The 139,143-nt window shown below is 53.6% G+C and overlaps 5 protein-coding genes, 2 long non-coding RNA genes and 1 other non-coding gene across 14 annotated transcripts; 2 read left to right on the top strand and 6 right to left on the bottom strand.

Moving 5' to 3' along the window:
* Positions 1 to 3,159: 3,159 nt before the first annotated feature.
* LOC129637455 (uncharacterized) lies at positions 3,160 to 8,586 on the bottom strand. 2 transcript variants are annotated; one of them, XR_008707471.1, is made up of 2 exons: positions 8,149 to 8,586; positions 3,160 to 7,144 (listed from the first exon to the last, which is right to left on the bottom strand). It is a non-coding gene; the product is annotated as an uncharacterized LOC129637455 (long non-coding RNA). The 2 variants fall into 2 exon arrangements; XR_008707472.1 differs by having other exon boundaries at positions 3,160 to 7,122.
* A 13,789-nt stretch (positions 8,587 to 22,375) lies between these two features.
* Positions 22,376 to 27,434, bottom strand: LOC129638083 (uroplakin-3b-like protein 1). The gene is made up of 6 exons (XM_055562612.1): positions 27,353 to 27,434; positions 24,780 to 24,932; positions 24,451 to 24,670; positions 23,840 to 23,916; positions 23,488 to 23,608; positions 22,376 to 22,634 (listed from the first exon to the last, which is right to left on the bottom strand). The coding sequence occupies exons 1-6, from the start codon at positions 27,432 to 27,434 to the stop codon at positions 22,526 to 22,528; spliced, it is 762 nt and encodes a 253-aa protein (XP_055418587.1). The 3' UTR covers positions 22,376 to 22,525.
* Positions 27,435 to 38,419: 10,985 nt separating this feature from the next.
* On the bottom strand, positions 38,420 to 43,144 carry UPK3B (uroplakin 3B). Of its 2 annotated transcripts, XM_055562025.1 has the most exons (6): positions 43,063 to 43,144; positions 42,751 to 42,900; positions 41,972 to 42,209; positions 40,796 to 40,875; positions 39,869 to 39,998; positions 39,272 to 39,431 (listed from the first exon to the last, which is right to left on the bottom strand). In XM_055562025.1, exons 1-6 carry the CDS (start codon positions 43,142 to 43,144, stop codon positions 39,272 to 39,274), a joined length of 840 nt encoding a protein of 279 aa, XP_055418000.1. The 2 variants fall into 2 exon arrangements, with proteins under 2 accessions (XP_055418002.1, XP_055418000.1); XM_055562027.1 differs by lacking the exon at positions 40,796 to 40,875 and having other exon boundaries at positions 38,420 to 39,431.
* A 2,515-nt stretch (positions 43,145 to 45,659) lies between these two features.
* Positions 45,660 to 81,752, bottom strand: DTX2 (deltex E3 ubiquitin ligase 2). 5 transcript variants are annotated; one of them, XM_055561615.1, is made up of 10 exons: positions 81,616 to 81,752; positions 67,822 to 68,176; positions 64,927 to 65,563; positions 58,882 to 58,982; positions 53,874 to 54,014; positions 51,268 to 51,341; positions 49,884 to 50,042; positions 48,763 to 48,924; positions 47,156 to 47,245; positions 45,660 to 46,215 (listed from the first exon to the last, which is right to left on the bottom strand). In XM_055561615.1, the coding sequence occupies exons 2-10, from the start codon at positions 68,087 to 68,089 to the stop codon at positions 45,988 to 45,990; spliced, it is 1,860 nt and encodes a 619-aa protein (XP_055417590.1). In that variant the 5' UTR covers positions 68,090 to 68,176; positions 81,616 to 81,752; the 3' UTR covers positions 45,660 to 45,987. The 5 variants fall into 5 exon arrangements, with proteins under 5 accessions (XP_055417590.1, XP_055417593.1, XP_055417592.1 ...); XM_055561618.1 differs by lacking the exon at positions 81,616 to 81,752 and adding an exon at positions 81,473 to 81,490; XM_055561617.1 differs by lacking the exon at positions 81,616 to 81,752 and adding an exon at positions 80,301 to 80,652.
* Positions 81,753 to 86,514: 4,762 nt separating this feature from the next.
* Positions 86,515 to 86,587, top strand: TRNAG-UCC (transfer RNA glycine (anticodon UCC)). Its single transcript has one exon. It is a non-coding gene; the product is annotated as a tRNA-Gly (tRNA).
* Positions 86,588 to 92,486: 5,899 nt separating this feature from the next.
* On the bottom strand, positions 92,487 to 100,254 carry ZP3 (zona pellucida glycoprotein 3). The gene is made up of 8 exons (XM_055562082.1): positions 99,885 to 100,254; positions 97,901 to 98,019; positions 96,961 to 97,064; positions 96,703 to 96,880; positions 96,490 to 96,607; positions 93,745 to 93,836; positions 93,486 to 93,613; positions 92,487 to 92,715 (listed from the first exon to the last, which is right to left on the bottom strand). Exons 1-8 carry the CDS (start codon positions 100,191 to 100,193, stop codon positions 92,501 to 92,503), a joined length of 1,263 nt encoding a protein of 420 aa, XP_055418057.1. The 5' UTR covers positions 100,194 to 100,254; the 3' UTR covers positions 92,487 to 92,500.
* Positions 100,255 to 120,060: 19,806 nt separating this feature from the next.
* Positions 120,061 to 130,153, top strand: SSC4D (scavenger receptor cysteine rich family member with 4 domains). Its single transcript, XM_055562153.1, has 10 exons — positions 120,061 to 120,226; positions 121,785 to 121,820; positions 122,073 to 122,378; positions 123,309 to 123,386; positions 124,261 to 124,575; positions 126,887 to 126,964; positions 127,537 to 127,611; positions 127,727 to 128,038; positions 128,956 to 129,024; positions 129,654 to 130,153. Exons 1-10 carry the CDS (start codon positions 120,061 to 120,063, stop codon positions 129,968 to 129,970), a joined length of 1,752 nt encoding a protein of 583 aa, XP_055418128.1. The 3' UTR covers positions 129,971 to 130,153.
* Positions 130,154 to 131,068: 915 nt separating this feature from the next.
* On the bottom strand, positions 131,069 to 136,533 carry LOC129637853 (uncharacterized). The gene is made up of 3 exons (XR_008707604.1): positions 136,348 to 136,533; positions 133,112 to 133,181; positions 131,069 to 131,931 (listed from the first exon to the last, which is right to left on the bottom strand). It is a non-coding gene; the product is annotated as an uncharacterized LOC129637853 (long non-coding RNA).
* Between the last annotated feature and the right edge of the window lie 2,610 nt (positions 136,534 to 139,143).

Raw genomic sequence — 139,143 nt, 5'->3', positions numbered from 1 at the left:
TAAGCATTACTTTACTAGTGTGTGAGATGAGTGCAATTGTGTGGTAGTTTGAGCATTCTTTGGCATTGCCTTTCTTTGGGATTGGAATGAAAACTGACCTTTTCCAGTCCTGTGACCACTGCTGAGTTTTCCAAATTTGCTGGCATATTGAGTGCACTTTCACAGCATCTTTCAGGATTTGAAATAGCTCAACTGGAATTCCATCACCTCCACTAGCTTTGTTTGTAGTGATGCTTTCTAAGGCCCACTTGACTTCACATTCCAGAATATCTGGCTCTAGGTCAGTGATCACACCATCGTGATTATCTTGGTTGTGAAGATATTTTTTGTACAGTTCTTCTTGCCACCTCTTAATATCTTCTGCTTCTGTTAGGTCCATACCATTTCTGTCCTTTATTGAGCTCATCTTTGCATGAAATGTTCCCTTGGTATCTCTAATTTTCTTGAAGAGAGCTCTAGTTGTTTTCCTCTATTTCTTTGCTTTGATCACTGAGGAAGACTTTCTTATCTCTTCTTGCTATTCTTTGGAACTCTGCATTCAGATGCTTATATCTTTCCTTGTCTCCTTTGCTTTTCGCTTCTCTTCTTTTTGCTTCTCTTCTTTTCACAGCTATTTATAAGGCCTCCCCAGACAGCCATTTTGCTTTTTTGCATTTCTTTTCCATGGGGATGGTCTTGATCCCTGTCTCCTATACAATGTCATGAACCTCCGTCCATAGTTCATCAGGCATTCTGTCTATCAGATCTAGTCCCTTAAATCTGTTTCTCACTTCCAGTGTATAATCATAAGGAATTTGATTTAGGTCATACCTGAATGGTCTAGTGGTTTTCCCTACTTTCTTCAATTTAAGTCTGAATTTGGCAATAAGGAGTTCATGATCTGAGCCACAGTCAGCTCCCGGTCTTGTTTTGCTGACTGTATAGAGCTTCTCCATCTTTGGCTGCAAAGAATATAATCAATCTGATTTCGGTGTTGACCATCTGGTGATGTCCATGTGTAGAGTCTTCTCTTGTGTTGTTGGAAGAGGGTGTTTGCTATGACCATTATCAGTCATCCTCAATTGCCCCCTCTGACTGGGCATCCCTCAGGCTTGTTCCCCCACCCCTGGGTTTGGACCAGGCCATCTGGAGAATGAGAAGAAGCTATGTTGGCTTCTTGGTAGATTGGGGACTCACTGCCCCCCACCAGGCTGTCCTGAGGCCTGGTTGGTGGGTGCTGGGCAGGGAGGGTCCCTGCCAAGTCTAGTGTTTGGTGTTGCTGCAAGGATGTTCTCCTCACCTAGACGGGAGACACACCCCAAAGCCAAGCCAAGGAAGCCCAGGCTTCAGGACCCAGTCCTTGCTTACGTCCAGTTCTGGGGAGCTCTGTTGTTTAGTCATTCACTCATGTAGGACTTTTTGCAACCCCATGGAGTGCAGCACGCCAGGCTTCCCTGTCCTTCAGTGTCTCCTGGAGTTTGCTCAAACTCATGTCTATTGAGTCGATGATGCCATCCAACCATCTCATCCTCTGTCACCCCCTTCTCCTCCTGCCCTCAATTGTACCGACTCCAAAGGCAGCTCTGTCCATCGTCAAACTATTCCAGCTTTGAGCACGGCCTGGACCCCCACTCCCTGAGCTGCCACAGTGGTCCTTGGGGCCTAAACCATCACTGTTCTCCCCAGAGCCTTTAGCCTACTCATCTCCAGGCCAGGCTCCCCTCCCCTACTATGAATTCTAGACCGCAGGCCAGAATTGTCCCCCAGAGAACCTCCACTTTGTCACAAGAGCTTCTGGAGTGTAGCTTCCAGAGGGGAGCTGGGCCTCCCTTCTGTGTTCTCTGCTCCATGAAGCAGACATGAACAGATCCTCCCATTTTCTGGGTGCTAGACCTTTAATGATGTCACCCACAATCTCCTTAGCTTTGCAGGGGGCCACGCTTCCCTGGTTTCTGATCCCAGGCAACACAAACCAGCTCTGACTAATACAGACAGAAAGGGATTCATTAGAGGCTGTTGAGTGTATCATGGATGCTCAGGGAGAGCCAGAGAACCAGGTCCAAAGGCCACACCCAGCCGGGAACAGTGCCCCAAATCACATGCCAGAAGTGGCTTGGTGTGGACATCACCACCACTGCCCTGGCCAGACCCCTCATCTCACACCGACACTGGACGCCAGGTGCTCCCACCACAGTGCTACACGGCCGCCTCCCCCACCTGCCCACGGAGCTGGAGGGTGTCTGTGCCTGGGGAGGGGAGAGGGGCCTGCCTGCAAAGGTGGGGTGGGGGAGGGAGGAAGACCTGGACAGAGGAAGGGGGTCCAGGTGCTGGGCACCCTGAAGGATGACAGTAGGCCCTGCAGGGTCTTGAACTTCTCCACGCTGTGCCCACTAGATGCCACCTAGACCCCGAGCGCCCAGTCTGTCATTTGGTTCCCGTGACAGTGCTCTGAGTAGGTGCCGTCACCCCTTTCTCCTGGTAGGCTCCTGGCACCCTGCATCGCTCAACTTCAGAAGACAGGAGGCGGCTCAGTGGGGGCTGCTGCCCACCTACCCACATCCCTGCTGACACGAGAGGCCCTTCCCTCTGCACTGCCCATTCCCTGGCCTGGTGGCCTCAGAGCGCAACCTCTGGGGCCACAGGGACTCCTGAGGCAGAATGGGTTGACACAGAGGATTCAGCCAGAGAGGCAAGCCAAGCTTCTAGAACATTCCCAGAAACCAGTGTCTGGGAAGGGGGTGAGTCAGAGGGCGGGACAAGGAGGAGAGCGCATTCAGGCTCTGCCATCAGTCCAGACCCTCCATCTAGAGGGCGGCTGCAGAGGGGATCCCTTTCCTGAGCGGACTCCTGCTGTCAGTTTCTGTCTTCCTCATTCATTCATTCAGTCATCTGCTCGTGTATTCAGCATCACTGACTTGCGCTGGGTGCTGGGGATCCATAGGATCAAGGGGCTCACAGTTGAAGGGAAGAGAATGACACAAAAGGGCAGGTCAAAGCTACAACAGAGAAATGAATGAGGAACACAGAGGGGGAGGGGGGCCCAGGGTCTTCAAAGAGGAAGTGACATTTGAGCTGGCTCTCAAAGGATGCACAGGGTACACACGGTGGTCCAGGTGGGAGCAGATGCCCCCAGTGGAGGGGGCAGCCTGAACAAAGGCGTGCAGGCATGATGAAGGCTGCAGTGTTTCGGAAACGTCCAAGAGGGAGGTGTCAGAGGCCTATGGAACTTGAGACTGGAAGGGCAGAGGGAAACCAGCCAGTGAAGGGCCTTGGCAGCTCAGATGTTTTCCTGGGCAGGGTTTGGAGCCGAAGAATGACATGGACGGACCTGGGTGCTGGAAGTTCAGCGAGTCCACATTTTGAAGTATTAGCAAGTGGGTCTCATTACCACCCTGAACTCAATGTGCCCCTAACCCACATGGTCAGCTGAATGGAGTAACCCTTTCCGGATGTTTTTGGGGAACTACAAAATGTTTCAGTTTCTTTTAAATCAGACGAAAAAGTGAATGTAACAGTAATGAATATGTAACAGTGGATCCACTCTGGATTGCATCCATCTCTATACCAAAGCGGACGTAAATTTTAAGATCTTGACCCACATCAGCAAGAGTGCCAAGGACTCCTGAAAGTCTTGGTGCTCTTGGCACATTAAGGAGGCAGCTCTTGAGTTTCAAAGCATGTCTAGAATAAATTCACAACAGGTCAGTAACATTGAAAAGTGTTGGAGTTTGTGGAATCTGGGTTTTTGAGCATCAGAGGAGACTCAGAAGGCCTGGGAGGACCAGCTACACCTCCAGCCTCCACCTGAGATGGGGAAAGAGCCTTAGACAAAGGTGAGCCCCCTGGGCGCTACCCGAGAGGGAGAGAGTCGAATCCAAATTGGCTGAGATGAGAAGTGAGGGTCTAAGCAAGATTCCACTGGGGACGTCCCTGGTGGCACAGTGGATAAGAATCCGCCTGCCAATGCAGGGGACGTGGGTTCGATCCCTGGTCTGGGAAGATCCCACATGCTGTGGAGCAGCTGAGCCCATGCGCCACAGCTACTGAGGTCTCTGTGCCTGGAGCCTGTGCTTCGCTACAGTGTTGAGTGTCAGTGGCATCTCAGTAAAACTGGAAAATGAATAAATAAAAACGTACCCATACCGGATTCCTCAAAAAATTAACCAGCAATCACACTTCTACCCCATGGACTGTAGCCCACCAAGCTCCTCTGTCCATGGAATTCTCCAGGCAAGAATACTGGAGTGGGTTGCCATTTCCTTCTCCAGGGGATCTTCCAAACCCAGGGACTGAACCTGGGTCGCCTGCATTGCAGGCAGACTCTTTACCGACTGAGCCACAGGGAAGACCTCTGGATATATCCAAAGGAAGTGAAAACTGGGTTTTGAAGAGATATTTGCATACTCTTGTTCATTGCAGTTTTTTTCCCCAACAGCCAAGAGGTAGAAGCAATCTAAGTGTCCACTGATGGATAGATGAATAAGGTGGTCTCTACACATACAGTGGAATATTATTCAGCCTTTAATAAGAAGAAAATTCAGGGACTTTCCTGGTGGCCCAGTGGCTAAGACTCTGCACTCCTCCAGGTTTGATCCCTGGCCAGAGAACTAGATCCCACCCGCCACAACTAAAGATCCTGCATGCTGCAACTAAGCCCCAGTGCAGCCGGATAAATAAATAAAAACAAATATTAAAATAAAAAGTTGAAAAAAGGAGAAGGAAATCCAGCAGCTGCTACAGCATGAACTAAGCTGGAGGATATTACGCTCAGTGAAATAAACCAGTCACAAAAGACGCGTGCTCTATGGTTCCACTGCCGTCTGATGTTTAGTGCAGTCGGTCTCAGAAATAGGAAGTAGAACAGCGGTTGCCAGGGCTCTAGCCTCATGGAGGGAGAATGGGGTGTTTGTTGTTTAATGGGTATAGAGTTTCAGTCTTGCAAGATGATAAACTTCGGAAGATGTGTCTCACAAGGACGTGAATGTATTTAGCAGCATTGAGCTGTGCCCCTAAAAATGGTTACGGTGATTTACTTCATGTTACTTTTTTTTTTTAACCACATCAAAAAATGCAAATATCCCTCAACTTTATATGCATTTCTGTGGCTGTAAAAATATTCAAAAAAGAATTTTATAACCTAGTTTTGAAAGTTCTCCGGGTTCCAGGAACTCATTTGACTTGCTGCTAACCTTGATTTCTCCACAAACATCGTCCACTCTTAGGAATCTTGGGAATCCTTCCCAAGTGAGAAGATGTGACCTACCGATTGTTTTCACCCACGGTGACACATCCTAAAATGCTAAATTTGTGAAGCTGACACAACACTGGGTGTAGAAGATATTTAAAGAAACATTTACCATTTTTAAAACTGGGGGAGGGACTTCCCTGGTGGTCCAGTGGCTAAGACTCCGTGTTCCCAGTGCAGGGGGCCTGGGTTCAAGCCCTGGTTGGGGAATTAGATCCCACTATGCTGCAACTACGGCCTGGTGCAGCCAAACAAATAAACACGTAGTTTTAAAAATTGGGGAGCTTATGTATTTTGAAGCCAGTGACCTTCCCCTCCCCCAGACCTAAGGACTGGAGGCCCCTGGAGGACTGGAGGCCCCACAGGGTCTCCCAGGGAAGCTGTCCCTGCTCAGGGGAGAGGCCTCCCCTTCTGTCCTCCCTGATCCCAGTGCCAAATCTTGGCTGGGCCCCAAGAGAGGACTTCTGAGAGGAGACAGACCCCAGGAGGAAAGGGCAGGGTGGTATTACTGTGAGTCAGAAAGTCAGAGAAGTGGATCAGAGGGAGAAGCAAGGTGTGGGGAGGAAGCTGGGCGGAGGTGCTGAGGGAGGAAGGGCAGCCCTCCCCCAGAGGTCAGGGGGTGCCCAGCTGGGGCCCCACAAAGGCTGGGTGCAGAGCTCTGGACTGAGCCCAGGGCCCCAGGGAGCCCTGGCCGGCTCCAGACCGAGGGACGGCAGAGTGCCACGAGGTCTGGACAGGCCAGTTGTGAGATGCCTGGAGGAGGCAGGCCAAGAGGCATTCACAGGCCGGTCAGGTTCTATTCCCAGCTCCCCCCTGCCCCACCCCATTTAGACAGAGAGCATTAAATACAATTTTAAAACCGAGACCCACAGTTAAGAGTGTGGGCCCTGAGCCGGATCCCCGAGTTCAAATCCCAGCTCCGTTACTGATAGGGACAGAATGAAGGGAAAAAACAGGTGATTGAAAGGTGATTAAATAGTTAATCCCACTAGGGGACTATAAGTAGAAAGATATGGGAGACCCCTGTAAGTTAATGATTACCCGAGAAAGCAGTTTGCTTAACCACAAAACCAATCAGGCTTGTTTAGCAACAAAACCATGCCATGGGACATGCCCCAGAACAGTTTAACAATGGCGGCATGAGCCCCCCTCCTGCCCGGTGAGCTCAGTGAGCTGATGATCTCGGACATGCTCTCTGCACACATGAAAAACAGCAATCTGTGGACCTCGCTTGACCATGTAGGGACAAGAAGACTCCCCTGCTCCATCTGGAGGAGGAACCAATGATGAAAGCATGACGTCTGCTCCAGAAAGACAAAGAAGGTCTTCTCCCCTCCTCACGTTTCCTTTGATTATAAAACTGCAGCCCCACTGAGTTCTTGGGGCGCGGCATCTCTCGCCCACCTGCGTGTAGGCCTCACAAGTGTCCTAGTCTAATAAGTCACTTCTTATCTACCACTTTGCTCTCGCCGAATTCTTCGCTGCACTGAGACATAAAGCCATATGGTACCAGGGCTCTTCGGAGCCCCCCTGGAATGACACCAATCGGTTTCACGACCACAATAAGACCTGCTGTGTGACTATGGGCAAGTAACTCAGCCTCTCTGGGCCTCATTTGCCTAAGTTGTAAAGTGGAGCGATGGTGGGGCAACCCCTCCATAGCGTGGCTGTGAGTAGAGCCTGCTGATGTCAGCAGAGCTCAAGAGGCACTTTTCAGTGCTGAGAACTTCAGGAACATTCTCATTCGTCTTCGATGGAGCCAGGCTCTGCTCCCATCATCCCCTTCATACGGGTAAGGAAGCCACAGACGGAAGGGCTGGTGTCAGTCCGCTTTGTAGACAAGGCCCTGCAGAGGCGCTGCGATGAAGCTGCCCTCTCCTAGCACAGCTTCACCCTCCCTGGAGGACAGAGAAACAGACCCTGCTCAGAGAGAAAGAGAAACAGAAGCAGAGAGACAGGAAGTCAGAGAGAGAAACTGCGGAGACAGAGGGAAGGTTCTAGATCCCAACTGAGGTGGGGGCAGAGTTAAGGGGAATGTGGCCCCCCGATTCACCCCAGGGACCCCTTGTGTGTGTGGGGGAGAGGTTGCAGGTCCCTCGGGGTGCCCCAAGGTGGCCGGCAGAGTGGCCTTGAGCAGAAGCCTAGAGCAGGCACGCAGCGCTGCCCACTGTCCCCGAGGTGCCCTGTGAGCATGGGGCCCCAACAGTGGCCAAGCGGGGCAGCCAGAAGGGAGCCCAGAGGTGCCCATTCTCTGAGGCCTCCCCAGAGCTGCAGTCACTTAAGCCCCTCAGCTCCAGCCCACTGCCCCTTCCCAAAGCGGGAAACTGAGGTAAGGCAAGTGAAAAACCAGGAGTCCTGGGTTTTGAAAGGGGAAGGTTGGGAATCCAGAGTCTTGGGTCTAGATCTCTGCCCCAGCCTCTCGGATCCACCCAAGGCACCTCCTACCCATAGAGGGTGATGTTCCAAGTGGGCTTCCTGGAAGAGGTGATACCAGGCTGGACTTGAAGGATCAGGGCTAGAGTGGGGCGGAGGTGGGGGACAAGGGTACAGGCATCGTCCTCAGGCACCCCCTGAGCAGAGATGGCCCCGGACTGGGGAGGGGATGGTGTGATTCCCAGGAGACCCTGGTCTCCAGACCCCTGGCTGAGCGTCTCCCAGCTCCGGGGGGAGGAGGATGACAGGGGACTCGGCATGAGCCCAGAGCAGCAGCCGCAGCCAGAACATAAACCTGTCAAGGCTTCTGGCGCCACCGCCTCCCGGCTCCAGCTCGGGACAGGCCCTGGCTGGGCTGACAGGAACCAGAAGCCCTGGAGCCACGGTGGGGTGGGGGCTTTTGGGGGGGCTGTGGGGGAGACAGGACATGGAGGCAGCTCCCGGATCTCAGCCTGACTCCTGCCCAGGGGGCTCCAGCCCACCCTTCGCACCTGCTCAGAGGGTGCCCCTCCACTGCTGCAGACACCAACTTCTCTGCTTTCACGGCATCACAGCTTCTGGTCCTCTGTGGGTGTTTCCAATCCAAGCTCCAACTGCTCGCCACAGGGCAGGCTGATAAATCGAGAGGAAGAGTTGTTGGGGCATGAAATAGCAACTTTATTTGGAAAGCCGGCGGACGGAGAAGATGGGAGACTAGTGTCCCAAGTACCATCTTCCCCACGTTAGAATTCAGGCTTCTCGTACTAAGAGGGGAAGGGGAAAGTCCCGGTTCCGGCCAGACTCCAGAGGGGATGTGTTCATTTCTTCCTCCCCTGCTGCCATTCACAGGTGGGCCTGGTCAGGCTCTGTCCCGTGAGCTAATCTAAGGTATTTTAGCTTAACACTCGTTACCTGTGGCAGAGTTCCCAGAGGTGGTTCATTATGTATAATACAAGCTTACAGGTGGGATTTCATTTGGTGGTCCAGTGGCTAAAATTCTGCACTCCTAATGCAGTGGGCCTGGTATTCGATTCCTGGTCATGGAACTAGAGCCCTAACTAAAGATGCCACCAGCAGCAACTAAGACTCAGCATAAGTAAATAAATATTAAAAAAAAAAACAAAACTTATGGGCAATAGTGATTAACTTGTAACAGAACATGAAGGTCCTTCCCTCTTACCTGGGCACTTGGGACCCTGGCCTCTGGGTGCCCTCAACTCACCAGGGTCCCCCCTGCCCTAGCCGCCCCCAGCAGGACCCCCACTGTCCCTCCCAGCATCTCTGCTTCTGCTCAGTCTGGTGCCTTCTGTGTGACTGACCGCTCCCTCCCCTGCTGGACTCCACCCGTGTCTCTCTGGACTGTGCCTGAGTGAGGGGCCACCAGGCTGACAGCGCCCAGTACTGGGGGGCCAGGCCTCCCAGCTCCTTGGGGCAGAGGCCTCTGTATGTTCCCTGATGACACACAGTGGCAACCGCCTGCAGAATAAACGCGGGCTCCTTTTCTTATAGTAAAACGCACACATCTTAAGTGAACAGCTTGATGGAGTTTTACACATGCGTACACCTGGGTAGGGCTTCCCTGGTGGCTCAGTGGTTAAGAATCCGCCTGCCAATGCAGGAGACCTGGGTTCAGTCCCTGGGTCGGGAAGATCCCTTGGAGGAGGGCATGGCAACCCACTCCAGTATTCTTGCCTGGAGAATCCCATAGACAGGGGAGCTTTTCGGGCTACAGTCCATGGGGTCGCAAAGAGTCAGACACGACGGAGCGACTAAACAACAACAACCACATCTGGGTCATGCAGATGGAGAGCTAGGTCACTTGCACCCCCAGCAAGCTTGCTCGTGCCCCAGTCCGGGGACAACCTCTACCCCAAGTCCATCACCCGCTGTTATTCTTGCCTGCTTCTCATCTCCCTGTGGAGGGGATCACACAGCGTGGATTCCTCTGCTTCAGGCTTCTCTTGATCAGTGTGATAACATCCAGGACAGTCACCCACAGGGCTGCCTGGGTCGACCATCCATGCTCTTGTCATAGCTGAATAGCCTTCCACGGTGGGGACGGAGCCCCCATAATGCCCTTCGCCCGTGGACAGACATCTGTCCTCTGTATTGTGTCCAGTTTGGACCTGTTACGAACAAGACTGCTGTGAGTGTTCTCAGACCTGACTTCTGTTGGAGGAGGGCATGTGTTTCTCTCTACAGAGGAAATACCGTCAGCAGAACTGCTGGGTCCTAGGGGAGACATCAGAACACTAGGTCCCAGCCTGGTCAGTCCTTACCGTCCCTCTGCAGGCATGTCACACCTGTCCCCACCCTCTCCCCAGTGGGCACACTGGGTGACTCCCCTTCCTCCTTTCAGCAGCCCAGTAGCTGAAACTCTTGACTCTTTGGTCTTATTTGGGAGAGCTGGACAGCTGTCCTGACCTCACTGCCCCCACCCCCGTGGGCCCAGGGGCCCCTCTCACAGCAGAAGGGCCCATAGGGTTGGTCAGCAAGCTGAGAGCCCTTTCCCCCATGAGAGCACAGAACTTTCTTCCTGCACCGGGAGCGCTTCCCATGGCACTCTGGGACCATCTACTTGGGGTGTGTCCCTCTGTCTTGGCCACTTTGTTCCCATAGGACAGGGGCTGTGGCCAAGCTGTTCCTGTCCCCGGAGCCCAGCACACAGCCCGGGGAGGATGACAGCAGGCGAGGATGCATGGAAAGGTGGGATGGGAGAGGGCAGACTGAGATGAATGTCCCCACCCTGGGCACTGAGCCTGGAGATTTAGGCTTAAGGTCCAGTCTGCCTGCAGCTTTTAATTTCTGGGGGCCCTGCTGCAGCCTTGGCGTCCCTCTGGGGTCCAGGCGGGATTGAGAACCTACCCTTCCCTTCATCCCCGCCAACTAAGACTTAGACTCAAGGCAGGCCAGCTGGGGACAACCACAGCCACATCGGCCAGCCTCCCCAGGCCCCAGGGGTCCACGTCCCGAACAGCTCAGGCTGGACCACGTCCACGGTGGGAAGAGAAGGGGTCTCCTGCCCTGTCGAGGCCCTTCTCTGACATTCTCAGAGACTCCTCAGGGGGCTGGTGGCTGGACCAGGGAAGGTGGGTAAGCTGTGGTCAGGCTCTGTGAGCAGAGGTGCCATTGCCCGTCCCGCCCTTGGCCCTGAGCCCAGACCCAGGTTCCTCTCTTCCCAGAACTTCATCCCCCTGAGTGGTGTTACGTGCTTTGGCCTCATTAACCTCCTGAACCTTCCAGAAAGGAGTGGAAACATCCTCCCACTGAGGAAGCTGGGGGTGGGAGTGGGAGAAGGGCAGGGGACCACCCTGGCTGTAGCCCAGATCAGAGGCAGGGACCAGGGCGGGGCTGGGCACCCCTGCCTCCCCACCAAGGGCCCTGTGGCCCCCTCCTTTCCCCTCCAACAGAGTTCTAAGACCCCTCCGGGTCCCATGGCCAGCTGGTGGCACTTACCACACCCCTGTCTATTCATCTGTAAAATAATGCTAATCATGGGATTGCCCCAAGGATGTGAGGTTCACATTCGTGAATTATCCAGTCCAGTTCCTGGTGCCTAGTAGGTGCCAGACAAGGATCCTTGGCATCTCTGTGCCCTCTGCATGTGGCCCTCGCTGGGTTGGGCTGGAGTGACTGGGTGGGGTGGAGGGATTGAGGAGGGAGCGGTCTGAGTCTCCTGGTCTCTGTTTCTGCTGCCTTCGGTCTCTCTCAGCCTCTATCCTACCCAGGATGCATGAAGAGGCAGTTTGAGGGCAGCCAGGAGATATTCTTGGAGTCCTTGAGGTTCAGCATGGACAATGAAGTTGCCATGGAAGGAAGTCACAGGCGGCCACAAGAAGGTGACATCTGAGGTGGGCTTGAAGGACCAGGGGATGTTGGCTCCAGGTAGAGGGGCAGAGAGGTGGGAACAGCAGCAGGAGAGTGAAGGAACAGCATTTGTGAGCCCTCGCACTGCCAGAATGACACGGAACCCCAGGGCCGACTCTGGGCACTCAGCAGGCAACACCGTGTCCCCAGCAGCTCTGCAGAAGTCCCCAGGGCCAATGGGGGGCAGCCTGCATCTCAGCCTGGGGCCAGTCAGGGGGTCTCAGGAGGACCATGCCCTCAGCCTGGACTACCTTCCTAGGAGGGACCTCCCAACAGGACCCTTAAGAGACCTCCTTTCTCAGGTCACACCCTTGCATCTTGGTGCCCCAGGTGGAAACGTCCCCAGGGAGCTTAGGCTGACGGAGGTCTTCAGACCCTTCCATGTGAACCAGCATTCCCAGTGGAGCACCTGATCCATGCCAAAGAGAGGGAGTGCCAAAACACACTTGTGGGGAATAGGGGGCACAACAGTTCAGTGGGGCCACCTGGGCTCCTACTGCAGGGGAGAGCTGGGTGTCTGGAGAGGAACCAGGGTGCGGAGATGGGGGGCTGGGAGGTTGCAAAGGGCGTCCAGGGAGGGCCCCTGGGGTCCCCTGCATACCTGCCGGTTGGAGTGATGGGCCATGAACTGTTCCCACCCCTGACACACCTTGTCTTTCTCACTCTTCTTTTGGCTTCAATTTTGCCCTTTTCCCCTACTGAGCCCAGACCTGGAACAGAAGCCCATTTTCTGATTTTATCTTGTGTTTATTGGGAAATGGTCGTGCCCATCTCCGGGCCAGCTCAGATGGCTTCCCCCCAGGAAGTGAGGGAGTTCCCATGGCTTATCAGAGTTAAAAATAGAGACAAGTGATGCAGTGAGAGGCAGAGAAAGGTAAGAGTGGGGGATACAGGGAGAGAGACAGAAAAATGGGGACAGAAGGGCAGGGATACAGCAGGTCCTCTGCCCTCATCTGTTCGTCCGTCCATCAGGCTGACGTCAGAGGCCCTGGGCCCCACTGGGTGTCGCTTCATGGCTCAAGGCCATTGTCCCCGAGTCTGTGTTCCCCAGGTTTGTGCGCCCGAGAGCTGGAGCGCTGAGTGGGCTGGCGCGGCCATTCTCACCCCACCGCCCCTGCTCCCGGCAACAGTGTAGGCGCCTCCGCCCCATGACGGCCTCCTCGTCATCCCTGTGCAAGTCGAGCCCCTGCTGATGCAGGACTGGCCTTGAGGGCCGGGACTGGAGCTGGTGACTGCCTGCTGAGTGTAGGAGGGGATGAATGAGCGAATGAGTGAACAAGGAGGGACTGAGTGACCCGAGGACCTTACCGCTCATCTCTTCCATCCGTTATATGTATGAGAGAACTGAGGGGGGGTCAGACAGGGCGCCAGGGCTGGGGCTGGGGCAGGACACTCCTCGGAGTGCCACGCAGGGCTCTCCCTGAGGGCAGGTCTCACAACACGGCTCTGGGGCTCACGCTCCCTCTCTGCTCTGTCGGGATCCCGGTCGGCAGCTCTATGGGCCAGCCACCCTGGCTCATGACGCCTTCCCCTCCAGCCCAGTTCTGGACTCCCAGGCCCCAGAAGAGCCCAGGAAAGCCAGCCCAGGCACGGCTGAGGTTCCAGTGAGAGCCTGGGGTGGGGTTCCGGGTGTGTAGGGGGACACCCTACCCACACCGTGCTGAGCTCTCAACCACCCACGGCTGGGCTCTGGGCTCAGGAGCTGGCTGAGACTTCACGGCCGGGCTGTGCCTGTCACAGAAAGTGGTGCCTGTCCCCCGTGGGGGCCTATGGTCTGGGACAGCGGTTGATCGGGGTCTTCTCCAGAACTCGGCTTGGTTGCTGGAGGCCCAGGGAACCACGAGGGGGTTGGGGGCCGGGGCACAGCTCTAGGTTTGGCTGTGGGGTAACGTGGTGGCCTGAGGTCCTCTGGGACATCCATCCAGTCAGAGACAGCCAGGACCCCTGACCTTCCCGACTCAGGGGTCGGTCAGTTCCCGCAGATACCTGTCTGCACGCCCCTCACCCTGGCCTCAGGCAGCCCTCCATCTAGGACAGGACTTTGTGGCCCCTTTCTCCAGTCTGGAGACCAAAGGAGGGGACGGGTCTGATTCCACAGGATTGGCACAAAGTCGGTCTGTGCCGCTCGGTGATGTTGTGATATAATAAGAACTGTATACTTGGTCTTTGTCCTGGCTCCTGGGACAGAGCTCTTAAAACTTTGGAATTTTCTGAGTGCCGGGGTGAGAGGAGCATATTTTGTTATGCATAAGGAGCCCCTGTCAACCATCCCTCAGTTTATGCTAATGAGGTAACTCTGGGTGGGCCCCTAGAGTGCTTTAATTTTTTTTTTTTTATCTTGGAGCTTGCAGGATCTTAGTTCTCAGACCAGGCATCCAACCCGCACCCTCAGCTGCAAAATCACAGAGCCCTAACCACTGGGTTTCCTTGGTGGCTCAGACTGGAAAGAATTCGCCTGCAATGCGGGAGACCTGGCTTCGGTCTCTGGGTTGGAAAGATCCCCTGGAGGAGGGCATGGCAACCCACTCCAGTATTCTTGCCTGGAGAATCCCATGGACAGAGGAGCCTGGTGGGCTACAGTCCATGGGGTCACAGAGAGTCGGACACGACTGAGCACGCACAGGCACTGGACCACCAGGGCAGTCCCCCTAGATGGCTTTAAGATGGAAGCAATCATGTGACCAAAGGGCTGGGAGTCTCAGCCCTACTCCCCGTGGACCACACCATCCAGACCCCTCTGCCCTCCAGCCGCATGATCAGAAGGCCAGAGGGGGAAGACCAGAGTATTTAATCCCTCTACCTACAGCCCCCTGTCCCTGCCGGGCAGACCCTTCCCGTGGCTCCTGCTCACTGGCCCTGGAAACCCCACCAGTCCTTCAGGGACAGCAGTGTTTATGTCCCCATCGGTGCCCTGGGTCCCCTTGATTTGCTGCCCACACCCTTGTAAATGCTCGTGGTTGCCCCATTAGACAGTGTGCCATCTGTTTCCTGCAGTGCCCGACCCATGCCGGGTGATGGTGGAGAGCACGGCCTCACAGTTACCCAGCTCAACCCTCGCTTTTACATAAGGGGGAAACTGAGGCCCACAGAGGGCAAGTGATCCGTCCAGGGTCACCCAGCCCCAGGGTCGGGGCTCATGGCTGCTCTGGAAAGGCCATGCTCGGCAGAGGCTGGAATTCCTTGTGCCCCTCCCCTCCCAGCCCCTCCCAGGCTGGTCACGTGTGCATTTCCTCCCCACCAGGAGCCGGATGTGTCTGCAGAGGCTTAATAAACCCATTAGGGCTGTTTGCACCACCCGGACACAGACACCCGGACACCTGGGCACCCAGCCAGCGCCCTCTTCCCTGCCCGGTGCCCCGTAGCAAGGGGCGTCTCCTGGCCTCCTCGCTGTCCCTCACCCCACCCTCCAGCTGTCCCCACCCTGCCCACCCAGCAGTCACTGTGGCTTCCAGGCCTTTGTACGCTCGGTTGCTCCTGCCTGGGTCCCTTTCTTGGGGTCACCTGGCACAGTGTGGCCCCTTCTCCAGGAAGCCCTCTGCTCTGGCTCCCAGACCTCTGCGTTCCCTCCACCTCTTGTGCTGGCTGGTTGCCCTCTCCTGTTGAAGGAGGAAACAGACAGAACAGGCTCCATCTTGAAAGCAGGACTCCATCTTGGGCCGGGCCGTGGACTTTGCGCTCTATGCCAAGTATCTATGGAAACAACATACCAACTGGAAAACCAGACCCCCCTGGATGGAAGAGCCCCAGGGCTTGTACCTAGACTCTCTGTTGCCTAAAAGAATACCCTAATTATCTGTGTAACTGAATAGAATCATAAATTCTATTATGCTTACTTGGGTATGCTGCTGCTGCTGCTGCTGCTAAGTCGTGCCAGTCGTGTCCAACTCTGTGCGACCCCATAGACAACAGCCCATCAGGCTCCCCCGTCCCTGGGATTCTCCAGGCAAGAACACTGGAGTGGGTTGCCATTTCCTTCTCCAATGCATGAAAGTGGAAAGTGAAAGTGAAGTCACTCAGTCGTGTCCAACTCTTAGCGACCCCATGGACTGCAGCCCACCAGGCTCCTCCGTCCATGGGATTTCCCAGGCAAGAGTACTGGAGTGGGGTGCCATTGCCTTCTCCAACTGGGGTATGACCACAGGCCTATTGATAATTGTCCGCTGTTAACTACTTAGGCTTAAGGCATATGAATCAGGGTTAACTTTGATTGTATCTTTCTTTTCCTTTGTTCAGACTAGTTTCAGGGAATTTGGGGAGGTGGGTTTGGGCACGTACACTTAGGGTATATAAAGTTTTCAGAAAAACTGGTCGGGGTCCTTGGCTAAGAGGAGACTCTGCCTTGGGCCCACCGGTGTAATAACCTGCACTCCACTATCTGCATTGTCTTTCTGAGTGAGTTTGTTTCCCAGAAAGCATGGCTACAACATTTGGTGCATGGGCTGGGAAACTCCTCACTTTGAGAAGACAAGTCCCATTTGGGACTACTCCGAGGCCTTGAGGCTCGAATCTTCTAGAGGAGGGAAGGTGCCTCGCCCTTCTGAAAGGATTCTGCTTCTCAATGCCCGGACCTTTCATGTTAGCAGGTAGTGGACGGCAGCAGGGGAACTGAGCGCTCAGGTGAGGAGGAACCCACCCGGTAGGGTGGAAGAGGGGGCCTGATCACCCCCCTGGGAGGGATTAGAAGGGGCACAGACCCACAGGAGCCTGGAATAGGCAGGTGGCAGCAATTGCTTGGTACACAGGTTGATGAGCGTGTTAGGGCTTAGGAAGGAAATTTGTGAAGGTCATTTAGGAGGTGGTGTCCACACCGTCTTGGAGAAAATTATTACCAAGCAATTGCCAGGGCATTTTTAGGAGAAGAAACTTGGATTTGTGTGCTCATATTCTGCCCTCCCCAAGGAGGTGTCCCATCTGCTATGAAATTCTCGACCCCCTCGGAATTGTCAGGCTAGAAGGAGGGGGATACATAAGTGAGTACGAATTGGCTTTTCCGGAGATGGCCTGGGACGTGGGATATTTAACCCATCTGTATTTTCATCCACACCTGATCAAGCCCACCAAGGCAGAATGGACTTTAAAAGTTAAGGGAGAAACAGTCTTGGATCACGTGGTGTTCTGGTTTAGCTGTGCTGACAGGTGAAGACACGCCGATCCCCCTTCTCCCTCTGGGATCTGGCAGGTAAGGCTCTTCTCACCCCAGTTAGGAAGGAGGCAGAATGGCAATTTAAGTGTCACTGAGGGGAAATATCAGAAGTACATAGGGTACTGAGAACTTCGTAGACAGAACAAAAAGGGAAAGTAGAAGATCTGAGAAGGTAAGCAAGATGAGGGGAAGTGAATCTAAGGCAACCGTATTGGAGTGCATGATTAAAAATTTTAAGAAGGGATTAGGAGGAGACTGTGGGGTGAAGATGAAGCCTAACCGCCTCCACATACTCTGTGAGGTCGAATGGCCCCCTGTGGGACTAGGATGGCCACCAGAGAACACCATGAACTCAAAAATAGTGGACGCAGTCTATACAGTAGGCACAGGACAGCCAGGACATCCGGATCAATATCCATATACTGACTCATGTCTAGGGTTAGCTCAAGACCCTCCTACTTGGACAAGGTTCTGTATCCAGAAGGGAAAGGGAAAAACATTAATGGCACAAAAATTGACTGATGATAAAAAAGGAAATTCTACAGGATTTGGACGGGGATGACCTGACCCCTCCCCCATACTGGATAATGACGCGCCTGCCTCCCAGTGCTCCACCAGGACCGGAGGCCGCCTTAATGCCCGATCCAGGGCCAGGTGAAGTTCCTGCCCTGCTTTTCCACCAGCTCTCCCGGAGTTCGCAGAGCCGCCACCTCGGCAGGCTCCGATCCCAGTGATGGAGACCTCTGGTCAATGCCCCCAGAATTCCACCTCAGCTGGACCTCCTAGATTGTATCCACCTCTCCCAGTGAGTACTGATGGGAAGGGGGAAGAAAACACAGCAATTAGACAGAGGCTGCGCTCTGCCAAGGAACAAGGGGAAAGAACCCTACTACAGATGCCCCTCAGAGGGTACAACAGCCTCCAGTTCAGGACGCATGGGGCACTACCGTCCGCCCCCTGTAGCCTATTATTATCAGCCATTTTCCTCTATGGATATATTAAACTGGCAGAGACATGCTCCACCGTACTCGGGGGAGCCACAAGCCACGATTAGGCTAATGGAGACTATTTTTCAAACCCACCGCCCTACATAGGATGACATAATCCAACTACTAGGCTCCCTTTTCAGCACTGAGGACAGACACAGGATCCTAACTGAGGCCAGAAAATGGTTAAGAGAAGTGGCACCTGAGGGTACTGCAAACCCACAGCAGTGGGCAGAACTAGCCACCCCCGATGAGAGGCCCGACTGGGACTGTAACACAGAGGAAGGGAGGGGCCACCTGAGAGATATCGGGTGGCTATTTTACAAGGTCTCAAAACAGGGGCCCGAAAAGCTATGAGTATCGCAAAACCCTCCGAAGTGATTCAAAGGGAAAGCAAATCACCCTCTGAGTTCTGCGAAGGACTGTGCGAGGCCTATAGACTTTATACGCCAATAGACCCAGCCCCCGGAGAAGGTAATGGCACCCCACTCCAGTACTCTTGCCTGGAAAATCCCATGGATGGAGAAACCTGGTGGGCTGCAGTCCGTGAGGTCGCTAAGAGTTGGACGCGACTGAGCGACTTCACTTTCACTTTTCACTTTCATGCATTGGAGAAGGAAATGGCAACCCACTCCAATGTTCTTGCCTGGAGAATCCCAGGGATGGGGGGGCCTGGTGGGCTGCCGTCTCTGGGGTCGCACAGAGTCAGACACAACTGAAGCGACTTAGCAGCAGCAGCAGCAGACCCAGCCAGAGGCTGCTGGGTCTGCAGCCTTTGTGTCTCTAGCCTACCCTGAAAATGTCAGATGGGGGGACACCAAGTGACTCATGAGTTTTTATACATCCCCGAATGCCCAGTAGCTTTGTTAGGAAGAGACTTGCTGTCTAAATTGGGGGCACAAGTGGCCTTTCCCCCCACAAAAGACCCACTGTTCGAGTGGGCTCAACCACCTCTTTACTCTTCCTCTCAGTAACCCCTCAAGATGAATGGAGGTTGCCCGATCTCCGGGAAGGGAAACCAGACGGGCTAAACAGTCAAGCGAGAGAGTTAACTCAACAATTCCCTGAGGTCTGGGTGGAAAACAACCCCCCACCCCCACCCCGCCCAGGCTTGCAAAACAAGTCCCACTGGTAATAGAACTCAGACCCGGTAAAATTATGTCAGCATCCGCCTTGGGCCTGCCAGACCTTGCTAAGCTGTTGACCTTGCTAAGAGTGACCTTGTAGTCACTCTTTACATGACTGAAAAGGGCAAGGTGGCTACGGGAGTGTTGTCCCAGACTATGGGGACATGGGACAGACCAGTGGCTTATCTCTAATCAGCTGGGCAGTGTAGCCCCTGGGTGGCTGGGAGGCCTATGGGCAGTTGCTGCAGTTGCCTTACTGGTCCAGGGGGCAGCCAAACTGACTTTGGGCCAAAATTCATTCGTAAAAGTCCCGCATGAGGTCAACACTCTCCTGCGAGGGGACCCCCATAAATGGCTGTCGACATCCCGGATTACCCAATACCAGGGACTGTCATGTGAGAACCCCCATGTTACTACTGAGCCTTGTCAGGCCCTGAATCCGGCCACTCACCTTCCTGTGGGAGAAGGTGGGCCCTCACACGATTGCAAGGAAATACGCCAGCAGGCCTGACTTGAGAGACCAGCCAATCCCACACCCAGATTGGGTCCTGTACACCAAGGGCACCAGCCTGGTGAGACAAGGACAGTGACTGTCGGGATTTGCAGTCATCAGGGAAGAAACCATCGTTGAGGCTAGCTCTCTGCCATCACACTGGTCCGTTCAATGGGCCAAACTATATGCTCTAATCCAGGCCCTCCAGCTGTCCAAAGGTAAGAAGACAAACATTTACACAGACTCCAGGTATGCTTTTGCCACACTACAGGGCTCTGTATAAGGAGAGAGGCCTTTGATAGTGAATGAAAAAGATATTAAAAATAAGGAAGAAATTAAGACCCTATAAGATGCTGCCTGGAAACTAGAAAGGGTTGCAGTCATACACTGCTGAGGACGTCAAAAAGAGGATAACCTCAGGGCTCGGGGAACAGACTGGCAGATAAGACCGCTAAACCAGCAGCCGAGGGCTTGGGGGTGACGAGTGAAGCCCCTATTAAAGCTCTCATATTGGCGGAGTTACCTGAGCTAACGCTAGACTCTTCAAATACACTGAAGCCCAAAACCAACTAGCCAAAGCAGAAGGGGCCATCAAGACTGAAAAGGGATGGTGGGAATTGCCAAGTGGCAAATTATGGGTACCGGAGGAGCTGACACCGACTCTGGTAAGCCAAGCACACCAAGCGACCCATCTGGGCCATGATAAACTGGAAGAGCTAATTTGAAAATATTTCTCGGTTCCCCACCTCTCTTCCCCATGCAGGACAGAATCTCAGAACTGCACCGCCTGCTCACAGGTCAATGCTGCCTCGGCACAGACAGGAACCTCCGGGGATTCAGCTAAAAGGCTCGCTGCCCTTTGAACACCTGGAAGTGGACTTCCCTGAAATGAAACCTCACCGACACTACCATTACCTGCTGGTCATGGTATGTACGTTCTCGGGATGGGTAGAAGCTTTTCCTACCCCGACTGAAAGAGCATCAAAAGTAGCCTGGTGCCTGCTTAGCGAGATAGTTCCCAGATTTGGATTTCCTACCAGCATTGGATCAGACAATGGCCCGGCTTTCATAGCTGATTTAGTATAACAAGTAAGCAAAACTTTAAACATCAAGTGGAAATTACATACAGCATATAGGCCCCAGAGCTCCGGGATGGTGGAAGGAACCAACCGGACACTTAAAGAGACACTCTCCAAGTGGATCTTAGAGACTGACTGTTCCTGGGTGGGCTTATTTCCAACGGCTCTGCTCAGGCTCAGGATGACCCCACAGTCCCGTGGCTCTTCTCCGTACAAAATTGTGTATGGGAGGCCCCCTCCCATAATAAAACAGGTGTCAACAAATTTGCCTCAGGTAAGGGGAGATGAGATTTCACAGCAGATGGAACAACTGGGTAAGGTAATAAATCAGGTAACTAAGTTTGTACAAGTAAGGGTGCATTTCCCCTTGGGGAACAGATTCACGAATTTGTGCCTGGTGATCAGGTGTGGGTCAAGGACTGGAAACACGACTCCTTGGCCCCACACTGGAAGGGTCCATATACTGTCGTTCTAAGCAGCCCTGCTGCAGTTAAAGTTGCAGGCGTCACTCCCTGGATCCTCCACATGAGGGTGAAGAGAGCATACCACGACACCCAGAGGACACCGAGTGGACTACACAACAGGACCCCACTGATCCCCGTGAAACCAAGATCATCTTAAAGAAGAAACAGAGGTGAACTCTACAATCAACTGCTGCTACAAGGATTTGCCGCTATCATCTTGAGACTATCTTGAGACTAACCCTTTCAGTACAGAGAGGGACCTGAGCTATAATTAAAGTTGGATGTTGTGTATATATTCCTGATTTATCTGGCTATATGTCAGCCACCCTAGATGACATGAAAGGTCAGGTAAAGTTATGTCTGATGATAATCTTCCTTTTTGGACTTTTGTCCTATCTGGGTGAAGGGTGACGGGTGGAAAACTATATTTACCATTGTTATAGTTGCCTTGATAGTTCTGCTTTGTGGACCCTTTATTTTACAATGTATTATGAACTTTGTAATCCAGAGGTTGATGTCGTTCTCCCAGATTGGAGGTCGGAGAGTCAGGGTGCAATATATCCCTATGAATGATGCTCATACTATGAGTTAAGAGCATCAAGAGAGGGGAATGAAGGAGGAAACAGACAGAACAGGCTCCGTCTTGAAAGCAGGACTCCATCTTGGGCCGGACGGTGGACTTTGAGCTCTGTGCCCAGTATCTATGGAAACGACATACCAACAGGAAAACCAGGCCCCCCCGGATGAAAGAGCCCCAGGGCTCATACCTAGACTCTCTGTTACCTAAAAGAATATCCTAATTTATCTGTGTAACCGAATAGAATAAATTCTATCATGCTTATTGGGGTATGACCACAGGCCTATTGATAATTGTCCGCTGTTAACTACCTAGGCTTAAAGCATATGAATCACAGGATAACTTTGATTATATCTTTCTTTTCCTTTGTTCAGACTACTTTCAGGGAATTTGGGGAGGTGGGTTTAGGCACATACACCTAGGGTATATAAGGTTTTCAGAAAAACTGGTCAGGGTCCTTGGCTAAGAGGAGACTCTGCCCTGGGCCCGCTGGTGTAATAAACTGCACTCCACTATCTGCATTGTCCTTCTGAGTGAGTTTGTTTCCCGGGATGCGTGGCTACAACACTGTCCCCCACGGCGCTGAGCGACGTGAGGACAGAGCCCCGCCTGGGTCATCTCGGCCCAGAGTGGAGTGGATGACGACAGACGCTCGGTGTCCTGCATGGGGTTTGGGCCCCCAGTCTGAACCCAGGCATCTCCAAGGAGTTACAGCTTCTCACACACTTCCGCACCCCCACCCAGAGCGAGCACAGGAGTGGGGGTGAAGCCTAGAAGCTCTAAGTCCTCCAGCCAGGAGCAGAGGCCACAGAGAGGAGGCTGGGGGGAGGGACGGCACGTGCCCACAGGGCAGGTGGGCCTCACTGGACCTAACGGGGTCACTGGATTCATCCTCGCTGCCCGGAACCCCTGGGTTTCCCCCCTGTTGCTGTGTCCTCCTGGGAGGGGCTGGGACTGGCACGCAGGGAGACCAACAGATGTTCATGACCCAGCCACTCAGGGAGCTGTTAGGGACATTTATTCCTCAAAGCGGCAGGCCCAAGCTTTGGGCTAAGGATACCCTCCCCTCCCCCTTAGTTAGAAACACTCTCTCCTCGGGCTCTGAAGCAGCAGGGTGGGCCCCCAGCCTGCACCAGGGGCCCCCTGGAGGCCCTCAGGAGCCCCCCATGGCTGAAGGCCTGGACATGTGGTGGGTGTCATATTTTCTCACGAACACCAGCTCCCCTGGGCCGGAGATGGGCGTGCTCCCGCAGGTGTCGTACCTGGGGGGCGTGGAGTGGAGAGGAGAGACGGAGAGGATGGTAAATGAACAGCCCGATTGAAATCTGATGGCCATGGCTTAGAGCCTGGAGCACTGTGTCCCTAAATCTGAGAAAACGCAGCTCCGTCTCCCTCTTCTTTGTCACGACCCTGCCCCCATGGTCTCCCTCCACTTCCCACACCCAGGACGCCTCCACAATAGCATCTGCGTTTCCTCTGATCAAAACCGGCCACTGGCTCTCTCTGGCCTTCAGGATACAGCTCAGCCTTGAATCAAGGCCCAGGCCTTGGTGGCAACTCTTCTGCCCCCAGACCCTCCCCACTTGCTTCCCTCCCCCTCCTCTCCAAATTCTCTTTAGGGATCAGATGTCTCTTTCCTCTAGGAAGCCTTGTGGACACCGCTTTCCCCACCAGGCCCCCGCATCTGAGTTCTAAATGAAGCCTTGAGCACTCAAGTCAAAGCTCAGCGCTTAGAGGAAAAACAATTCACCTCCATCCACCTGGACCGTCTGCTCTGGGCCCCCACGTGCAATTCTAGCTCTTGCCACCAGGGGGCAGATGGTGTCCGCTCAGAAAATGTGGCCCCACCCACCGGCTCCACCCATCAGCGGGTGTCAGGCAGGCGGAGGGACGAGGGAAGCAGGGGTCAATGCGCCACAAGCACACATACTGGCTCTAGAACGCTGGGGATCCCTTGATCAATAACTGTTACCCCTGTTTGGCCTTCAGGGAAAACCTCTCCCGCAGAGCTAGCAATGGGGAGCAGGGTTGGAGGCCTGGATCGAGGGGAAGGGAAGAGGCGGCCCAGGTCAGGGACCCCACCCTCCCAGGGGAGCCTCGACCCTGTCCACGTACCAGGTGAAGATGAGCAGGGCGAGGAGGGCAGCGAGGAGGATGGCCAGCAGGACGGACAGGATGGCAATGATGACCACAGTGCCCGCGGCCTGGGGCCCTGGGGCAGCCTGGAGCACCTCGGCTGAGGGCGCCAGGGGGTGCCACAGGCGGGTAGGGCAGGAAGGGAGGAAAGAGATCCGACCTGAGAAGAGGGACCTGGAACAGCCCCCAGACCAACAGCCTCCCAGCCCAGCCGGGAAAGAATGGGGCGGGGGCACAGCCTGGGAGAGGGGCTCTGACGGACTAGGGGCTGGCCCATTCCTCCCAGCCCACCCCCAGGCCTAGTGTTGGACCGGCACACCTGGCCGCATACCTTGCTGCAGGCGGGTCTCACTGGACCACTCTGTCTCAGCCATGGGTCCCCTGTCACTCATCACCAGGAACTTCACTCTGAACAGGAGATCCAGCATTGGGGGTGCGAGTCCCCGGGACCTGAAACCCTCCCACCCTGGTGCCTGTCAGTCTGTCTCCCTGACTCCCAGGACCTGGGAGGAACAGCCTGGAGCTAAAAGCGCAGCCTTAGAGTCCGCCGGAAGGGGCTCTGATCCCAGTTGTGACTGTCTCCGCTGTGCGGCCTTGGGTGCATGGCCTGCCCTTTCTGGGACCCTCAGTGTTCTCACTTGGGACAGTGAGTGGAGTGGGCTAGGTCCCCCAGCACAGAACATCAGTGAATCAGGTCCTGAGTGAGATGAGTTGGGGCTCACTCTGACTGGATGGGGAGACCCCGCCCATGTGGTCCAGGTGGCCCATGGGGTGGGGGCTCGAGTTGGGGGGGGGCCTCTGCTCAAGAAGACGAGACAATTCACCGCGGCCTCCCTGGTCCCCTCCTGCCATTGGCAGAACTGGAGCCACGCTCCCAGGCACCCGGGCTCAGGTCTGGACACAGGCAGGAGCCGTCCACCCCCGCCCCAGCCCAGAGCTCACCGGTAGGGGCCGGGGCCCGGCAGTGGGCGGTTGCAGCCTCTTGTCCTCGGGGAGCAGCGGGTATCGTTGCCGACGCGCAGGACCCGGAGCTGGTTGCTGGGCGGGCCACCCGGGTAGAGAGCCCGGCTGGCCCTCAGTGTGAGGTAGTAGCTCCTCTGGGGGAAGTCGGCAGGGACCGGGGTGTCCTCCACTTTCTGTGGGGCCGTGAACTTCTGCGTGGCTGAAGGTGGCACCAAGGGTCAGATGGTGGGGGCGGCCACATCCACCTACCCCCTGCTGCCCCCAGGCTCACTTCACAGAGGGAAAAGCAAGGCCCCGGCAGCACCCACCGTTGCTGTGGGCCACCACTAGCCAGATGGCGTCAGAGTTGGAGATGCTGGGGTGGCTGAACTGGCCCCGCGGCTGCTCCAGCGTGAAGGTGGACTGGGTGAGTCTCCCTGCCAGGGTGGCACTCAAGAGCTGGGGCACGTAGCTGATGCGCTCTGGGCCGGGTGGGGGCAGAGAAAAGAGACTCAACACGATGACCTGCTCCTCATAGTCTAGTCTGGAGGCTCACGGTCCAGGAAGCCCCAGTCTGAGGGGGGAGTTAGGGCTTTTCCTGGGGGTTCTAATCAGGCATTAATCAGGAGGGCTTCTTGGCATCCAGCCCCTGGCCCCTGCCTTGGGAGCCTGTTAGGGGTGGGCACCATTGGCGGTCAGGGGGAAGCCTTGCCCCCTGGAGTCACCAGGGTCTCAGTGAAGTACAGGGCAGATGGAGGCTCCAGAGGCCCCTCCCCAAGCTGCATAGTCAGTTCTGAGAGAGGCATCTTAGGTCTTGCTGGGGTGAGACTCAGATTTGGGGAAGCCTAAAGAAGCACAAGCTGGAATCAAGATTGCCGGGAGAAATATCAATAACCTCAGATATGCAGATGACACCACCCTTATGACAGAAAGTGAAGAAGAACTAAAAAGCCTCTTGATGAAAGTGAAAGAGGAGAGTGAAAAAGTTGGCTTAAAACTCAAAATTCAGAAAACGAAGATCATGGCACCTGGTCCCATCACTTCATGGGAAATAGATGGGGAAACAGTGGAAACAGTGTCAGACTTTATTTTTGGGGGCTCCAAAATCTCTGCAGATGGTGACTGCAGCCATGAAATTAAAAGACGCTTACTCCTTGGAAGGAAAGTTATGACCAACCTAGACAGCATATTCAAAAGCAGAGACATTACTTTGCCAAGAAAGGCCTGTCTAGTCAAGGCTATGATTTTTCCAGTAGTCATGTATGGTTGTGAGAGTTGGACTGTGAAGAAAGCTGAGTGCCGAAGAATTGATGCTTTTGAACTGTGGTGTTGGAGAAGATTCTTGAGAGTCCGTTGGACTGCAAGGAGATTCAGCCAGTCCATTCTAAAGGAGATCAGCCCTGGGATTTCTTTGGAAGGAATGATGCTAAAGCTGAAACTCCAGTACTTTGGCCACCTGATGCGAAGAGTTGACTCATTGGAAAAGAGTCTGATGCTGGGAGGGATTGGGGGCAGGAGGAGAAGGGGACAACAGAGGATGAGATGGCTGGATGGCATCACTGACTCAATGGATGTGAGTCTGAGTGAACTCCGGGAGTTGGTGATGGACAGGGAGGCCTGGCGTGCTGCAATTCATGGGGTCGCAAAGAGTCGGACACGACTGAGCAACTGAACTGAACTGAGCCCAAGCCTGAACCCTAGGCTGGACTCTGGCAGAGCCCAGTGACCTTGAGCTCTGACACTCTCCGGGCCTCAGTTTACCCACCTCTCGAGTCTCCCCAGCTCCACCCACGTGGTCCAGGTTGGTTGGTTTGATGGGAGGCGTGAATGGCTTGGTGGGGGGGGGGGGTGGTGACACAGGAAGACCCCAGGCCCAGACGTGGGGACGGGTCCTGGCTCAGAGCACGGGGTGACCTCTCCTCACCTAGAGCTCTGCACCTCCCGCCCCCCTCAAGACTCCCTCCCCTTTGGGAACCTGTCCCCTTCTCAGCCTCCCACAGCCCTGTCCAGCCTTCAGGCTCTGCTCAGAGAGCTCAGAACCCCTAATTCCTCTCCGGGCCCCCTGAGGTCAGAGCTCCCCCTCCCTCCAGCCCCAAATGCTGGAGAGCTGCAGAAAGATGAGATGGGCTAGGGAAGTTTCCAGAACCCTCTTCCTCTTTTGGTTCAGTTCGGTTCAATATGATTCATTTCTATTAAATTCAGCTAAGCCCCAAAGGTTCAGGGCTAGAACCTTGCCCTCTCAGAGCTCCCGGCTCTAACACTGAGGCCCAGGGCACCCTGCATACAGCAGGTACTTAATGTTCGTGCTTAACAGAGGGGAAAGGTGCAGAGCAGCAGCAATGGGGGTTGGGGGCTGTGTCTCTAGGTTCTTCCAGTTGAAGAGCCTGACAGTGAACTATGCCTGTCGCTCCCTTACAGAGCTTCCTTTTGGAGCGTCATCCTTAAAGACTTCTTTAATTTTTTTTAATTAAAAAAAAATGTTGGGGGGCCACGCTTGCAGGATCTTAGTTCCCCACCCACCCCCTGCAGTGGAGACACAGTCTTAACCATTGGACGGGCAGGGAAGTCCCCTGAAGTCCTCTTTAAACCTCTCCTGGGGACATGGAGGAAGGGAAGGAGGGAAGCCACTTGGTGATAACTGGGTTCAGGAGATGGGATGAGAAGCCCAGAGAGGGATGAAGCGCTCCTTGCTCCCCTGTCTTGGGGGGCGGGGGCACAGCTGTCTGCCTCGTGCCCTCTTCTGGTGGGCTGTCTCCCCTGACCCACCTGGGACCCTGCGCCAGACTCAGGACTCAGACTCAGGAGGCAGCTGGGGGAGGTGGGCTCTGTCTTCCGGAAGCCTGAAGCGTGGTGGGCACCACCCCCTCCTCACCCCACCCACCCTGCCCTGACCCTCACTCACCCAGGCTCATCCCCATCTGGAGGCAGGCCAGCAGCAACAACAGTGCCATCAGCAGCGGAGACTGTCCCCTGCCAAGCCCCATGGCCAGAACAAGCGTCCAACCGTCTGTCTGTCCAAGGGACTGTCCGCAGCATCCAGAGCCCCAGAGGCTCCGCTCCCTGTGCTGGGATGGGGCAGCTGCTTCTGGCACCTCCTGCTGCCCCTCCCAGGCGCCCCCTTCTCCCAGACAACTGGTCGGACAGGTTTAGGGGCTGAATCTGTTGGCCCCAAGGATTTGGCATCGCCAGGGAGGGGTCTGAACAGAATAATTAGCTGTGCTGCCAGACCAGCCCGGGCACCCCACCCCCACTCCAGGAGGGCCTGGCCAGGGAGGGGCCCCGGGAGGGGGTGGCAGCCCTGGGGTCCAGGCAGCCCCAGTGGCAGTTCTGCCAGGCCCTGTGGAATCTCCTCATCCAAACAGTTCTCCAACCTGGCACCCAGGGCTCCCCATGGGCACCCTGTGCGGAAGGGAGTAATCCTCATTTCCTGGATGAGGCACAGAAAGTGGAAAGGGGGGCTTGTCTAAGATCACCCAGCCAGCTGGGGCAGACCCCAGAATTGGAGGATCACCCCCAAGGCAAGCCTGGGGGCATTCAGGGCACTCCCTGCTGCCTGGCCCTGGGAGGGGGCTCCCCACGGCCCCCCTGTGCGGAAGGCAGTAATCTTCATTTCCTGGATGAGGTACAGAAAGAGGAAGGGGGCTTGTCTAAGCTTGCTGGGGCAGACCCCAGAACTGGAAGATCTCCCCCGCAAGGCAAGCCTAGGGTGACGCCCTGCTGCCCTCCTGCAGCCTCGCACCGGGAGGGGCTCCCCCACATCACCGTCCCTCCTCTCCTTATCCAGGTGACCTCCTCTCTCCTTCCTCCATCTCTGGCCACTGCCAGAGCAGGACAATCCCCGCTCCAGACAAAAGGTTCTCGGCTGGGGCCCAGGGCTGGTGGGTGGAGCATGTACCAACCACCTCTCACCTGGACTGGAGTAGCACCCCCTCATGGGGTTCTCTGCTCCAAGCACAGGGACCCCACTCTGCCTAGCTCCACACCTGACCAGAGCCACCCTCTTAAAACTCAAACTCCTTTGGGGGACACTTGAATTTTAAAAAAACAATTAATTATATTCCTTAGTCATTATAATGCATTTGATTTATATCTCTATATAATCAAATATATAATCTAGTTGATTGCCAGCCCACCTGAACTATCTTTCTTTCCCAAAATACTTAAAACGTGCAAATTGTTTATTGCAGTGAACTTGAAAAAAGGAAAATATTCCTACTGACACTGTTATTACCTAGTAGACTTTTTTCGACCAACTGTTTACTTGGACTTGCTAGCGAATGGTCGCAGACTTTGCAGGATATGAACATTACTGCATTTCACCAGTGACTGACTCAGCCTCAAGGGAGTGTTAGTTGCTCAGTCGTGTCTGACTCTTTGCGACTCCATGGACCGTAGCCCACCAGGTGCCTCTGTCCATGGGATTCTCCAGGCAAGAATACTGGAGTGGGTTGCCATTTCCTCCTCCAGGGACTCTTCCCGGCCCAGGGATCGAACCTGGGTCTCCTGCATTAGCAGGCAGATTCTTTACCATCTCAACCACCAGCCCCCAGGGAACTGGGGGCCAAAACCAGAGGGGAAAACTCAGGGAACAGGATTTCCCAGGTGGTCCAGTGGCTAGGACTCTGTGCTCCCAACTCAGGGGCCTGGGTTCTATCTCTGGTCAGGGAGCCAGGTCCCATGTGCAGCAACTAAAGATCTCGAATGCTACAAGTAAGACCTGGCACAGCCAAATAAATGAATAAATATATTTTTTTAAGTATTTAAAGGGGGAGGGGAGGCAGACAAGGTTGGGGTAGTCCAGGTGTTAATGGGGAGCCTCAACCAAAAGGTGCTGAGACACCCTCTCCCAAGGCCTCTCGCCTCTGTGTCTTGGCTCAGGCCAGGCTCTCCCTGGGGGGCCCTCATTGCCTTGCATACCCAGCGAGCTCTTGTCCTTTGGCCCTACCTATCCCAGGGTCTGGTGTCACCAAAAACGCCCGATTGGCCTTGGTGCCTCCTCTTAATGCACTCCACAGCAGCCGACATGCACCTCCATCTCATTATACACTTGTTGCAATAAAATGTATTGTTTCATCAAGTGCATCTCTGGCCACACCTGGCCCTCCTCCCGCTGGAAGCTCCTGGAGGCAGGAATCCCCCTCCTTTCCCCACAGGATGGCCGGGCGGAGGGGGTGGGCTCCCGGGTCTGGCACGGGGTGCGGGGGAGGCCTCCACAAAGCAGCCACTTCTGCGTGCTGCCGGTTACACGGATGGGCTTCAGATGCAGGTCATCCTGTGCTTGACGTTTAGCCACGGGACACGGAGGTCATGCTTAGACTTTGAAGCAGAGGTGTGGGCCTCTCAGAGGACATGACCAGTGCTGCTGGGCCTGGAGGCAGAAGAGAGGGGAACACGAGCCGGCAAGTCCCGGGCAGACCCAACCCCGGAAAAGCTTCTTTATCTCGCCAGCCTGTTATTACAGAAATGGTCACACCTGGGAAAGTTGGAAGTCTATAGAACAAAGAATGCCCTTATATACAGTCCCCACCCAGATTCAACAATTGTTAACATTTTGCTATACTTGCTCTCAAGCCTCTCCCGTGTGTGTGTGTGTGTGTGTGTGTATACACACTATGGGCGAGTATAGTATATATGTGTGTATAGTATACACACATATGCTTCCCCGGTGGCTCAGTGGTAAAGAATCCGCCTGCAATGCAGGAGGTGCAGGAGATTCGGGTTTGATCCCTGAGCTGGGAAGATCCCCTGGAGGAGGAACTGGCAACCCACTCCAGCATTCTTGCCTGGAGAATCCCCGTAGATAGAGGATTGTATCTGTAGCCTGCCGGGCTACAGTCCCTGGGGTCACAAAAGTGTCGGACACGACTAAATCGACTAAGCACAGTATATACATATGTGTGTGTATATATATATATATATACACACACTAAGTTACTCTCTATACATCAATATATACCTGCTACTGCTGCTAAGTCACTTTAGTCGTGTCTGACTCTGTGCGACCCCAGAGATGGCAGCCCACCAGGCTCCCCCGTCCCTGGGATTTTCCAGGCAAGAACACTGGAGTGGGTTGCCATTTCCTTCTCCAAAGCATGAAAGTGAAAAGTGAAAGTGAAGTCGCTCAGTCGTGTCCGACTCTTAGCGACCCCATGGACTGGAGCATACCAGGTTCCTCCGCCCATGGGATTTTCCAGGCAAGAGTACTGGAGTGGGGTGCCATACCCACATGTATATAAAACATATATATGTATACTTACAAAAAGTATGTATAAATATATATGTATACTGTATATATTACACTTACATATATTTTAATATAACGTACAGTAATAAAAGTATATAGATTTACTTTTTTCCTCTTTTTTTACTCTTCTGAAAGGCAGCTGAAAGCGGCCATCAAAACATGGGAGGAGCCGGCTTTAACCTTTCGAAAGTACATTCTTGCCCATCGACTCATCTCAGATCCCAAAAGCAGGCAGGCAGGCCTGACTATTAATCTCATCATACAGATGAGAACACCAGGCCCCCCAGGGAGAGGAGCTTTCTTGGCCCTGTGGACGGTCAGTGGTGGGGTTGGAAACCGGCCCCCTTTTCATCTATGTTTAACCCAGGGGCCGTAGGAGCAAAGGACCATGCATCTCTGTCTGTGGGCCCCTCATTACTGCTCTGCACAAGGTCTTGCTTTTTTTTTTCTAATCTCTTCCGGCCCTTCTCTATCCTATTTCTGCGCTCCCCAAGGCATCGACTCTCCTCAGTTTGGTGTGTGTCTTTGCATCAGTTACCTATGGCTGCAGTGATGTGTATTAAGGTCTTTGTTTGTGGTCCCCAGCACGCAGCTCATAAAGGAACATCCTTCGTTCCCTGAAATAGCCCCGGAGTGATAAAGGTGAAATGGGTGTTTTGTTTTGTTTTCTATAACAAGCCCCTTTCAACCACACCTGAGTTTATGTTGCTATGATTTTGGAAAGCCCCTAGATAATCACAGGATGGGGGCTGGTTGCCAAGGGAACCAGCCACATGATTAAGAATTTGCAGCTTCATCCCCCGACCTCTGGAGAGGGGAGAGGGGCTGGAGGTTAGATTAATCATCAACTGCCGATGGTTTAATCAATCATGCCTATGTAATGAAACCTAAAAAAAAAAAAAAAAATCGCAAATATTGAAAAAAAAACTAAAATATTGAAAAATCAGCTCTATTTCTACTGATCTGAAAGGCTATTTTCAAAAAATTTTCTCTGTTTAGCTGTGTCGGGTCTTCATTGACTCATGCGGAATCTTCCATTGCATCCCAGAGACTCTCTAGCTGTGGCTCGTGGGCTCAGTAGCTGAGACACACGGGCCTTAGTTGCAGCGTGTGGGCTTAGCTGCTCCACAGCATGTGGGACTTTAGTTTTCCAACCAGGGATCAAACCCACGGCTCCTGCATTGCAAGGCAGATTCTTCACCCCTGGCCCACCAGGGAAGTCCCTGAAACGTTCTATTTTTAATCACAAGCCACAGGCGGGGGCAACCCTCGGTGCCCTTTTCACTTGATCCAGGTCAAGTTCCCATATGTCCCCAGGGCGATCCTCCCCATGGCCCACCCCGGGGCGCCAGCCGGCTCCATCTCTCCCCCCAGGCCCAATGCTCCCTCCCAGACCCACAGGGCCAGAGGAGTCCCCCTGGTCCTGCATTCAAACTGGGGCTTCTGCAGGTGAGCCAGTGTGAAGGGGCCAGAATGCCTGGGGGAGCCAGGGAGGGCTGCAGGGGCAGGTGGGAAACACCGAGCCCTGGGGAATAGTCTATTCCCAGGGACCTACCTGGCCCTGTACCTGGGGTCACTCACGGGACAGGGTGGGGCCTGACCCGAGCCCACTCTCAGTCCATTCCCCACCCCCTGCCCCGAGGGCTCTCCCACTGCCCTAGGCGCCTAGATTCAGGGCTCGGACAAGGCACAGGGACTGGAGGGTGAAGCTGAGCCTGACGCTTCCATGCAGCAACACCTCCACTGGGGAGCGGAGGAAGCGGGGTTGAGGACTCGGAGGGAGAGGCCAAGATGATTAATGGGGCATTCCTGTCTGTCCCTCAGCGGGGAGAGGTCGAAGTCAGGGAGAAGAATGGTTGTCAAGGGCAACGCATTCTTCCTGGGAATAACTCCAGCCTGCGTCACCCCACAGGCAGTGGGGTTTCGGGGAGGTGGGGACTGGAGTGTCTGTGCTGAAGGAGCTTAGAGATGGTCACTCATCTGATGGGGGAGGGGAGACTGAGGCCAGCAGAAGGGGGCAGGGCTGCCTGCGGGGCAGAGAAGGAGGAATCAAGGGTGACCCCTGGGCTGCTGTCCCTAGAGGTCCAGGCTGGGAGCAGTGGTGGTCGGTGGGGAGGGGGCCAGGACACGGCTGCAGTGGGCCCTGGGGAGGAGAGGAGGCAGGGAAAGCTGGGCCAAGGGGCCAGCGTGAGACCGGCCCTTCCTGCCTCCAAGCCTCTGCACACACTGTTCGGGCAGCTCTCACCATGGTGCCCTGCACTGCATACTCTGCCCCATCCCTGCTCATGTCCCCAACACTGTGAGGGTGGGTGAATCAGTCTGCTCCACTCGCCAGGGCAGAACGCCCCAGACCAGACGGCTTAACAGCAGACCTTTACATTCTCCTGGTTCTGGAGGCTGGAAGGCCAAGATCACGCGGGCAGGAGTGGTGTCTTCTGGACCTGTCTCCTTGGATCGTCCCCTTCCTGCCTCTTCACCTGGTCTGTCCCCTTCAGCACCCCGGTGTCTCTGTGTCCTATCTCTTCTTATAAGGGCACCAGTCTGATGGGGTCACATCCTCACCCTCAAGGACTTAATTACCTCTTAACTTCATTATCTCTTTAAAGACCCTCTCTCCAAATACGGCCACACTCTGCAAGGCCCCTGGAGGCCCAGCGGTGAGGACTGGGCACTTTCACTGCAGGGGGCACAGGTTCCATGCCGGTCGAGGGAACTAACTAAACAGTTACGCGCTGAGGCTTCAACATAGGAATTTGGAGGAACACGGTTCCGTCTGTAGCGGTCCGCTCCCCGGTCCCCTCCATGAGTGGGACTGGATCTGACCCTCCCTCTGCGAGGCCTGCAGGGTTTCTGGGCTGGGTCCCTTGACCTGTTGTCCTGCCCAGAAGCTGCCCCTCCCCCTTCTGAGGGGACAGGTTGGGGTAGGTGGGGTGGCCAGGCTGCAGAGTGAGCAGCCGGGTGTGGCTCTGTCCATCTGCTCCTGTTTCAGGTCGGCCCCTCCCGAGAAGGTGGTGCCCGCCCCACCCTCTGCCAGGGGCCTGGCAGCTCCCCAGGCTGCTGTGGGCAGGACGGGAGGGGCCCCAGGGAACCCAGGAGGCAGCGGGCTGGGGGGGCCAGGAGCTGGACTGGCCCTCCCTGCCTTCTAACTTCCTCCTAAGGACAGCAGGGAGGGGCAGCGCTCTGAAGAAAGTGCTTGAGTCGCCATCCTGCGGAGGCACCAAAGAACTGCCCCTCAGGCTGGGACACCGGCCCTGGGGCCCTTCCTAGGAGGCAGAGAGTCACAAAACCCAACAAGGCTCTGAGGAACTCCAACATGAAGGAAATTCTTTCCGTGAGCACAAAGCCAAACAGGAACGGGCTTCCCCAGTGGCTCAGTAGTAAAGAATCCACCTGCAATGCAGGAGCTGCTGGAGACTCGGGTTCGATCCCTGGGTTGGGAAGATCCCCTGGAGGAGGGCATGGTAACCGACTCCAGCATTCCTGCCTGGAGAATCCCCATGGACAGAGGAGCCTGGCGGGCTACAGTCCATGGGGTCACAAAGAGTCAGAAGTGAAGCGACTTAGCACACACACACCACAAAGCCATCAGGAGCTCCTTGTGTTCCCCCAGCGCCTGGGGCCTGGCCACCTTCCCGGGCATGATAGATGGTTGCTATTCTGACTGCCTCCTGCAACGCGCTTCTTATGTCCGGGACACGGCTTTCCTACTGCTATGTGCCCCCACCAGCCAGCACTACCCAAATTATGTCTCTGCTCGGACTGGGTCCCCTCACCCCCACCCAGGACCCCCCGACCATGGTGGGGGGTGCGGAGCCTGTATCTGCACCTCCCCCTGCATCACCCAGAGGGTGGAACGTACCAGGCTCCTAGGGCACCCACATCAGCCCATTCTGGCCAGTGTGAAGGGGTTTTTTATAAAACAGTCAGGCAACAAATATGTATTAAACTCCTACTGGGAGCTGGGCACTGTGCTAGCTCTAGGGGGCGCTCTGGTGAGCAAAGCACATGTGGTCCCTGCCCCGCTGGAGTTGAGAGTTTAGCAGAGGAGATGCAAAAGCTCGTCGTTTTAAATGTCTGATTACAACAAGGAAACAAAAGGTGCTGAGGAGGAAAACAACACGGCTCTAGGAGAGCTGAGGGGTCAGGAAGGGCTTCTGAAGAAGTGTAAGTGGAGCTGAGGAGCGACCTAGAGGAAGGGGCGTGGAGTGGAGGCATGGTCTCTATCAAGGGAAAAGCAGGTGCAAAGGACCAGTGGCAGGATGGGGTGGAGGGGCTAACAGAGGCACAAATTCAGGGAGCAAGGGATGGATCCTGGCGCCTCGCAAATGAGAAGACCTGCTCTCACGGGGAGGAAACCTCTGAGGGGGGAGCAAAGGTGAGACACATTAGGTGTATCATCGAGTTCCTCTGGATGCCACAGGAAGAATGGGGGTGGGGAGCAGGGATGCAGATGTGGGGAGACCAGCAAAGGGGCGACTGCTGACACCCCATCAGGAAACCGGGGTGGCGGGCCTGGGGGACTGCAGGGAAGATGGAGAGAAATGGACGCTTCAGAGATGAGAGGAATAAAGTGAACCCCGAGGGTGAGAGAGAGGGAGGGTGCTGGCTGGTTTCTACCTGCTGTCATTCTGCTGCCTTTGATTTCTGGCCCAATGAGTCACCTGTGAGTCATCGCCCCCACAATCACTGCTGCTTGTCCTTCTTCACAGTGAACTTGTTTTTAACCACTGAGCCATGATGTGATGGGCCAATGGGTTTGGAGGTACTTCCCCAAGGACAGCCCTGGAGAACATGGAAAACATCATTTAATAAAGAGGTTCTCCGCAATGCGGTTCTCACTAGGCACCCTGCTCCAGGCTGTCACGACCCGGCTCACGGAGCTTGGGTCTAGCTGGTGACCCTCTCGAGCGTGACTCTGAGGCGGAAGGCCCCAGCACAGCTCCCCAGGGCCCAGCGTGGCGGTGCCTGGGCTGGTGATGACCGGGCCTGCCGCCCCAACTCCGCATGGACTCTGTGGTGCCTGGGCACGCCTGCTCTGGAGCAGCACGCCCACAGCCCAGCAGGCTCACTGGGCAGCCTTCCGCTGACCAGGACTGGCTTCCATCTTTGTAAAATACTAACAATTTGTTAGCGTTCGTGTGGATTCACTCACCTACGATGACGTTCCCAGAACCCCCTTTTCCTGGGGATCGGCTCTAAGGCTGGGGTGATAGGACCACTTTCAGAACATAAGGGGCCCCATTTTGCATTCATACCCATCCCCACATCAGAAACCTGGGCACAGGAGGGACCTCCCTGGTGGTCCAGTGGTTAAGAATCCGCCTTCTTGTATAAATCTTAATTATGTCGAATTGGTTCACAGTGATTTTCAGGTCTACTGTATGCTTCTGCTTCTCTGTACATTCATTCTATTAATTTCTGAGAGTTTGATATTGAAATTCCAACTAAATATCTTATCTATCTAAAACAACTGTAATTAATTGGAACTATATGTAACTTTGTTCTGTACTTTCCATGCCTCCCGTAAAAGTGTTACTAAGTTTTCATAATTTAAAAATTAAAAAAGATTAAAAAAACGCATCTGCCTTCTAATGCAGGGGACATGGGTTTGAACCCTAGTTGAGGAACTAAGATTCCACATGCCATAGGGCAACTAAGCCACAGCTAAGATCTGACACAGCCAAATAAATAAATAATTTTTTTTTTTTTAATTAAGGAAAGATACCCAAGCACAGCCTCTCCCTTTTGGCTTGTCTCCCATGTCTAAGAAGTGCCGGATTCCTCCAATCACCTCCCAAATATTTCTAGAATCCACCTCTTCCTCCCCAACCTGCTTCGTCTGCCCTGGCTCAGGGCTAATTCCATGTGCCTGGAAGGCCGGATCACCCTTGCCCTTACCGGGCTCCTGGCCCCCATCCCCGCTGCTGTGGTCCCAGGAACCACCTGTATCACCGTAAGGCAAGACTATTTACGTCTGATCTCCCCGAGTTCCACTCTTTCTCCTTCCCTCCTTCTTTCCTCTGACTTGACTTACATTTGCCTCCTGAGACACGTCTCACCCCTAGTTAGTCCCCTTGACCATCAGGTGGGGTCAGTTGCCTCCCCTGCCCAGGCTTCACTCACCATGTTGCAATGTCTGTTTAGGGCTCGTCTCCACGGTCAAGCCCCAGGTGGCCACAATGAGAGCAGCTCCTCAGAGGGGCTTGAAGATGTTTGGAAGTGAGGGGCAGCCCCAGGGACGCACAAGACATCACAGGACTCAGAATGCACAAAGATTCTGGCACTAACAAGCTACCAAAGGACCCCGGACACGCCAGAGGCAGGGGCAATTCCTGCTCCTGGCTGATCCTCCATCTTTGGGCAGGTTTGTTCATCTTTTCACTCAGCAAACACCAGTGGATCCCTATTTCTCACTATCATTTCCTTCCTGGGCAGGCCCCAAGCCAGGCATCCTGGGTCTTAAGGGCCTTGTAGTCTGGTATTGGGGCCGGGCCTGGGAGCGACAGCGTGGGCCAGGCTGCACTGGTGGTAGCTGGCGTAGCGCAGGGCCAACTTTTAACCTCCTCCAATTCTAAGAATGAGCCTCTCAGATGGCTCAGAGGTGAAGAATCGACTGCCAAAGCAGGAGACACAGGTTCAATCCCTGGATCAGGAAGATCCCCTGGAGAGGGAAATGGCAACCCACTCCAGTATTCTTGCCTGGAGAATCCCATGGACGGAGGAGCCTGGCAGGCTATAATCCATAGAGTTGCAAAGAGTCAGACACAACTGAGCGACTAAGCAACAACAATTCCAAGAATCCAAGAGGATCCTGGGCTCTACAGCAGCGGAATTCCAAAAGTGGCAGTCTGACAGGGCTGGTTCTCATGGCCAGGTGTCACCCAGGACACCAGGGCCTGAGCTCCCAACTGCACCGAGAGCAGGTCTTGTGGCTGGTGAGGATGCAGGCAGGGTGGGAGGGAGACCACAGAGACCAGGGGTGCATGGGTTTTGAAAGCAGACTCCCATGAAGCATGTACCTGGGAAGGAGCACTGCTAAATCCACCTGCATTAGTGGTGGGTTTCCTGGCCCTGCCCCCCACCCCATTGGGGGTGGGTTTCCCTGGGGCCATCAGGAAATGGGGGTACCCCAATGCATAGCTAGGGCTAGCAATCTAGAGGACAGGCTCGGGGCAGCGCCCGGGCTGGCGTCAGGGGCAGGCTGCACGGGGCGGAGCCAGGCTGGGCAACGCGTGTAACTGCCCCTCTTGCAGATTCAGCGCGGGCACCACTGGGATGGAGGAGCCAGATTGCATTTATTCATCTCCAAAGTCAGGGGAGGGGGTAGATTTCCCCGCTTGGCGCCCTCCTCGGGGCGGCCTGTATGCTGGGAGCCGCAGTCAGGCTTAGAAGGGCCTGGGAGCGGCCGGGGGACACGGGGTTGGGGACAGTGGATCGTGGGCAGATCACTGAGCATGTTTTCCCACCCAGAAAACGGTGACAGCTGTGCAGTGGGACGACACACCGTTGATCCTCAAACGAGAGTGTGACTGCTCATCCTCTGGCTTGGCCGAGGTGGAAACTGGAGCCGTGCCCTCCAGAGACCCAGCGGCGCGGCGGCCGCTGTGAGACGTCAGGTCAGCGGCGGCGGGACGCTTAGCTGTGCACAGACGTGCGCATGCGCTGGACTCGGCAACCGCGGCGCCACGGCGCCCCCTTGTGTCCACGGTGGGAATCACCGGTCTTGCAGGGAGACGGACGCTGGAGAGTCAAGTGGCTCCTGCTGGGTGATGCGGGCGCTGGCTACTGGACAGGAGAGTCCATCGGGGGCAGATCGTCTCAGGAGTGTGAGCTCGAGGGTGCGTGACAGTCCGAGGGGGTGATAGCCCCCCCAACAGTAACACGTCGCATCAGGACACGTGGTCATCTGAGGCCCAGAGCAGTGAGTGAGCGCCCCAAGAACAGCAGCGAGCCCTGCGTGAGGGCCCATGCCTAACACTGTGTGTGTGGCATGCAGCAGGCGCTCAATAAATGCTTATGGAATGGGAGTGAGTGCATGAGTGTGTGTGCCATCTGCATGTGCAAGGAGGTTAGATGTGGTAGCCGGATCGTCACAGAGATCTACACGGTCTGACCTTCCAGCCAGTGAGGGCCACCCTCAGAAAGTACCCACGTCCAGGGAAGATGGTGGCACCTTTGAAGGCCTCACTGCAGCTCCGGCTGCCAGTGAGGGACAGACAGAGGGACAGCCAGGGGCCTCATGTACCCCAAGATGACCCGGCCCAGCCCAGCCTGCTGCAGGCCTCCTCCTGGGGCCTGGAAGCCTCCTTTCGGGCAGTGTGTCTACATGACCTCCAGCCTCGCTTGAGGCAGGCAGATCAGAGGCAGATGGCATTGGGGGCTGGATGCCTGGCCTGACTGAGGCCCTCCCCCAACTGCCTGGAGACGGGGGAAATGAGAAAGGCCAAGGCAGGGCTGCTAGCGGTGGGATTTCAGGCAGGGCGGGAGGTGCGATGCGGGACACACCCACACACACACGTGCACTGTGCACTTACCCCCCAGGCCCCCACTGCCCCAGCCCCAGCCAGGTGGGCCAAGCTAGGGGCTGAGGCTGGGGAAGTGTTCCAGGCCAGGCTCGCAGCCCACCGGCAGGGTGGCTGCCTCGCTGGGCGGGATGTGGTGGGTCATGTAGCGCTTTCCCATGAAGGAGCCAATCCGCAGCTGCTCCGGGGCCTCCTCCGGCCACCACAGGCTGGAGCTGGATGGGGACAGGGAGACGGGCTGTGGGTGGAGTGTCTCCCTGCTGGGTGGAGCGGACTGCCGAGCTCCCATAGCCCTCCTCCTGCAGCCTCTGATGTCCCTTTCCTCCCTGGGAAGACCAGCTGGAGGCCTGCCTCCTCCAGGTGGCCACCCTGGCTCCCTGGGTATCAGTTCATTGAAACAACTGAGGGCCCACTGTCAGGGAGAAGGGCCCAGGCAGAGCAAGGTGGCCCCGTCTATGAACCCGTCATCAGAGGACCTGCTGGACTGCCTCCCTGAGCTCCTAGATGAGAGACACTCAGGGTGGAAATTCCCTGCATATCGCTGGAAGGAGCACCACCCAACTCAAAACTACAGGGCTTCCAGAAGGTGCTGGGCCAGAGAGTGAGCAGGGGCTATGGGGGGGCAAGGGGCCCTCCAGGGGTCACCACTCACAAGCGCGTGCTGGAGGCTGCCAGGAAGGCCAGAAGCAGAAGGCCGGCCAGAGAAGACAGGATGGAGGTGATGACGATCATGTCTCCACTCCGCCGCCCGGGCCACGTGTCGATGGAGCCTGGGGACTTTCCTGCACACACAGCGGCTTTCAGAGGCTGCCCTCGGACCCCAGGGCGGTCACCTCCCCGCCATGCTGACTGCCTCACGTCCCCAGCCGGCATCCTGAGCCCGCTCATCTGTCCCTCTCTGCTGCGGCACTTGTGCTCTGCCAGCCTGGACCACCCGTCACGCCAGCCTCCGCCTTGGTCTCACCTGCCGGACTGTTCCCACCACCCATGGCAGGCAGAGAGGCAGCTGAGCTCAGGACCGACCGGGTGCTGCCCTGTTGCCTGGAGCCTGGCATTCAAGGCCTTTACGTAACAAGATCCACAGCCCCTCCCCTCCTGACCCCAGTCTCTGCAGCCTGTCTCCCAGATACCCATCCATGGGACACTCGGCCTTTGACGTACAGTTTTATTGGTCTGCTGAACCGCTGGTCCTTGGCGCTCTGCTGAGAGCAGGCTTCCCAGGACCACGGCTCCAGCCTCTTTCTTGCCCTGGCCCCTCTTTTCCACCCAGCACTGCCCAGCACAGGGCTGGCTCCCTGAAGGAGGGGCAGATTATTTCTGTCCATGATGGGGCTTCAGCCTAGGGCACCCAAGGGTTGGCAAACATTTTGGGGTGGACAGAGCTGGTGTCTCTGCCCATGGGGCTGACCCAGTACCCCACCCTCTAGTGGGAGGTTCTATTTAGGGGGTGGCCTGGACTTGGACTCTGACTCGGGGACCCCAGTCCCACGGTAGCCAGGGGAGGGGCTGGCTGAGCATGACCAGGGTGCCGATGTTGGCTGGGCACACTGGAGTCGGAGCGCCCGGCCCTCCGCGCTACCTTGGTGGAGAGCGATGGGGTCGGACCACCTCGTCTCGGCCTGGGGTGAGCCCCTGGAGTTCATCAGCAGGAACTTCACCCTGGGGGAGAGGACCAGGGGTGAGGCTCTGTGCCTCGACTGCTCTGGGCAAGGCCCCCACCTCAGCCAGGCCCCAGGCAGCTCATGACGGCCAGGCTGTGGGCCTGTCATGTTCAGGGGAGGGGGGCGCCCTGTGCTAAGCACCCTGAGACCTCTCTGGCCACAGCAACCTCTGCCACCAGCCCTCAGCCATCTGAACCGTCACTCTTCAGACACCCTCTCTGGTTCAGGGGTCCCCGTGACTAAATGCCACATACGGGGGCCTCAGGGTGGCTCGCAAGGGTGTGTGAGGCCCCAACCCCTGTTCTCCGGAGGAAAACTGCTGGCTGTGTGGAGTCTGCGAGGCCTTGGAAGGCCCCCCAGTAGGAGGTGGCACCCCCTCCTGGCAAAGGCCAGGAGGGAGAGGTGTGCTCAGGGCGTGCTCAGAGACCAGGATCAGGGGAGCGGGCAGGCTGAGCTCCGAGGGCACCACCCGGAACTTGAGTTGCATCTCTGTTCAGGGTGGGCGCTCTGGGATCCAGGCAGGCTGGCACCTGCCACTGACGGGAGCCGGCTCTCATGGTCGCTAGGGACGGGGCAGGAGGCTGAGTCAGGGAGTGGCCACTGGGTTAGAGGGTGAGGGGCATGGGCGTGGAAGGCGGCTACACTCTGCCCCGCTGTCCCTGTGGCCCCTGCCGGTTCCCCCAGCCGCACTTGGTCACCCTGAGGATGTCTGGCCTTGTCCCCTTGCTCGCTGGACCCCTGCTCTCCCACCCGGGTTCCACCCTCAGCCCCAGGCTGACTTTCCTGCCAGACCCACCTGGGGGGGCGGGCGGTCTCCAGCATTCCCCTCCCCACATGCTGGGGCCTGTAGACCCCTTCCCATCCCCCACAGGCTCTGTGATGCCCACCTCCTCGTGGAGGCCACCTGCCCCTCCAGGAGATCCAACCCCACATAAGGAAGAAACCAAAGCTGGAGAAAGGGAGGGGCCAGGACAGAGGCCTGGGCTGAGACTGGGGTGGGGGTAGGGTGGGGGGCAGCCCTGGTCTCAGAACCCAACCTCCACCCTTCCTCTCCCAGTACAGCTCCCTTCCAGGTTTCAGGTCAGGCGACTCACCTGTAAGGCCCCGGGCCCGGGAGGGGGGCGTTGCAGTAGCGAGGCTGATGGAGGTCAGCAAGGCAGCCAGCATCATTGCCCACCCTAAGCACAGGGGCGCGCCCACTGCGGTCCGCAGGGTCCTCACAGGGCAGCTGGTCCATGGTCAGGGGCAGTGTCATGTAGTGGCCATCGGTCAGCAGCCGTGGGGAGGCTGGGATCTCAGCCAGTGTCTGGGGGTTCTGGAAGACCCTAGAGGCTGCAGGCGGAGAAGGCAATGGCACCCCACTCCAGTACTCTTGCCTGGAAAACCCCATGGATGGAGGAGCCTGGTAGGCTGCAGTCCATGGGGTCGCTAAGAGTCGGACACGACTGAGCGACTTCACTTTCACTTTTCGCTTTCATGCATTGGGGAGGGAAATGGCAACCCACTCCAGTGTTCTTGCCTGGAGAATCCCAGGGACGGGGGAGCCTGGTGGGCTGCCGTCTATGGGGCCGCACAGAGTCGGACACGACTGACATGACTTAGCAGCACCAGCAGAGGCTGCAGGAGGGAGGTACAGGCAGCTGGGGCCGGAGGGCAGGAGGAGACAGGTGGTCCACTGCCATAGCCCCGGGCCCTCCATGCCTGAGAGCCCAGAGCGCCCCTCCAGACACAAATCAGACGCCACCGCTCAGATCCCCCACAGGATAAAGCCCGAACTCCCCATTCACACGGAGTTGAGAGGGGCTCCCAGGGCCCTGGAGCTGTCCTCAGACCCACCCATCACCCTAGGCCCCAGACCTGCACCGGGACCTACCGTTGCTGAAGGCCACCACCAGCCAGACAGTGTCGGCAGCGCTGGAGTGCCCGTCCAGGACACAGCGCGGCTGCTCCAGGGAGAACGTGGTGGCCGTGACCTTCCCTTCCAGGTCCCAGGAGGTTATCCGCGGCGTGTAGGGGATGAGCTCTGGGGCCGTGGAGATAGGCGTGAGGGTCCAGGGCCCACTGCCCCTGGGGCTGCCTCTCCCGGTTGGTGGGGGGTGGGGGGGTCCCAGGATCTAATCACTCCAGCAGGTGCCCCAGCCCCTAGGGTCTGGCCGGGTGCACCCCTCCCAGGACCCCTACTTACCCAGGCTGAGGCAGGGCTGGGGCCAGCCCAGCACCACCAAGAGCAGCAGCCAGAGGCGAGGCTGCCTGGAAGGGAGCCCCATAATGACCTACAGCGCAGCCACCGGCCTGCTTCCACACCCACAGCCTGGGGCTGGTCTGGCCACCTCGGGCCGCACCCCTCCCCACACACACCGTGGGCCTGGAGGAGCTGGTTAGTCAGGCTGCCCCACTGGCCAAGGGCTGGAAAGACCTGAAAACGTAAAAGCACCCCACTCCGCCTCCCAGCCCAGCCCACCCGGGGGAGGGGGCTGGGCAGGGGCAGACCAGGGCTGAGAGAGGCCCCTGGACCCCCGGGTGCCTGCCAGGTCACCCCAAAGGCCCATGTCTGAGTTTGGGTCCCACCCAGACCCCCAGCCTTGGGGAGGAGGGCCACATGCCAGGGATTCCTGCACCCCGCGTACCAGGAGCCTCCCTCTGGCCTTCCATCCCCACCCAGAGGAGGAAGGGGCCAGCTCTAGCTCCCTCAGGGCCCAGTGGTCCTGCCCTCCCTTCACAAGGCCACATCCTCCCTTAGTTCCTGTGATCATAGAGCCCAGACAGCTGGCAAGTGCCCTGCTGACATCACTCCTTGGGTTCTCACTATATATGTATTTTTTTTTTACTTTTTAGAATTCTTTTAAATTTTCATTAATTTTTTTGGCCACACTACTCAGCTTGAGGAATTTTAGTTCCCTGACCAGGGACTGAACCCAGGCCAGGGCAGTGAAAGCAGAGTCCTAACCACTAGGCAACCAGGGAACTCCCTCTCGGCGTTTTTCCTCGCTGCCGCAAGGTGGCTGCTGTGGCTCCAGGCATCGTGTCGCCCCTCAATAGGAAGAAGGGGGGGCAGGGGACCTTATGCTTTCCATGTAACATAAGCCCTGTAGACGTCCTTCTAAACTTCACTGCCATAAATCACCAGATTCTAGAACCTTATCACCCCAAAAAGAAACACTGTACCCATTAAAACGGTCACTTCCCATCCCCCTTCCCCCCTGACGACCACTGATGTACTTTCTGTCTCAGTGGACTTGCCTCTGCGGGATATCTCATGTAGACAGAATCACACAATGTGTCATTTTCTACCTGGCTTCTTTCATTTGATATATGTTAAGGCTCATCCATGTTGTATGTGTTAGCATTTTGTTTTTTTTCTAGCTGGATAGCATCCCATTGCACGGACAGATCGTATTTTGTTCATCCATTCATCGGCTGATGGCTCTTTGGGTCGTCCGCACTTCTTGGCTATGATGAATGCTACCGTGGCCATGTTTCCAGTTCTCGGATATTTACCTAGCAGTGTAACTGCTGAGTCATATGGTACCTGCTTTTTGTGGCACTGGTCGCCAGCTTTCCAAAGCAGCTGCATTTACATTCCCACAAGCACTGGACGACGGTTCCACTCTCTCCACATCCTCACCAGTATTTATTCCCGATACGTATTTTTATAATAACCACCCTAGCGGGTATTGAGTGGTAGCACTTGCGGTTTTGATCTGCACTTCCCTAATGATGCTGCTTCTCCGCCATCTGTATAGCTTTTTCAGAGAAATGTGTGTTCAAGTCCTTTGCCCGTTAGAATTGAAATTTTTTTTTATCGTTGTGACAGTTCTTGATATACTGTGAATACAAGACTCTGATCAGGCATAAGATGTGCAAACATTTTGTTCCCGCTCTCTGACTGCGCTGTGGGGGTGGGAGCCGAGGGTGAGGGCGTGGCACTCAGGTACCCACACCACCCCTCTGCCCTGTGAGCCCTGGAGCGAGTCTCGCTGTGGAACCTAACAGCGTTGGGCTCCAGCTTCTCTATCGGGGCCTCCTGGCCCTCCCCAAACCAACTTCTCCACAGGGCAGGGGGCATGATGCCAGGGGCTCACCAAGCTGCCTTCCTTTCCTTTCACCATCAGAAGAGGAAAGAAAGTAACTTCTAGGTGAAAGTAAATACTCTAACATACACTGATCTTTGTAACAACAAATCATAAAACAGAATTTAAGTTTCTTTCTTAGGGAGAAAAGGGCTTGTGAAGGCCACAAGCACACACCCCGACCCCCACCCCCGCTCACCCTCAGCAGGCCTAGGAGTATTGGATCCTCTTTCTAAGAAGACTGGAAAGAATTGGAACCTTGAGGGTGGGGGTCAGACCAGATCTGGCTGGAATTCAGTCCCAGCTCTACTACTGTGCCCTTAAACCTCCGTTTCCTCATCTGTAAAGTGGACACAGCAGTACACGCCCCTATATGAGCAGCACTTAGAAAGTCAGAACCCGCTTAGAAAGTCAGAACCCCCGAGGAAGTAAATGGGAGGAGCTGGGGGGGGGTGGGGCTCCCCGGCAGAGCTGCTGAAGGCCCACTGCAAGGAGAACCAGGGTGGGGCCAGGGGAGCCGCTCGGGTCAGCGCCCGGCTCCTGGCCTCCCCGCAGCCTGTGTCTCATTTAGGAAGAAACAAAGGTTGGACAGGAAGCCTGTCACGTCCATTCCTTCTCTGATGCAGCAAGACATGTGTGGGCTGGCCTTCATACATACACACACGTGTACACACGCAGCCTCTCCAACGGCAAACCCACAGGGCCCACGGTCTTTGGCTTTAGGGCATTTATTGCAAACAGAACATCTGAGGTATGAAAAGCTGACCCAGACTCAGGCCTGCCCCAGGGGCGCACACGGCAGGCAGCCTCTCCTCACCCCGGACACTGGGGGCCCCACACAGCCCACCGAGGACGGAGGGGCCCACACACTGAGGTAGCGGCATCCGAAGCCCCCACACGTACGACTCCCAGGCTCGCCCAGTTTCCACAGATACCCAGGCCTGGCAGGCACAGGGAAGGGGACGGGTGGGCATGGGGAGCCTGCACTCCACATGGAGCCCGCCGTTGTGGTGGGCGGACGGGGCCAGCCAGGCCGCAGGTCACTGCTGCTCCAGGCAGTCCTCGGTCACCCCCTGGGCGGCCAGCTCGGCCAGCACGTTCTGCAGGTAGTTGGGGTCGGGGTAGCCGTGGCCTGTCACGTTGCGGTCCATCTCGGTCTTGTGGTGGATCTCGTTCCACACCACTGTGTCGGTCTCCCCGGTGGTGCTGGATGTCCCTACTGTGAAGATAAGGCGCCTCTTCCAGGCCACCTTCAGCAGCTCCAGGACCTGCCCGAGGGGAGGGGATGGAGGGGAGAGGGGAAGGAGGGGGAAGGGGATGATGGGGGGAGGGGATGGGGGAGGGGAAGGGGATGATGTGTAGGAGGGGTGGGGGGGTAGGGGGGAAGGGGCAGTGGGGAAGGAGCAGGAGAAGGCTGTGAAGGAATGCTCAGAACAAACCCTGGCTGCAGGGGCTGGCCTGGAGGGCAGACACTCCTGACAGCCCCCTCACCTCCCTCAGCCTCTTCGCGCCCTTGGGGCTGTCCCCACCCCAAAGCCACCACCCTGGCTGTTCTGTCTGCCTGGAATGCTCTTCCCCAGCCTTCTCACAGCTGTTTAGTTGTGTCCAACTCTTTGCGAACCCATAGATTGTAGCCCCCAGGTTCCTCTGTCCATGAGATCTCCTAGGCAAGAATACTGGAGTGGGGCGCCACTTCCTTTTCCAGGAGATCTTCCTGACCCAGGGATCAAACTCACGTCTCCTGCCTTAGCAGGGAGGTTCTCTACCGCTGAGCCACCTGGGAAGCTCCTCCTCTGAGCTGGGAAGCCCCAAGTCAGGACTCAGTGCAGAGGCGGCTCCACAGGCCACCCCCATCACCCAGGGTGAAGCGGCCCCGGTTCCACCCCATCCCATCACACTAGGCCGCAGGAAGAGCCCTGTCCTCCCCCCAGAGCACCTGTGGTCAGGTCGTCTCTGCCTGGATGCCCCATACCCGGACGCCTAACCTGCAGCAGGTCCCCAGGAAGGGGCAGCCCACGCCCCAGCCAGCCCGCAGGCTTCATCCCCTCCTCCTGTTGCAGTAAGCCGGGCAGAGGCAGAGCCGGTGCGCACCGAGCCAACTCTCCCGACCCAACAGCCACCCGCTGCTCAGGGGCAGCCAGGCCAGACTTGCCAGCTGCGGGGCAGGGGCGCAGAGGCTGCTCCCAGGGGCGGCAGCCGGGCCTTTACCTTGCGGCCCTGGGCGTTGTCGGGAAGGTAGCACTGGCGGGGAAACCCCCTGGCAGTGAAGGGCTTTCCAGGGTTGGGGTGTTCAGGGCCCTGCAGGAGGAATACAGATGGTGAGAGTGGGAGCCGAGGGGCTCGCGGGCTGCAGAGCTGCTGGGACAGGGCCCCCTCTCCCCAGCCTCACCCCGACACCTTCCAGGGGGGGCTCCTCCTGCACGCAAGTGACCAAATCAACTGCTGTCTCATGTCTCACTCTAAAGACCATGCACATGGCCTGCCCACACCTGCCCTCCCTGAACCCATGCTGCTCTGCTGGGCACCACACACCCTAACGGCCTCCACGTCCCTGAGGAAACCAGACCTGTCAGAGGCCGGACCGGAAGCTCCTACTTCACTGGCAACCCTCTGGGCACAGGGCTCTCTGGACTGGATGGCAGGGCCTGCTTCACCATCCCTGGGGCGCACAGCGCCTCCACTGCTCTCTCTGGATGGAGCAGGGCCCCGAGACCATGGCAGCAGGCTACACAGAGAGCAAGGGCTGGACCCACGCTCGGCCCTTGCTCTGCCCTCAGCCCATGGAGACACACCATGCTGCTGCTGCTGCTGCTAAGTCCCATCAGTCGTGTCCGACTCTGTGAGACCCCATAGACGGCAGCCCACCAGGCTCCCCCGTCCCTGGGACTCTCCCAGGCAAGAACACTAGAGTGGATCACCATTTCCTTCTCCAATGCATGAAAGTGAAAAGTGAAAGTGAAGTCGCTCAGTCGTGTCCGACTCTTAGCGACCCCATGGACTGCAGCCTACCAGGCTCCTCCATCCATGGGATTTTCCAGGCAAGAGTACTGGAGTGGGTGCCATTGCCTTCTCCGGGAGACACACCATGTACAACTCCAAATCCCCCTCCTGCTTTGTGGCTCTACCGCTGTCTAGAACGTTTCTAATTTTTCCAGTTTCACTTTGAGCACAATGTCACTTTGGAGGACAACCAGGGGAAAGCACATAATTGGACAAAACCAAGGGACATCCTGTCCTCCTGTATCTTCCCAAGCCAACGAGGCTCTGGGGGGATGCTGAGATCCCCCGGTCCAAGGCAGAAACCTGAGGAGCCCAGACTCTCGTCTGGGTCTCCACTGGAACCTGCGGCTGAGGTTCCTGCTCCTCCACACCCAACACAGGTCTGGATCAGCCCACTGAGCTGGTCCCTCAAGAGTGGTCAGGCCTCACTGCAGGCACCTCTCTGCCCTGCACTCTGCCCCTTGTGAGGGTTCCTGTTTGTGGGCTCCCCAGCCAGCCAGCTAGCCCAACAGAAGCTCTTGTTTTTCCTGCTTAGATTCCTGTGGGCCTTCTGCCCAGTACAAGTCCAGCTAAGATGCCTCTGCCTCCAGGAAGCCCTCCCTGGTTCAAGAAAAGGCAGGGGACATCTCTTGGTTTCCACAACCCTAAGGGCTGGATGGAGCCCCCAGCATGAGTGCCTCCTGATTGCTGGGAGTCTGACCGGGCAGCCGGGCACCCTCAGTGACCCCGGGGGACAGAGTGGGACACGAAAAGCCCCCGAGAGGGGCCGATTCCAGAAAGATCCAAGGAGGCTCCTCTTGTGCCATGCCCCTCACCTGAATGCCGTGGGGAATGTTGTAGACTATGAGGATTGTCCCACAGTCCTCGTGGCCAGGGAGGGACATCTGAAATGTGAACACCTCCATCTTCCCCCGGGGCTGGGTCCCAGTCTTCTCCCCGTAGATCGTTTTGCAGGAGGGACACTGCAAGCTTCCATCCTGGGACAGGGCAGAAGGTCGTGGACTGAGCTGGTGGCCCTGAGAGAGCACCCAGGCCAGCCACCCTGCTGACTAGATGGGAAAGAGACCTGCAGGGACATGGGTTTGTTTCCCTGGTCACCCAGCGGGTCCCGGGCCAGTCGCCCAGCTCCCTGGCAGACTCCTTGCAAAGAAATTCAATTTTGGCAATTTTCTTGGAAAGATAAGTTTTACCCCAGAAACTCATTATTCAATTTTCATTAAAGGGTCAAAGTACCAAGAGACTGGCATCAGGTAGAAAAATTAGGTTTATAAACCAAAGTCTACACAGTTGCTGCTGCTGCTGCTGCTGCTGCTAAGTTGCTTCAGTCATGTCCGACTCTGTGGGACCCCATAGACGGCAGCCCACCAGGCTCTCCCCCATCCCTGGGATTCTCCAGGCAAGAACACTGGAGTGGGTTGCCATTTCCTTCTCCAGTGCATGAAAGTGAAAAGTGAAAGTGAAGTCGCTCAGTCGTGTCCGACTCTTCATGACCCCATGGACTGCAGCCCACCAGGCTCCTCCATCCGTGGGATTTTCCAGGCAAGAGTACTGGAGTGGGGTGCCATCGCCTTCTCTGCTACACAGCTGAGTCATGTTTAAAATGGAACAGAAAACCCTGTGACGGAAGGACTGCGAGGCTGGCACCCTGGCCAGTACGTGTGGCAGAAGGACGCTACACAGAGGACAGCCCAGGCACGAAGCCCCACGGGCCTTGGCTCTCTCTGCTCCCCGACCTCTGTCCACTCTGGCTAAATTACACCAAAGGCAGGGCAGCCTGGCATCACCTGCCACCCCCAGCCCCCTCCGCTGCAAGGACAGGACTGCGGACATCTCAAGGCGGTCTCTGGGCAGGCCCCAGTCGCCTGCTCAGGTGCAGCACAACCGGGACGGGCAGGTGACCCCGATCCCCCCAGCCCGGCCGGGGGGCCATGGGTACCTTGTTCCCGTTGCAGTACATGGCCAGCAGGCAGAGCAGGTGGAAGGTGTGGCTGCACTTGGCCAAGCAGCCCACGGCCAGGGGCCCGATGGTCTTGCTGTCGGTCACGTCGCTGTACCCAGACGCCACGGACAGCTTCTCCATACAGATGATGCAGTCCTGGAGGGAGACCCCACACGGGGCAGGCTCACCCACAGCCCCTGCGCCACAGGGCAAGTCCTGAGGACCAGCCGCCATCTGCGGAAATGCTGGACCCCAATCCAAGTCAACCCCACAGCTCTCCGTTCTGGAGGCCGGGCACCAAGGGGTCACCGGCGTCTGCAGCCTCAGAGCAGCCGCTGTCACCGTGGCAGAGGGGACGGCAGGTGGCACCGAGCCTGGGCGCTGCTGTGACGCCTGGAGCCCAGGCTGAGGAGGCGGCAGAGGAGCCCGGCAGAGAGGAAAGGACGGGAGGGGCCCACCGCACTGGGCTCTCCAAGGGAAAGGGAACCTGTCAGAAGCACAAGCATGGCAACAGGCAGGCAGGAGAGAGTCCAGTGTCCTGAGGCGGAGCCAGCATTGCTGCCGGGGGCTGGTGCACCTGCAGGGCAGGGGTGACCTGGCTGCAGGGGAACCAAGGGGAGGGGACCAGGTCCCGAGAGGCCCTGAAGGCCATGACCGGGGGCGGGGCTTTGTCTAACACATCAGGGTAAGCAGAAGCACCCCTCCTGCTTAGACTCCTGTGGGCAGAATAAGATGCCTCCGCCTCCAGGAAGCCCTCCCTGGTTCCAGAAAAGGCTGGGGCCATCTCTTTGCTTCCGTAAGCACAGCAACATGGCAACAGGCAGGTGGCATGAGCAGTGGGTACTAAACCATCACGGCCACACATTGGCTGTGTGATCAGCAGCAGCTGGCGGGGAGGCTGCCGGGGGCCAAACAGCCCAGCCGTGTCAGGTGAGCACAAGGGCAGAGAGATGGACAGACAGACTCCTGTGAAGGCGGTGGGCAGGAGGGGGAGGTCCAAGGTGAGAAGGACTTCCAAGTTTCTGTCCAAACCTTTACCAACCAGATGCTTCCTGTGTTCTCGACTTGCAGGAGAAGGCGGCCAGAGAGTCCCCAGCTCTGAACCGGCACACGTGACCTTGAACCCACCCCTCAGGATTCTCCAGGGCTCTCCATTCAAACTGGAGAACAGTGGCATCACAGCCCCAAAATGAGACTCAGCAGAGACGGGTCAGGTGAAGCCGTGACGGGGTTAAAAGCAGGAACCCCGGCCGGCCCTCCCCAAAGCCAGCGGGGCAGGACTGGTCTCTGGACGAGGCACCTTCCGGCAGAGGCTGGGGGCCTCGTGTGAGCCACCCGTTACCAAACAAAAGCAAAAGCAGTGCGGCCCCGCGACACGCACCTCCTCCGGGGCCGTCTTCAGCTCTTCCGTGTAGTTTCTGATCACCTGCTCTGGCTCTGGCTGTGGGGACCCTCCTAGGAGAGAAGAACATAAATGGTATCCTGAGGAGAACAAACTGGAGATGCTGGGATGAGAGAGGAGGACAGGGAGCGGTCCAAGCTGCCAAGAGGGAGGTTAGGATGGCTCAGATGGGAAGGTTAGTGTGCAGGAGAGGAGAGAACAGGCCAGGCGCAGAACAGTCCAGAGCTCCACCAGGGGCAGGGTGGGCAGGGGGCGGCACCAGGAGCGCTGGAGGAAGAGAAGCAGAGACAGCAGCTGGCCACGGCCTTCAGGAGCCACAGGCGGGGCCTCAGCCACGGCCCCGCGCACCTTCACTCAGGAGCCCAGACCCAGGCTTCAGAGGACATGCAGGAGGGCCAAAGAGCAGCTTCTAAACAAATGCTCTGGAGTGTGTTCTGGCCAGGTGATTTTACTCAACTTTCATTATTTTCAGAAGAAAGTCTGGGTAAGAGAAGTAAGTGTTCTGAGTTGTGTGTGCAGTGCACGCCCGCCCTGCAGGGACATCCGTGTGCACACTGACCGAAGAGACGGCCACACGGCCGCAGCCAACCACGGTGCTCTTGGGCTTGTCCCTGGACTGGGGTGCCAGTGACCCGCCTCCTCAATTCCTCAGCTGCCACAGCTCCATCGCCCCGCCTCTTCCTCTCGAAACCTCCCACGACTCTGTGTGCACCTGGGCGTGAAGCTGGGAGGGGAGGCCCTGCACCGAACAAGCCCCACCCCAAGGACAAGCACCCCATCCCCACCCGCCGCTGCAGCTAGAGAGTCAATCAGCAGAGTCACAGAGTGGCAGCAAAACAGGAGCAGAGGGAGGGACGGGGAGACCGGCCCAGTCTGGGAGGGCGACGTGGGGAGGCCTTCCTGCCTCAAGTCCAGGGGAGCTCCTGGTCCCAGCCTCTGAGACCAGAGGGGCTCTGGCGTAAGCCCAAGCTCCCAGCCATCAGCCTGTGGCTACAGAGCCTTACAAGTCTGAGGGCTCAATAGCGGGAGCCCCCTCTAGACCAGAGGAGGCCCGGTGTCAGGCAGGAGGGAGTGGAGGGGTCGGGGCTGGGTGAGGCCAGGATGGAGTCTGGCTCTTAGGCTGGGACCAGATCAGGTCACCTCTGAGTCTCAGGTCACTCATCTAAAAAGTGGATCTGACGCCAGCCCTAGAGGTGAGCACTGAAAAGGCATTAGCTGCTATGACCTGAGAAGCAGCTAGAAGCCAATGCAGACCAGGCACCCCCATCCGCACGCACACACATCCCCAGACACAGACCTCAAGGACCCTGACTCTGCTCATTGGAGAGAAAGCCAGACCAAAGCACGATCCCCACCAGCACCAGGTGGCCAGCCTAGTACCTGGGACTCTACTCAGGGGAGAGACCTTCTAGAAAAGCCTGGTCTAGAAGGCCACTTTGGTGACAGGCCAGTCTCCAGCTGAACCCCAGAACCCCTCTGGCAAGGCCTGTCTGAGCACCCCTTCCTCTCCCACCTCCCCGCGTCCAGGCAGCCTTTTGAAACTGACGGTAACTCTCCATGATCCACTTTTCTCAAAAGAGGGCCAGCCAGGTGACTGCCTACCCCACGAAAGGACATCTGAGCCCAGGAAAACCAGAGGGTCTGCTGAACGCCGTGTTTTCAGAGCAGACCCCGAGTGTCTCAGGAAGCGGCCCTGCCCACAGATCCAGCCCTGAGGCAGAGTAAGAGGGAGCAAGGCCAGGGGTGGTGATGGCAGCTGGGCTCATAGGGCCGCCCTTCCCTGGCCTCTCTCCTCCCCTTCTCCGACGGTCAGAGAGGCAGCGAACTCGATCAGAGCGACCGTCACCATGTGCCAGGCACTGCCCCTGCGTGTGTACTTCCTCTTCCTCCCACACCGGTCTGCTGGGTAGGAGGCCCACTGCTCGTGAATGCAGAAGCTGGCATGAGATCACAAAGCTGGTGAGCGAGCGCTGCAAACCCAGGACCGACAGGGCCAGAGCCCTGCTCACGCCATCCTGAAGGCCCCCGAAGCAGTCACTTCTCTGGCCCAGCGATGGCAGCAGAGCCAGTTTTAAATGACAGGCGTAGAACTTACTATGCAGCAGCCCCTCCTCTTGAATTCTCTTCAGACTTGCACAGCACCTTCTAACAGTTCTGAAATCCCTTCTCCCCTAGCCATGTGACGGGAATGGCATGGTCGTTGGGGACCCCTCTGAAGCAGCCCCACGTGGGCTGTCCCCTCCTGAGACACACGGTGGCCCCAGTGGAAGGGACAGAGCTGTCCCCCCTCCTAAGCCTCGTCTTGCCTCAAACTTATGTTTACAGTCACTGAGTCTTTAAGCACAGGCTCCTCACGCTTCCACTGCAGCACTGAACTCTGGGTCTCACAGGGGAGTGGATTCCCAGGGGCCAGGCTTGCTGCCGAGGGCGGGATGGGCCATGGAGCCCATCACGACCCCCGCAGGCGAGGGGAGGGCGAAGGGCCGAGGTGGTCAGAGGAGAGAGGCCGGTGCGGGAGAGTCAGAGGCAGCGAGGCTCGGAGGAGGCTGAGCAGAGGCCAGAGAGTATTTGTGAGCAGGAACTACCTTTCATGGACATTTTCCTCAATCTCTTAACTGAGCTGTGACTTTTAGAGGCCAGACAGGAGGCGGGAGGGCTGGCGGGCTGGGGTGCGTGGCTAAGACACACAGGGAGTCCAATGGCTGACATCAGAATACTCGTCATGCCTACACGGGGTGCAAGATCAGACATGCAGAGAGGGGAGAAAGGTTAGAAGGAGCTGTCCGGCTCGTGACCGCCACAAACCCCAGCTGCACCCAGGTGGCACTGTCGATGGCCATCAGGACACGCCCATCTCCCCAGGGAATCCAGCTGCTCGAGGCTGCCAGGGCCCACCCAGACCGGCAGGGCTGAGCTCGGCAATCAGTGAAATGCCGGCTTGTGAGAGGCCCGGCCCCAAGTTCCAGGAGGGTCTGAACAAGCACCCCATCAGCCTGTGCCCGGAGCATGCAGGTGGGGAGGCCGTGGCTTCAGGAGGGCAGAGGGCAGAATACCACCCCAAGACGCGTCCAGAGCGGATCTGGGGGGGGTCGCCTCTCCATGCCAGCGCGAGGAAGGAGAGCAGAGGGCAACACAGGAGGGTGCAGCCAAGCCATGGAAAGGCGGATGTTCCGGAGCTCGCGGGCCTCCCTCTGTGCCCCCGCGGCCGAGCCCCCGCGGCCCCCGTGGCCCCCGGTCGCCTGGCCCCCCGTGGGGTGCTGCCTGTTCTCCGTGCACCATCCGGCCTGTCTAGGTGCCTTCAGAGCCATTACTGGGGGAAACAGGCAGGAATCCTGCCCCAGGGTCTGCCTCCTCACCGAGGTGTCCCCATGGCCCCCGGGACCTCTCCTCGGGAGCAGCTAAGGCCCCAGGCCGGAGCTCCCTTCTCTGGTCCCCTCAGCCGAGGCTCAGACAGCTCCTCTGGCCATGGTGGGAACACAGGGTGGCCCACAGCAGGAGGGGCGGCAGCAGGTGGCCGCCCCGAATGGACTGTCCAATCTTGTCACTCCTTCCCTGATGCCTGCAGAGCGGACGCCCCACTCCTCAGCCTGGTGCTCCGCCTGTGCCCTAGCTGACCCTGACCCATGCTCCCTAAGGACCTGGAACCGAGCACGTCCTCCTGCTGGAGGCACTACTCCTGCCACGCTCTCAGCTACTCTGTGGTCCACAGCGGCCTCCACCCTCCCCTCCCTGTCCCTTAAGGACCTCCTGCCCTGAAGAGGGGCTCTGGGCTTCCTCTCCGCCACCCCCTTAGGGAGCTAACAGGTGTTCAGAATATGGCCTGCAGTCTGGGCACCGTGGACAGGACAGGCGGACCTGCTGCCCTCTCCAGAGGTGATCCAGAGCAGCCAGGGGGGAGCTGGCCCTGGGCTCCATCAGGCCCCACCGTGGCCCCCGCCGGAGAACAGAGGTTCTCAGCAGAGCCCACGTGCCCAGCGCAGGACAGCAGCAGAGGCTGGCGGCCCGGGCAGCGCTGGGCGCACTGTGCCAGAGTGCCCATCAGAACACCGAGACTGACGCTGGGCACTCGTCCAGCAGGCAGTGCGACGCCACAGCATCCCAAGACTGTTCCTGGGCTCCAATGTGGCTCCCTTGGGAACTAAACATTGGGTGGACTGGATGACAAGCAGCCACGGGGTGCAGACAGATGGAAAGAGAACAATTCCTGACGGGAACCCAGGAGTTGTGTGTGCTGACTGTGGTTTACTCTCCCAGAAGCCACCAGACCCTGCCCATCAACCAGCCCATCTCCCAGTTGCCCCTCCTTGACCACCCATCTAGAACGGCCACGTTCCCCTCCAGCTCATCTCCTTCACGCCACTCCATTCTCAGCACCAGACGTAACATGGGCTTCTGTCTTTGTGACTGTCTTCCCTTGATCCGACCACACAGGGCAGGGCCTGGTCACAGGGGAGACCCAGTCTCTGCCTGCTGGGGAGCGGACATCCCTGAGGCCACGCCATCAGCCCCGCGAGAGGCTGGCATGGACAGCGCTGCTGCTGCTTCTAACGAAGGACCCGCTTCTCCTCCGAAGGACCCAGCCACAGACAGTGAGTCTCAGTTTACACGCCTGCGGAGAAGCAGCCCCTGGCTCTGCTGGTCTGCCTTCTCGTGAAAAAGTGTGAAGGTCATCCCGCAGCCAACACGTCACAAAAGCGGCATCCAGTGGAGAGGATGGGGCGAGGGACACGAGGGGCCATCACAACTTCCCCAAGAGCAAGGGCTCAGGGATGTGCCCCCCCGCAAACTCCTAACATCCCCTGTAACAGGGCGGACAAGCACAGCTTTTCCTACTCTCATCTTGGTCTACCAGAGCCCCCGGCAGGTCCCACACCTGGTCACACGTGCGAACTCCTCCTTCCTGAAGCCCAGCGTTGGCCTTTCATCTAGTGACTGGGCTCAGGGGCCAGCCTACCCTCCTCCTGCCCTGGCCTTACTAACCTGGCTTTGAGGCTGTTAACCTCCCCTGGGGCTGACCGGCCTTGGGCAGGTCCTGGCAGCGTAAAATGCAGACACTCCTCCTCCCTTGCTGGTTGGGAGCCTGGCCCCGGCCTGGGGGGCCCACTCTTCCCCACATCCCTGAGGGAGGGGCCCTGGCCAGGCGGCAGGCAGTGAAGCCATCCCCCGAGGCGTCTGGCTGACGGAGAGGCGGCCCCTCCTCCAGCTCAGGGTGCACTCAGCCCTTCAGCAGCACGGCTGCTGGCAGGAGCCTGCCTGAGAGCCCCTGTGCCCAGGTGCTCACCTCAGAGCGGCACGAGTACTCCCAGATCCATGACCACAACCACAAACACTGCCCAGCTGAGACGTCTCTCCAGCCCCTGCTACCTGGGGGTGGGCCCAGGGTCCCTGGTCCCCTGGCGCCCCACACAGCCGCCCCAGCAACAGTACAAGCCAGAGCCCTGCGTTCAGGGGGGACGGTGTTCCGCCACTGACTTGTCTACTCTTTCCTCGCCAGGACCCACTCCTGAGCTTCAGGGTCTGTCTCCCTGAGAAGCAAACGGGAGGTTAAAACGCCCCCAGGATCGCTCTGAGAGCAAAGGTGGCAGGGGACACAGAGAACAAGGCCAGGAGAGGGTCCCGGCCTCGAGAGCGCCTCAGTACCCAGACCACTGCCGAGCTGCGGGTAGAGGGGACCATGCTGGTATTAGGCCCTCAGCGACTGCAGGGTTGAATGCAGCCGGGCACCTGCAGGCTGGGCTTGCTCCCGCAACCTCTCTCCAGCAGTACATGTACACATGCACGCATGCACACACACACACCCCTGCAGTACATGTACACATGCACACGCGCGCATACACACACACCCCCAGCAGTACATGTATGCACGTGCACACGCGTGCACATACACACACCCCAGTACATGTACACACGTGCACGCACACACACGCACACACCCCAGCAGTACATGCATGCACACGCGCGCACGCACACCCCCCCCAGCAGTACATGTACACACACGCGCGCGTGCACACACACACCCACACACCAGCGGTACATGTATGCACGCGTGCACACACACACACACACACACCAGCAGTATATGTACACACACATGCGCGCGCACACACACCCCCCAGCAGTACATGTACACATGCACACACATGCACACACACACAGAATCTGAAGTACTTGGGCTATGCGATGCCACGAGAAGACCTAAACAGGGGCAAGAACTATCTAGTCATCTTTGCTCACTGTTCTCTCTGCCACAGCAGAGGGCTGATGGCTGAGCAGGTGAGTGTGTTCCGGAGGGCTTGCTGGTTAGCATGTCCCCTCCTGGGCCCTTCCTGGCCCCACTCTCTTGTCTCCACTACATCTCTGACTGGTCCTTCCATGTCCTTCAAGTGCTCTTCTTCCTGGTGGTCCACCCAGTCTCTGTAAGCTCACACACTCATGGGCGGGCAGACAGCCCCCTACTCCACCCCACACTGCTCTTCTGAGCTGCCCATCCAAACTCCCCCGCCTCCAGGACAGCTCCACCGGCCACAGCCACAGACATGGACCCACCAGACTCGGGAGCAGCACAGTGTCATAGTGAAGAGCCCAGATCCTGAGGCCAACAAGGCCTGGGGCTGAATCCCACTCTGTCCAGGACTGGCTGCCTGGCCTTGGGAGGTTTCTGGAATTCTTAGCGCATCAGTTTCCTCAAATGTAAAATGAGAATCAAAGTTCCTCCCCCACAGAGCTGCTATTGGGATGAAATGAGTCGCCTCCTTAGTCACGAGGACTTCACTGTCGGCAGCACACACCAGGCCTCACTCTATTCCTTCCATCTCACAACCAGTCCAATCACTGAGTCAGAAGCCCTCACCTCCATCCACTGCCAAGGCCCTAGTCAGTGGTCAGCCGGCCTGGGGCACGAAGCCTGGGCCCACACGGCCTCTCTGCCTCCAGCCTGGGCCTCTCCAGCCCGCCCTGCGCTATCACAGTGACTCACCCAGCACACAGACGGGCTAGCTTCCTCCCCTGCCTCCGCCTCTAAATGACGGCGGTTCACCGGACGCCTCGGTGCACCTTCATGCCACAGTTTACATTCCCCCTAAGTTAAAAAACAACTCTCAGTGGCTTCCCAACACCCACAGAAGGAACTCTGAAAACAGTTCAAAGGGGCAGGGTTAACAAACGACCTAGTGAGACACAAAAGCCACTTGCTCAGAACGTGAACTCCAGCCAACAAAGGTGGAGGAGCTCCCCAAAGGGCCCCTGCAGGGAAATGCCTAAAGCATGTCGGAACAGAAAAGCGACTCCTGAACCGTAATTCAAGGTGACGTGAAAACGTAAAAGATGAAGAAAGTCGGCACTGTGCACCCACATCATCAGGTATGATCCCCTCAACACTGAGACAAATGAGGGGGCACCCAGGCTCACTCACGGGGGGCCCGTCACCATCAATGAAAAAAGGCGCTGCCCCCCCAAGGAGCCCCTGTGGGTTTCCACAAGAACACCAAGGGTCAGAAGACCCCCTCCCCACAATCTCCTCCCCCTGCCCCACACATTCCCCACCCGCAAGTCCCACCCCGGCGGACATGACTGGACCGGAGACCACCTGCCTACCTGCGAGGGCTTGCTGGACCCGGCTGGGCTTCGGCATCTTCACGGGCACCGTGGCGGGGACGCTCCGGGGGCTGCTCACTGGACCGCTGGGCAGGGAGGCACTTGGGGAGAAGAAGGGGACAGAGCTCAATGTGAGGAGCTGACTTGGCAGAAAGTGAGGAAGACCCTGGTGCTGCCGAGGCCCCTTTGCGGTTTCACTTCCCGCAGCAGCCTCTGCACTGAGGACTTCTGGTTTTTCTTTTTAAGAGGAAAGATCCCCACGAAGAATATCTCAAAGGACGGGTGAAGAGGTCTGATGGTCACGACTCTCCAAAGCATTTCCTCTGTGAACATCAACCAATAAAAGTCAGACTCCAGGTGGGGCACAGGGGAGGGGAGGGAACACTGGGCAGGGAAGAACACGGCTGGGGACAAGACTTATCTTTTTACACGGTATGGAGAACGAAGTGTTGGCTGTCACAAAATGCTCTCCTGGACAATCCCAAGACTCTGAAGACAAATCCTAAAAGAACTATGAGCTCACCAGCTTCACTGAAATGAGGGCTCTGTGGTAGCCAGAGAGCGGAAGTCCAATAGAAACCACTCCTAGTGGTCAAGACCAGCACCACCAGTAATGGGCCCAACATCATCAGGAACTCCAAGAAAAGATGTTCTGAGAAGGAAATTAACACCCTTTTTGTGGTTTCTGCCAAAACAGCATAGCCTCAGTCCAATCATGAGAAAACATTTGATGAAACCAAATTAAGACCATTTGACAAAAGTAACTCTTTCAAAGTGTCAAGGTTATGGAAGATGAAGAAAGACTGAAGAGCTGTTTTATCCAGAGGAGGAGAGGAGGAATGACAACTGGATGCAGAGTGGGTTCATGGATCGAGAAGAGAACACCACAGAAAAACTGATGAAAATCAGAAAAGTCCTTAGCTAATAGTCTCACACCAGTGGTGAGTCTTTGGTTCTGGCAACTGCACTACGGTTATCATGAAAGATGTGAACACAAGAAGCCCAAGTAAGAGACAGGGAAACTCCACTATTTTTGTAACTTTCCTGTAAATCCAAAATTAGTTTAAAATAAAGGAAAAAAAATTTTTTTTAATGAAGGTCTTGCTTCCCACAGTGAGTAATTCCAACTCTCTCACTTGGCTTTAAGCCATTATATATGTGTGTGTGACTATATTTTTACTTTTTCATTTTTAAAATATTTGTTGATTGATTTGACTGTACTAGGTCTTCGTTGCAGCATGTGGGATCTAGTTCCCTGACCAGGGATTGAACCAGGGACCCTTGCACTGGGGGCTCAGGGTCTTAGCCACTAGACCATCAGGGAAGCCATTATATTTTTAAATGGTAATAAATCCATGCCAGTATAGGTTGTGGGGAGCCCCATACTGGAGACGGCTGATGCAGATGGCCCGAGGTGCCTGCTACTCCCTCCTCGTCCTAATGACTGTGTCCTCCAGCCCTGCTCATGTTCAAGATGATACAAGACGAAGGGTCCGCAGCCCGTAACTGGAGCTCCCCGAGGACAGGGCCTGGGTTCACTGGGCTCAGGCCACAGCCAGGAGCTGGAAAGGTGCTCAGGAAACGATGGACGCCTCCAGCCTGCTGTGCTACCCTCGTAACGGCCAACAGCCCAGCAGCCACCCGCTGGTGGCAAATGCTTCTGGGAGGTGCTCCAGCCCCCTGCCTACCACCAGCCTCGGGTCACAGATGCCGCTGGTGGACGCAACAGGGAGCTGGCTGGTTCTGGTCCACAAAATCTCACACTGGCTGGTACTGGTTTTCACTTCTGGACTTTACGCTTCCTGCTGCCCATGTCTACTGTGAGCCCCAAGGGGACAATGGAACCGGGCTCGGATGCTCTGCTAAGGCAGTGGGGGAAGGGCTGGGCATGCAGGACACCCGGGCTAAGGCTTTGGCCCCACTAAGCTGTTTAATTTGAAGCCACACTCCACCCCCTTCCTGAGTGTGTTTCTTCAATTCTCAGGTTCTAGAAGTGAACGACCTGGAGAAGATACAGTCCTTGGAGGCGTCCTTCACCTCCTAAGCCAACTCAACAAGGAGCAATGAGCCAGGAAGTGGGAAAGCCAAAGCCTGGCTCTGCTGCTCCAAGGGGTGACCCAGCGGGCTGGGCACCACGGGCCCAACAGGGCCAGGGCAGCGGGGCTTCCCCTTGCCAGCAAGAGGCCCGTATCTGAGAGAGAAGGCTGAGGTGCAGGTTCTGCCACAAGAACGAGAGCAGAAAGCAGACAGGCGGTAAGGCTTCCAACAGGCAGCCCACAGAGCAAGTGGGACCAGGAAGCGTCAAAGTTCCATCTGCCTAGGGGCCTCCCGGTGTCACTTCCCCTGTGACTTTCCCCAGCTCCTCCCCCATACGTTTCTCTGCTGTGATCAGAAGGGACAGAGAAAGGATCCAGCGGTTCCCATGACAGGGACTCTGAGGGGCAGACAGAGCCTCAGAGGTCACGGATCCCCCTGCGCTGTCCGCTAAGAGCTCAGACTGGCACAATGTTCTCTGCTGTGGGCACCATTTGCCCATGAAGTGCCCTTCTGAGAATTCCTTCCTATCAGCCCCCTGCCTGCCTGTTGGGTTCCTGGATCTCCTACTAGGCCCTCCCTGCCTTTCCCATCTGAGAAACCATCTCCAGGAGCTTCCAAGTGGAGGTAAGAACACAAGACAGAGATTTCTCATCTATTCGGACAGGATTGGACAGTCCTGGACAAGGGGCAGAGCTAGGAGGCAGGATAGCAAGGCATGCAAAGCTTCCCTCCAGTTCCCCACGGGGGACCCTCTGAGCATGTGCAGTACAAGACGCTTAAGATGCAGACAGAGCCTGGGGACCCCACTGCCAGCACCCACTGAGGGGCACATCGAGTCCCCTTTCCGAGCTTTACTTTCTGTCTCTGTAAGATGAGAATAATCCCCCCAACCCCCCCTGGGTGGCTGCCAGGCTCAGTGTGCAGTACGATCCAAACGCCCACTGTGTCCCAGGTCCCAGTGGAACAAGGCGGTTCTGGAGAGTCATGGGGCCCTCACCAAATCCTGACCAACACAGCCCTGTCAGAGCAAAGGGAAACTTCTGCAACTGCCCTAGCCAACTTGGTAATCTTACAAGGGGAAAAGAGAGATGTAGAGAGAGAACAGAGCTGAGCCGAGGGCTCACAGTGAGCAAGTCAGAAGTCAGGTCCCACTGGAGTCCAGGACCCCAATCCCACAAGTTTAAAGAGCCTAACTGATAGCAGGAGGGAGCAGGGTGCAACTTTCAGAGGCTGGGAGAACAGCGGCGACAAGAACAGAGTAGATGGATGAAAATGAGAGCCGTTTTCCTAGGCCAGGTGAGTGCAGGGGCAAAGACCCCAGAGGCCTCGCTACAGCGAAGCTGCAACAGAGGGCTGCTCATAATCACCACCCCGAGTCAGCAGAGAGCTAACACCTCTATTAAACAACGGCACACCCACTATTAAACAATGTGTGCGTGACACATTTTGGAAAGTCTTCCATCCAACATCATTGAAACACAAGTCTTGGTGCTTAAAGGGATAAACTTCAGCTACCAGGAAATTTACTTAAACCCGGCGGCTCAGTGACAAAGCACGTGTCTTCCCGATAGATTACTCACTCAGAGAAAGGCTCCTGGGGCAAGAGGCGGGTCCATCAGCTGAGGCTTTACCCAGATTGAGCAGGAAGGGATTTGAAACTACATGGGTTCCAAAAAAAGAACCCACAGGGGCTCCACAAACTTTCATTTCGCTCACTCACAGGTCCTTCCCAGGGGCTACCAGTAAACGCTGCTGGTTCCTAGGTTTCCCCAGTCCGTGGCGCTGCCCACCCCATCACCTTCCCCTCCTCTGGTAACTTTCCCCTACCTGGTAACTTTCACCTGATGCTGCTGATGTTCGCTTGGCCTGGAGAAACTACACCACAGCCGCTAGAGAACTGAGGTGCCAAGTGTTTTCAAATCCTCCCAGCCCAGCTGGGTGAAGAGGTCAGGGATTAATTAGACCCCCTCTGGCTCTACAACAGCCGTTCGAGATGGCTGACTATAGACGGCCGCACAACGAGTTAGACGCGGGAAGACTGACCCCTGCCAGTGAAAGACGCCCCTCCCCGCTCCTGAAGAGATGGTCCAAGAGGTCAAGGTGAACCCCCCGTCAGGAGGCAGGCCCCTCTGACCCTGCTTCACCTACCAGAGCTGGCTGGCGCAGTTCCCACCTGGTTTACAAGGCAGGGTGGCAAGGCAAGCAGCAACACGCACGACCAAGCAGCAGAGGTGAGGCTACCTGGCCCCGCAGCCTTCCCTTCTGGAACCTGCCTGGACGGGGCCCTCAGGCTGGGGAGGGGAGACTCCAGAGAAATCTCAGGGGAAACCAATGGGAGCCCCGTGCCAGAAGAAAGCAACAAAGCCCAAGTGGTCGCCTGGCTCCTCCCAGAATCCCAGCTCTAGAACCTTTGAGAAACCTGCCTCAGTTAACACGTCAGCACACAAGCCCCAGGAGGCTGGGCAAAGCTGACCGAGTCGTAAAAGCGGCTTCACCCTTACTGATAACCCTTCTGGGCTGGCAGACATGACGTGTTTTTCTCTAAAATAGACTGACCCACGTACTGGAAGAGGCCTCGCAGGGCACTGGGAGGGACTGGGTTGGCACTGAGCCCAGCATGCTTATGTCTCTGTGGAAGGCCCAAGCCTTACCCATGCTTCCAGTTCCCAGAAAGACCTCAGATCCACGAGCCCCAGCTTCAGAAAGGAAAAGACATGCAGGAAGACACCAGGACCCAGTGGGCCCGCCTTCTTCTCTGCAGCGCCAGCCTCTGCACACACCCATCAGGACGTCCTGTCTTTCTCTCACTCTGACTTTCAGATGGCTTCCAGAGCTCCACGTGCCCCACGCGGCCCGCAAGGGGCCTGGGTTTGAGCCCAGCTCTGCCACGTCCTGGCTGTGCTGCCAACCCCGCCAGCCTCAACATGCTCCCCTGGAATCTGGGGACACCACCTACCACAGGCCGTTGGGAGGATGTGGGAAAACCGAGCCTGGCTATAACGGGTGCTTGGAGAGCGAAGCTGTCATTGTCTTACCGAAGCCGGATGGGTCCTCTGGAGAAAACACTAGAGGCCCCAGAAGATGCCAAGGAGGTCTCACACTGGGAAGCTTCAGCCCTCCTTGTGGTCAGGAGGGCTGGGATGGGTGAGCGAGGTGGCACCAAGATGCTGACTTTCCGGGGAACGGGGCAGCCACAGGTCCCCACGTCCAGTCACCGCCTGCTGAGGTCACCCTCTCTCAGAAATCTGCCCCCATCCCGGCCACCACTGTGAATCCTCAAAACATTCTGCAGGCCCCAGACTCTCAATAATGATCAACGCCAAGGCCCCTTGTCAGGGACAGGTGTCTGAGCACCCCAGAAGCATCCACCACCGGCCACTCCAGGGTTTTCCCTAGCTTAGACGGGGCCCATTTCCTCACTTTCTCGGGGTGCCCTAGGGACCCGACTGTACCCCAGGGACCAGCACAGCAGCCAGCCTACATCCCCTGCTGCCGCCCCCACATGCTCAGCGTTTTGCTCTTTCCTCGACCAACTGTTAAACTCCAAAACTGGGCTCCAGTCTTCCCCTGGACGAGACCGTGGGCTCGGGGAGAGGACTGGACCTTCTGTGTTTGTGATTTCAGGGCCGGGCACACAGCAGGCATCAGTGACATGTCCTCATGTACCCAGCAGTGGGCACACACGCACAGCCAAATAATCGAACTGCTCAGAGAGCCCAATTCTCCTGAGCCAATGAACGGATCACTGGGTTTTTAACCCACGTGGCAACTACCAGCACTCACATGCCAGAGTCGTGGAGGTCAGTGGGACGCAAGGCTGTGGATGGCCATGGTCCCCTGGCACCATGTTGACACATGCAAAGGACATGACGAAGTAGTGGGGCAGGAGGAGGCAGGTGCCAGGTCTTCATGGCACAGGGGGAGCCTTCTCAGCTAAATAAGGGCGGAAACCCAAGGCCCTGACAAGGCGCACGGCTGGACATAACAGCTGTCAGGAACGCAAGATACCTGGCTGCGCCGGTGGTGGACGGTCCTGAGGGCTGGTGCTGTGACGCCAGGTGGGAGAGGCTGGAGCGGCAGAGGGGCGCGCTCCCCAGGGAGGGCGGCGCCCCGGCCCAGGGGTTGGTGGTGTTCAGCCTGGGCGCAGACCTGGCCCCGGAGAGGGAGGGCTTGTTGTACGGAGCAAAGGCCTGGTGGGTCCCCCAAACAATGGCAGTCCTGTGGGGGGGCTGGGGGACGGGGTAGGCGGGGAGGTTGGTCATGGAGTGGCGGTAGCGGCCTGACACGGGGCCAGTGGTACCACCGCTGAGGCACTGATGGCAGGAGCAGGCCAGCCCCGTGTGGCCCGGCGGGGCGATGACGGTGGTCACCGGGTACGGGGGCCCCGCCTGGCGCCGCACGCTCCGGCAGAAGCTGGAAGTCTTGTTGGTCTGCGTGTGGGTGGCGTAGTTGACGGTGTAGTTGTACCCCAGGGGTGCCAAGTCCACGAGCTGGTTGCCCCGGGCCACCTGCTGCTCCAGGTAGTCGCAGACGCTGGCCTCGTAGGCCGTCCAGGAGTTGTCGTCACCCAGCCACTCCCAGACGACGCCCCGGCCGGGGGCCGAGTGCTGCGGGAACAGGTGCCTCCGCACGGCCCGCATGGTGCCTGTATTAGAGGGAGGGACGCACGTCAACAGCTTATCTGCCGGCCCCTCACCACCGTCAAACCAGGGGTTTAAAATCCTCTTGGTTCCCTACAACCAACGTAAGATAATGTGGTCACAGTCTATACACATGGGTCGTGCTGCTGTCTGACCTAAAGGCTGACACTGAGGACTCTCTCCAAACCTGGGACGAAAGGCAGAGTGCACTCTCTGTGCAAAGACACTGCGGGCCAAAGGCACAGGGGGACCGGCCTTTCTCAGCTGGACTAGGGGACGCTGGACGCTGGGGTCAAAGACCAGCTGTGGCTCAGACCCGACAAGGCCTCTCAAAACATTCCTAATGATGAAACCTGTGTGGGCTGACCAAAGACACTGAAACAAAATGTCTGAAGAAGATGAAGCCATCTGTAATCCAAGCACCGAGAGGAAAGCACGCTTCGTATACTGCGATACATTCCTGCCCGTCCAGTCTTCTAAGCACGTACGTTTAGGTGCAGCTGAGAATCACAGCGAAAACCTTTCCTGTTTCCATGTACTACGCTGTAGGTAATTCTTAGGTCTCTAAGACTCTGTGAAACTCATTAACTTTTTTTGTTTGTTTTTTGTTTTTGGCCCCACGGCATGTGGAATCTTAGTTCTCCCACCAGGGATGAAACCTGTGACCCCTTGCAAAGTGGAAGTGCAGAGTCTTAACCACTGGACAGCCAGAGAAGTCCCAGAAACTCATTAACTTTTACAGACTTTTCTTACGTGGATGTACCTGGATTCCCTTGGACTTCTCAGGTAGCAACTATTAGGAAACACCTGTGATTACCTTATATGAATAAACCAAATTGCATGAGTACGGAAAGGAGAAAGGAAAAAATCGATTTGGGCCATGCTTCCAACAGTACTTGCCGAAAGATGATCACTGCGATTACCCTCTACCTGGTCTCCTGACCTCAGCAGTCAGAGCGATACGTTTAACCCCCAAATCAGATGATGTCACTCTTCTGCCCATATCCTCCCGGGCCTCCTCCTTTTAGAAGAAAAGCTGAGGTCCCTTCAAGGGACAGAAAAGACCCGCATGAGCTGCCCCTCCCCCTGGCCTGTGCCTGGCCCTTCCTGGTGACCAGGCCACGCAAGCTCTAACTTCAGAATAACCTCTCCCTACACTTTACACACCCTCATAAACACTCACTGACCCAACCATACATGGGTCACAAATTATTCATCTTGCTCACTGTCTTTCTTGGTGACTGCAAATGTCACGAGGGCCGGGACTTTTATCTGTATCCACTGCCTGGAAGCCTGAGTCCTCACACCCTCAAGGAGGCTGCTATGGGATCAGAGCTGGATTCTTCAGGCTGGGCACCAGTGCATTTGGGGCCAACAGTTCCTTGTCAGGGGGCCAGTCCTGTATGCTGTAGGATGTTTATTTGGTAGCATCCAGGCCTCTACCCACTAGATGCCAGTAGCACCCACCCCACAGTCCTGACTGTCAAAAACGTCCCCACACGTTGCCCAGTATACCAGGAGACAAAGTCACCCTCGGCTGAGAACCACTGATTTAGAGGGACAGGCAGAGCTCTGGGAAGAAGCTGGCGGCCCCACTCTCGGTAACACTGATCACTGCTGCTTCAGCTGCTCGGTTGCTTCAGTCGTGTCCAACTCTTTGCAACCCCATGGACTGCAGCCCGCTGGGCTCCTCTGTTCATAGAATTCTCCACCAAGGACACTGGAGTGGGTTGCCATGCCCTCCTCCCGGGAATCTTCCCAACCCAGGGATTGAACCCAGGTCTCCTGCATTGCAGGTGGACTCTTTACCACTGAGCCACCGGGGAAGCCCATACTATTAATATACACGTAGGAAAGAAAGAAACATGAGTGCACAGAAACGTGAAGTAACCCGCCCAGGTGACACGACTGTCCTTCAGGAGCCAGAACTCATCACCAGGCCCTCTCCCTAGCATGGTGTGCCACCCCCACGCTGGGTGGCCTGCTGCTTGCTAGGCCTTCCTATCTCTACAGGCAGTTCTGCTTTGGGAGACGAGGGGAAGGGGCTGGGATGGCCTCTGCGCTGTGTTCAAGGCACCCTGCACCACAAAGCGGCACCTCACACGCTGTGCGGTGCCCGCTACCACTCAGCGTCCGCCTCCCGACCCTGTGCGTTTCAGAGGCAAGATGGCGCTGAGAGTCAACTCTGTGACCCGAACACAGAGCACAATGCCTGGCCCGAAGGAGGCACCTAGACACACGCTAGAGGCAGGAAGGGTCTTACCAGTGTCCTGGCGGAACTGCGTCCAGCTGGGGAGGTCAATGATGTAAGGAGCCAGCGAGGGGTCGGCTTGGCCTAAGGGGATGCTGTGGGCCAGGCTCCCCAGTCCGAAGCGCTGGCCCTTCTGCTGCACAAACTGCTGCTCGATGTAGCTGCAGACGGCGGCGCTGTAGGGGTGCCAGGTGCCCAGCCCGTCCTGCCATTCCCACACGGCCACTGCCACCGGGCTGGTGTACACCTGAGCCAGGGAAGGGCTTGGGGCCATGGCCATCTTCCCCAGGACTCCCTGACTTCCCCAACGGCTTCAGACCACGCTGGGCTGGAGTCTCGGGTTCATTGCCCGGTGCTGCCAGGAGACCTGTAAACAAGACAGACAAGCGGTTACCCACACACACGGTGGCACTGCCCGAGTCGGTCTGGGTGCAGGGAAAAGCTCATGCTTTTCCAGTCACTTTTTCCACTAATACCTTAAAAGCTTCATGAACCAAATACCTCACCCTGTCTCTCTGCTCAGGCAGCCAGTAAGAATCCAGCGTCAGTCAAGCAGTGCTCTTATCTCTACAGACGTCCGGAAAGACAGTGACTGAATTCTCGGTGCTAACTATCAGCCCTGCTTCTGTCCTTTTACCAAAACTTTCCCTCTGGCCCAGCTACTAAGTGTATCTTTTGACAGCGTATTTTCATGAGTCGCCTCAAATCCTTCGTGGACAGGGGCCATGAGGACGCTTTATACCTGTGTGGGGATGCCATGGTTCCCCAAGTTGGTTTGTTAAGACGCAAAACAATACCTGCTGTGTTACAGATTAGAAAAAAACCAAAACAGAGTCTCAGAAAGGACCAGGGGCTCAAGGGCAGCCCGGGGTCAATGGCAGAGCAGGGACTCAAAGCTGGGGTGGGTACCAGCCCCACCCAGGCCTCCAGGCCCCCCGGGCTCCCGCACCATTAACCGTGGAGCCCGAGACGGACATCCAAATCCCTGGGTGCTGAGCTCCTCCCTCTCCGGCCTCTCTGAGCCCCGCTCCCGGGTCCCGGGCCTCGCTGACCAGCAGCCAGGTCCAGAGACTTTACACTCATCTCCCGAGGCCTCCTCCCAGTCACCCCCGCCTAGTTGCATCATTCGGGGTTTTCCCAGGCCACCCGTCGCATGAACTTCTCTTCCACGGCACCATGGAACATATACAGCGGTGATGGTGGTGTCCTCCTCAGACGGCAGACACCCCGCAAGTCGGCCTTGTCGACCGCCCCATCACCAGCCCCAGCACAGGCCATGTCACGCAGCATGAGTGTGACAGGGATTAGCTCCGAGCACGGCTGAATTCAGGAGCAGATGACGATTCCAGTGCCTGCAAGTGTCTGAAGGACAGGGGGGCTGCGGACTCACACGGTGGCAGTGCCCAGAGCACCAGCTCCAGGGGTGCGAGGGGAACAGGGCTGATGTTCAGTGACAAACACCAGAGGGACTCGTCTCAGTTAAGTGGAACAGACTGTCAAGGCGGTATTTCTCCCACTTTATGGACAGGAAACTAAAGCTCCAAGAAGTCAAGGCATTACTGAAGGCCACACATATGGTGCTGAGTGACAGCACAGAGTGCAAACCCAGGTCAACCCGAGCTAATGCCCTTCCCTCAGTGGGGAAGGCTCAGTATGGGCTCTACCTCGAGCTCCGCTTTCAGGCCCTGCTTAGGGAGGAGAGAAGCGGGCAAGAGGGGGAGGGAAAGAGGAGCCTGCGTCTCATGCCGTGAGCACCCTCAGCTGTGACGTCCACGGAGGGCCCTGGTGCCAAGAGGGTCCCAGTTACGGCATCTGCTCCGGTTCCCACCCAACCCCCTTAAGCACAGGCATCGAATTTTGTTCCCACTCTGCAGACGAGGAAACTGAGGCCCTGGAAGTTTCAGAAACTTGCTTACATGGCCACTAATGAGGCTGGGACCCTGGGCTTTTGCTGCTGTCCCCGAGATTGCACGCCAGCAGGGTTTCCGTGAGAAGGCTGAGACCATCTGCCCCATGAGAAAGGCAGACCTGGAGCAGGACGTGAAAAGGAAGGGGCATGGGCTCTGGCGTCCACACACCGCTTACTGTGCTCCACTCGCTGTGTCTTCTGATGAAGGTGGCCCGGCCCTGCCAGCCTGACTTCACGTGGACACAGCCACATCACCCTCTACTCTAAGTGCACTTCTCAGGGACTCAGACGGACAGGTGTGCTAAGGCACCCAGCAGATATCAGCAGGCCTGGGCCTCCCTCCCTTTCCCTGCCCCCTCCACCCCACCCCTGCCTACCCCTCGAGTCTGGGGGAGGAGCGGTGGCCCAGGGCGGCTCCGTGCTACCTGAGAGCACAGGCAGTGAGTCAGGCCAGAGATAACTCTGAGCACACCTGGGGGAGCCAGGCCCGCCCCTGAGCTGCAACCACTTCAACAAAACCACACCTCCCACCCTGGAGAACCAGATCAGGGATGCCCTTGAGATGGCTGGAGGGTTTATTAGCTTAGCGCCTGCAATTAGAGGTCCCTGGAACAACACCCAGGTACAAATCACAGGACTGGTTTCAGGGCCAATTACTCCTGAGCCCAGACTTTCCCCCGGCACCTCCTGACAGGCATCACTCATTTCTCAGCCAGAGGGGGAGCCTCCCAGTTACCAGCACACGCGGTATGCTCCAGCATGTCCACACATCCCCAGGTGAACCGACTTGGAGAAGTCTGCCAAACAGCCTGAGAACTCCGCTCAAGAACCTCAGCTAGAGCTGCAGACCGCAGGCACACCACAGTCCAGGCTGGCAGGGTCCTGGAGACCCAGAGATGAGAAAGACCCAGCACACAGCCCCTCCATGACCGGCCACTGTCCCCACTAATACAAGGCCTGCACTTTTTGTCCAGCTGTATCAAATCCCAGCAAGTGCCAAAACATCTGGAGCCGTTTCCCACCTCCCAGCCGTGGACCCTGCTGCCCGTGGCCCGAGTCCCATCCTCTCTGCATCTGAGCCCCCAGCAAACTTGCCCATCTTTCCAGACTCAGCCGGAGCCCTCTTCCGAGCCCTCTGACCAGGTGCTTGCCAGAAAATGCTGACTGCACCCTCCTGTGCGTCCTCACCACATATCCCGCTTATCTGAACCGGACCACACTGATTGGTTTCAGCGTCTGTCCCCCCTCCCACAGCCTCCTAACGGGAACTCCCTGAGGGCAGAGCCAAGGCTGACCCAAAGCTGGAGCTGCAGTTCGTCAAACACCCCAAATCCCAGAGGGGCTGAAACACTCACAAGGGAGGAGCGCCTTTCACTCCAGGGGCCTGGGGCAGGCCCAGGATGCCCACTGCTGCTCCCCTCAAAGGCAGCAATTACGCACACGCAGCAGCCAGTCAAGGCACCCATTCTCTGCTACAGCCTCAACCACCCCCAAACTGCAGTTCAGAAACCTAATTTGTTTTGACTCTTAATGATGGGGCTATTTAGGGTGCTCTTAATTATGAAAACTATTATTCTAATTGGCCATGGGAAAAAAGCCTCAGTCTGGGGGCCACCTAAATACTTTACAATAATGGAATAAGGGAATTCTGAAATAAATTATGGTACATCCCAATGATGGAATATGAGTCTTTAAAAGGCTTTCATACCTAGGATAATTCTCCTGACAAATTAAAAACACAGGGTATGTAACCACACACACTATGCTCTCAGGTAGGCAGGTGCACCATTTACTGAACGTCTACTATGAGGCAGGCACTCTGCCCAGTGCTCCTGTCATCCTGCTCTCTCAACCCTCAATCGCCCCTGAAGGTAGAAATTATCCCCATTTTACAGACGCAGGAACTGAGGCCAAAAGAAATAAAAAATTTATTCAAGGTCAGGTGGCCGGTCTGTGACACCATGAAGCCCATGTTATTTCTACCTTATATAAGCCAATTTTTAAAAGGCTGGAAGGAACAACTCTTGACATGTTACTAGGGGCGATGGAGTTAAGTATGGGATATATGTTCTTTACTTTTCTCTATACTGGCAGATGTTCTACAACGATCATATTACTTATGATGATCGGACCAAAATTATCTTTAAAAAATGTATTAACAACTTGACCACAAGAAAAACCATCCTGCATTCCCTTGCATTCTTCCCTCAGATTTAGCCACAACCAACGCAAAAAAGCAAAATGGCTGTCTGGGGAGGCCTTACAAATAGCTGTGAAAAGAAGAGAAGCAAAGCAAAGGAGAAAAGGAAAGATATAAACATCTGAATGCAGAGTTCCAAAGAATAGCAAGAAGAGATAAGAAAGCCTTCTTCAGTGATCAATGCAAAGAAACAGAGGAAAACAACAGAATGGGAAAGACTAGGGATCTCTTCAAGAAAATCAGAGATACCAAAGGAACATTTCATGCAAAGATGAGCTCAATAAAGGACAGAAATGGGATGGACCTAACAGAAGCAGAAGATATTAAGAAGAGATGGGGCAAGAATACACAGAAGAACTGTACAAAAAAGATCTTCACGACCCAGATAATCACGATGGTGTGATCACTGACCTAGAGCCAGACATCCTGGAATGTGAAGTCAAGTGGGCCTTAGAAAGCATCACTACGAACAAAGCTAGTGGAGGTGATGGAATTCCAGTTGAGCTATTTCAAATCCTGAAAGATGAAGCTGTGAAAGTGCTGCACTCAATATGCCAGCAAATTTGGAAAACTCAGCAGTGGCCACAGGACTGGAAAAGATCAGTTTTCATTCCAATCCCAAAGAAAGGCAATGCCAAAGAATGCTCAAACTACCGCACAATTGCACTCATCTCACACGCTAGTAAAGTAATGCTCAAAATTCTCCAAGCCAGGCTTCAGCAATATGTGAACCGTGAACTTCCTGATGTTCAAGCTGGTTTTCGAAAAGGCAGAGGAACCAGAGATCAAATTGCCAACATCCGCTGGATCATGGAAAAAGCAAGAGAGTTCCAGAAAAACATCTATTTCCGCTTTATTGACTATGCCAAAGCCTTTGACTGTGTGGATCACAATAAACTGTGGGAAATTCTGAAAGAGATGGGAATACCAGACCACCTGATCTGCCTCTTGAGAAATATTTATGCAGGTCAGGAAGCAACAGTTAGAACTGGCCATGGAACAACAGACTGGTCCCAAATAAGAAAAGGAGTACATCAAGGCTGTATATTGTCACCCTGCTTATTTAACTTATATGCAGAGTACATCATGAGAAATGCTGGACTGGAAGAAACACAGGCTGGAATCAAGACTGCCGGGAGAAATATCAATAACCTCAGATATGCAGATGACACCACCCTTATGGCAGAAAGTGAAGAGGAACTCAAAAGCCTCTTGATGAAAGTGAAAGTGGAGAGTGAAAAAGTTGGCTTAAAGCTCAACATTCAGAAAACGAAGATCATGGCATCTGGTCCCACCACTTCATGGGATATAGATGGGGAAACAGCGGAAACAGTGTCAGTTTATTTTTCTGGGCTCCAAAATCACTGCAGATGGTGACTGCAGCCATGAAATTAAAAGACGCTTACTCCTTGGAAGGAAAGTTATGACCAACCTAGATAGCATATTCAAAAGCAGAGACATTACTTTGCCAACAAAGGTCCGTCTAGTCAAGGCTATGGTTTTTCCTGTGGTCATGTATGGATGTGAGAGTTGGACTGTGAAGAAGGCTGAGCACCGAAGAATTGATGCTTTTGAACTGTGGTGTTGGAGAAGACTCTTGAGAGTCCCTTGGACCGCAAGGAGATCCAACCGGTCCATTCTGAAGGAGATCAGCCCTGGGATTTCTTTGGAAGGAATGATGCTGAAGCTGAAACTCCAGTACTTTGGCCACCTCATGCGAAGAGTTGACTCACTGGAAAAGACTCTGATGCTGGGAGGGATTGGGGGCAAGAGGAGAAGGGGACGACAGAGGATGAGATGGCTGGATGGCATCACTGACTCAATGGACCTGAGTCTGAGTGAACTCCGGGAGTTGGTGAGGGACAGGGAGGCCTGGCGTGCTGCGATTCATGGGGTCGCAAAGAGTTGGACATGACTGAGCGACTGATCTGATCTGATCTCTGAACCCCTTCCTGGCCCCTGGTCCCAAGGCACGGCAGGACCCTGCTGTTCTACCAGAGAGGTGTTTGACACAAAAGAGTTACGTGTGTCTGAGAGTCTTTCTATTCCAAGGGGATTTAGGAAAACTTTAGAACAAGATCTGAGCTGACACAGGAATCCGAGTGAAACACATCCCGCCTAATTGTGGGCCTCCAAGTCGGGGAGCCACACAAGCGGCTCCCCTTACAGTTGAGGCCTCCAGGAAGAAGGCCCCGAACGTGGTTTTAAACTGGTGCCCAGACTGAGGGATTGTCAATATGCCAACATGTGAGGACCCATTTCCTCCCCCTTGAGTCCCACTGAAATACGAAGCGGCCTGTCCCAAGCCTGAGCGGGCAGTTCACCCCAGGGTCCACATGCAATGATCCTGGGACAGTCACAGCCCCTCTCCTGGGCTCAACTGCTCAGGGGGTTGGATGGGTTTTCGAGCCTCTTATGAACAGCAGAACCCTTTCCCAAATGTGACCGTACGTCTCCCATCAATAACACAAGATGTAAAAACGTGGGGTGCTCTGCCACAGAGGGTACCCTCTACTTCCGACTCCGAGAGGCCCAGGAAGCCGCTGTGCAGGACAGAGGCGTCTGAGGGGCACGGGCTGGAGACCAGTGAGGCTGGGTGACCTTAAGCCCTATTTTCTAAGCTGCCTCTCTTTCGGGTGCTTTCCCAGAAGCACGGGCCTGCAACTCCACACCCCACCGGCTGACACAGTAAGCATGACCAGTAACCAGAGCATGACCTTGAAAGACTTGTTATGGGCAGCTGGCCACCCGGGCACTGTCAGAAAGCATTCCCGTGGACCTGGGAAAGTCGAATACTGTGCAAATACATATCAAAGAAATGTTCTACTTTGCTAGACGTGTTGTTTTTAACACAATGGAGTATTATTTTTCTGTCTCTCAAGGTCATAAAAATAACTTAATTTCAATACACAGTCCCACAAGAGTACACTGAGAAGTCACACTGCTGGGAGGGATAAAGCCCTTCCAGAAAACAGTCTGGTAATATGTATCAAGAGGTTTAAAAATGTTCACTCAGGGGACTTCCCTGGCGATCCAGTGGTTAAGACTCCATGCTTCCACTGTAGAGGGCACAAGTTCAATCCCTGGTCAGGAAACTAAGATCCTGCATGCCCCATGGTGAGGCCATCACTTGCTTTGACCCAATCATTAAGAAATCTATCTAAGGAGATTAGAGGAAAATGTCAACATAAAGCTATTCCCCACAGCACTACTTTAACTTGGTAAAGAGAAGCAGAGAGAAAACTCAGTAGAAATGTACCCAAATGCTAACAACAGCTGCCTTTGAGTGGAGAAACTGTAGGAGACCTTTTGTTTAACTTCTGAACTTTTCCCATTTTTTTAAAATCGGAAAGTTTTACTTCTGTTATCAGAAACAAACCTCAACAATGCCCACAACTTTCAAAAGATCGTAAATAGGAACCAAACCCCCACCGCTGTTAACCTACCATCCTGACTGTAGACAGCCACTCCCGTCCCATTGGGGTTTCATTAACAGGCCTGTCAAAGCACCATGGTGCCTCCTTGCCGAGAGACACACGCCCCACCCCTGAGTTCCCAGAAAGTGCAAAAAACACACCATCCAAGGACCTGGATTATTACAACAGGAGCGCTGCAAAGTAGGGCTTTGGTTTAGACAAGGGATGGCTCCATCAAGCACCACTCAGACCTTACTAGGCTTCTGAAGGATGGAAGGACTAACACTTGAGTTGTCCCTTGCACGCTGGGGCTGCAAGATGAGAAATGACAACTCCTCTCCTGGCTGGTGCCTGTCTGGGGCCTCCAAAGGCAGGTCTGAGCAGAAAGCCACACAGTATCCAGGGGGTGGGCCCCGGTGACCGACAGCTGCTCCATGGACAACCTCCTCCACCAGCACCAAGAACCCGCTGCCCCTTCTTTGGCCAGGAGCAAACTGACCACCCACAGGTCATCAGAGGGCTGAGCCCTGGTTCCCAGGCCACCCTGAGGCCAGAATGTGGGAGCCGAGGAAGCAGCGGCAGGCACAGTGGCCAGCAACAAGAGTACTATGTATTACCAGGCCAGTGCTGGCTAAGTATCTTCTGAGTGTTCTCACTTAATCTTTACAATACAGGGCAGGGTATCATCTCTGCTTTATAAAAGAGAAAACTGAGGCAAAAGATAAGCAAGTTGCCTGAGAAGTCACAGGTATGTGCTGTGCTGTGTTCAGGAGCTCAGTCGCGTCCGACTCTTTGTGACCCCATGGACTGCAGCCCACAAAGCTCCTCCATCCATGGGGATTCTCCAGGCAAGAATACTGGACTGGGTTGCCATGCCCTCCTCCAGGGGATCTTCCCAACCCAGTGATCGATCCCAGGTCTCCCGCATTGCAGGTGGATTCTTTACATCTGAGCCAAAAGGGAAGCCCAAGAATACTAGAGTGGGTAGCTGATCCCTTCGCCAGGGGAACTTCCCAACTCAGGAATTGAATCAGGGTCTCCTGCATTGCAGTAGGATTCTTTACCAGCTGAGCTATGGGGGAAACCCAGTCACAGATTTCCCACATCAGTTTGCAGAGGGAGAAGTTGATGTGGGCACATCAGCCTGCCAGATGTGTCTGCTCAGCCTACTACAGTTTGTAAATCTTACAGATTGAGCTAATGTTTTAAAATTAGGATAAATCAGTCAATCAATCCAGATTTCCAGCTTCTCCTGAAAAGCAGAAAACCTGGCAACGTTTGCAGGCCTGACCCAGATTCATTATCCAGCCAGCGACAACGAGCTGCGCCACTGTGGTGGCCGGTTCCGCTCTCGAGGTTACCAGATACCATGACTCCCCAGCGCGAGGTCAGCAAACCTTTTCTGTAAAGGGCCAGAAGGTACCTATTGTAGGCTTGGCAGAACATAGGGTGTCTGCCGCAACTACTCAACTCTGCAGTGTGAAAACAGTAATGGGCCACGTGTAAACTAACTCGTGTGGCTGTGTCCCAATAAAACTTTATTTACAAAAACAGGCTGTAGGCTGACTTGGCCCGTGAGCTACGGTTTGCCAGCCAAGCTGTGCTCTCACTGTCCGGATAGTTGAGAAGTACTTCTCGGAACCCGTTTCTCTTTTAAACACTGGGAGAGTGCTTATGGCTCTGGCGAGCCTCCCCTGCGGCACACCTGCGCTCGGCAGACACATCGGGCTTCGCCCAACACCTGAGGGTGAAACACAGCACCCGAGAGCACGACAGGCGGCGTGCAGCCTGGGCCCCCTGGGAAAGCCCAACTGCTCCCCAGAGCCACGCCTTTCCTGCGTCGGGCAATCAGGCCCTGTCTGCCTCTCCTCTCTGCACTCCCCCGTGACTCTCTTATCTGTTCCCACGGCTTCAATAATCCCACGCACATTGATCGTCCAGATCTTTCTTCAGATACCCTGCCCGCATCCCTGGTCCAGCCGTCAGCAACCCCAGGGACAGCCCAGAACTGATCAGGCTGTTTCATGCCCACGCCTCTCCCACCCACAGTGTCCACTCTACCTGTCCATTCACTCATCTCTTAATTCCCTGTGAAATCTTTCCTATACCCACTCCTGCCCTGCAAGGAAAAGTGGCCACATCTAACCGCCAATGTCCATGTGACATCTGAGTGCAATTATCTACTTGTCCCCTCCAGTGGGGCATGGGCTCCTTACAGGCAAGGATTACGGTTAGGAAAAGATTTTTCAAAGGAGACACAGAATGCTGACTATAAATGAAAAGATACATTTCACAGTGTTAAAATCAAGAATGGTTGTTCAACAAAACGTGCCTTAAAGAAAACAGAAAGTTACAAGCTGGAAAAAGATATGTGCAATAAGCACGAAGGATTAAAATCAAGCATACATAAAAAAACTCTTACAAATCAATTTTTTTTTTAATGCCAAGAACCCCACAGAAAAATTGGCAGAAGATATAATTTACAGAAACACACATGCCAATAAACTCATGTAGAGATGCTTGACATTAGGGTTTGGTGACATAGAAACCATGATCCCAAAGATCCCATTTTATATCCATTCCATTGGCAAAAAAAAAACAAACAAAAACAGCCTATATCAAGTGTTGGCAAGAGTGTGGAGCAAGTGTGGAAGTGTACGAGGGCAAACTCATACAACCACTTCAGAAAAGAGTCTGCAACAGCTATGGAAGTTGAATATTTATTTACCCTATGATCCAGCAAAACACCACCCCTCAGTTCACACCCAAGAAAACCTTGAGTAGGTGCAACAGGGAACATGTATAGAAGTGTTCAGAACAGCTCTCTCTCAGCAGCAAAAACCTGGAAACAACCAGGCGCCCATCAATGGAAGATCAGATGCAGAAACTGGTTTGTTCACACCATGGACTATTATTCAATATTCAAGACAAATGAACCAAGTGATAGCAATACTACGGACAAATTGTAGCAATATTTTTTTAGGTTCCTTAGGAATACCCAGGTACCATAAAACTAGATAAAAATGAAAGCAAAGGGATAATGGATATCTCAGGATGGGAACGGGCAGAAAGATCAAAAACTGGATATGTATTCTGTCTCAAGATCCTGGCTTTTGTTGTGGATGGATGAAATGCAGGACCTTACAACACTCATTAAAAAAAACTTAGGAAATAAATAAAAGTAGGCCATGTGTGAACGGGTCATCAGTGTGGAGCAACCCAGTTCTCTGTTTATCTGAGGTGAATATTAAAACAAACCCACAGAGGTGACTGTTTAATTCATCTCCGGGTGCTGAGCACAAACCCTGGCACACAACTTCCTGGGCACATGTGGAATGAATGAGGGACGCTTTGTCCATAGCCCCATTCCTGCTGTCTCTTAGGTACCTCCAACATGTCTGAAGTCAAACTCACCTTTCTTGCTTCTCTCTCTTTCCTCCTGGATTCCTTGGCTCTGGCCTGCCCCTCCTCCAGCTTCTCCCCACAGCCCAGCAGCTGCCCTGGCTTGCTCTCGCCTCCTCAGCCCCCACTGTGAGCACCCAGCTGGGACTTGTCAGCCTCTCACCTTGATGAGCACACTCTCCCACCTGGCTTCTCCCACTGTCTCTCCTTCTCACCCACCTCAAGAGACAGGGATGAGGCGGAGCTTCCTGGAGTACAGTCCTGCCCCTCTCTCTTCCACACCTCCCTTCGAGGTCTAGAAACAATGTTCACATTCCGTGGCTCACGGTGAAAGTCCATCAGCTTGGTCGCTCCCTAACACTATCTGCCGGCACACCTCCCTTCAGAACCCCTCTTCCGTCTGCACTTCCCCCTCCCCAGCTCCTTCCAGAGAGTTTAAGTGATGACCCGCTACCCCATATACATCCGGTTTCTCCAACTCTGTGCTTCAACTTTACCCGGAACCCCACCCACTTGGCCACCCAGTTAAACACCTCCGGGATGCCGTGATGTGCCCTCTTGCAAGAAAATCCCCTCTCATCAACTTCTACAGCATTGCCTCTGTCCTCTACAGTTCTCTCTGGCCATTCGATCTCTTTGACAAGCCCAGGAACAGCCAGAGCACAAGCTTCCCTGTCTACCTCCCTCTACTAGAAGCTGGCGTGATGTAAGGAAACAGTCACGAGGAGAACGATCCAATCCAATCCATTCCATGCTTTCTAGCCAGGGTGCTCATTTAGCAAGGCCCTTCCTGGAATTCTCCGCTAAAATCCCCCAAGTCTTGACATGACACGCAAAAGCCCCCACACCCAGCCCTCGACCCACCTTTCCAGGCTTCTCAGCCCTGTACCCATCCTGTTGCCCCAGCCACACTGGAGTCACACTTACAGTGACCCAGACACGCCGGGTCTCTTCACAACTTTGCATTTACTGACTCCTCTGCCTGGCTTGTCCCATACTTCCTGGGTCCTACTCCTTCTTCACAATTCACTTTGGCTCTCACGTTCTCGAAGCCTTCTGGACCTTCCCTTCTGGGCAAGGGTGGGGGTGGGGTGGGCTCTGCCTGTGATTACCCACTCCTCCATATGTATCACACCGACAATGCTTTGTTGCTGTCTATGGTTTCTTTACCTTTCCCACTGAATGATGAGCTCCTGGAAGACAGAGCTTTTGTGGCTGGTCACTGCACGCTCAGCACCGAGCAGGGGGCCTGACCAAAAGGAAGCACCCAGTAAAGGTTCAAGTGACCAAGGAAATTAAAATTTTCGATGCAGAAATCCTGACTCGTGTCCTTCATCTCATAATGCATGTGTGAAAACAGAAAGTAGCTTCTAAGACTGGTTAAACAGGAGAAGCTGTTGGCAAGAAGCCACCTGAATTTATCTGAGACAGGAGGCAATCAACAATCCACTCCCAGGGCTCACTTTCATCCTGGGGACCTCAAATTTCCCCCTCCCCAGTCTGCACTTTCTCTACTGAAAACCAGATTGGAAAAGCAGCGACGTGAAGTCCCTGTGGCTCTCACCTTTTCTCTGTGGAGAGCTGGCACAAACCGTGCCTTCTTGATGAAGATACCAGATCCTTAGGAGGAATGACTTGTGTGGATTCCCATCTTGATAGAAAACGCAAACAACAAAAACCGGGCAAATCTGAAAGGCTTGCTGACTCAGCGACACAAATTCCAAGGCACCTTTGCCAACAAGGAAGAAGACGATCGGGTTTTAAATTGGGAAACAGCAGTTAGTGAAAACGAATGCACAGATGTTGGGTCTGTGTGCTGTGGCTGGGGACTGGAAACCACCAGATTTATTTTCCAACAGCCTGGGCACAGCAGAAGGTACAGTAGTCTCCCTCTGCCCACTCAATAATCAAGGGGCTAGTTAGGGGAAGAAAAAAAAAAAAAGCCCTTCCACAGAAAGGCCTGAAAGGATTTTGTAAGCCAGTTTGCTTTGTGAGCATCCAAGAAATCGACAAACCACAGAACATAAAAGTTTGCCAAGGTCACACAGTGAATGAACAAGAAGCCTAGCTATAGTTACCCAGATGGTTTAAGTAAAGCCTGATTACCAGAAAGACCACCTTCTAGAACTCTAGACGAGCTACGACAGCACGCAGAAATATTTTGAGTTTCTTAAGCGGCCAAGCGTCTATGCACACAGTATTTCCACCGCTACTGGCACTTAGGGAAGAGGAACCAGTGTGGAGGACAGTAGCTGACTTGAGAAAGGGTAGTTTCTGGGGCAAAGGGGGAGGGAAGTCTTCTAAGTCCTCTTCACAGCGTAAGCTACTGGCACCCCGCAAAAGTGAGCCAGGGTCCCAGAAAAGAGGCACTTCCTGGAAGGCGGACCTTACTTGAGAAGAAGAGAGCGGAGTTAGTTAAGCGAACTCCTCAGAAGTACAGCCCCCGGCTCCAGGGACCCGTCCACCCGGAGGCAGATCCCAGCAGGACCCACACCCTCACTAGGGCAGCCCGGTGGCCCCGCCGCCGCCTCCTCCGGATCCTGTGCGAAAGGGTACTCTCCTCCCGACGGGCCAAACTCTCAGGGTCTGCGCCCCTCCCCTTGCCAGCCCTTCGGCGTTCCCGCTCCCCACCCCGTCCGGTCCTAAAGCTCTGCGGGCGTCTCTCAATGCCCTCAACTCCCGCCCCCGGGGACCTCCACCCGGAGCCCGGTCCCCGCAATCCCCCTGGGACCTCACCCCGGAGCGCCTCTCCAGCCCGGCCCAACCCTCCCTCACGCCCACGCCCGCCCCCTTCCGGTCCCAGCTCAGCTAGGTCTCCCCCGCGTCCCCGGGACCCCAGCCCTAGGCGACGAGCAGGTGGCCCGGGCCGCCCCTCTCACCGAGACTGAAGAGAGCGAGGCAGGCGAGCGGAGGACACCGCCAGGCTCAGACGGCAGCTCCGCTTCGGCCTGGGCACTGCTCCGGCTGTAGCTCCCACTCTAACGAGGAGGCAGCCTGAGTGAAACTCGGCGTCGCAGCTTCCTCGGGTTCCAGTGCGCATGCCCAAGACGCTGGGCCTTCTGGGAAACGTAGTTCCGGCGGGGCAGCAGGGGGGCGGGGCCGAGCCCGAAGTGCACCTGTTCGGTTCAGTTCAGTTCAGTCGCTCAGTTGTGTCCGACTCTTGGCGATCCCATGGACTGCAGCACGCCAGGCTTCCCTGTCCATCACCAACTCCCGGAGTTTACTCAAACTCATGTCCATTGAGTCGGTGATGCCATCCAACCATCTCATCCTGTGTCCCCTTCTCCCGCCTTCAATTTTTCCCAGCATCAGGGTCTTTTCAATGAGTCAACTCTTCGCATCAGGTGGCCAAAGTATTGAAGCTTCAGCTTCAGCATCAGTCCCTCCAATGAATATTCAGGACTGATTTCCTTTAGGATTGACTGGTTTGATCTCCTTGCTGCCCAAGGGACTCTCAAGATTCTTCTCCAACACCACAGCTCCAAAGCATCAATTCTTCAGCGCTCAGCTTTGTTTATGGTCCAATTCTCACATCCATACGTGACTACTGGAAAAACCATAGCTTTGAGTAGACCGACCTTTGTCGGCAAAGTAATGTCTTTCCTTTTTAATATGCTGCCTAGGTTGGTCATAGGTTTTCTTCTAAGAAAAAAAGAGCTTTGTACCTACTTGGGTGCATTCCAGGAGAGCTTCATACCTACTTGGGTGACAAACACTTAAACACGCAACTGCAATCTAGTGTGATAAATGTGATAAAGGAGTAAGAGCATAGAAGGGGTGCCTAATTGCAGGAAGAGGGGATGTCAGGAAGACATTGCAAGGGAGGTGACACTAGAATTGGATTTTGAAGCCTGAATAGGGGTTTGTCAAATGGAATACAGGGAAAGATTTGCAAAGGATGAGAGATGAGAAAGTGCCTGATGCATTCAGGAAGCTATGAAATGTTCTGTGTAGCCAAGGCAGAGAATAGGTACATGGATGGGGTGAGGACAGAGAAAATGGATCAGGGTGTGGCAGGATATGGGAAAATGGCTGGGTGAGATTATGAAGGACTCTAAATATCACGCAAGAAATTTAGTGCACTGGAGTCAATGGAAGGATTTAAGCAGGGGAAAGAGAGGCAGCATTGCACTTTAGAAGGATACCCTTGTGGTGGGTGGAGGATTGAGAAAGGAGTGGGGCGACCAGTTTGGAGGCTTAGGCTGTAGTCCAGGTCAAAAGTGATGAGGCTTAAACCAGGCTAATGATTAATATTTTGGATCACAGACTTCCTTTACAAAGCTAAAGAAAGTTGTTCCCAGAAAAATGCTCGGATACATTCACACGTATACACACGTACATTTTACATACAGTTCCAGGGGGTTCAGAGTTCTCTGAATCTTGGACTCTAATTGAATATCTTTACATAATCTAATCAAAACTAGTGAAGGAAGAGAAGGAGTACCTGCAGCAGGCCTAGTTTCTGGTACCCTAGGGCAGGACCTCTTACCGCCCGGGAGCTGACTTAGAGGACACTGGTCTTGAGCCTAGGAAGGCATCGACATCAGGGTCTCCCAGTTATGCCCAGAGCCAGCTCTCCATAGAGGAATGAAGGGTAGCGTTTTACCTGCGATTTATACTAGATGCCTGAAGTGGCTACAGATTAGAATAGGACACGTCCCTTCCCCTCTCAGAGCCTCAGTTACCTGAGCCATAATCATCCACAGGACGTCTAAGGCACCTAGTAGGTGCTGAGCACTGGACATGCGTCACCTCAGTGAATCCTCTCAACGAGATGGATGTTATTCCCTTTTTTTTTGGACCTCTCCCCACAGCATGCAGGACTGTGGGGTCCTAGCCACTGGACTGCCAGGGTATTCCCTGAGGAATGCTGACTTCTGAAGAACAGATGAGAGGCAGAAATGTCTGGGGAAGAGGCTGGACTTGGGGACACGGGGTGCGCATGATGGCTTAGATCCAAGACAAGGGTCCCATGAAGGGGGTGCTCAGTGATGGCAGACAGTTCTGAGAGACCCAACCTGCTGGTCCCCGGGTGGGGAGCCAATCCCAGAACCCAGGGCTCCTGCTTCCCTATCTGGGGCTCCCTCATTTTTCAGTCAACCGGCTGACATTCAGAAAAGTCCCAAACTTCTGACTTAGCACAGGAAGGCCATTAGTGACCGCACAGCGGTTTCCACTGAGAGACAGGAATTGAAGTCATGGAGGTTAGGAACGCCTGGGAGTACAGGCGGCTCTTCCAAGAGCCATCTTTGTGTTCCACACATGTGAGGGGGGGATTGAGAGGACCGAAGAGGATAAACCCGCACAGGGGGGATGACGCCATCTCCATAAGGATGCCCGTGGCCGCCTGCTCTTTGGAGGACGAGAGCCAACCCGGTGACCTCCGAAAGGTGGGAATAGCAGGTGATAGTCACTTTCTTTGTACTTTTCCTGTAACATTTGAGTGTGTCCCAAAGAATAGTTTCCATTTTTATAACCTGAAAGGAAAGACTATTTTTATTTGGGGAAAAATGAAGAGTTCCGGTTGTGAAAAGAGGCAAAATAGGGCAGCAGCAAGAGGGAGAAGGGGAGACAGGGACTCTGAGTTTTTAGGCAGGAGAAAGTGGGGACAGGGACTCTGAGTTTTTAGGCAGGAGAAAGTGGGGACAGGGACTCTGAGTTTTTAGGCAGGAGAAAGTAAGTGTGCTGTGTCCTGAGGTCACAGCAAGATGTCCCTCGAGAAGCTGGAAATGAGGGAAACTGGATGGACCACTTGCAAACTGAACTTGAAGCCAATACACGCAGCAGAAGGAGGCTGGTTAAATGACCCTGGGATGCTAGGCAGAAAGGATGAGGAAGACTCACAGGTGCTGACGGAACTGGTAGCTGAGATCTGCTGCTGCTGCTGCTGCTGCTAAGTCACTTCAGTCATGTCCGACTCTGTGAGACCCCGTAGATGGAAGCCCACCAGATTCCCCCATCCCTGGGATTCTCCAGGCAAGAATACTGGAGTGGGTTGCCATTTCCTTCTCCAATGCATGAAAGTGAAAAGTGAAAGTGAAGTCGCTCAGTCGTGTCTGACTCTTCTCGACCCCATGGACTGCAGCCTACCAGGCTCCTCTGCCCATGGGATTTTCCAGGCAAGAGTACTGGAGTGGGGTGCCATTGCCTTCTCCGAGCTGAGATCTAGTGTTAAGTAAAAAAGGAGCTCTCAGAGCAGAGGGTTATAGTAGAGTAGGTACTTATTTGTGTGTGTGTGTGTTTATTGGTGTGTAGTTGAGTTACAATATTTTGTTAGCTGCAGGTACACACCAAAGTGAATCAGCTATTCACATACATATATTCATTCTTTTCAGAGTCTTTTCCCATATAGGTCATTACAGAGTATTGAGTTCCCTGTGCTATGCAGTAGGTTATTAGCTATTTATTTTATATATGCTGGTATGTATATGTCAATCCCAACCTCCCAATTTATGCCCCCTTCACCCCTCCCCATATAACCATGTTTGTTTTCTACATCTGTGACTCTATTTTTGTTGTATAAATAAGTTCCTTAGTGCCATTTTTTAGATTCTACATATAAGCTATATCATATATTTGTCTGACCTACCTCACTCAGTATGACAATCTCTGGGTCCATCCATGTTGCAAATGGCATTATTTCATCCTTTTTTGTGGCTGAGTAATATTCAACTGGGCTTTCCTGATGGCTTGGTGGGTAAAGAATCTGCCTGCATTGCAGGAGATGCAAGACATGCCGGTTTGATCCTTCGGTTGGGAAGATCCCCTGGAGGAGAAAATGGCAACCCACTCCAGTAATCTTACCCAAAAAATCCCATGGACAGAGGAGCCTGGCAGGCTACAGTCCAAAGGGCTCCAAAGGATAGGACACAACTGAATGCCTGAGCACAGAGCACACTATTCCACTGTAAGTGGGTACCACATCTTTATCCATTCCTCTGTCAATGAACAGTCAGGTTGCTTCTCTGTCCTGGCTATTGTAAATAGTCTGCAGTGAATACTGGTGTGTGTGTATGTGTGTGTTTAAAATGCACACACAGGCTTGTCAGCAGAGATTTTTCTGTAAGGAAACCTAAGATGTTCCAAGAAGGTAACAGATGAGCTGAAGATTTTTATTTTATTTACTATATATTCGGGCTTCCCTGATAGCTCAGCGGTAAAAAATCTGCCTGTAATGCAGGAGACACAGGAGACACAGGCTCGATCCCTCGGTTAGGAATATCCCCTGGAGATGGAAATGCCAATTTTCACTGCTAATTTTTTCTATCACAAAAATATGAGACTTCCCCCCGACACACGCACACAGTAGGGTAGGTTAGGTATGCCCTGTGGGAGCTGAAACATTCCTGGCAGACGGTCTGTCCTTAATCATCTGCCCAGAAGGAAAGACTTTTTTTCTAATGTCTCAGAGACCGGCATTTGTGCCTCCCACAGACCTTTGAGGGTTCCTAAGCAATGGAGGGGCTTCCCAGGTGGCACTAATGGTAAAGAACCTGCCTGCCAATGCAGGAGACATAAGAGATGCGGGTTCGATCCCTGGGTCAAGAAGATCCCCTGGAGGAAGGCATGGCAACCCACTCCACTATTCTCGCCTGGAGAATCCCATGGACAGAGGAGATTGGCCACAGTCCATGGGGTCGCACAGAGTCAGACACGACCAAAGCAACTCAGCACGCACGCACACAAGCAGCTGAGAATGAGTGAGGTGGCCATAGGTGGGGGAGTGGTGGTGGCCAAAGGAACTTAGATTAAAAAATAAAGTCGGGGTAAGGGGAACTTTCCTGGTGGTCCAGTGGTTAAGACTTTGCACTTCCAATGGAGGGGGTGCAGGTTCGATCCCTGCTTGGGGAACTAAGAGCCCAATGCCAAGGGGTGTGGCCAAAAGAAATAAAATAGCCTAAAAATAAATTAATTAATGGTCGGACTTCCCTTGTGGTCCAGTCGTCAAGACTCTGACCGTCTACTCCGGGAGGCAACCAGTTCAACCCCTGGCAGGGAACTAAGATCTCACATGTCAAGTGATGTGGCCAAAAAAATAAAGTCCTTCAACTCCACTCCAGGTGTCAGTGTTTACTACTTCTGAAAGCTCCAACCCTGGAATCAGCCTCCAGCTCACCCTGGAGCAAGAAAAGATCAACGTAAACCCGGGAAAAGGCAAGACAGTAGAGCCCAGGGATGCTGCTGAGGGGATCAAGCCCTTTCTGATGTTTTGCTTGGGAAGGCAGAATTTTGTTGCCTGGTGCCTCAGCTAATTGGCCTCCATCTGATACTCCGGAGGGCTTGTGTGATTAGAAGCCACAGCTGCCTTGCTCATTATTTCTGATTAATAGGCAGCACTTGGCATCTCTGGGCAATGGTGCAGGCTCAGGATCCAGGTGTGATCTACACAGCCTACAAGAGCATGATGGCTTTGCAGCCCTGAGGTGGGAAGCTGTCTCCACCGAAAGCATTGTCTTATGTAAGTCCCAGTCCCTTGGAACACGATTTGATGAACTGCTTTGTCCTTGCTACTTCCCTTGCTGCCAGTCTGAAATAACTAATGTGTACTCAGAGTTAATACATTGGAGATGTTTGTTTTAAATCAAAGCAATCACACTTGACCTCTGGCCCCCGTTCCACAGTTATTGTTTTGATTATAAAGTAATGCTCTGGCACCCTAGTGTCAGAAAGAGAAAAAGAGAAAAGAGAGAAAGAAAACAGAGAGAGAGAGATCGAACAGGCCCAAAATCGACTCACTTGTGCTAAGCCCCACAACAGCAAACCAAGACTTAATAACTAATTGCAGTTTCAGCCTCTCCCAGGAAAATAATCCTTTAACCAGCCTCTCATTTAACCAGTCAATCTGGAATTACCTAGCAAGTACCAGTGGTGGTTCAGATGGTAAAGAATCTGCCTGCAACGCAGGAGACCCTGGTTTGATCCCTGGATCGGGAAGATCCCCTGGAGAAGGGAATGGCAAGATCAGGCTTCCCATTGATCTCCAGAATCCTGGCTACCGACTCCAGTATTCTTGCCTGGAGAATCCCATGAACAGAGGAGCCTGGTGGGCTACAGTCCTTGGGGTCCCAAAGAGTTGGACACAACTGAATGACGAACACGCACGTATCAGTGAAGTGATTCGCCCCATAGACACTTTGTGCCCCATAATAGGAGGGTAACTTTCCCTGAAATAACCCACTCTGCTCAAAACTTCCTCTTCCCACCCTCTTCTGCCTATAAAAGGCTTTCATTTTGTACAGCTGTTTGGAGGTCCTTTCTATTTGCTAGACGGAGTGCTGCCTAACTCATGAATTGTTGAATGAAGCCAATAAGGTCTTTAAATTTACTCAGTTGAATTTTGTTTTTTACATTCATTTGGGATCTTGAGTTACCCGAGAGAAGGGATCAGGGACTTCTCTGGCAGTCCAGTTGTTAAGACTCTGAGCTTCCACTTCTGTGGACATGGGTTCAATCCCTGGTCAGGGAACTTAGGATTCCACATGCCATACAGTGCAGCCAAAGGGAAAAAAGATAAAGAGAAGGGATCCACTGTGATGTGTGGACAAACTCAGGTGCCCTAGTCTGAAGGCTGAGGGCAGGTGGTCCCTTGGTAGACAGTGGGTTATCTTTCTGGTGATATCCTACCTCCTCCTGAAAATTTCCATTAGCCCTTAGGAGTTGCTCAGAATCTATTGGGAAAAAAAATACGTGATAAATCTCACACCTGTCAGGAAAAATTGTAGAAGGCGTTGAAAGTGAAATGAAAGTCACTCAATTGTGTCCCACTCTGTGCAACCCCATGAACTGTAGCCCGCCAGGCTCCTCTCTCCATGGGATTCTTCAGGGAAGAATACTGGAGTGGGTAATCATTCCCTTCTCCAGGAGATCTTCCCTGACCCAGGGATTGAACTTGGGTCTTCTGTATTACAGGCAGATTCTTTGCTGTCTGAGCCACCAGGGAAGCCCCCAAAAGACCTTGAAATAGGCAGAAAGTTAATCTGAAAGGGTGTTAGAAAACGCTCGGTTACCTGATTCTTTGAATCTGTGCCTTTCCTTTTACAAAACCGATAGTAATACAAATAACTCTTATCCAGAGGGATGTTATTGACTTCTGTCTGTGGAAGCCATTTTTGCCTCTATCAGCAAATTCATGTCTGCATTCCTGCTTGCCTTTGTAAATCTGTTTTTTTTTTTTTAATTCTCTTTTGTTTTCTTTTTCTTTTTTTCCTGATTCTCTTTTGAACCACTTTTTTACGTCTTGCACTTACCCTCAATGAATGAGTTAAAACAAGATCTTCGACACTTTTTTATTTTACATTTGTGGTATCATGATTTTTTTCTTTATTGTTCTTTAACATACCTCATGTCGCCCTTTTCCCCCTGGCTATCAGGAAGGCAAAAATTTAAGATTAAGTGGTCTTATTTTTCTAAATGTTTTACCAGCAGGGAATGCCTGTGGGCTGGGGCTGCAGGCTGGTCCAGGCAACAGTGTGTGGGATTTCCCAAAAGGGCAAGCAAGGGGCAGCTGGAGCCCCCAGAATGTGCTACGCGTGACTTTGGGTGAAGTTTTAAACCTTCAAACTGTTGATTCACCCAGGGTTTCCCAGCATATAATAGGATGCTTCCCCAAACAAACACCAGGGACCTGCGTGCCTGCCACTTTCCTCCCTTTCCCAAGGAAGCTCCACCTTGAGGCGGGCAGGCAGGGTCCTCTGACATTACTGCTGGAGGCCAGTGTCTCCGCTCACTGAGCTGAGGCCCCCCGGGAACTGCCTGGGGCTGACACTCAGGGTCACATCCTCAGCACACTTCCTCCCCACACCAGACCCAGCCACTTCCTCTGAGGACAACAGAAGCTGAATGAGAGATGAGTTCCTGAGATGTTGCAATACCCGGGACCATGAGGACAAGTAACCCGTAGGTGTCTGCGGCAGGGACAGCCCCCCAGGGGTCCTGGGAGTAATCTTTCTGGAGAACAGCTCTGAATGCACACTGTGTTCCAAGCGTCACATGAATCCTTCCCATAACCCTGAAGTTGAGAGCTCCCCTACCTGAAACAAGATAAAGCTTAGCAGGAGGAAGCGGGCTCAGGCAGGGGTGGAGCTAGGTGGAATGTGAGACCGGTCGCCTGGCCCAGGGGTCCTGACCAGGATTCCAGCAATGCACTGTTAATCTGCAGACAGTGCCATCTTACAGATGAAGGGAACTGCCAACCTGACCATGGCCGGCTTTCTGTCTGCCCCTGGGCCGTACTCCGCTGCTCAGTTGATCTCCCCAACAGGGATAGTCCATCCATGGCACTCGGCCCTTCGGTGGCTCTTCTTCCTGTCATCAGCCCTACATGGCCTCCCTCTCTACTCTCCCCCTTACTGGACATCCAGGCCCTCCAATCCATCAGAGCCCATGCTCTCCCTGTCCTCTCTTCCCTTCATACCCACCTCCCCATTTTGCCCAGCTAGGACCTGCTTGATCTTTGAGGGTTTACTCCAGGATCACCACCTCCAGGAAGCCCACCCTTCCTACTCCAAGTCTCTTTTCCCCTTATATAGCATACCTGATAGAAAGGGAGGCAGATTCCTTCTTGAGGTAAATCCCTTGGCCCAGAATCAGCTGGGGATTTTGTTGAGACGCAGAGTCTTAGGTCTGGAATGGGGTCCCAAACTCTGCCTTTCCCACAATCCCCAGGTGATGCCCAGTGGTGTTTATAAAAAACAAAACAAAACAAGAAAAACACATGAACTTCATTGGTGGTACAGTCATTAAGAATCTGTGTGTCAATGCAGGGAACACGGGCTCAATCCTTGGTCCAGAAGATTCCACATGCTGTGGAGCAGCTAAGCCCGTGTGCCCTAACTACTGAGCCTTCACGCGGCAGCTACTGAAGCCCGCGCTCCACAAAAAGAGAAGCCACTGCAACGAGAAGCCCATGCACTCCAACTAGAGAGTAGCCCTCCGCTGGCACAGCTAGAGAAAGCCTGTGTGCAGCGATGAAGACCCAGTGCAACCAAAAACAAATTTTTAAAAACCCTGAAAGAAAACCAACAAGAGAGGAGCAAGGATCTAGGCCTTCCTCTACTTCTGAGATCCAGAATCACAAACTCTTGCTCTGAATGTTTTTAAGCGCCATTGGCTCCAATCAGTTTATGCCTCAATAGCCCTGCCCAGCTGGAACCAGCCCCATGTGGCCCCCAAGGGTGCTCAGGGCTCACAGCAGGTGACTAGCAAGGCTGGGATTCCACAGTGATCTTCACCCAGTGAGGAGTCACAGCTGGGGACGAGGTTGGAGGCAGCTAAGGGCCAGTGCAAGGTAGGGACATCACAGCCCTTAGCAGAAAGAGCATGGCCACCTCCCCTGGAGAGGGGCCACAAGCTTCCTGGGCGCCCTTCTCTTGCTGAGCAGCCCTAGAGGCGGTGGCCCGTGAAGGGAGTGAGGAAAGCGGGGGAGGTGGAGAGGCAGCTCCTGTCCATCACAGGAAGCCCTGAAGCACCCACAGCTAGTGACTAGATGCTTGCTCCTTGGAGGAAAAGCTATGACCAACCTAGACAGCGTATTAAAAAGCAGAGACATTGCTTTGCCAACAAAGGTCCGTCTAGTGAAAGCTTTGGTTTTTCCAGTGGTCATGTATGGATGTGAGAGTTGGACTATAAAGAAAGCTGAGCACCTAAGAATTAATGCTTTTGAATTGTGGCATTGGAGAAGACTCTTGGGAGTCCCTTGGACTGCAAGGAGATCCAACCAATCCATCCTAAAGGAAATCAATCCTGTATATTCATTGGAAGGACTGATGCTGAAGCTCCAATACTTTGGCCACCTGATGCGAGGAACTGACTCATTGGAAAAGACCCTGATGCTGGGAAAGATTGAAGGCAGGAGGAGAAGGGGACAACAGAAGATTAGATGGTTGGATGGCATCACCGACTCAATGGACATGAGTTTGAGCAAGCTCCGGGAGTTGGTGATGGACAGGGAGGCCTGGCATACCGCAGTCCATGGGATCGCAGAGTTGGACACGACTGAGTGACTAAAGTGAACCGAGACCACAGCACCCCCACATCCCAGCGGGGCTCCTCTACAGCAGCTTCAGCTCTGAAGATGAGCTCTGCCCTCTGCCATCACCTATGGCCTTCGAGCTTCTAGCCAACAGACATGTGGCTTTCTGTCAGCCACTAGAGAAAGAGACTAGAAGTCCTTTCCTCCTTGCCCCTACTTCTTGCACCAGATCCACAGGGCCCAGAGCCAGGACCCTCTGCCAGCCTAGAAGTGGGGCAGGGCCCACCCCACTTCAGCCCCCAACATCTCTCATTTTGGGTTCACTGGAGACACGGGGTTATAATTGCCCCTGAACAAGTGAGCCTTGGCCCAAGGAAGGACGCGTTGCCCAAAGCCAGGAAACAGGCTTGTCTTCACCAACAATCCTGGCCTCTCTCCTCTTTGTTTACTCGCCAAGTTGTGTTAGACTCTTTGCAACCCCATGAACTGTAGCCCGCCATGCTCCTCTGTCTCTGGGATTCTCCAGGTGAGAATACTGGAATGGACAGCCATACCCTCCCCTCCAGGGGATCTTCCCAACCCAGGGATTGAACTCTCATCTCCTGCATTGGCAGGCGGAGTCTTTACCACTGAGCCACCAGACAAGCCCATACAGATTCACTAAAGACACAGTGGTACTTTGATTTCACTGTTTGAACCCATGACTCGGTTATTGTCTGCTCTCCGCCCCTACACAGCCACTCCCAATTCACCCCCATCTAGTCACTGCTCCACACCGAGTTCACTTTCTTATTTTATTGGGAAGCAGACACAGGGCACACGGGGTGAGAAGCAGCCCGACGCCTCCCAGTGAGACCCAGGACAATGGCAGCCAGAGTCAAGGTCACAGTAGCCAGGCCTAAGCCCAGCATCACCAGAGGGGGAGAGGAGGTGGGCCCTTCCACGCCACGGTCAATCATCTTCCCCAGGAAGATCAACGGCCCCACGGTGACATCTGCTTCCTCCGTCACTGAAAGACAAGACATCCGAGGGTTACCCGAGTCCCCGAGCCAGGAATCGGGTGAGGGGTTTGTTCTGCTCAACGGGCTGAACCGGTAGGTTTAGTTCTAGCTGCTGCATTAGTCTCCCGGACCCAGGATTATGGGCTGCCCTGGTGGCTCTGCAGTGAAGAATCTCTAGCCAACGCAGGAGACATGGGTTCAATCCTTGGGTTAGGAAGACCCCCTGGAGGAAGGCACAGCTACCCACTCCAGTATTCTTGCCTGGGAAATCCCATGGACAGAGGAGCCTGGCGGGCTATTGTCCATGGGGTTGCAAAGAGTTGGACACGACTGAGAAACTTAACAATAACCCCCTGACTGTGTCAGGATCCCAGGATGACTGCAGAATGGCCCTGGCCAACATCAGGTGGGGGCTTGGAGCCTCTCCCACTTAGCTCTGAGATGGTATCCCCTCGAAATGCATGTTAAGTCCCTTCAGTAGGGTTCGACTCTTTGGGAGCCCATGGACTATAGCCCGCCAGGCTCCTCTGCCCAAGGGTTCTCCAGGCAAGAATACTGGAGTGGGTTGCCATGCCCTTCTCCAGGGGATCTTCCCCCACCCAGGGATAGAATCCATATCATTTATGTCTCTTGCTTTGGCAGGCAGTTTCTTTACCATTAGCGCCACCCAGGAAGCCATCCCCTAGGGCTAAGCAGCTTTAAATGGGGAACAAGAAAAGGACTGTCACCCTAAGGCAACAGCTGGTGCCTCTGAGGGGAGGGACCTCCCGAGACCTACCGTGCCTGCGACTTCGGGGAACAGGCCTGCCCTCCCGGTGGGACAGCCTCATGGAACGGCCTGAAATGCCGCAGCGCCCCTTGCTACAGCATCGGCAGATGTCAGTGGGGCCTTCAACCGGGGACCACCTGCGAGTGAAATACAGGAAGTTAGACAGCTGTGCTGCCTGCAGGAAGCAGTTTGCTAATAGTGAGCACATTGGGGAAAAATCAGCATGAGCAAGGGTGGCTGGTCTTCCACCCCAGTCTGGTCTCCTTACCTGTTGGAGGACTTGCTGAAGGAACAGGCTTTGTTTAGTTGGTCCGGGACTCGGTCAACCGGAGTGACCTTCAGGTGGCAGGTGATATATATCTGGAAATAAGAGCAGCTATTACCAAAGTTCTAGGCAGCTCAGTGACTGGTAAGCCAGTTCTACAATAACCCTTAGCCTTTGAGGCGGGGGAAGCCCACTTTAGAGACAAGAGGATGCAGATTCAGAGATCAGCTTGCCTACAAGTCCAGAGCAAGTTGCAAATTGGATTCTGAATTAGAACCCAACCCATCAGCTTTATTCCTAGACTCTCTCACACTTCTCCAATCTCAGCCGTGTCTCACCCCCAGGGCCTCATTAAATCAAAACCTTAGGAACAGGGAATCAAGCCCAGTGGGAACAAAATCCAACTTGGCTGCTGGAATGGGAGGAATTTTGACAAGACCAGAGCTCAGGTCAGCCCAGGGCCTACTTGGTAGAGGGATCCACAACCAGAGGTCCCCCTCATACTCTGGGGGTCCCACACCCCACACACGCCCTGCCAAGGCACTTGACCACCAGCTACCTGTCCTGAAGCCTTCGGCGTACAGAACCACAAGCTGTGGCCACCATCTAGTGGCTGAATGCACCAGCAGGGAAACCCTTTGGGAAACTTGAATCAGCCAGGCTGCACTCCCGATTGTCTATCTGACTCCACCCCTTCTCACAACCCAGAGAAGCGCTTCCTGGTCCTTTAGCATCCCTATTCCAGGAAGGGAACTGCCTTGAGCCTCAGCTTCTTCCCAGATGATGCTAACTGGGGCCTCAGATCCCCGGAGCGGTTCCTCATTAGCTGTTGAGTAAGAGTCCATCTCCCCTGTACTCGAGCCACAGCTGGCCCAGCCACCTGCCCACCTTTGAGGGAGAGCTCTCCCAGAGTTCAGGCTGCCTTCCCTTGATCAGGATCCTCCTCTGGTCTTTAGGTACCATCCCATCTTCAGATATGCAGATGCTGCCTCAGGTGTCGCCCGTGATGGCCAGCACCTGTGTGAAGCCTCGTCTCCTTCCACTGGACCACCTGTGAGGTCAACACCCTACCCCAACAGAATCTTCTACCTTAAGACCCACAAGGTCATCGATATGGGGACTAGGACCCTTCCCTCATCTCGTCTTTCTCCCCAGCCCCATTCAAACACACGACCTGCGATTACAAAGCTTCAGGACAACACCCAGTAGCTTCGGTTGCACCTTTCATCACCGGCTGTAGCAAAGCACCCCTGTTCTCAGGCAAGGTGAAGTAGCATCTGTGTGCTCATCTACAAATTTCCCATTGCTCGCCTCTCAATGCCACCCAGCCACGTAGGCCTCTGGCTCAGTGCTCTGTAAGCCTAGCTGCTTGTTAGAGAACTTAAAAGTGGTTTTTGATGCATTTGTAAATAGAGACCAGTGACTAGGCATGGCATAAAACACTAACAGAACCTAGATGGTAGGTACGTAGCTATTTGCTTTGAAATCCTTTCTCCACGTATTTGCAGATTTTAATGGAATGGGAAAGTTCATGTCAGACCCCACCCCAGTTGAGTGAAAATATATGGGCTGATTAAATCAGTATTTTGATGATCTTTCCAGGTGGTTAGTGCAAGAGCCAGAGCTGGAAATCCTTGCTTTAATCACTGTTCCTTCCTGACCAGCTATCCCGAATTCCCATCCTTCCATTCCTATCTCAGGAAAATGCACTTAAGAGCTACTTGAGGGCTTCCCTGGTGGTGCAGCGGTTAAGAATCTACCTGCTAATGCAGGGGACACGGGTTTGATCCCTGGTCGGGGAAGGTCCCACACGCTGCGGGGCAACCAAGCCGGTGTGCCGCAACTACCAAGCCCCCTACTCTAGAGCCCACAACGAAGACCCAGCACAGCCAAAAATAAAATATTTGAAAAATAAAAGCGTCTTGGTTTGTAAGATTCTACCAGCACTTTCTGGCTAGCTGCCAGTCCCACCTATTCTTCCTGCCACGGTCATCACATGGGGTCCAAATTTTAGCTCCCTCCCGCCTCGCCCCCTTTAGTGTCAAGCTGAGCTTCCTAGCTTAGTGGTTCATCAACAGCACCTGAAGACTTGTTAGGAATGCAGGTGCCAGGCTCCACTCCAGGTCTATGGAACCAAACCCTGGAGGGTATGGGCTCAGTGATCTAGTTCAACCCACCAGGTGATGCTGGTAAACCAGGGTTCAAGCAGCCACTGATCTAGCCTATGTTCGAGTTTGAGAGGCTAACTAGTATGAAAAGTTCGTACCTGCTTCCCTTGCCCCTTCTAGAAATCCTCCAGAAAGGCTGCCACCTGCTCTGATGAACTCCTTTACTCAGCCCATCTGGGTTCCAGTCCTGCTGACCTTGGTGAGGATAATGTCAGTGACCTGGTCACCAGATATTGCATTGCTGATGCAGTATCAGCATCTGATGTGAACTGTCAGCTGAGTCTCCTGGGTTCCAGCTCTACCTTGTTCCGTTTCCAGGATCCCTGACTCATTATTCCATCCTTCGTGGATTTTCTCACTCCAACCCACATAGATTTTCTACCCCTCTCTTAAGGCCTATGTGTTCCCAAAGATCTCACTGGAGATCATGGCTTTATCTACTTGCTAAGTTACTAGGATAGGGCAGAACTAATCAGATCACTGCTTAAGGGAACAGCTCGTGAGTGACCGCACCAGCTTAGGAAGCCTGGTCCGCCTGACCCTAAGAGTTCAGGCTTATTCCAGGCTATTAAGCCATTACCATGTTTCTGGAGTCATTAGCAAAATGGAACATGTCCACTGTGAACTGGAGGATCTCCGGTCTGGGTCTGGGTGCTTTGAAAGCAGACGAGGCATCGGTGAGACCATCAACGAGACAACTTTGAAGAGAACAAGTAAAACACAGTTAGAGATAGAGGAAGGTGACACAGGTCACATCCCAGAAGGGTCTCCTGGAGAGGCAGGCCAGCCTCACCCGTGGAAGTCCACAATGGTGTGGTAAGGGGAGGTGCTCCAGTCAGGCGTCAGCGTGGCCACGCAGTGGTCCACGAACAGCCGCAGGGGCACGTGGCTGCCGGTGTGGACTTGGGCCTGGAGGTGGGCTCTGTCTCCCAGCTGGAAGGTGGGCGTCATCTTCTCGGCGCTCCAGTTCTCTGCAAGGCACGCCGGGGGTGAGAGCCTGCCGGAGCTCTGCCCCCCCAACAGTTGACCCGTCCCAGCCCACCTTGCTTACCCTCCATCAGGCGCAGAGAGAAAACCAGCTTCTCCTCCGAGAACACCGTGGTCCTGAATGGCACCCAGGTGGGCTGGATGGCCCAGCTACTCACATTGCCCTGCCTAGGAAGAGACGAGCAGCTGCCCACACCTGGCCTGTGGCTCTGGGCCCTACTAGAGACACTGTCCTCCTCTGGGTGTGTCTGCCCACCTGCCTGAGCACCGCCCCCCCGCATCTTGTCCGGAGAGGCCCTTCCACACATGCCTTGTTCCTTCATCGTATCAACACCATCTCCCCTCCCAGATCAGAGTCAAGTTCAAAGCCTTCCTAGACGTCCCTGATGGCTCAAAGAATCCGCCTGCAATGCAGGAGACCTGGGTTTGATTGCTGGGTTGGGAAGATCTCTTGGAGAAGGGAATGGCAACCCACTCCAGTATTCTTGCCTGGAGAACTCCATAGACAGAGGAGCCTGGTGGGCTACAGTCCATGGGGTCGCATAGAGCTGGACACGACTGAGCGACTTTTACTTTGCACTCAACCCAGCACACAGGGCCAGGCCTTGTAGTTGTAAGCCAGTCACCCGGTCCCCAACCCTTGATGCTCCAAGGTCACAGGCTCGTGCTTCGTGCTGGGGCCTCCCCCACCCTCACTCAGCTACAGAGTGCAGGTTGTGATGGTCAAGGTCAGAGCTTGGACCCCACCTCTGCCTCTACCAAGCGAGCCTTTCTGAACTGAGGGGGCGGGGCAGCCCTGCAGCTTCCCCCAGGAGGCAGCTGTGGGCCGACCAGTTTCAGGGGCTCTGAGCAGAGGCCGCAGGGCCACGCCCACCCCCACCAGGACTGAGGGCAGCGACGACAGCCCCAGCCTTTCCTCCGTCCTCACAGCCTCACTGCCAGGTGCTACCAGGAGGCTGACATGCTTGCCGAGGGGCCTCTGGGCCAGGGGCGGCCACACAGACCTGGGGTAGTGGCACTCGATGGGGACCTCCACGCGGTTAGTCCTCAGGATGGACAGGTTTCCCGAAGGGCGGGGGTTGTGGAGCAGGAAGGTGCTGTACACCAGGGCATTGTCGGTCACCTGAGGGAAAGGAAGGGGTTAACTCTACCAGCATCATCTGCCCCAGGTGTGCCTGGCAAGGGACTGGGGGGCCGGGGCTGCTGGAAGTGGAGAGCCCACAGGCCCTGGGCTCAAAGCCCACTCGCTGACCTGTGGGAGCGCCTGCACAGGCGCCCGCTTCACACCTGGTTTCACTGCAAAATAGGGACACTGCCCAGGGGGTCTGGATCAGCTCCGTGTCACCAGCAAGCAAAGCCCTGTGACCAGAGGCCTTGGGTGCGAGCTCCTGTCTCAAGCTGCTGCCCCCCACCCCGAGACACATACACTGTTTCCTTTTCCAGGGGAAGGCCTGGGGGCCAAGAAAACCCCTAGGAAGAGGCTAGAAAGTTCCAGGAATTTCAACTCACTGCCACAGCGGTGACCACCTAACTCACCCTCCTCCTTCTGACTCTCACGCTCATCTCAGAGGGGGAAGCTGGCTTTGTGGCTGCCCAAGGCCGGAAGAGCACCAGCAGGTGCTGCTGGGCAATTTGCATCCCCTCCCAACACCCCCCTCCCAGTGAGCAGCTGCCCAGCCTGCCCTTATCGCTCAAACTTCAGAGGAGAGTCCTAGCTGTCCATTAGCGAGTCCCCAGGTAGAGAAGCTGCATTTTTGTGGAACCCGGTGCAAAGGGAAAATGTGGGGCTCCTTGTCCAACAGGAAAGAATGTCAGGACAGTGGAGCATCATTAAAGCAAGCATGGTGCCCGCAAGCCGCCGGAACCCCACGTGATTCTCATCTGGTGAGACCGGGCAAGCTGCCCAGCTGTGCTCCATGGTGGATCTTACAGATACTGACGTCTGCCCCCACTTCCATCCCAATTTCAGATGGAATATGGGGATGAAGAGTTCTAACCACTCCCCGGGTGACTCTGATGCCCTAAGACTGGGAGTTACTAGGTTAGGATAATTTACTTAACTCTGAGCAGCTCTGGCTTGCCTAAGCTCTCCCCAGGGAAATGAGGTCCAGGTGGCTTCAAGTCCAGCCCTAGGGACCACCCGGAGACCAGAGCCCCCAAGGAGGACTCCAGGAGCTGAACTTGCCCTGCCCCTAGCCAAACTGAGACCAGAGTCCAAGGGCCAGCTGGGTGGGGGGCGTAAGGGAGGGGAGGACAGACCCTCTGAGGGGCAGCAGGAAGTTGATCCAGGAATTGTGCACCCGCTGGGCCAGTGCCCTGGCCCTTGCTAGGAGGGCCCTCCTACCGAGGCTCTGCCCCTCCTCTTGGGGGACGATCTGGCCTGAATTACTCAGCTTTCCCCCTGCACACACACCCCCATTTGAGACTGCCCCCATAGGAGCCACACTTTGAGCCTCTTTAACCACGATGCCCTTTGACCCTGCCCTCAAACCACTTTCAACTCAAGGCTTCAAAGCCATTAACATGAATGAGGGACGCCAAAATAGTTTTTTCCTGTGATGACTTTTGGGCTTTCTGAGGTTTCAAAATTCACCTCTTCCATACAAGTTTCTAGGGCCCCATGAAAGCGCTGAATTACCTGCAGAGTAACCCATCACGCACCCCCCGCCACCCATGTTGACTGTCTTCTGGTTGCCCCCTAGGGGTTCAGAAGTCCTCAGAAATCAGAGTGGGGGTGCCCGGTCTGGTGCAAAGTCTGCCACCTCTGGTCTCCACCCCACTTCCCCAACTTTGGCACCCAGAGGCAGGAACTCCCTCACCCCAGCGCCACCAAGGCCCAGCTTCAGGTCTCAGCGGCTCCACCCACCCAGCTCCCCCTAATGAAAGGGATCCACCCTAGCCCCACCTTGCCCCCACACTCTGCATCACTGGCCCCCTCCCATGTCATCCCACCAAAGCCGGGGCTGCCGAGGTGGGGCCAAGCCTCACCTGCAAGATGTTGCCACACTCGTGCAGCCCGACCACAAACCTAACCACGCCATCCGTGTCCCCAGAGGCCAGCGGCTCACAGTTGTCGGGGCCCAGGGTGAGGTCCGCAGGCCGGATGAGCTTCCCGGTGCCGAAAAGGTCTTTGTCGACCGTGACCACCAGCTTGGCCTCCTGACACTCCACCATCACTGTGGGTGGCTTCGATGGCCTGAAGCGCTCAGTTTCATCATCCCAGAAGGGCTGGGGGCTGCAGAGCTCTGTGCTTCCCCAGAGCAGAAAGCAGAGGAAGAGCCTAGAGCGTGGCCCCATGGTGCCCACAAAGCCACTCCCACCCACTGTGACTCCTGGGCAGGCACCACCCACCGTCTTATACCCCTGATGATGGCCACTCACACCTGGACCCCAAGTGCCTCTGTTCCCCAGCCAATCATGTGGGCCAGGCCCCGATGCTTAAGGTGGCCCCCCAGGCCTGCAGCATCGGCCTCACCTGGGAGCTTGTTCAAAAGGCAGACTCTGGGACTTCTCTGGTGGCCCAGTGGTTAGGAAGGTGCACTTCCACTGCAGGGGGCATGGGTTCCACCCCAGATGGGGGAACTAAGATCCTGCAAGCACTGTGGGCAGGCCAAAAGAAAGAAAGAAACTCAGACTCTCTGACACAGCCCAGGCCAACTAAGTCAGGACCTGGTCTCCCTCTCTCTCCCCAAGTGATCTGTATTCACATTAAGCTTTGAGAAGCATCAGCTGGTAGCCTGGTCAGTCAGAGCTTCTCACCCCTTCCCCTCCTTCCACCCTTTGCTGGCCTTTCCCTCATCACCTAGAGAGGGAGCTAAGAGCTACCCTGGATCCTTAGGGTGTGTGTGTTGGTTGCTCAGTCGTGTCTGACTCTTTTCAACTCCATGGACTATAGCCCACCAGTCTCCTCTGTCCATGGGCTTCTCCAGGCAAGAATACTGGGGTGGGTTGCCATTTCCTTCTCCAGGGAATCTTCCCGACTCAGGGATTGAACCCACATCTCTCACATCTCCTGCATTGGATGCGTATTCTTTCCTACTCTGCCACCTGGGAAGCCTGGATCATTGGGGAAGACCAGGAGAAAGCCCTTGACTAAGGATTGATTAAGGATGAGGAGAATTTTATCAGAGATGGAAGCTCTTTCCAAGCAGAGAAACCATGGTATCATTAGGAGACCAGGGAATGTTGTGGGATGTTGCCCAACTTTATTTTTTTTATAAGATTGCATTTTTCGATATTTATTTATTTGGCTGCACCAGGTCTTGGTTGTGGCACATGGGATCTTTAGTTGTGCCATACAGGATCTAGTTCCCTGACCAGGGATCGAACCTGGGCCCCCTGTATTGGTAGCATGGCGTCTTAGCCACTGGACCACCAGGAAGTCCTTACTGCTCAACTGCATAGGAGGTAACAGGGAAGGGCAGTTCAGGCAGAGGGATCTGTGTGAACAGAGGTGTAGACAGGACACTGGGTAGACCCGAGGGAAAATCTCAGGAACTCAGAGTTGCTGGACCCTCAGGTCCCTAGGGGCCAGAGTGATAGTTTAGGGGGCTGAGGGGCAGGATCCTGAAGGTGCTGGGCTGAGATGCTGGACTTTGCTCTTGGTGGGGGAGAGGCAGGGTGGGGAAGATGAGTGATCTGGCCAGCTCTAGTTGGGGAGGGGTAGGTCTGAAGACAAGAGTCAGGCGGGCTACTGCGCCGGTCCTGGTTGGGAGGTGGAGAAGGACTGACAGACAGCGTGAGCCCTTCCTCACGGCCTACTCCTTGCCAGGCCTGGGTGAGATTCCTTCAAGAGGAGAGAAAGAACTCAAAATAGTCACGGCGTTAAATTCCTAGGGGCAGAAGTGATACCAAGCAGGGCGCTGTGGGGCTCCTGGACAGAAAGGCTTTGTGTGTCCCCCATTTCTTTGATTTCCGGAGACAGCCTTCATTCAGCCCCCATCCCCTTCCCTGGGTTCCAGTGGGCAGATTCAAGCACTTGTTAATTAGGGAAGGGAGGGGATTTGAGACCAGGGAGAAACAGTCAAGAGCAGCCTTGGGGCAAGGTGCCCTTTCCCCATGAATGGGTACACACAACAATATCTTTGAGCTATTTTGCAGATACTGAAAGCCCCTCCAGGTGGGAGAAGTTAACGATTATCAACGATTGTGGGTGTGCTGCCCACAAGCATGTAGACCCCAGACCATTTGGACCTGAAGGTTGATGATGCTGACTCCTACTTGCCTCACCAACCCAAGAAGAATGTCCACAAGCTGATCATGCCCGCTTTGAACAATTACTATAAAACTTCTCACTGTCTTCTCCAAGAGGGGAGACACACGGTTTTGAGGGCATTAGCCCACTGTGTCCCCCTTTGTCTGGAAAAGTAACAAAGTTATCCTGTTCCCCCTCACCCAGAACTCTGCCTCTGCGATCTGATCCAGCACTGGTGTAGAGAGAAGCTGAGCTTTCGGCACCAGAAATGCAGGCGTGCGTGCTGAGTCGCTTCAGTCCGACCCTTTGCAACCCCATGGGCTGTAGCCCGCAAGGCTCCTCTGTCCATGAGATTCTCCAGGTGAGAATACTGGAGTGGGTTGCCATGCCCTCCTCCGGGGGATCTTCCCGACCCAGGGATGGAACCGGCCAGCGTCTCATGTCTCTGCATTGGCAGGTGGTTTCTTTACCACCAGAAGCGTGTACTCTTGTAAATGCTTGCTTCTAATTCTCTAGTGGCTCAGATGGTAAAGAATCTGAGCTACAGTCCACGGGGTCGCAAAAAGTCTGACACGACCAAGGGACTAACACTAACTGAAGGGATTGAACCATACGTAAGTTGCTTAAGAATATACTTGCTTGGTGTGTTTTGTTTTTGTGTTAATAAACTTGTTATTTTGTTAATAAACGTGTGTGTTTTTGTTAATAAACATGTGGGAAAATAAATGAAGGGGAGAGATTACCCTCACCACTTCCTTTGACTTGATCAACACAGGTGGGGGTGTGGTGGGAGGAAGCCGGCAGAGAGAAGCAGATGGAAGTTCAGGCTCCAAGCTTGCCTGGGTGGCCTGCCCACCACAGCAGAAACCACCTGGGTTTCCTGCCTAGCAGGCCCACAGGCAGAGAGCCAGCTGTGGCCTAAGGTCCCCGAGGCACAGCCAGCCGGAGAGACTGTGTCCTCTGCTGCGAAAGGGACCCCTCAGTCCCACAGCTGTGTTCTCGGATTGTGCTGGGAGTAGGGTGGGGTTGACTGGGGATGAGCGGCCAGGGAGGGCATCCCTGAAGCCATCAGCGCCTCTCCACCTTGGAGTTAACCCCCCTTAGAGGGCTTCCCTGGAGAAGGCAATGGCACCCCACTCCAGTACTCTTGCCTGGAAAATCCCATGGATGGAGGAGCCTGGAAGGCTGTAGTCCATGGGGTCGCTGAGGGTCGGACATGACTCAGCGACTTCACTTTCACTTTTCACTTTCATGCATTGGAGAAGGAAATGGCAACCCACTCCAGTGTTCTTGCCTGGAGAATCCCAGGGGCGGGGGGATCCTGGCGGGCTGCCATCTATGGGGTCGCACAGAGTAGGACACGAGTGAAGTGACTTAGCAGCAGCAGCAGAGGGCTTCCCTGGTGGCTCAGATGGTAAAGAATTCTTCTGCAATGCGGGAGTCCTGGGTTCGATGCCTGGGTCTGGAAGATCCCCTGGAGGAGGGCATGGCAACCCACTCTAGTATTCTTGCCTGGAGAATCCCCATGGACAGAGGAGCTTGGAGGGCTACAGTCCATGGGGGTCACAGAGTTGGACAAGACTGAGCAACTAAGCATATCATAGCATGGAGGGCTTCAGGGGAAAAATAGATAAGAATCGGTGAGGGTAGGGGGAGTCTGGGTGAGAGTCTATATGCACACGGGTGGTGGTGAGCATGTGTATTCCCGTTTTTCAGAACAAGGACCAGAGACAGCACCCCTGGGAGCATGGCCAGTCCAGCCCCCACACACCAACCCAGACCAGATTCTGGATCTTTTACATTTTTTCTCAGAAGTGCTGCCCCCTGGCGGCCAGAATGTACCAAAGCGGCGCCACCAGCTCAGAGCATTTTCCTTTACTTAAAACTTTTTAAAGCCCGGATGTCGTAATGTTGCTTTAGTAGCTAAGTCGTGTCTGATTCTTTTGGGACCCTCGTGGGCTGTAGCCTGCCAGGCTCCTCTGTCCATGGGCTTTACCAGGCAAGAATACTAGAGTCGGTTGCCATTTCCTCCTCAGGGGATCGTCTTGACCCATGGATGGAACCCACGTCTCCTGCATCGCAGCTGGATTCTTGACTGCTGAGCCGCCTGGGAAACCCAAAGCCCATAGTGGTTTCTAAAATACTATTCCTCTTTAAATGCAGGACCCAAGTCTCCTTGGAGAAATGGCTGATTCCCGGACTAGGGCCGGGAAAGTACAGGGTGAATCTGGAACATCTTGTTATGCCAAAAAAATGCTCATAAAATGATATGGATGTGTTAGAAGAACATAGGAGCCAAGTGAATGGGGTGGGGTTGTGGGAACTGGTCCGGCTGGGGACAACTGTCCACCAGAATGAATGAAGACAAAAAGACAGCACATTGAAAAAAATAAGAATTCATGAGTGTCTGTGCAGAAGCTGAAAACACACAAATGAGTAAGCTTTTTCCATAAAAAGGGAGGCTTCCTTATAGTACAGTGCAGACTAATGATTGTCGAAGGAGAAATAGATTCAGAAAACAACCATTTACAATCATCACAGGAGTAACAGATGCAGGCAAGAAGTATTAGTGCAGGTTAAAAATCAGCTAATGGTGGGTGGGGGAGGGATGGATTAGGAGCTTGGGGTTAGCAGATGCAAACTATTGCATACAGAATGGGAAACGGAATCCCCTGGCAGTCCAGGGGTTAGGACTTGGCACTTTCATTACGGTGGGCCCACTGTTCAGTCCCTAGTCAGGGAACTAAGATCCCACAGGCCACATGGTGCGACAAAAACAAACAAAAAAAAGGGAAACAACAAGGCCCTATTGTATAGCACAGGGAGCTACATTCAATATCCTGCAATAGGGCACTTCCCTGGTGGTCCAGTGATTAAGAATCTGCCCTGCAAAGCGAGGGACGTGGGTTCGATCTCTGGTCAAGGAACTAAGATCCCACATGTCTCGGGGGAACTAAGCCCATGTGCCACAATTACTGAACATACACACCACAACTAATACATGACATAGCTAAATAAATAATACTTTAAAAATGTCCTGTGATAGAGAACTCACTGGTAGCTTAGTGGTTAGGGCTCGTTCTCTCACTGCTGAGGGCTGGGGTTCAATCCCTGATCAGGGAACTAAGATCCCACATGCCGCATGGGGAGGCCAAAGTTAATTCTCCTAAAACATTCAATGAAAGTGAAAGTGAAAGTCACTCCGTCGTGCCCGACCCTTTGCGACTCCGTGGACTATTCAGTCCATGGAATTCTCCAGGCCAGAATACTGGAGTGGGTAGCCTTTCCCTTCTCCAGGGGATCTTCCCGATCCTGGAATCAAACTGGGGTCTCCTGCATTGGCAGGCAGATCCTTTATCACTTAGCCACCTGGGAAGCCCCTTTACAGTGGGTAAATCTGGCAAACAACACTTTAGCTATGTTGTCAAAGTTAACCATTAGTTGAATAAACACTATTATTAATTTAGTGGGATAAAAGGACATCATGTGCCTCCTCATGAGAAGAGATGACGCCCAGTGGGGTTTTTTTCTTTTCTTTTGCCCCAAGTCACATGTGATCTTATTTCCAAGACAAGGGATCGAACCCAAGCCCCCTGTGTTGGAAGCGTGGAGTCTTAACCACTGACTTGACTGCCAGGGAAGTCCTGATGCCCAGTGTTTAGGAAAAGGTTCAGTTCAGTTCAGTCACTCAGTTGTGTCCGACTCTTTGTGACCCCATGAATCGCAGCATGCCAGGCCTCCCTGTCCATCACCAACTCCCGGAGTTCACCCAGACTCACGTCCATCGAGTCAGTGATGCCATCCAGCCATCTCATCCTCTGTCATCCCCTTCTCCTCCTGCCCCCAATCCCTTCCAGCATCAGACTCTTTTCCAATGAGTAAACTCTTCGCATCAGGTGGCCAAAGTACTAGAGTTTCAGCTTTAGCATCATTCCTTCCAAAGAAATCCCAGGGCTGATCTCCTTCAGAATGGACCGGTTGGATCTCCTTGCAGTCCAAGGAACTCTCAAGAGTCTTCTCCAACACCACAGTTCAAAAGCATCAATTCTTCGGCGCTCAGCCTTCTTCACAGTCCAACTCTCACATCCATACATGACCATAGGAAAAACCATAGCCTTGACTAGACGGACCTTTGTTGGCAAAGTAATGTCTCTGCTTTTGAATATGCTATCTAGGTTGGTCATAACTTTCCTTCCAAGGAGTAAGCGTCTTTTAATTTCATGGCTGCAGTCACCATCTGCAGTGATTTTGGAGCCCAAAAAAATAAAGTCTGACACTGTTTCCACTGTTTCCCCATCTATTTCCCATGAAGTGATGGGACCGGATGCCATGATCTTCGTTTTCTGAATGTTGAGCTTTAAGCCAACTCTTTCACTCTCCACTTTCACTTTCATCAAGAGGCTTTTGAGTTCCTCTTCACTTTCTGCCATAAGGGTGGTGTCATCTGCATATCTGAGGTTATTGATACTTCTCCCGGCAGTCTTGATTCTAGCCTGTGTTTCCTCTAGGCCAGCGTTTCTCATGATGTACTCTGCATATAAGTTAAATAAGCAGGGTGACAATATACAGCCATGATGTACTCCTTTTCCTATTTGGAACCAGTCTGTTGTTCCATGGCCAGTTCTAACTGTTGCTTCCTGACCTGCGTACAAATTTCTCAAGAGGCAGATCAGGTGGTCTGGTATTCCCATCTCTTTCAGAATTTCCCACAGTTGATTGTGATCCACACAGTCAAAGGCTTTGGCATAGTCAATAAAGCAGAAATAGATGTTTTTCTGGAACTCTCTTGCTTTTTCCATGATCCAGCAGATGTTGGCAATTTGATCTCTGGTTCCTCTGCCTTTTCGAAAACCAGCTTAAACATCAGGAAGTTCACGGTTCACATATTGCTGAAGCCTGGCTTGGAGAATTTTGAGCATTACTTTACTAGCGTGTGAGATGAGTGCAATTGTGCGGTCGTTTGAGCATTCTTTGGCATTGCCTTTCTTTGGGATTGGAATGAAAACTGACCTTTTCCAGTCCTGTGGCCACTGCTGAGTTTTCCAAATTTGCTGGCATATTGAGTGCAGCACTTTCACAGCTTCATCTTTCAGGATTTGGAATAGCTCAACTGGAATTCCATCACCTCCACTAGCTTTGTTCGTAGTGATGCTTTCTAAGGCCCACTTGACTTCACATTCCAGGATGTCTGGCTCTAGGTCAGTGATCACACCATCGTGATTATCTGGGTCGTGAAGATCTTTTTTGTACAGTTCTTCTGTGTATTCTTGCCCCATCTCTTCTTAATATCTTCTGCTTCTGTTAGGTCCATACCATTTCTGTCCTTTATCAAGCCCATCTTTGCATGAAATGTTCCCTTGGTATCTCTAATTTTCTTGAAGAGATCTCTAGTCTTTCCCATTCTGTTGTTTTCTTCTATTTCTTTGCGTTGATCGCTGAGGAAGGCTTTCTTATCTCTTCTTGCTATTCTTTGGAACTCTGCATTCAGATGCTTATATCCTTCCTTTTCTTCTTTGCTTTTTGCTTCTCTTCTTTTCACAGCTATTTGTAAGGCCTCCCCAGACAGCCATTTTGCTTTTTTGCATTTCTTTTCCATGGGGATGGTCTTAATCCCTGTCTCCTGTACAATGTCACGAACCTCATTCCATAGTTCATCAGGCACTTTATCTATCAGATCTAGGCCCTTAAATCTATTTCTCACTTCCACTGTATAATCATAAGGGATTTGATTTAGGTCATACCTGAATGATCTAGTGGTTTTCCCTACTTTCTTCAATTTCAGTCTGAATTTGGCAATAAGGAGTTCATGATCAGAGCCACAGTCAGCTCCTGGTCTTGTTTTTGCTGACTGTATAGAGCTTCTCCATCTTTAGCTGCAAAGCATATAATCAATCTGATTTCGGTGTTGACCATCTGGTGATTCCATGTGTAGATTCTTCTCTTGTGTTGTTGGAAGAGGGTGTTTGCTATGACCAGTGCGTTCTCTTGGCAAAACTCTATTAGTCTTTGCCCTGCTTCATTCCATATTCCAAGGCCAAATTTGCCTGTTACTCCAGGTGGTTCTTGACTTCCTACTTTTGCATTCCAGTCCCCTATAATGAAAAGGACATCTTTTTTGGGTGTTATCTCTAAAAGGTCTTGTAGGTCTTCATAGAACCGTTCAACTTCAGGTTCTTCAGCGTTACTGGTTGGGGCATAGACTTGGATTACTGTGATATTGAATGCTTTGCCTTGGAAATGAACAGAGATCATTCTGTCATTTTTGAGATTGCATCCAAGTACTGCATTTTGGACTCTTTTGTTGACCACGATGGCTACTCCATTTCTTCCGAGGGATTCCTGCCCGCAGTAGGAAAAGGTTATGTATGTGTAAATATACATGTGTGTATGTAAAAACACATGTACATGTATACATATGTGTGCATCTATATGGATAAATATGCAATATATAGCAAATTACATATATACATATATTACATATATACAGAAAGAAAGTTTATATAGCAAAATGTTCATATTTGCTCTATATGGGTAAAGGGTAAAGAGGATTTCAAAATAAGATTAAAAATAAACCCTTTCTAGGTCAGATTCAAGTGAAAGAGAGGACAATCGGGATCTGTTTTCAGAAGAAGGCCGTTAACCGGTTTCCAAAAGCAATGCCTGAAACAAAATATGAAGTTACTTGGTAGAAAACAAAAAGATGTGTAAGATTTTTGAGGAATAATTTGTGAAAATCATCAAAGAATATAATCTAATTAGAGATTCCACATTCATGGATGGGAAATGAAATCTCAAAGATATCAGTTCTCCCGAAATTAATTTGTAAGCTCTATCAAAATCCCAACAGGTTGTGTGTGCGCGCGGGTGTGTGTGCGTGAGTGTGTGTGTGTAACTTAACAAAACTAATCTAAAATTTATATGGAAGGGCTGGGTTGGCCCTTTACTTGGCCATAAAGCAAGCCTTTTGAAGAAAAAGAACAATGTGAGAGACACACCCTAACAGATACAAAGACGTATTACAGAGCCATGGTAATGAAGGCAGGGTGCTGTTAGGACAAAAAAAAAAGTACAGTGGAATAGACAGGAAGCCCAAAACAGCCACTGCATATGTGGAAATATGATACACGACAAGGGGAACAGATGGACCTCTCAGTGACAGGAGCTGTGACAAGTATTATCCATATGGGGGAAAACTGGATTTCTATCTCATACATAAAAATGAATTCTAGAGAGATTAAAAAGCTGAATGTGAAAGAACAAAAATTAAGACATTTAGAAGGAAATGCAACCTCGCAGGGCAGAGTGAGGTGTAGGGTATTTCCTAAATATGACCCCATGCCCTCCCTCCACAAAAAAGCACAAATTATAAGAGAAAGGTGACTTTTTTAGGGCACTTTCATAAATAATAATAAAATAGCTATAATAAAAATAATTGCCATTCACCATGTATTCATAACACACAGGACTAGGCTGAGTACCCCAATCCTTATACCCATCTAGGGAAGTGTCATTGGCCCCGTTTCACAGATGTGCAAACTAAGACTCACACAAGTGGTCACACAGCCAGGGAACACCCAAACCAAGATTTAATTGCAGATTGATCGGACTCCAGTTCCTATTCTTCTGTCTCTAACCTTTATCGTCTCTCTGATACTTTACAGTAAAGTCAGTTCAGTCACCATCACACAATTGTGTATGGGCTGGGGGTAGACATGCCCAGATAAATAACTCCAATACAAACAAGGGTTGGGATTTACAGACACGTGCCTGTCTCCCCCAACTATTCATAGTAGATACTCAGTAGGTGCTTTAAAATATAGGACTTTCTACCTGTCACCCTGGGAAGACAAACTAACCGGCGTGTGATTGAGAATAGTGAGAACCGTGGGGCAGCTGAAATTTGCCGCACACACACACAACACTGATACTACTGCCTTTGCATGAACTCTGTAGCCAGACTTTAGCTGGAGAGACCCTGATGGGCTGAGATTTGGCACATTTTTTTGTGCATTGGGAGAAATGGAGAGAGATTTAGGGGTATAAAAAGCAAGCCGATTGGGACAGCTTTTCACTATTTCATTATTAAATGTCAAAGTGTGTACAACATTTACAGCCCACTTGACTGAGTGAGTGACCTTTTTAGTGAGTGTGTGTGCACACACATATATATTTGGCTGCACTGGGTCTTAAATGTGGCACGTGGGATCGTCAGTCTTTGTTGGGACGTGCAGGATCTTTATTTATTCTTTAGTGGCATGAGGGATGCAGGATCTTTAGTCGCAGCATATGAACTCTTAGTTGCAGAATATGGAATCTAGTTCCCTAACCAGAGTTCGAACCTGGGCCTCTTGCATCAGGAGCATGGAATCTTAGCCATTGGACCACCAGGGAAGTCCCTGAGTGGGTCACCTTGATCACAGCTAAGAAAAATGGATTTTTGTACAATGTTTTGGCTTTTAATTACAGAGTGTTAAAAATTACCTTTAAAAATAGTGTTGGAAATTCCTTGGTGGTCTAGTGGTTAGGACTCTAACTGCTAGGGCCTGGTCATAGAACTAAGATCCCACAAGCCTCTTGGTGTGGCAAAAAAAGAAAAACGTGTCTAAAGGGAAAATGAAATACACCTCCTCCCTCCCCCAACTATTGTTACTAGTTTGTAATGAATCTTTCCAGGCAGTTTTTCTATGCATATAAAATCACTTAAAAATACACTTACTATATGCAATGTTGTGTCCTAGATTGGATCCTGAAACAGAAAAAAAAAGACGTTAGTGGGAAACGTGGTCTATTCAAATACAGACTGGAGTTTGGTTAATATTAACGCACCGATGTTAATTTCTCAGTTTTGACAAGTGTGTTGTGGTTGTGTAAGATTCTTAACGTTATGGAAAACTAAGTGAAGAATTTATAGGAATCTGTGTACTATTCTGGCAATTTCTCTGTAAATCTAAAATTATTCTAAAAGATTATTTTAAACATGAACTTTAAATGGGGATTATATTCTACACTGTTCCACAATCCGCTTTTTCTCATAAGATGTGGAGGACATTTTTCATGCTGAAAATCACTCCATTCTTTTTGATGGCTGACTAGAACACCCCTATACAGAGGTAACCACAATTTATCCACCAATATCCTCATGCTGAACATGTGGATGGTTGTAACTTTTTCTGCTGTTACACTAGAACTTCCTTGTCCATCTATCTTTTCATATCTTTTTAGATATTTCTTTAGGATCAATTCTGAGAAGTAGATTTTTGGGTCAAAATGTATATGTGATGGGACTTCCCCGGTGGTCCAGTGGTTAAGACTCTGCACTTTCACTGCACGGGACATGAGTTCGAGCCCAATCCAAGATTGGATTTCCACATCCTGCACCCCACATGGTACAGCCAGGAAAAAAAAAAAGAGCAAAACAAAAAAACCTAGTTAAGATGGTAAATTTTCTGTTGAATATATTTTTCTGCTTAAAAATAAAATAAAATAGTTTTAAAATATTTCATTAAAAAAAAATCCACTTTCTAGCCAAGAGGACCTGCTTGATTCTCAGAATGCGGCAGCTGCTGCCAGAAGTTTCCTCTGCACCATTGGTTGCCCAATACAAGGCACATCCCTTGGGATCTTTTTGCCTTGGCAACCCTTAGGCTGCTTCTGAAATAAAGGGCTGGATAAACATAATGGCCTCCATTTCTGGTCATTCAAAACTCTCCATCAGCACCAGTGCTGCCCCAAACATGCTCCCGGCCGAAGTCCACGGACAGATCAAAGAATGAACTTTCAGTGACTCAAGGGGGCAATACAGGGCATGTCTCTTCTAGCCTCTGATTTCACTTTTGGGTATTCTGTGGAAACTGCATTTTGTCACTGTGCAAACGTATCTCACAACGGGACTTTCATTTCCCAACAAGGGGTTGCAACGGACTCCCACTTCAGCCTCGAAAAACACACCAAGAAGGAAGGGTGATGTGGGCCGTTGTATGATTCAATGCAACAGATTTCCTCTGAATAGGCGGGGCTGTTGGAGGTGCTTAGGGGAATTCCTTGGCGGTTTAGTAGTTAAGGGACTTCCCAGGTGGCTCAGTGGTAAAGAATCGGCCTGCCAGCGCAGGCAATGTGAGTTCAATCCCTGGGTCAGGAAGATTCCCTGGAGGACGAAATGGCAACCCACTCCAGTGTTCTTGCCTGGAGAATCCCAAGGACAGAGGAGCCTGGTGGGCTACAGTCAACAGGGTCTCAAAGAGCGACTAAGCAGCAACAGCCAGTGGTTTGTTCAGGGTCTGTGCCCTTTCAACGCCATGGGCCTGAGTTTGATCCCCAGTCTGGGAACTAAGGTCCACAGACCACTCGGCCAAAAAAAGAGAAGAAACGAATTAGGAGTTCTTTTCATGACTATCCTAACTGGAGTCATCACAGTTTAGGGGTGTCACCACCTTCCCAGGGGGCAGAAGAGCTGCTCCACTCGGGAAAGGCGGTCCAGAATTTGGGGCCCTTCACACATCTTACACCAGGTTTTCCTACTATTCAGCCAAGCCCGGCTGCTTCCAAAGGATTTTTTTTTTTTTTTTTTTGGCCTCACCCCTCAGCATGCAGGATCTTAGTTTCCCAACTAGGGATCAAACCTATGCCCCTGCATTGGAAGCTCGGAGTTCCTAACCACTGGACGGTCAAGGAAGTCTCCTCCATAGGATCTTTGAGAAGGTAAATCAGTGAATCAACCCCCCGGGCACCTGCCGTTTCTCACACCAGGGAAAACCCCTTGTCAGAATCCATTTTCACACACATTTTGAGAAGTGCTAAAAACTTTTTTGCTTTTATTTTGCAAGGGTAATCTGTATTGTTTTTGTAAGTCATCTATGACTTTTAAAAAAATGTCTTATTCTGAAATGCTAATTATAGATTCACAGGAAATTACAAAGAAATGTATAGGGAAGGACTTCCCAGGTAGTCCAACGGCTAAGACTTTGTGTTCCCAGTGCAGGGGACACAGGTTCAATCCCTGGCAAGGGAACTAGACCCCACATACCACAACTAAGACCCAGATAAATAAATTTTTTAAAAAAGAAAAGAAATGTATAGGGAAGCCCCATGAAACCCTCCTGGCTTCCCTGGTAGCTCAGATGGTAAAGAATCCGCCTGCAGCGCAGGAGACCCCGGTTGGATTCCTGGGTCAGGAAGATCCCCTGGAGAAAAAACAGGCTACCCATTACAGTATTCTTGGGCTTCTCTAGTGCCACAGACGGTAAAGACTCCGCCTGCAATGTGGGAGACCTGAGTTCGATCCCTGGATTGGAAAGATCCCCTGGAGGAGGGCATGGCAACCCACTGCAGTATTCTTGCCTGGGGAATCCCCATGGACAGAGGAGCCTGGTGGGCTACAGTCCGTGGGGTTGCAAAGAGTTGGACATGACTGAGCGATTAACACTTTCATTTTCTTCTTACTTAAGCTGTACGTTAAGTGTATGTTCAGTTTTTAAAGCAACTGTTAATCTATTTTCCAGAGGGCCAGACCATTTTACGTACCCACCAGCAATGTATGAAGGATCCGATTTCTCCACGTCCTTGTTAGCATTTGGTACCGTCACTGTTTATCATAGCAGTTCTGAAATGTGTGGTGATGGCTTATCCCAGGCTTAACTTGCATCTCACTAATGGCGAGTGATGTTACACATCTTTTATGTGCTCCTTGCTGCCCATAGGGGCTTCCCTAGTGGTTCAGACGGTAAAGCGTCTGTCTGCAACGCAGGAGACCCAGGTTCGATCCCTGGGTTGGGAAGATCCCCTGGAGAAGGAAATGGCAGCCCACTCCAGTATTGCCTGGAAAATCCCATGGATCGCGGAGCCTGGTAGGCTACCGTCCATGGGGTCGCAAAGAGTCGACTTCACTTTCTTTTACTTGCTGCCCATATACTTCCTTTGGTGAAATGTCTCTTTGTGGTTTGCCCATCATCTAATTAGCTTATTGGTTTTGTGTGTGTGTGTTCAGTTTGTTTAATGTTGAGTTCTGAGAGATCCTTACATATTCTACATAGGAATATCTCTATTCATTTAGGTGGTATATCCATATAGTGGAATATTACTGGGCCATAAAAAGGGATAAAATACAGATACATGCTACGACATGAATGACCTTTGAGGACTATACTAGGTGAAAGGAGCAGAACACAGAAGGCCACATATTAGAGGACTTCACTTATAGGAAATGTCCCCGAATGGGCAAATCCGTAGGGATAGCATGTAGATTAGCAGCTGCCAAGGGCTGGAGGAGGGGGAGAAGGGATTGACTGATAATGGGCACAGGGTTTCGTTGAGGGTGGTGAATACGTTCCGTAATTGGATAATGGTGATGGTTGTACAACTCTGTGGGTGTACTCAAAACCAATAAATTGCACACCCAGAGCTTGTTCAAAGTTTCCTAGACAGGGAGTATGGATGGAGAAAAAGGCTAGGACTGAGCCAAGGGCTCCCATCTACTTGCCAATTGTGCTTTGCGACAGGCAAGTTACTGGATCTGGCCAGTGAGACGTGAGGGGATTTCTCTTCTGGGTTTTCTGGGAAAGTCTTCTAAGCTTTTAAGATAGGACACAAGGTGGGGATGTTTCCTCTTTTCTGGCTCTGAACATTGTCGTATGCATGAGCTACTCAGAACCGAGGCCACCATCTTGAGTCATAAGGGAAAGCAGCCAAGGGAGGAGCAACTTGCTGAAGACGGCAGAGCAGACCTGGGTCCCTGACGATGTCTGCCCACTGAATTAACCAGTCCTGAAATGGCCTTCCCTCTTCCCTGGTGGCTCAGACAGTAAAGAATCTGCCTGCAGTGCCGGGGACCTCGGTTTGATCCCTGGGTCGGAAAGATCCCCTGGAGGAGGAAATGGCAAGGAGCCTGGTGGGTTAGAGTCCCTGGGGTCGAAAAGAGTGGGACACGACTGAGTGACTAACGCTTTCACTTTCTCACTAAGTGAGGCCAAAAAAAAAAAAAAACTCCTCTTTTTTAGTAACTTTGATTTGCATCTTCCATTACAGCCAAAACACTGTAACTGATAGAATGTCAGACACCTCTGAGGAAACTTACTCAATATTTTGTAATAGCCTGTACGAGAAACGAATCTGAAAAAGAATTATATATTGGACTTCCCAAGTGGGCCAGTGATCAAGAGTCCACCCGTCCAGCCTGCAGGGGGCACAGGTTCAATCCCTGGTCTGGGAAGATTCCATATGCCCTGGGGAAACCAAGCCCATGGGCCACAACAATTGAGCCTGTGCCCTGGAGCCCCGAGCTGCAGCTACTGGAGCCTGCGAGCTCTAGAGCCTGTGCTCAGCAACGAGAGAAGCCACCGCAATGAGAAGCCCACACGCCGCAACTAGAGAGTAGCCCCCGCTCTCTGCAAACTGGAGAAAAGCTCTCGCAGCAATAAAAACCTAGTGCAGCCAAAAAAAAAAAAAGAACATATATACCTGAATCACCTTGCTATACACCTGAAACATTGTAAATCAACCATGCTTCAATTAAAATTAAAACAAAAAAACACTTCTGCGGTATCAGGTAACACAAGGACTAGGGCAGAAACGATCATTGTTCCGGGCACTTTTTCCCTCCTGTTACACAGTAATAGAATTCTTAGCCAGGCTAGGGCCGCGAGAAGCTGTTCCAGTCTTGAGAGAGCAGAAGGGACACGGTCGTGCCCCTTAAGGGGAGAAGCATGCCTTCACTGTTAACCTAAGGAAAGGTTCGGTGCTTGGCGTGCTAAGGACCAAAAGCAGACTGAAGCCAACTGACCAGTGAGTGAGAAGTAAAAAAAAAAAAAGAATGTGGGTAAGCAGATGGCTTTGGGGGTAGATTTGGCTGTGATGGGGAGCAGAGGGATGGGGCAGCAGCTGGAGGGGGCGTGGAGGCCAGAGGCAGCCATGCCAAGGCTCTGCTCGGATCTCCCCGCGAGAAAGGAGCTGATGAGCCCCGAGGAGTGCAGTCAGCCAACAGCCTCCATCTATAGCACCTTGGAGCCGGGGATACACTCTTCCCAGGCGTCCCCAGCCAGTGACAAAGCAGGGTGGGGATACCGGGCCGGGCCACTGCTACCCTGAGGACCCAACCGACATAGATGCAAAGGGTTTTCTGTTGTTCGCTTTAAATGACAGAGACCAGAGTTTGCTTAGAAGTCCCATGAGAAGAGTCTGGTTGGGAAAGAGCAGCCGAACATGGACGAGAGAAGACGCACAAATGGAGAGAGGGAGGTCCCTGGGAAAGCAGAAGATGGAGTCTGGACTGCAGGGGAACAGATCCTCAGGCCCGGGGAGGAGGAAGGAGGCAGGAGGACGGGAGGACCAAGAGTGGACATGCGAGGGGGTGCAGGTTTGGGAGGGAGGTGGTGGCAGACCTCCCACCAGAGAAGTTTCTTCTCCTGAGAAGCGGGAAGCAAGGCCAGGCTCCAGAGCCAGGGAGCTAAGTCCTTCGAGGCTGCACAGAACTGTGTGTCTGTTTTCTTTTCTTGGTGTCTGTTTTACCTCCTGCACAATAAACAGCTTGGGGTAGAACCCTGCTCCCCCGACTTGTTTAAGCCTCGATGGGTTTTCAAAAATACACTTTTGGGGGACCCCCACCCTCAGCTGCTGGATCAGAATTTCTGGGGCAAAAGTGGTAAGGGCAAGAATCTATGTGTGTATGTGTGTGTGTATATATATATGTACATATACATACTTTAAAAAATACTTATTACCTATTTATTTAGCTACACTGGGTCTTCGTTGCAGCACACAGATCTTTAGTTGTGGCTATGTGAACTCTCAGGCGTGGCTCGTGTGATCTAGTTCCCTGACCAGGGATCCAACCCAGCCCCCTGCCTTAGGAGCAGAGAGTCTTAGCCACTGGACCACCAGGGAAGTCCCTGTATATATTTTTAAAGTATGGCTGGGGATGATGTGAAGGCACATCCAGGTTTGGGAACCACCCTGCCGGGCTTCTCAGGACCCCTCCCGCTCTGAGAGTTTGTAGTCCCAGCCACCCCCAGGATGGTGCAGAATTCTGGCACAGCATTTGACTGAAGCTATAAGCTACAGAGTAAGCCACATGCCACTATCTGTTACCAGGAATTTAAAAAGCCCCAAAGGGCTTCTCTGGTGGTTCAGACAGTAAAGAATCTGCCTGCAATGCAGGAGACACAGGTTCAATCCCTGGGCTGGGAAGATCCCCTGGAGAAATGAATGGCTACCCACTCCAGTACTCTGGACTGGAGAATCCCATGGACAGAGGGACCTGGTGGGCTACAGTCCATGGGGTCGCAAAGAGTTGGACACAACTGAGTGACTAACACAAAGTCCCAAAGGTACCAGACTCCAAAGAACCATAACAAGGCAAAAAGCCTGGCAGCAAAACCAGAGGTTCTGCCTGCGTGGGAGCCCACTCAGGCTCCTATGATCGATGTTTCCAAACCCCCCTGGTGGGATGTGGTTAAGGGCAGTCCCAGGAACAGGAGACAGGCATGCTTTTGGCACCTCTACAAAGGGGTGGAGACCTAGCCAGGCCTTTCGGAAACCTGAACCCTGGGGTGGGGGGGGGGGGGGTGGGGGGGAGGAGCTGCCGGGCCCTGAGAGTCCACATCTGCCCCCCTCCACCCCAGAGCTCCTCCTCGGCCCGGTCCCCCTTCGGGGGGCTGCTCCAGACCCTGAAGGCCACCTCCGCTCTCTCTTTGCCTCCCTCTGCCCCTAAGGTCGAGTGGGGACAGGCTGGGGGCACCAGCCAGCTCCATGGACGGGGGACTTCGCCTCTGCTCACCTCCCAGCTTTGGAAAGAAAAGAAGAAAGGTCTGTGTTGCTTTGCATCTGGGAGATCCTTCCCCGTCCTAAACTTCTGGAGGCAGGAAAAAGGGATTTGACCTTGGATTGACTATAAAATAAGAAACAGAGAGAGCCTAGAACCTTCCCACAGGTATGAATTTCTTCACTTTTGCTGGCATGTGTGAGTATGAGTGTGTGTGACAGGTTTTCCATTGGTCAGAGATGAAGTTGTCCATAATGATCGCCCAGGCCCTTTCTGACCGCTTCGGTGCTGTGATTCTGCAGCCCTAACTTTCATTCAGTTGTTCAGCATTTCCTTAGCACCCATCCTATGCCAGGTGCTGCCACTAGATAAGCCCTGATCCCTACCCTCAACAGTCCCCAGTCTGGATGGGGAAACAGTAATCGTAATAACAGTGACCACACTTACAGCGGGTCAGGCACTGGGCTAAGCTTTGTATCAACTTTAGCTCATGTATCCTAGCAAAAACTGGAAGAGGTTAAGTGTATTCCTAGCCCCATTTTACAGGTGAGAAGAGTGAGGCTCAGTGAGATGATGTCACACAGCTAGTAGATTGTGGAACCAATGCTTGGAACCACTGTGGATGAGGCCTGCCTGCACTGTAGAGACAGTTCAGGGCAACAGGTGGACCACTACAGCGGAGGGAGGGAGCCATGATCTGTGGGGCTGGCAATGGTGAAGCCTCATTTTGACCAAGGTCTCCAGAGTGTAAGGCAGGACCAAGCTCAGAGCTGGAGATGAGGCAGCCTCCACGAGGCCCACTGAGAGCTCTTGGGTCATCTGGGACTTGAGGTCAGTGATGGTCCGGATCAGGGGTCCCCCTCTCTCATTCCGGGGGCCAAGGTGATGGGAGATAGAGCAGGAGGACTTCAGGATTCCCTGCCAGCTTCCCTGGGAGCTGTCTGTCCCCACACTTACAGAGCGGCAGCTTCCCTGACCTGGGGGGCTAGTGTCCCAGCAGCCTGAGAGGTGGGTGGCCCCCAGGCCTGGGAGGCAGGGGCAGGCCCAGGTCACTGTGGATCCCCCTCAGCAAAGCCTGGACCACAGTTTTCCCCTCCTTACAGTTCTCGACTCCCATCTCCCATCTGTCCCCAGAAGGACAAAAGCTGATTATTCCACTGGGGGCTGTACCGGGCCCCATGAATGGAGTATTGAAAACCCTGTGTCCACATCCAGATAGATTTTCATCCTCTTCCCAACCAGCCTGTTTGTCCGCCAGGATGGAGGCAGAGCCAAGGAAAGATGGGGCGGGGGGCGGTGTTCCTGCTGAGAGGGGCACCCACGTCCCTGGGCACCTCGGTCTCAGTGTATCCCAAACAGAATCATCTTCTCTTTTAAAAAAAAAAAAATTATTTGCACTGGGTCTTAGTTGCAGCATGTGGGGATCTAACTAGTTCCTTGACTGGGGATCAAACCCGGGCCCCTAGCATCGGGAGAATGGAGTCTTAGCCACTGGACCACCAGGGGAGTCCCTCAAACAGAACCATCTTCTAAACCAGCCACGCCTCACCGCCCCCACCACAACCATCCAATCATTATCCACACACTGGGATGCTGGTGACATGGTGTGAATGTTCACTGAGCTCTACACTTAGGATTTATGCTCTTCTTGGCTTGTAAACTTCAATCCAAAATTAAACAAAATAATCTCCCAGGGCTTCCTACCTCAAAAGGGCAGAACATCCCAAATGGCATTTAAACTTCCAGTCCTACACCATTTTTGCATATTTGTGACTCATGGGAACCATGTCTCCTTGATGTTTTTTTCTTTACATTGACTTTTTTTTTTTTTTTTCCTAATTAAAATTAACTGTAGGGAATTCCCTGGCAGTCTAGCAGTTAGGACTTGGCGCTTTCACTGCTGGGACCCAGGTTCAATCCCTGGTTGGGGAACTAAGATCTCACAAGCCACGATGCAGCAAAAAAATAAATAAATAATTTAAAATTTAATTAACTTTCAAGGGAAACCTGATATTGTTCCAGATCAATGAAAAGCCAGGATCCTTTGTCATAAACAGAATGCACTGCAACAGGAAAAAATTAAGGCAACAGTAAATGTCCATCTATCCCCCCCCCACCCCCCTCCGCCACAAAGCTCTCCCTGGGCCCTTCCAGCTGGAAGAAGAGACCTGGAACATTTAATGCCAGATGTTCCAGCTGTGACTTCTCACTGCACCTTGATGGGACCACTGGAAAGACCACCCATTGGCTGGACACACAAGGAAGCAGAGATGCACACTGGTCCCCAGCCTGATGAGAGGAGCAGAGGATGGGGGTCTGGAGACAGGAGCACTGCCCCTTCCCCTCTCCCCCCAGCCCTGTCCTTCCTCCTCCTATTGCCACTGGGTGAGTGCCCCCCAACTCCCCTGACCCTTCCCCTTCCCTTTTCTGACTCTCAGCTTTCCCAGTTGTAAAGTTATGGTGGGACATAGCATGTAAACGAGGTGTTTTCCAACATTCTTTCCAGCTCTGACATTTGCCCCAGGTTGATGAAAGCTAAGGTCTGAGTTGGGGGAGTGGAAGGCTCAGTGTTAAAGGCTAGAGCTCGATGCACACAGAGACTAGGCAGTGAGGATACTGGAAATAGGGAAGGAGCGAAAGGGCATGGGCTCACCAACGGCTGTTGGAAAACCAGCTGGTAGAACAGATGGAATCAAACAACCTAGGAACTAACCTAACTGACTTTCAGTTTCTTCATCTGTAAAATGGGTACACTAGTACATGCCTCAGAGGTTGTAAGGTAAGGTATGGGGCTGTGTCTGACAAGCCTGTGCACAAATGAAGGGCTACTATGGGGTATTAACTTCTCATGCCAGGCCAGTTTCCTTCTTAGGCCACGTGCTCAGAATTGTTTGGTGAAGAGGAGTGTGGCTATCTGGGTTAGAATTCCTGCTCCATCCTTTATTTGCTTTGTGGCCTTGAGCAAGTGGCCTGACCTCACTAAACCTGAAGTTTTCCCTTCTGCAAAATCTAAGCTGCCTCGTAAGTTGTCCTAATGATTAAGTGAGCCAGGCCACATAAAGCAATGAGCACAGTGCTGACATATACAGAAGCAGAAGGACTGATAGGGACTTCCCTGGTGGCCCAGTGGTTAAGACTCTGTGCCTCCAATGCAGATGGTGTGGGTTCTATCCCTGGTCAGGGAACTAAGACCCCACATGCCACAAAGCATGACCAAAAAACCAGAACCAAAAAAAAAAACAACACAAGAAACCCAAAGGAAACAGAAAGACTTACATAGGTAAACTCATTAGTGGGAAACCAGAATGAAACCCAAAGTTAATTTACACCCTTAAGGCAAAGCTAGGGAGTAACAGACTCTGGGCAGGGAGCTCTGGGGAAAACCAAGATGACACAGACCTGGCCACATCACTGGGCAGAAGGCCTGGAAAGGGGTATGTATATGGCACCCAGAGATTCAGAGGAGAAAGACAGTCCTTTTAGCTGAGAGCTCCAGGAAGGCTTCCCATAGGAGGGGGCTCCATCTGCAGGGCTGTAATGAGCAAGGGGAACAGAGGAGACAGCAAGATTACAGACCTGGTGATCAGACTGATGCAAGATTAACAAGGAAGGTGAGGCTACTCAGAAGATCCTAAAAGGCTTTGCAGAGAAAGTTCAGGGTCCAGGACTTCTGCAGGAAATGGGGAAGCTTTGAGGAATTCAGCAGTGGAATGGGATCAGCCTGACTGGGTCTCAGGCAGATCTCTCTGGGGCGGCCCATGGACCAATGGGCGAGGGATGAAGCCAAGAGGCCAACGGGGGCAGTCAGGGGCTTTGGAAGCAGGGGTGGTGACGAGGAAGAGGGTGATGGTGAGGACTTGAGGGGAGGGTTGGAGGGGAGGCTGTGTTCCTGGGGCCAAGGGAGGGGGCTGAGGGGCCAATGCTCTTCCTCACTCTGTTCCAGCTGGTGCCCTACAGCCCACCTCACTGCCCTTTCCAGGTAGGTGCCCCTGCCTCTCCCCCCACCCTTCCCCCCAACTCTCGCTCCCAAAGCACTCAGGTGCTCAGAAGACCTCTGTTACTCAAGATGCAAAGGGACAGCTCCAGTGTCCCCATTTTACAGAAAGGGCAAAATAAGGCCCAGGAGGGACTGATCCCAAGGTCCCCACAGCTTCGTGGCAAGGTGGGCATCCTCTAGGTAGGCCCCAGTGACCCCCACTACCACCCCGTGCCAGTTCAACTCTTTCCACAGAACTCAGGCTGGTGGGGGGCCCGAGCCGCTGCCGGGGCCGCCTGGAGGTCCTACATGGGGGCTCCTGGGGCAGCGTCTGTGACGACGACTGGGACGTGGTGGACGCCAATGTGGTGTGTCGTCAGCTGGGCTGCGGACTGGCGCTGCCCGTGCCCCGGCCCCTCGCCTTCGGCCAGGGCCGAGGCCCCATCCTGCTGGACAACGTGGAGTGCCGCGGGCAGGAAGCCGCCCTGAGCGAGTGCGGCAGCAGAGGCTGGGGCGTGCACAACTGCTTCCACTATGAGGACGTGGCGGTCCTGTGTGATGGTGAGCGGGACAGCCTGTGACTCAGAAGCGCAGACAGACTGCCGGGCAGCAGGGCTGTGGGCTAGACACGTGAAGGGACTTCCCAGAGGTAAGAATGTTCCAGTGAAGACCAAGCCAGCAGCTGCAGTGTGTACATAGTCCTGGGGAAGACCCCCAGCCTGGCAGGCAGGAGCCTGGACCCTGCCATGCTCCGGCTCATGGTATGATCTCTGCTGAAAACCAGCAATACTGCTTCCACAGCTTCGATTGTCCCAGCAGAGAGCCCCCTTCCCAGTTTTATATCCAGACCGTTGGGGTCTGGTGGTTTAAGGCCCACTTGGCATAGACCTGCAACAAATCTCTGGGAGGCTTTGACCTTGAAAGCAGTAGTTCTGTTTTTTAAGAAAATCAGCTGGAGAGCTCATTATAAAACCCCGATGGTGGGACTTCCCTGGCAGTCCAGTGGTTAAGACTCTGCACTCCAATTGCAGGAGGCACAGGCTCAACCCCTGGTCAGGGAACTAAGACCCCCACATGCTGCATGGCACAGGAAACACACACACACACACACACACACACACACACACACACACACTGATGGTAGCCCTATCCCAGAATTTCTGATTCTGCAGATCTGGGATGGAGCCTGAGAATTTGCATGTTGCATTTCCAACAAATTCTCAGGTGATGTGATGCTGCTTTAAAAACTAAGGAAACCAAGAACTGGAAGAAATCCTCTAAAGCAAACCCCTCTAAAGCTACAGCTTTCAGGACTCAGGCGGCCCTTTCTCCTCTCTTACCCAGAGTCCCCAGCTTTGACCCTTTGTGTGGCCAGAAGCCGAGATCAGGAAACTTAGGGGTCCGTACACTGCCCCTCACATATCTGTGTGTGTGAGGATGGAGAACAGAAATATCCACATCTTCCTCTCTTCCACCCTGCTTCTTTCCCAGAATTCTTGCCCACGCAGCCCCCAACAAGGAGAGTGTTAACCAGCAGGGCACCCCCTACAACGCCCCAGAATGGAAAAGGTAAGCAAAGGCAATGTGGGGGACCACCTGGGTCTTAGGAGAGGCATCCAGGAGGAATCTCCCAAATCCTACCCTAGGCAGTGGGAAGAGAGGGATTACTGATGGGTGAGTTTGGTCATTCCCTCACCCCTGCTCCGCCCCCTGCACCCCCACCCCGCAGGCTGCTCACTATCTGGATAAGGAAAGAGGATTCATTCTAGTGAGATGATAGAAGTAGTAGCACAAGGTTGGAGAAAATAAAAGAGGTGGGCTAGTGTTAGTCCTTCAGTCGTGTCCAACTCTTTGTGGCCCCATGGACTGTAGCCTGCCAGGCTCCGCTGTTCATGGCATTCTCTAGGCAAGAATACTGGAGTGGATTGTCATTTCCTTCTCCAAAAGAGGTGGGGGCTGAAACCTAATCCAATGGGAGAGTCAGATATATTATATATAGAAATGCTGATAATGATCTTAGAGCAAGAAAACGAAAAATGAAAAATTCTCTTAAAGGACAGATAAAAAGGCAAGGGAGTCCAGAGGAGGAAGAGGATCCCACTCATCAGAAATTAGGGAGGGCTTCCTGGAGGCAGGGTTGTTTGTGAAGTAAGGAATCAGCACATTCTATACAGTTTAGGAGAGCGTGGACAAGGGCAGGCAGAAAGTGACAGAGTTATAGGTTTCTATCCTCAGATCCCCAAAAGCGCCCCTAATCTAGACTGTGAGGAGGCAGTGCTTTGGGGGTAAGTGGGTGAGCAGGTCTTCCTGGGTGTTAGGTCCTGGGACACCATGTATTGTGGGTAATGCAGAGGGCCTGGGGCAATAGGAAGACCGACCACTGGATTGGGATGGGCAGCAAAGCCCTGGGGGAGATGCTCCTGGTTCCCGCCCCCATCACCAGGTGAGGGCAGCGTGCGCCTGGTGGGGGGCGCAGGCCCGTGCCAGGGCCGAGTGGAGATCCTGCACGGTGGCCTGTGGGGCACCGTGTGTGACGACGACTGGGGGCTGCCGGACGCGGCCGTGGTGTGCCGCCAGCTGGGCTGCGGGGCGGCCCTGGCAGCCACTACCAACGCCTTCTTCGGCTACGGCACGGGGCACATCCTGCTGGACAACGTGCACTGTGAAGGCGGCGAGCCCCGTCTAGCAGCCTGCCTGAGTCTGGGCTGGGGCGTGCACAACTGCGGGCACCACGAGGACGCCGGCGCGCTCTGCGCAGGTGCGGGGTTGGGGGCGGGGCCGGCGGGGCGGGGCGGGGGGAGGGGCGGGGAGGGGCCGTATTCTGAAGCAGACCGGAAGAGGGGCCTCGGGGGGCGGGGGATCGGCATGTTGAGTGGCTTGATGTTTCCCTGAGCTCTTTCGAAAAGGCCCCCAAATTAGTTTTTATTTCTCAGTACGACTCTAGAAGTGCCTCATAAAATTCTAGTAGACTCCACGACTATGTAATACTGCAGTATTACCCCACCAATTGAGATTCCCTGGTGGCTCAGACGGTAAAGCGTCTTCCCGTCATGCGGGAGACCCGGGCTTGATCCCTGGGTGGGGAAGATCCACTGGAGAAGGAAATGGCAACCCGCTCCAGTTGCCTAGAAAATTCCATGGATGGAGGAGCCTGGTGGGCTACAGTCCATGGGGTCGCACAGAGTCGAACACGACTGAGTGACTTCACCCCACCAATACTCCAGAGTTGTCTAACAGTACTCCAAACATGTCTCCAGAATTTTCTGGCACTCAGTTCAGTTCTCACTAAGTCGTATCCGACTCCTTGCGACCCCATGGACTGCAGCACGCCAGGCTTCCCTGTCCTTCACTAACTCCCGGAGTTTACTCAAACTCATGTCCATCGAGTCATTGATGCCATCCAGCCATCTCATTCTGTTATCCTCTTCTCCTGCCTTCAAGTTTTCCCAGCATCAGGGCCTTTTCAAATGAGTCGGCTCTTTGCATCAGTTAAGTAAGCACAGTGACAATATACAGCCTTGATGTACTCCTTTTTCTATTTTCCTATTTGGAACCAGTCTGTTGTTCCACGTCCATTTCTAACTGTTGCTTCCTGACATGCATACAGATTTCTCAAGAGGCAGGTCAGGTGGTCTGGTATTCCCATCTCTTTCAGAATTTTCCAGTTGATTGTGATCCACACAGTCAAAGGCTTTGGCATAGTCAATAAAGCAGAAATAGATGTTTTTCTGGAACTCTCTTGCTTTTTCGATAATCCAGCCGATGTTGGCAATTTGATCTCTGGTTCCTCTGCCTTTGCTAAAACTAGCTTGAACATCTGGAAGTTCACGGTTCACGGACTGTTAAAGCCTGACTTGGAGAATTTTGAGCATTACTTTACTAGTGTGTGAGATGAGTGCAATTGTGCGGTAGTTTGAGCATTCTTTGGCATTGCCTTTCTTTGGGATTGGAATGAAAACTGACCTTTTCCAGTCCTGTGGCCACTGCTGAGTTTCTGGCACTAAGTACTCTTTTTTTTTTTTTTTTTTTAATTGTTGGCATTTTCTTTTTAATTTTTATTTTATATTGGAATGTAGTCTATTTACAATGTTGTAATTCTTTTCAGTGTACAGCACGCTGATTTAGTTATACATATGTGTGCGTGCTCAGTCATGTCTGACTCTTTGAACCCTTAAACTATACTTATACATATATACATGTATATACATGGATTTTTCTTGATTCTTTTCCCATATATGTTATTATTACAGTATGTTGAGTGCTATACAGTAGGTTCTTGTTGATTACACTTGTTGATTACTAAGCACTCTTGGTGAAATACTTTGGAGTAAAGTAATAGTACTTTAAGAGAGCTCCAGAGATACTCCAGAATTCTTTCACTGAAACTCAGGTATGTCCCCAGAATTCCCCATCTCTTCAATCCTGATTCTCTTATGATAGTATTTCCCCTCACCTGGTCCTTCTTCCGCAGTGAAAGGTTTTCTGAACAGATAGAAATAATAGGGCTGTTTATGGCAGTTTACAGATGGACTCCACTCTGCCAGATATTAAGTGCTTGCCCATGCCTCACGGCAAACCAGGAGCCATCAATCCTGATTTACAGATGGGAAAGCTGAGGCCCAATGAGGCAGAGTGAGCCCTGGAAAAGCCTCAGCTAACCTTGCTGCATAATCTTGAGCATGCCCCTTGCCCCTTCTAATCTTATTTATCTGTAAGACGGGGATAGTGAGTTTTGTTCTGCAAGCCCCTCAGGACTGTGCATGGCCCTCCCTGGTGGGCAAGACCTTCTTTATCTCCCCAACTTGAACATACATTGGGCTTCTGAGAACCCTGGAAAGAAATGAAAACATGCTTGTGAAAGTGTTGTATAAACTGTAGAGTGTATGCCTAGGCAGCACAAATAAATGACCAGAATTGGCAAAGTGGGGCAGACTTCCTTGGACCCCAGCTGAGGCTGAGCCTCCAGCTCTGGAAGTAAAATCTGTTTGTCTTCTCCAGGGAAACCCTCTCATCCTCTCCAGGAACCAGAACCTTGGCCTCTGACCCCACTCCCTTCTCTCCTACTCTAGTCCTGGGCCACTCGACTCTCACAGCACTGCCACCGTCAGCCACAAGACTGGACTGGGCCTGGCACACAGAACCAGAGGGTAAGGAGCCCTGCCCTCCAGGCTGGAATGGTAGGGATGAGGTGGGTGGGACTGGGAATTGGAAAGGCTGTCTGGATCCATGGGGAGGGGGCCTGGGCTAGCAGGCCAGGGCTTTTGACCAGATGGTAAAGACGTGGGTGAGAGAACGGATGAACAGATGGAGCAAGAATGAAATCCAGAGCTCTGAAAAGTTCAGCAAGGTGGGAGGAGGCACTTCGTCGAAGCTCTGAAATAAAATTTGGCAGGGGCCGGGTGGAATGGGGTGCTGAGGTTGGAAATCGAGGAGACTTGTGAAAATTGAGATACAAGTTGAATGAAGGATAGAAGTACTTGTGGAATGAGGGCTGGAACTATCGTTGGCACTGAAATCTGGAAGTAGAATTTGATTCATTTCCTTCAAGCTTCCTGAGGCCCCCACCACAGCAGACAACATGGTTAACTCTAGAATTGAGGCTGAATAGGGTGAAGGCGTGGTAAAGGTCAGACATCTCCGTAGGTGCGCCCTGTGCCCTGCTGCAGGCCAGAAGTCCCCTTTGTCCCAATCAAACGCTCTAGATGCCTTGTCTCTGCAGCTACAGGAGTTGGTGCCCTGCCTTCCAGGGAGCCCGCACGGCTCACTACTGCCGCCTGGGCAGCAGAGAAGAAAAGTAAGTGGCAGGGCAGGGATTCCGTTGCGGGTGGGACAGGGTGGGGCCGGGGCTCTGCCAGGGAGCGGGCGGCCCCAGCCCAGCCCCTCTGGCCGCGGGCCTGTGCGCCCTGCAGGCGGGAGGCTGCGGCTGGTGGGTGGCCCAGGCCCGTGCCGCGGTCGCGTGGAGGTGCTGTACGCCGGGGGCTGGGGCACCGTGTGCGACGATGACTGGGACTTCGCGGACGCGCGCGTGGCCTGCCGCGAGGCAGGCTGCGGGCCGGCGCTGGGCGCCACGGGCCTCGGCCACTTCGGCTACGGCCGCGGCCCCGTGCTGCTGGACAACGTGGGTTGCGCCGGCACGGAGACCCGCCTCAGCGACTGCTTCCACCTGGGCTGGGGCCAGCACAACTGCGGGCACCATGAGGATGCGGGCGCGCTCTGCTCAGGTGAGGCCGCAGCAGGACCACATGTGCAGTGCGGCACAGGCGAGGCTGAACGCCTTCTGGGAAGTGGGCGGGGCCCCGCGCAGGCGCTTACTTAGGCATGGGCGGGGTCTGCTGTGAAGTAGGCGGGGCCGCGCGCTGGCCCGTACCGTGGTGCCGGCGGGACGTACAGGCTCTGAGGAATGGGCGGGGCCTCACGGAGGCAGGCTCTGGGGATGCGCGGAGCCTCAAGGAGGCATGCTCTGCGGCGCGGGCAGGGCGGGGTTCGTTGGGAAATGGGCGGGGTCGCGCGTGAGCGCTCACCGCGGCACTGCAGCGTGAGCGCGGCGGGAGAGTGCTCACGCTCCGCAGTAAGAGGTGGAGCCCACCATCGGGTGGAGCCCACTCGCTCTGCGGCTGCGCGGCATGGGCGGGACCGGGAAGGGAGTGCCCTTTGCCGCAGTGCGGGGCGGGGCCCGAGCCGAGTCCGAAGTGCCGGAGCTCAGTGTGGGAGAGTCAGTCAAGGGCGTGGTCCGGGAGCTTTTGCTGTGCTGCGTCAAGGATCCGAAGAGCTCTAGTTAGCAACGAAAATTGATCAGCTTTCGGGGAGTATACGTTTGTCCCTTGGGAAGTCACTGGAAAAGGGATAGTTAGTTGCAGAGTCCGACACATTTAAAAATGCGTCTCTTTATTGACGGATGTGGGAATTGATATTTTCGCCCTTGTTTGGTGCCCTGGTGGTAGCTTTGGCCACAGAGGGCTCTGCTTTGGGCCCAGAGTGAGAGAAACACAAACCCCGTTTCTGTTCCAAGGAGTGGGGGCCTATGAAGCCCTTTCTGATCCTAGATCAGGCTTCCCTTGAAGGGTAAGAGGTGACCTGGTCTCAAGGGACTGGTTCCCTAGTATCACAGCCACCTCTTTCTCTGTCCTTGCTGAACCAGGTCCAGAGGAGCTAGTCCAGCAGGAGGGTGCTGAGACCACCCGGGTACCCACTCCTCGGCCCAGGGACGGTAGGTGTTCATAGTCCGTAAGAGTGAGGTGGAGGCATCAGAGTAGGAGGGACCAGATCTGGAGGGAAGTCACAGCCCCAGGTTACACAGCAGATTTGCACCAGGTGCTAGAACTCTTTGTCCTTTCCTGTTAGTCTCAGGCCTCATCAATAGAGGTATGATGTCTGGAAGGAGGGAGGGGGGTTTTAAGCTAGAGCAATTGAGAGATTTCTAGAGTTGAGACCAAAATAACGGGACGGGGTTCCTGTCCTGAGGAGATCAATGAAAGAATTCAGGCTTTAATTTGGGGAGTCCAGAGGAGAGGGGAAATGGTGATGACCTTCAGGGACACAATCTCATTTGACAACAGCTGTAGGGCTGAGGTATTAGGATTGTAAACAGCCAACTAAGGAGAGAGCAGGCATGGAGCTCGCATCATGCACAGAGCACCCCACAAGGGCTTGTACACATTTTCCTGATGCCCATCTTATTTTATCTCATTTGTCTGCCCTTGTCCAGTGGCTCCCAGGGCAGTGAGGTGTCCCAAACCACCACCCTTTGTCTCCTCTTAACTACCCCTCCCCGGCCTAGCTTGGGAGTGGCCTGGCCTGGGTCGGCCCCTTCCAGCCCCAGGCCTTGTCCCCCCACAGGACACCTACGACTGGCCAACGGAGCCCACCGATGTGAGGGGCGTGTGGAGCTCTTCCTAGGGCAGCGGTGGGGCACTGTCTGTGACGATGCTTGGGACCTGCGGGCAGCTGGCGTCTTGTGTCGCCAGCTGGGCTGTGGCCAGGCCCTGGCAGCCCCTGGTGAGGCCCACTTTGGCCCAGGCCGAGGCCCTATTCTCCTGGACAATGTCAAGTGCCGTGGGGACGAGAGTGCCCTGCTGCTGTGCTCCCACATCCGCTGGGATGCCCACAACTGTGACCACAGCGAGGATGCCAGTGTCCTGTGCCTGCCGGAGTGACCCAGCTTGCTCTGCAGACCACCTCTTCTGGGAGCCTACTGTGGCCTGCCCCTCTTCCTTCAGGAAGTCCTCCTCCTGTGACAGCAGCAGTTCACTCTGCCCTGCCCTCCTCTTGCCTGGGAGAGAGCCTGCCCAAATGGCGTGGTCCTGCCTAGGGAAGCAGAGCCCAGCGACTTAGTGTCTGACCTCACTGTCGTCACCTATGGTGGGCCCAGTTCAATGAAAACTCCCACTTTCTGCTCAGCTCAAACAGAAAGTGGTGGGGAGTGAATAACTCCTAACTGTCCTCTTTGGCAGGGGTCCCGTTACGGGAACCCTGACCCAGCCTTCCTGGTCTGTCCTCCAGAAGGTCCAGAATGGGGTATATCCCTTCCTTCCCGCCTCTACTCATCTTGGAATCCTCAAGAAGAGGGAAGGCAGGAGAGGCCTACAGTTCTGACCTTAGACTGCCAAGGGCTGCAGAAGAACCGGGGTCATTGCGCTGGCCTGCTCCAAGAGGGCCAGATGGTGCTTGGCTGGACAAGGGGACCGGAAGGGGCCAAAGCAGTGACAGTGGTCCCTCCCTGCAGCTGGAACCAGCAACTCTGATTTCTGCTGCCCCCACGACAGAGCCTCCATTTTGCAGATGCAAAGAACCCTGGGGGCCTGTAGCCACCCGTTCATAGGTGCCAAGTCAATAAAGCATTGTTTCCGCCCCCTTCGTCTTTTAACCAAGGTCAATGTTAGTGCATAAGTGCATTGTTTGTGGCAGCAGGAAAGACTCTGGTTAGGACTCTGGAGGAAACCAGCTGGGGGATGGAGGGCGGGTCAAGAGCATCATCAGAGAGCTTTCTGCAGGCCCATCGCATCCTGGAGACGCTGACTCACAGTGTCAGGCCGCCAGGAAGGCCCCTAGAAGGTCCCCTGGGCCATCCTCACTTTTACCTTCACAGAAATCTGGGTCCTCGACGGGGTCTACTCAAGGTCACAAAACACGGCGGTCATCGCAGTGGAATGACTAGAAGAGAAAAAAATTGACAGGAGGCAGAAAGAATGATGGGGAAAAGGAAGCAGCACTGGGGCTTCCCCAAGGGCTGCTCTTGGGGTACCTCACCTGGAGCCCTAGAGCCACAGAGAAGTAGGGGATCCTGCCAGAGCCTCTCTCAGCCCCAAGGTGCATGACTTGCCAATAGCAACTGTCTGACCAAAAAAGCCCCGCCTTCCACATTAGCCTGCAGGCTCTGTATGAGTTTTCTCTCATTACGTAACAAATTATCACAAATTTAGTGACTTTAAACAACATAAATTTATCATCTTACAGTTCCTGAGGTCACGAGTCGGAAATGGGTTTCCCCGATCTAAATTCAAGAGTGTTGGCAGGGCGATATTCTTTCTAGAGGATCCGGAGGTGAATCCATTTCCTCACCTTTAGCAGCTTCTAGAGGCTGCCTGCATTCCATGCCTGCTCAAGACCTCCTTCCGGTCAGCAATTGCATCACTCCGACCCCAGCTTCCATCATCTCATCTCTTTTTCTGACTCTCCCGCCTCCCTATTCCATCCTTAAAGGTCTTTTATGATTATATCAGGCCCACCTGGATAATCCAAGATAATCTTCCCATCTCAAGGTCCTTAATTTAAGCACATCTGCACAATCTTTTTAACCATGTAAAGTCATTTTCACCAGCTCCAGGGATTAGGACATGGACATCTTTGAGGGGAAGGCATTGTTCTGCTTCCCACAGGCTCCAAACCCAAGTCCTGGCTGCCAGCCAAAGAACGAGGCAGACACTTATGCTCCAAACTCCATCAGCTCTTGGCAGTATCGGTTTTGTCTCCATTTGTCAGGGAGCGCCCTGCAACCTACTGTGTCATTGGAGGGATGAGGGCTAGAGGAGGGAAAGGAATGACAATGCTGAAGAATTCAGGAGTCGGGGCTTCTGGTTCAGGATGGTGAAGTAGAAGGATGTGTGCTCATCTCCTCCTGTGAGAGCACCAAAGAATGGAGGGAGTCAGGCAGAGAAACAGGGAAGTTCTAGCCACCCAGAGCCTCAGACCTGAGTGCAGCACGCTATCACTTTGCACAGCCCATGGTTATTACCTCTCCAGGTACATCACTGACTCGATAAGACATGAGTTTGAGCAAGCTCCAGGAGTTGGTGATGGACAGGGAAGCCTGGCATGTTGCAGTCCATGAGGTCGCAAAGAGTCTGACATGACTGAGCAACTGAACTGACTGACTGACTGAGGTACACCCACATTCATTGTCTTGAGGTGTATCACAGCTTCCCACCCCTGGACTCCCCTTCCCCATCTAACAAAGTGCTTTCATCGGTGCTCAACTCAAGGGAAGTATTAGCATCCCTTTTTACAGACAGGGAAAACTGAGGCTCAGAGAATGGAAATGATTTATCCAGGTTTGCAGAGTAGATGCAGGACTGGAAGTTAAGATTCTTTTATTTCTTAGCTGCAGCACATGGCATGCAGGATCTTAATTCCCTGACCAGGGATTGAACCTGTGCCCCCTGTATTGGGAGCAAGGAGTCTTAGCACTGGACTTCCAGGGAAGGCCATTTGCTCAACTCCTTAGTTCAGTCTACAAAGTCTCCTGCACAGACTGGCCCTGCTTGTGTTTTTGACATCATCCATCACCACTTGGTGCCAGGATCTCGCCAGGCTGAACTACTTTCAGTTCCTCTAATGTCTGGGCTTTCTTCCCACCGGGCCTCTGCACATGCTGTTCTCTCTGCCTGGAATACACGTCACCCTCTCCCCTCCTTCCCCCTTAGTCAACTCTTATTTAGCCTCATGGCTCAGCTTTCCTTTCTCCAGAAGGCCTTCACGGGTACCCGCTCCGCACCCACGGTCAGGACTAGGAGCCCCCATCACACATGCACTTGCCCAGGGACAACACTGACCCACGCATCTCAGCGGACTGCTCTGACTTGGCTGTGTCCTCCTAGGGCTGGGGCTGTTGTGTTCAACTTTGTGTGCGAGACCTCATACACGGCAGGTGCTCAAATAATAGCTGGCCAGTAAACAGAGGACCTGAGCAAATATTTCTGGAGCACCCGTGTGCTAGTCTGCGCACTGGGCTGGACTCTGGGGCTGCAGAGCCCCAGAAAGATCTAGACCCGTTTCTGTTTGCAGGGCCCAGAGGTTACCTTCAAGGCAAGTCCCGTGATAAGCCACTGAACAAATCAACAGCCAAGAGATTTGGAGCAGTGATTCGTGCTAGGAAGAACATGAAGCAGAGTGTTATGGGAGGGAATGGATGGTGAGGGAAAGCCTCTGAGGAGGTGAGACTTGAGCTGGGCCTGGGTGGGAACCAGCCATGAGCCTTTTGTTGACCATGAAAAGGTTTAGGGTAGACCATTCCAGGTCCGTCACTAGGGATTTAGCCTGGCCTGCAGAAGGACCAGAAAGAAGGGCATTGTGACTGGAGCAAAGTGCCAAGAGACAAGTCAGGAAAGCTGGTAAGGGTCAGACCACTCAGGGCTTTCTGGGCCACAGGGAGGAGTTTTATTCTAAGGGCAATGCGCCTCTTAGCCATCTCCCGCATCTTTCAACTTCCTGACTGCACCTTGCCTCTTAAGATTAATTAAAAGGGCCCATTAAAATAGAATACCAAGGATCCCTACCAAAAATCTCAGGAATTCTTATGGAGATTAGTGAAGTGAGTGAAAGTTGCTCAGTTGTGTCCAACTTTTTGCGACCCCGTGGACTACACAGCCCATGGAATTCTCCAGGCCAGAATACTGGAGTGGGTAGGCTTTCCCTTCTCCAGGGGATCCAGAGATCAAACCCAAGTCTTCTGAATTGCAGGAAGATTCTTTCACCAGCTGAGCCACAAGGGAAGCCCAAGAATACTGGAGTGGGTAGCCTATTCCTTCTCCAGCAGATCTTCCCAACCCAGGAATCGAACTGGGGTCTCCTGCATTGCAGGCAGATTCTTTACCAACTGAGCTATGAGGGAAGCCCCTTATGGAGGTTAGGTCCTGCTAAGTCCCCCTGACTTTTGCTGATTTCTGAATCTCCCATCTGCTTTTGGAGAAGGCAATGGCACCCCACTCCAGTACTCTTGCCTGGAAAATCCCATGGACGGAGGAGCCTGGTAGGCTGCAGTTCATGGGATCGCTAAGAGTCGAACACGACTGAGTAACTTCACTTGCTCTTTTCCCTTTCATGCATTGGAGAAGGAAATGGCAACCCACTCCAGTGTTCTTGCCTGGAGAATCCCAGGGACGGGGGAGCCTGGTGGGCTGCCGTCTATGGGGTTGCACAGTCGGAAACGACTAAAGCGACTTAGCAGCAGCAGCATCTGCTTTTACCTCCTTTGTGACTCCCCCTTTACCTGTTCACTGACTAAGCCCTTCACCCCTAAAGTTCCACCTATTCCAGGCTGCGCACAGTGCACGCTTGGCCACTGATTTGGGGCAAGCATTCAACAAGCAGCTGAGGGACTGCTCTGGTGGTCCAGTGCTTAAGACTCCACCTTCCAATGCAAGGGACTTGGATTTGATCCGTAGTTGGGAACTAAGATCCCACACACCTTGGGGGAACTAAGCCCTCATGCCCGTGGGCTCTGGAACTCATGCAGTGCCACAACTCGAGAGAAGCCCGCGGACAGCAACGAAAGATCCCACGTGCCACAACTAAGACCTGACACAGCCATAAATAGATAAATAAATGTTAAAAAATAAAGATCCAGCACGCCACAACAAAGATCGAAGATCCCCGTGTGCCGAAACTAAGACCCAGCACAGCCAAATAAATAAATGTAAAGAACAACATTAAAGAACCAAACAACTGAAAATTAAAAATTAGATACCCTGGTTTTTTTTAAACTCATGTCCATTATTATTATTTTGGCCATGCCACACAGCCTGTGGGATACAAATTCTCTAACCAGGGATGGAACCTAGGTTCCCTGCTGTGGAAGCTCAGAGTCCTAACCACTGGACCACCAAGAAGTCCCTACACATCCTGTTTTTAAAGAGCTCTTTTGTATATTCACATGAACACACAGGGCCACCATCACCACCACTGCACACACAGGCACATTCCCACATCATTTTTATTTTGATTTTCTCTACTCTAGCCCTAACAGCCTACCCCAAATGAGACCCTCCCTGTCTCCTACCCCAACGTTTGCAAGCCCTCTGACTCCTACATTTTTGCCTTTTCTTAAACAACAGCATTACTGAGGTATAATTCACATATCATAGCATTCACCCTTTTAAAGTGTTCAATTCAGTGGTCCGTTAGCTATTTGCAAGGTTGTGCAACCATCACCACTATCTAATTCCAGTACATTTCATCACCCCACCAAAAAAACCTCATACCCATTAGCAGTCACTCGCCATTTCCCCACCCCTGGGGCATCTGGCAGCCGCTAATTCACTTTCTGTCCAGACGGCTTCTAGACATTTTGTAGACATACAATCAGGCCATATGGGAGACCCAGGTTTGATCCCTGGGTCGGGAAGATCCCTGCAGAAGGAAATGGCAACCCACTCCAGTATTCTTGCCTGGGAAATCCAATGGACAGAGGAGCCTGGTGGGCTACAATCCATAGGATTGCACAGCCAGACATGACTTAGCAACTAAACAACAATAGCAAAAATGATAATTCCATGCTTAACATTTTGAGGGATTACCAAATCGTTTTGCACTGTGGATGGGCCACTTTACATTCCCACGTGCACTGCACAGGGGTTCCAATTCTCCACATTTTTGTTAACTCTTGTCATCCCCATCCCCTTAAAAAAAAAAATTCTAGCCATCCTAGTGACTGTGAAGTGTTATCTCCTGGTTTGGGTTTGTATTTCCCTAAAGACTAATTATGTCAAGTGTCTTTTGTTGCTGTTGTTATTGACAATTTGTGTATCTTCTTTGGAGAAATGTCTATCAAGTCCTTTGCCCATTTTTCGATTGGGTTCTTTCCCATTTCTTAGGCAGAACTGTTTATTTTGTCTACTGCCTAGCCTCCAGGACTAGCTTTCCAAAACTGTCCCTTTTGTTTTGCTAATCAAAGCTGGATCTCCTAATTTAATTCTGCAGCCACCTGTGAAACTAAGTGGTTTCATATACATTGTATTCATTATCTCATTTCACTGTCTCAACCTAAGAGATGGAGATAAAAATCTTCCTATGATTTTACACAGGAGGATTTAGGGACTGGCTAGGATCACATAGCTAGATAATTAAGAGGGTGAGATTCGATCCCTGAACTGTCAAACTCTAGAGAAGCCCCATGCTTTTCCTACTAACTAGTACAACCGTGTCTCCTGACTTCTGGACGTGTTTATCGCTACTGTACAAAAGGGAAATGCAGGGTCAGAGAAGGATCAGTTTTTCTGGATCACAAAGATCAGGGATCAGGTCTAGGAATTCTCACCTCTGCCCCCAAATCCTCCTCCCAGTCCCACACGCTCAGTGGCGTGGACCTGGAGGGGGTGACTTGGCTCGGCCCTTCCGGCCCAGTCGGGTCGCGCCTTCCTGCTGAGTCACGGCGGAGGGGCAGGGCGGGGTGGACGCCCCAAGAGGAGAGAGACCAGGAGCCGCCCTGCGTGAGAACCGAAGCCCCACCTCTGGTTCCGGGGTAGCCTCCTGATTGGAGAGCCATGGACGGACATAGCCAATCACAGCAAGCTGCGGCGTGCGGGTGGGGCGGAGCCAAAGGCAAAGGCACCACCTCCCCTCCTATCTGAGAATCGGCCCTTTCCGGGCGCGCCCCTCGGGGCTTTGGGGAGCGTGCTGGGCTCCGCTACTGGAGAGGCGGGTGTGCCTGGTACTGGGGTGGAAGCCTGGTGCCACCTATGCGGGGTCAGGAGAAAAAGGTCAGGAAGAGCGCCCAAGAACCTGGGGTGAAGGCGAGCTTTTCTAGTCTGTGCGGCCATTCTCAGTTTACAAAGAGCGTTTGACACTCCACCCGCCCCCAATCGGGCCAGGCTGGGATCTTTATTCTTGTTTTAGGGGAGGATTACCCTGCAGAGGACTATTAAAATTATAAGGCCAGTTTTTATTAAAACTGGCATTTGGAAGGGGCAGGCCCAGGTACTTGCAGACAGGTGTACTAGGCTGAGAGTTTCACGACCAGCCGCTTAGGGGCACCCGGACAAAGGCCTGGGCGTGCAAGGTTGGTCCTGAGGGTCTTTGAAATATAGACAAGAGGCAGGGAGGGTGGTCTCTGGATCTCAGCCGTTTGTTCATCAAACTCATAGTCTAGGCCCTGTCTCTCCCTACCCCCACCCCGCCCCCTCCCCTGCACCGCCCTCCACCGCTCTGCACGTCTCTGGCCTCTGCCCTTGGTCTTGGTCTGCTTAAGCTTATCTTACCCTCAAAGACTGCTAGCAGCCTTTCTTCCTCTCAGCCTCACTCAGCTACTCAGCAAATATTAATATTTGAGCCCTTCCTTGTGTCAAACTGGAAGAAACCGCATCCAACCAGGTGTCTGCTCCTGTAGAGTTTACAGTCTAGGCAGGAGATAGACCAATGATTCCATGAAATACTGGTGAGAGTTGGATGGGAGAATAGAGTGCTAAGTCTGGGGCAGCTTTCAGGGCATTCTTGCCTGGAGAATTCCATGGACAGAGGAGCCTGGTGGGCTATACAGTCCATGGGGTCACAAAGAGTCAGACATGACCGAGCAGTGTAACACTAAAACTAAATGAGTACTCCATGGAGACTCGAGAGTCCCTGGACAGCCGGGAGAGCAAACCAGTCAATCCTAAAGGAAATTGCCCATGAATATCCATTGGAAGGACTGAAGTTGAAGCTCCAATACTTTGGCTACCAAATGCTAAGAGCTGACTCATTGGAAAAGACCCTGATGCTGGGAAAGATTGAAGGCAAAAGGAGAAGGGGGCTGCAGAGCATGAGATGGTTAGATAGCATCACTGACTCAATGGACATGAATTTGAGCAAACTCTGGGAGATAGTAGAGGACAGAGGATCGTGGCATGCTGCAGTCCATGCGGTTGTAAAGAATCTAGCGATACTTAGCAACTGAACAAAAACAATTGAGTCTAGGAGGAGGGACCAGGGAAAGCTTTTGAAAGAAAATAGCTTTTAACCAGATGAAAGGGAGCCTGGACTTCTTGGAGGAATGGAAAAAGAAGCAGGTGGCTGGAACAGAGGCTCAAGGGAGACAGTGGATTGAGATGGGAGGAGAGCCTTTGTAGGCTCATTAATGGTTAGGAAGATTATCCTGATGGCACTAGGAAGCTAACCAGAGGATTTTAAGCAGAAGAGAGACATAATAGGATTTGAGTTTTAAAAAGATCACTCTAAGCATCCTGTGGAGAAGGGGTAGATAGTAGGGAAAGAAGATGGAAACAGGAAAACCAGCTGCATTAATTCAGGGGAGCTGTGATGATGGTTCAAACTCTGGTAGAAGCGGTACAGACCATGAACAGAGGGATGAACTGTTGACCTGTCCAAGGAGGGCTGTAATGCTTTGGGAGCCTAAGAGTGGCACTCCCTCTGTGGGGTCCCCTTTATTCACTCATTTATTCTTTCATTCAACAAATACTTGAGCACCACTCTAGCCAGAAATTATGCCTGGTTTCCCAGGGAGAGAGGCTGCCATCTGACCCAGCTGGGCTGGAAGGGAAAGGGTAATGTCTGCAGATGGATTGGTACAGACCTCACTGGGACCCCACAGCTGTACAATACTGGGACATTGGTGTGGCGTTCCTCTGCATTCCAGCTCCTACTAGAGCCTCACCTCATCTCTGCTGCCAGTCAGCCAGTGAATTCAATTCCTACTTGGCTGATGAAGAAACTGATGCTCAGAGAAGGGACTGACCTGTCCAAGGTCACCACCCTGAGCTAGAGGCAGACTTGGAACCTGAGTATCCAGGCTCCCACTGGCTTCTCTTCCCACCACAGTCTGGCTGCCCACATTTGGGTTGTTTTAGGCTCCGAGAGCCTCTCCACCACTGTCAGACAGGAGGAGAAGCTGCAGACAGAGGGGCGCCTGCTCCCTGCCTCTCTGCATCCAACTCCGGCCCCGAGATTGCAGTATTATTAGCAACAACCCACGACTGCGCAGAGCTGTGCAGCCTCCAGCTTGCCAAGGGACTTCACATGCAATATCTCATTTGATCCATCTGGCCTCGCCAGGAAGTGAAAATTATTATCCCCACTTAACAAGTGAAGAGACTAAGGCTTAAAGACATAAAATATTATG

Source organism: Bubalus kerabau, chromosome 23, assembly GCF_029407905.1.
Source record: "Bubalus kerabau isolate K-KA32 ecotype Philippines breed swamp buffalo chromosome 23, PCC_UOA_SB_1v2, whole genome shotgun sequence".
NCBI lineage: Eukaryota > Metazoa > Chordata > Mammalia > Artiodactyla > Bovidae > Bubalus > Bubalus kerabau.
The sequence above is the reverse complement of the archived record's forward strand: the minus strand, read 5'-3'. Positions and strand labels throughout refer to the sequence as shown.

Coding starts and splice junctions, on each gene's coding strand:
- LOC129638083 (XM_055562612.1), bottom strand. CDS start 27,434: ATGGGGCTTGGCAGGGGACAGTCTCCGCTGCTGATGGCACTGTTGTTG. Junction 23,917..24,450: donor CCGGGCCCCGGCCCCTACCG/GTGAGCTCTGGG, acceptor TCTCCTGTTCAG/AGTGAAGTTCCTGGTGATGA. Junction 22,635..23,487: donor GCCCTGCTCATCTTCACCTG/GTACGTGGACAG, acceptor CACGCCCCCCAG/GTACGACACCTGCGGGAGCA.
- UPK3B (XM_055562025.1), bottom strand. CDS start 43,144: ATGGGGCTCCCTTCCAGGCAGCCTCGCCTCTGGCTGCTGCTCTTGGTG. Junction 40,876..41,971: donor CCGGGCCCGGGGCCTTACAG/GTGAGTCGCCTG, acceptor CCTCTCCCCCAG/GGTGAAGTTCCTGCTGATGA. Junction 39,999..40,795: donor CCCCATCGCTCTCCACCAAG/GTAGCGCGGAGG, acceptor CTGTGTGTGCAG/GAAAGTCCCCAGGCTCCATC.
- ZP3 (XM_055562082.1), bottom strand. CDS start 100,193: ATGGGGCCACGCTCTAGGCTCTTCCTCTGCTTTCTGCTCTGGGGAAGC. Junction 98,020..99,884: donor AGTGTGGCAACATCTTGCAG/GTGAGGCTTGGC, acceptor CCTTTCCCTCAG/GTGACCGACAATGCCCTGGT. Junction 93,614..93,744: donor TTCAGCAAGTCCTCCAACAG/GTAAGGAGACCA, acceptor TTTCACTCGCAG/GTGGTCCCCGGTTGAAGGCC.
- SSC4D (XM_055562153.1), top strand. CDS start 120,061: ATGGGACCACTGGAAAGACCACCCATTGGCTGGACACACAAGGAAGCA. Junction 122,379..123,308: donor CGTGGCGGTCCTGTGTGATG/GTGAGCGGGACA, acceptor CTTCTTTCCCAG/AATTCTTGCCCACGCAGCCC. Junction 124,576..126,886: donor CGCCGGCGCGCTCTGCGCAG/GTGCGGGGTTGG, acceptor CTCCTACTCTAG/TCCTGGGCCACTCGACTCTC.
- DTX2 (XM_055561615.1), bottom strand. CDS start 68,089: ATGGCCATGGCCCCAAGCCCTTCCCTGGCTCAGGTGTACACCAGCCCG. Junction 54,015..58,881: donor GGTCCAGCAAGCCCTCGCAG/GTAGGCAGGTGG, acceptor CACCCCGTGTAG/GCATGACGAGTATTCTGATG. Junction 50,043..51,267: donor TGAAGACGGCCCCGGAGGAG/GTGCGTGTCGCG, acceptor GTCTCCCTCCAG/GACTGCATCATCTGTATGGA.